The following is a 144179-nucleotide window of genomic DNA, read 5'->3' as shown; positions in this document are numbered from 1 at the left end:
AACAGGGTCAGCTGCAAGGTCAGACCAGGTTGCTCAGGGCTTTATCCAGACAGGTTTTGGAAGCCTCCAAGGATGGAGACCGCATAACCTCTCTGGGCAACAACTCCATTGTGAAAAATGGGTGTATACATACTAGTTTATGCTGGTGAGCCATACCGTTCTTCAGGAAGATACACAGGAAGAAATACATGCATATGGGGATTTCACACTGATGCTTCACAATATTCCTACCAGTACTTCTGACTTACCTTTTTAACCAAGATATATGCATGTAAGTGTACACATTTGTGGAAAGCTGGAGAGAATGCAGAGGACTGCTGATGAAGCAAGCAGCCTTGGCTAACACCCAAACGGGATTAATACCATAGTCTAGAGCTTATATGTTCAGGTGGCTATTCTGTGATTTGTAATACAAGAAACAAACTCGTGCCTCCAACTAACTTCTAATGGAAGGAAGTCCTGCCTATAAAGCCCTCACAGCAATATATACTAATCTGTATATGTAATGGACATTTCAAGGAGAGCAGAACACTGAACAGTTCTTACCCCCTGGAGCCGGGAAGTGATGTGAATCTCAGCCCTTCAAAACACCAGAGACAGAACCAAATGAATCATTAAGGTAGTTTAAAAATAGAGATTTTAAAAATAGTAAATGTTCTTTTTTGTTGGTGTACCGGTTTTAAATCTAAATAGTTCACATTTTCTGGCTACAAGGGCCTGAAATCTACTGAAAAATACAACTATTTAAAAGGCAAACAAATAACAGCTGCATCCATTATATAATCACATAACTCTATGAGCTCGGCTTTACATTGATGAACACTTTGAAGTACCACACACCATGTGCTGAAGTCCTTGGCTTTAATCATCTGTTATCCATAACACCGGTCTGGGCCCTCTGCACTGTGACGGAGCCTGGGTGTGGGTAAGAGTCAGGCCCATTCTGTTTTAGTCCAACTGGATCAACACTTTCTACGGTAGGATGTCAATTAAAAAAAAGCTAAGGCATGAGTTCCTGTTTTGTACCAACAGAAATCACAGCTGGAGAGAAAAGAAAGCTGATGTAGCTTTAAGCCACCACTCTGAACTCCTGATCCTGCTCTATAGATCAACCCTCTTTGCTAAATAGTGCAGAGAGCCTCGCATGAGAAGACACATGGGTCTGATGTAGACCGCCTTCCCTGCGCTACCCTGCTCGCCTTGGTCATCCCCTGACTTCAGTGCTACGTGCAACAACTGTGTTTTTAACATGCCGTCCCCTACTCTGTCCTTGAAAGGCCCTTTGCACTGTGCCTTGCTGGGGTTACTGGAAGCCAGTCGTACAGCTGTTTTCCTTGGTGCTTCCCTGCACTCCGGGAGCCGTCCCAGTTAGAGAGTGCTTAGGACTCTTCTAAAATGCTTCTCACTTTTTTCAGGGCTTAAAGGTTTTAGGGTACAATGAAAATCTTGTTGTGTGAAAATCTTGGTAGACCAAGTCCTAATGTCCTTACTCAGATATGATTTAAATTTTATTCAGTCAAAACTCCCACTCACTAAGTCTTTTGAGATTTGACCCTATCATATTAGCACATTGCAATCAGCTATAAAAGCAGTAACAGAACTAAATCCCAAGGAGCAACAGCAAAGTAGCATACATTATTTCCATCCAAATAAAAAGATCTTCTGGGATTTTCTTTTCTGGCCAAATCTTAAAGCTAAACACATTACTCATCTGTGCACGGGTCTGTTTGCTTTCCAAGCCAAAACTCACCAGAAAAACAGGAAATAATAAGATTGTGATATATAAAACTAGATTGCTCTGCTCTATTAATTTGTGAAAGCCACAGAATGTGTTTTCCATTAGCTTTGAAGTACAGGGTGAAATGTTTAGCACATCTATTTATCCATCCATCCACCCATCCATCCATCCATGTTATTTTTTCTGAGCAGAGCAAAAGTTCAGCACAACATTTTAAGCCTTATTCTTCCATTCTTCTGGTATTTCCTAGATGCTTCTGTTTAGAATAAGCAACTCACATCAAATTTAGATGGTATTTTGCTCTTATTGGCCTGTGAAAGGGAAATAAGACAGTGCCAAGAGCCTAGTATGTGAAAGTGCGATTCTGCTGGTACCAATCTGTATGGCTGAGACTGTGCAGCTGTACCATACCATCCCAAGAGCAAGCAAAAGCTCACAAAAGTCATTGGAAAAATCCCATTGATTTACAGGCACACTGCATTATTCCCTGAAGAGCAGCATTCACCCTTCAATTACCTGCTCCTCAGCTTGCCTTCTCTCGCTAAAGCTCCATGCAGTAACCAGCTCCTATGCCTCTACTGTTTGATCCTGTTTTCAGAATTGAATGAACTGATTTGTTGACTGATGCATTTTGAGTCTTAAATAGGTTTTAAGGTTATGTACATGAAATAGAAGGGTTTTTAATATTTTGGTGGTTAAAGTTTCTATAGATGGATGCATTTAAACTTTGGAAATGGTGGCAGCTTTGGCATCCTGAGATGAAAATGGAACTCCAAAAATTTAACATAGCTTTTTTTTTTTTTTGTAGACTCCATGTATGTATATGTGACTGTAACATACATATGTGGAAAATAATGACCATCGCAGACTCTCAATACACCCAGACTCTTCAATTTTTAACAATTAATTTATCAAGAAGTACACATTTTTTTTTCATTTACAGATCTATATTCACTGTGCTTGTAATGATTCTGTGGGAGAAATTAGCTATCCCCTTTACTTGTAAATATATTAATCCTAAATAAAGAACCCAGGAAACTCTAGTTCAAGTCTCCTTCTTAATTTATTAAACCTTTGGACAATATTAAGCCCTATTAATATGTAAAAATGTTACTGGTCATACTGGTATAATAGCATCTGAATAGATGAGAATATATTTAAGCTAACTTCGCTATGACTCAAACACATACACAGTCATTTTGGAATAAAAGTGATTGCATCAGTAGAATACCTTTATTCAGATGCATACTTTGTCTTATACTGAGTTTGACCAGGTAGGTAAGCCTTCAGTGGCAATACAAGGCCTTTTTTGTCTCTGTAGTCTGATCCTGTAATCTTTGGACAGCACAATTTTCATTAATTAAATTTTAAGAATCTTCTGTGCAATTAAGACTGGGTCAGACAAATGGCGAATACTGATCTAGTCATCAAGTGGCTTATAAGCTTCTTGAAATTTTTCCAGTCAGTCCTTGTCTTCTCCCTGCATTCCCTCCCAAGTTCAGATTTTATAAAGGAAAAGTAAAATTATAACATCAATGTATATATAGATGTTAGGGTAAAACACAAGTCTTTGTATCCTTTGTCAGCTTACCGAATTGTTACCACTATACTTGAGGAAACCACAAAAATATGAGTTCACTGTTTGTAGCTTAGTGTTTCCAATAAACAAAGAGGAGATGGGAATTACAGCTAACATGCAAATGAGGTGACTGTTGCTGGCAGTCCTTATAAAGCCAGACGAAGGACCGTGGGGATGCTGAAGGTGTCCTCAAATAAATTTTGTGAACGTTCAGTAGAGAATACAAAGATGAGGACATTGAAATAATATATTAGCAACTTTTTATTTACAAAAAGCAATTTTTTTAAAAAAGCAAAAGCTATAATGAATTTGAGAACTTCTGCTGAGGGTGACAGTGACCATACAGCTATGACTGCAATTTGATGAAGCCAGGAAATGTCTTGACAGGGGAGAGCAAATGGACTGTACACTAGGATTAACCTCATCCTTGTGCAGAAGAGTGACAAAGGTGAACCTTAATCTAGGCTTGGCCCAATGGTATGTGGGACATGAGCAACATTGTAATATATTAAGCAAGTAGGTATTTAAATCATAGTGGCAAATTTCTCACTGGCCATGACTGTCCATAAATATAGGTTACATATACCCTAGGTACCTAATTGCTATTATTAATATTCCTAATTCTTAAATAACAGTTTAAAAAGCAGAACAAAAGATGCTTGCAGCTCATAGATGTTGCTAAACACCATACACTTCAAAGACTTCTGTAGTTTCACAGCTCATCACAGAAGCAAAGTTGGAAGACAGGACAATGTTAAATAGACATATTACATTAGCATGGAGATAACAGCAGAAGAAAGAAGATGACACATAAATAGGGGAAAAGGAGATGAGGCTGTGAACAGGATTTCAGACGGGAGAGAAAAGATTACAAGATTGGGTGCAACCACAGGAGGGGGTGCTGGGTAGCCATGGCTGCATCCTCTGACCTTTGGATAACGTCTGCATAACATTAGGAGGTCCTTATGGGATGGGGGGGGAGGGTCCATGGTCCTTTATTCCCCCCTGAAAAGGCTAATCATGGGATATACACAAAGGTATCCTTGTGTGTCTCAGGTAAGCTCAGGGATTTTTAAACAAGCATGCTCAGCAGCAAAGTCAAAATACATTCAAAATTGTGATTAGTTTCTATGGCAGGAACATAATCTGTGAATGGTAACTAAGATGGGTTCAAATGCACCTTTGTACTTTGAGCTGGATTTTTCCAATCTGTAGCCTACATATTGGTGATTACATCTGCTCCTACGGCTGAAAGACCAGATGCTGTAAATGACTTTGGTACCCAAGCTGAACCATAAACACCTGCATACAAAATTGCTACCCTTCAAACCAGAGCTCAGATACAACCTAACCTGGGAGGCATCCAAAATCCTTGGCTTCTCAAAGGTCCTCAAAGTTCAGCCTCTGGACCAACAGGAACAGTCCAGGGGCTACTGATTTTACTTAAATCATAGCATGGCTGGTGTGGTACCATCACTCCTTTCTCATAGGGCTGCTGCAGTGTTGCAGTTCTTCTGCCTCTCCTTTGCCTGAGAGCAGTCATAACTACTATTCCACATCTCTCACCTCTTCGGAGACTGGCTTAACACTAAGCCATGAGTTACTCCACCTTCCAGTTGAAGCTGTGCCCCCACGAAGAAACGAATTAACAGTTTCTGAGGCCAGAGGGAATACCCAGACAGAGCCCTGTGTTGTGGCTGCAGCCCTCACTCCGGAGGGTGGGATACTTCTGGTCCCTTGGCAGTAAATGAGCAATGCAAGAGCCATCATAAGGCCAGTATGGGAAGGGAACCCGCCCTGGAGGTTGCCCCTGTGATACTGGAGAAGGACCAGTCCCACCAGCTGCTGTTTCACCAGCCTGTGTCTAAGACTTCCACTGGCAGCAGCAGGACAGCTGGGGGAAGCTGGGAGAAGCAGGGCAAGGAAGACACTGGGGTGAGGGCAAGCAGGTACAGCAGCAACTGGAAGCAACCCAACGTGGAAAGGCATAGCTGAGGGGCAAGTGAGACCACCTTCGTGCCCATACCCCACTCCTTGCAGCCTCCCCTGGTGCAGGTAGCAGTGTGGCCAGACAATCTGGCCAGGGGGAAGGACATCAGAGGGCTTGCTGTTCATGGGAGGCAGCATCAGTGAGCGATACTCATGATGGCACCAAATAAAAGAGAAAAGTCTATTCTGGAAAGAGATGCTGGCAGGGTGACTGCCCTGCCACTTGGACAGTGCTGACCCCTTCCGTGACATTTTTGTTGCCCCCTGTGCATCACCCGCACTACTACGAACCAAGCGCTCGGATGGTGAGCACACTCTGCAAGCAGATTCACACTCTGCAGGCATGTGCCTTCACTGGGGACGTGTCACGCTGGCTGTGTAATTTATCATTTGCCGGACTGAATAACCTCACCAGCAGCCTTGCGTTGCCAGTGAGCTGTGATGTGCTGGGGGAGTGGGAGGGTTCAGCGAAATCCTCCTTCCCCATTCTTCACAAGCAGGCAGCCTGTTTCCTTTGCCCATGAAAAGTAAACATTCAACTACCAGGGGAAAACCTAACGGCTGGGCCAAACTATAAACTTCTGCAGCAAAAGGCACAAACAGTTAAGTCCAGTGAGTGATTCTTTATTGTAAGCTTTTCTCTCCAGGTTCATGCATGGGAGGTCTGGATTCACATGGTGAGTGAAGCTGAGCAAAGGGACATAGAAAAAGGGGGATTAAATCCAAGGGAGGGTGGAGCGACAGAAACCATGGGAGTGGAAGAACAAGTGGGCAGCAAAAAGGGAGGAATGGAGGGGAGATAGGAAGGGTACAGGCAGTTGAAGGATGGGAATGGGTTAGTGGGAGATTATACAGATGACATAAATCATCTTGTGCTGATCTTTTCTTCCACTCTACTGACTGCTGGAGCTATCACTTGGCATGTTTCCATGATGTCTTACTGAGAATAGAAGTAACTCTCATGCTTCTAGTGTGCAGAAGTCGACCTATTAAAAGTTAAAACTAGAAACCAGTAGCTTTTGGAAGGGGTGCAGCTCCTGACAGATCTGGAAATATTGCTGGACTGGAAACTTCATTAAAACCTTTAAGTCCTGCCACCTGGCAGGTTTCCTACTTTTTTAAGGGGTGATTGTAGTCCAGTAATACACTTTGCTACACTGTGGGAAATGATTCCTTTTCTACGTGGCATCCCTAAAAGAATTCCTTTCACTGAGTTGCATTTTCCTCTCTCATAATCAGTTTGAGGTGTGTGAATATAAGTATATGATATTTGCAACCAGAATTGTGGAGACTTTTTTTAGACTCACTAAGCACCCTATCTACCAGACATCTAGGCATTTCTCTAAGGAACAGGAGGACAAATTTTAAGGGTTTGTCTTGCCTTGTGCAGGATTTGGCTAGCCCAGTTGTACAGAGGATATATCTTTCTTTAAGATTTTTCTGGATCTCGGCAGGGATCTCTTGCTCTTCATCTTCCACCACAAATATCCCCCTTGAGGTTCATTCATCTGTCCCCATAGTGCTGCCAAGAAGAAGCAATTGAAGTAGCAACTAACAGTATTGTTGGACACTGCGATTTAAATTTCCAAAGTGACTATAGTAATTTTTTTCAGCTGGGCCTCTGTGTCCTCGCTGGCAGCCATCTTGTTTGAGGGGATGACTCCCCTCTTCCTGTCCTTCCGCACAGTCTGCTGCCATCAGATGCCTTCTCGAGGGTATTGTGAAAAGTTTTGAGGCATCCGCTGTTTTATTTTGGAAGGTTTGGACAGAAGTCCTGGAGGCAAGTGGATATCCAGAGACTTCTGGCCCTGACAGAGTTTGTCCAGCTGGGCTACATGCCCACCCCAGGGTCCCATCGGCTGTGCTCCCCAGGGCAGCCAGCAAGTCAGACAGAAGGTGGCTTTCTTTTGCTTTTTCTGCCAAGTGCAGTAGTAGCCTGACTTTTACTATCTGAGTTTATAATTTCCTATAAATTATCAGTTGGGGAGGGGTCTCTTTGCCACAGTTTTGCTAATGAATCACCAGTGTCGGGCATTATGGAAGCAAAGTTACTTGCTGGCAAATAGCAGCCCATCAACAACATTCTGACTATATCCACAACACTATCATACATTAGAGAAAGCTGTGTACATACAGCATAGGGAGATGACCTACCAGCTAGAGTCTGCAAGGGAAATACAAGATCTTTAAATAAAAACAAGGAACATTAGTTCACTGTTTTCTGAGCACGCCCAGAACGTGCATGGCAAAGCTCCTGTACAAACAAAAAGAAGATAAGCCCACCCAGGCACTGCTGGTAAGATGCATCAGAAACAGCCTTGATAGTCTTTGGGCGCTGGATTTACCCCGGTGACTTCAGAATGAACTGCTTTGGAAACCAAAAAGATGTGTAATCATGAAAGCACAATTCATGGTTAGTGATTCATGGCTTATTTCCAAATGACTGCAGAAAAATTATCGTGTTAGAAAGGTTAAGATCATTTATGTTTTCTTCATTAGGTTGGTTTGTCTGAGGTTGCTTTTTATCTGTATCTCATTAAAAAGAGTAAATAACCTATGGTTGTTACTGGACAATGTTGCATGGGTAGATCTTCCCGTAACTCCACCATCAACATGTGGAACTGCTACAATGCAGACCATGTCACATGCCCTGGAACTGTTCTCTAAACAAAAATAAGCTCACTTTGTTTTTGTTTTTGAAACATGATTGCAAAGCTTATATCCCTTCTTTGTTGAAATGCTGCTCAGCATTGCAATACGACTAGAAACCTTGTTAATTTATCAACCCTCCTTTATTTCCAAAGCAACACAAGGAACAGTGCAGTCTATGCCTGCTGTCAGGACTTCTCAGACTCAGAATGCGCCAGCATAAATGGTATCATATGTTCTTCTTAACTGCAAACTGTGTGCTTTATGACAACAAGACAGAAAAGGAAAATTTATCAGTAGAAGGTTGCCAGACGCTGTCCAGAGAACAGACGTGGTCTCTAGCTCTGTGCTAGGCTAAGTACTTGTTCCTTACCAAGCCAATAAAGTCCTGGCATTGCAGCAAACACTGCATGTGTGTTTGAAGGTTTGAGAGGGAGACAATGAATAATTTGAATTGGCATAGAGTTAGCTTTGAAAGCCACAACACAGTTTCTTTGCAGATGTCCAAATTAAAGCACATCTCATAAAAAAAAAATCTTGGGCATTCAAATTATCTATTAAAAATGGTTTTTATAATTTGTGGAGATGGTGCATTTCAGAAGGCCATTTCCCCTGTTTTTCCTCCATCATGATGATGAAGAAATAAACTACAAATTCTTGACTTTCAAGGTAACAGCTAAGTTACAACCAGTGAAGAAATCTCTATGGTCTGATTGCTAAGAGTAGTTCAAATGAAAGGAGATGAGGTCTGTTCCTGTGCTGGCCAGGCTGATGTCTCCCACCAAACACCAAAAACCTTTCGAGAGGAGGAAGTAAATCTGCTCCTCCTCCTTCCCAGAGTAAAAGGCACAAGAGAGAGCATGGGAGACACTAGCAGCAAAAACGAGAAAAGCAGTATTGGTCTGGAAAAAGATGACTGAGTAAAAGAAAACCTCCAGAGAAAGGAATGATTTAAAGTCTATATATAAAGTCTTTGATAGTGTGACTCCCCAGTGCCCTTCTTTAGGAAAAATAGCACTAAAGGGAAGTGGCAAGGTAAAAGGGAGTGCCAGAAAGCACAAGCCTTCAGGCAGCTCTGGGGGACACTGCAGTAAAACCCCAGTGGGACCCTACGGGAAGCAATGTGTGGCTGCTGCTTCGGACTCCTGGAGGAGAAATGGGGCACCGGGATAATGCTGCAGCAGCGCTTCACCACTTCAGCTATGGGAAACCCCAAAGAGGGGGAATGAGGCCCAGGGCCTCCACCCTCTCCGACACAGCCTAGGGAGGCCCGTTGCTGACCTTCCTGGTGGAATTAAGGGGTGAATAGGAAACAAAGAGTCCCTGGAGGCTGCTGGATATTGATATTTCCATCAGTATGATAAAGAAGCCTGGATACACGATACCTACTCTGATGGGAATAATAGAGGAAGAAGAGAAAAGAGAACTTTTCCTTTCTTTTCTTTTCAGTTTTTCATTTTCTGGTTTTCTTTCATCTGTGGAATCTCTAGCATGGCTTCCAAAAAGCTTTAGAAGAAAAAAAGAGAGCCACACGCAAAGAATACCTGACTTCTGGCAAATGTAAAGCAACTGAAATGAGGGATTCAAGCTGAGAAAACGTGAGAAATATCAACACAAAAATTAATAGTTGAAGCTTAATGACAGCTGTATTATTAAAAGCAGTAACCTGTTTTCAAGTAAATCTGTGAATATGTGCATGAATGAGATCTGGGAGAAGTGTATGCATTGGCTACGCAGCCAGTGGCAGAAAGAAAAGAAACAGGGGAAGTTTAAAATGAGAAACTAAGTGTTGTCAGTACTGAAGTAGTTAAGGGTTGAGGGAACTGTGGCCTAAGCATGTGTATTTCAGAGCGGGAGAATGAATTATAAAATATTCTAGTTGGCTTTGAAAGCCAGAAGTCAAATCTATAATGTATGTTTTTAACTGATGTGTTAAAGCTAATTTTTTTGGATCATGTAAAGGCTGTTGATTTAAGTTAACCTACAAAGTTTATCTTTTGTTATAGAGAAGAGATGGAACCAATGAATAAAATACACAGACTGAAGACTGATAAACAGATCACCACAAACTCCTGTGAGGGAGAGGTTGCTTAGCTTTGTTTTAACTGTTTTTGTTCTGGTTTTACTTTCATATATGTGCAAAGGAAAAGATATATTATTTTTATCAGATTTATTGCCATAGCCGATGTTAAAAAACAGAGAAAAGTATGAACAAACTGAGTTAATAAGGAGAAATGGATCCAACTTAACCATGTCTCTATCTCCAAACATGTTAAACTGTTTCTCTCCATGAGGATAATGTACCTCTTTTATTAATAGGAATTGTGACTAACAGATTACTAATACATGAATGCAATGTCTGTGCATATAACAAAGTACATATAGGTAGATGTGACTATGTCTGTAAAATATTGAGCACTGTAAGAAGAAAAGGTCAATCAGTTAAGTATAGAAATGATTATTATGATAAAATGTACTTTAAAAGATTGCATAGCATCAAGTGTAGTTTTGCAGTATTGAGATTAGAAAAAACTCACTTTGTGCAGGATTCTGTCAAGGATATTTTTAAAAGCTTATATATAAGTCAATGGGAAGAAAATATATGATCGAAAACAGAGGTTTTTCAATTGTTGATATATACTGATAGTTAAAACACTCTAGATGTGTACAACATGCAAACATGCCAATTTAATGAAAAGGGGGCTTTTGTTATAAAAAATCTGACCAGGTAATGCTAGAAATGTACAACAGTCTTAAAAGAAAAAGATGTTGCCACTGGAATCAATGATCTCAAGTCCACTGGCTCGCTCAGGATATGATAGCCCAGAATATTTTCTGTTTTAACCTCACCTAAATTAGGGCTATCTATCAATGAAGATGGATCAGAGCAGAGAAAACTTTCTGGATAGTTTTACTAGCCAGATATTGTTAGCCAGAACTGCAAATCAGCCTGTGCAGAATATCTGTAAAGACCTGCATCTACAGCCATTAGATAATTGCTTATATTTTGACTTAATCACATGTGACTTGATTAGAAACAGGGCTCAGTTGTATATGTGGGACCCAGCTGTGCTTGTGTAGTTTTCACACATGCACACTTCACTGCAAAACTTTTTAGTGTATAAGGTGACCAACAATATGTGTATTTGTAATGTAATTTGCCATGAAAGGACATGATTACGAGCTATGACCTGACACTCATAGCAATGACTGTCAAACTCCATCATGGAAAAGAAATTGTTTGATAACTTTAAACTTGTGTCTTTAGGTACATGCTAAACTACTAAAGTACATGCTCAAACCCTCTACCTTTACTGGATTGGTTGGCTGGGCAGCTTTCCAGCGATTACAGAAATTACAGTACCTTGGAATAAGAAGAAGATTACTCATATTGCACTCATGGTGGGAATCGCTCCTATGGTGGCCTCCCACAGCTATAGGCATTTCAATTGGGGCTTTGCCTTTTACAGTTGACATTTTAATTGTTATAGTGATTTTGTTAACTGCACAAATTGTTTTGGCTATAAAATCGAATGCTTAGCAAATGAATGATGGCAATACACCAAAGCAATGAATTACAGATCATCCGCAGACCTGTAAAGGTCATCATGAGGACCAGGGAGGGAAGAGCAGATGACTCCCAGAAGAGCCTTTGCTCAGTCCTGATTAGGAGCCTCCAGCCACGTGAGTGTTTGCAATATCCTTGCTGGATTTGTGAGTGATAGCTTGCAGTTTGCAGGCTATCAAAAGGGGGATATTTGGTTGCCCATAATAAAACCGTGTATGTAACATTAGAAATAATGTCTGCTGTAGGGCTGCTGACAGTGAACCATATTTCACAGGCTGGCCCTGTGGTGGAATCACAGAGCACTTCTCTGAGTATCCGTGCTTTTCTGGGTAAAAAGCTTGTGATGCAGCAGGACAGATTTTGTAACAATTTGCCTTCAACTGAAGAAAGAGATTCTGGGGCCAAATTCCTGTGTACCAGAATGGAAAGGGCACGCTGGCAGGAGATGGCGTTACAAAGCATATAGTCAGAGAAAGGGAAACAAAACTGCAGTGTCCTAGGCATCAGGTCTGCCCAGTTACCGTCAGCGAAAGGACAAGATTGGCTCGGAGTGATGTGCATCCCAGAAAGGCAGCACAACAGCCCTACTGTAGCTTCCTTCTATGAACAGAGAGAACTAACACAGTAACAGTCAGTACCAGAAGGCAATAGTGCTGTGTTAGCGGCTTAAGGACAATATTGAATCCTTCAGAGCATACAAAAATGCCACTGCAAAGCAGGCTGGCATAGAAAAGACTGCAAGAGAAGAGTAATGGAGCCTGACTTGTGTGTTTTCTCAGGGAACTTGTGCAGAAAACGATCTAGAGAGTCCTCATCATCACAAAGCTACGCAATACCTAATGTCACACTTTGTGGCAGCCCCATGAGCTGTCGCAGATGGAGACAATCATCTATTGATGCAGGAGCACTGTTGTGTGACTCTTCACTCACCGAATTTATTACAGAGAACTCTTCACAGCAGAGCTTGCAAGAGCCTGCTCTCCCCATAGTAGCCTCAGCAATCTTAGCATCACGTAACAGGGGAACTAGCAGTCCATTCCCCAATAAAACTGAGGGGTCACCTCAGTCTCCTATGTCAGGGCCTGATCCTATACTCCAGTGCAAATAGTCTTCCCAGGAAATCGTAACAATTTAAATGGAAAAAATGCTCCTGAATAAACTATTGTTGGTGTATTTGAAATCTCCTACCTGCTTTTTTTCTTTCTTTCTTATCATTTTTTTTCTTTCTTACCTTACAATAGTATCAGTGGAGCTATAATATTTACCATCGGATACACTGCAAAGTGTCTGTACAGACAAGACCAAATTGAATATATGGTGATTTAGGCAAAACAGCAGCATTTTCAGCACTATGTAATATGCTTACCTTCTTCTGTGTTTGCTTACAGCCTGTAACTACAGATTCACGTTATACTTCTTGCATTTTTTAATTTGATGTCTAATTTTCCCATACCATTGGGCAGATCATTTTGAAATGGCCATAAAACATACATTTTTAAACAAACAGGACACCAGATTGGATTTCAGTCTTTGTGTACATGTATAAGCTGAAAGAGCCAGAGGTGCAACAGGTTGCTGCAAACTCCATTCTGCGCCCTGGAGCAATCTTACAGCAGAAGGCTAAGCCATCTACTTGATGTTTCAATGTAAAGCCTTTCCTGATTGGAATGAAGTGATAGCATCCCTCTGTGATAGACAGAGAGGTTTGTTATAGGAAATTTTAGTGAAAGGCTCTTTTGTTCTGCCTTTACTCTGCCTTTGCTATATTTAAAATCACTGCACTGAATGCATTTGCGAGCCCTTCGCAATTTACTTCATCCGCGGCCTGAGCGCTCTAACTAGAGATGAAACTAAGGTTCTGATTTCTGAGTCTTATCAAAGTATGAAGTGTTGGGTTTGTCCTTTTTACAGAGAACAGGATGAGTCAGGACAGTCAGGTCTGAGATTGGATTTAGCCCTAAGGTCTGGATTCTATGACTTTCCAAAAAATGCAGTGTTTTCACCTTGGATTTTAATTCTTTAATGCTTCAGTTTCAAATATATTTGAATATTTTTATTTTAATGTCCAGATAATAGCATTTCTCTGTATGTCTCCCATTTATCATTCCTTATATTCTAGTATTTAATATGACATCTTTCTTTCTAATCCCAATATCTTGTTCTTTATGAAACTCATGTTTAATTTTTAACTATATATTTTTAGACTTAATTCAACTGTTATGTAAGCAGATATGTCTCCCAGGAAGTTGAAGACACTTGTGTCTATTTACACAGAACTGAATTTGGCCCACTGTTTTCTTTGTGAATAAGGAACAAAGACAAACAAAGAGCTTGGGTAAGTAAACCATGTCATTAGTCATGCAGAAGTCGGCAGAACCCTTTTTTTACTTACATTACATAAATACGTTGAAGCCTTCATGTCCAAGAATTGCTTAGGAACTCCAATTTTTTATTTTTTTCGATAAGACTCCTGAGTGCTCAGATTCTTTGCTGGAAAAATGCTATTGAATCAGAACCTGAGACCCTTAGATTACCACACTGATTACTATCTCCAGTTTTCTATAGCTCTCACTAATCAGAACTGTCTATTCAAACTCTAGGTATGGATGGAAGCATAAAAAGGTGGAAATAGTTGGATTTTGAAGGGTTGGGAGACAAATGCACACACTATGCTCAGAAAATACTCTGTGTATTATCAGTGAACACCTCCAGGTCAATTTTTCTTCCCTCGTTTTTACAAATAATTATGTTTTTAATTGAAGCTATCCGCTCTCTCCCTGATTCGTTTAGATATTTTTTGTAATTTCCTAAAACCTGTTATCACCCTCCCTTTAATAGCTCCTCCTGACTCTTTTCCTCCACTTTTCTCTCTATCACAGAGGTAATCAGAATTGCCTGAAGCCCCAAGTACACCTTGGCAAGTCCCACCAAGTTAAGGAATGATGGATTAAAATACAAATGTCTTCTAATGTGATCCGTCCCTAAAAATCCAGCCTATACAATTTCAGCATTTGAGTAATACTTTTTATATTAGTTAAAGTAACATGAAAGAACTTTAAAACATACTGCAAGAAAGATTTCTACCCAATTTTTAAGATGCAGGGATTTTTCCTAATTAATTCTGCAAAAAAGATCCTTGAGTATTTTTGGCTAGGAAAAGCGTACTAATTTTAAATCCCCAAAGCATCACAGCTAATAAACACTGGAAAAGTACATATTCTCTTTCAGGATCAGCCTCATGTAACAAAAGTCATTTTTCTTTTTAACCATCCTGCTTTAGGTTGTGACTGGACAATGATGCACACCAGGAAATGCTGTGATTATTACTGAAGAAGCAGTTTACACAGGCTTTGTAAGCATTTTTGCAGCTGTTAAGAATATTTAAGCTTATATGCCATGCTCATTTATCCACTTTAAATTTAATGATTTGTAAGGCAATTATTTTTATATTGTGCAATTGTTTTTATATTTTATGAACAAATATGTTAACATATATGTTTATATATGTTAACAAGAAAAATGTCCAACAAAAGGGAAAATTATGTAAACAATGAGAATGAAAACATCAGATTTGTAAGAACTCAAGTGCTGCAGTATACAATAGTCTGCAACTCCTTTCAAACTAGATGTTAGAGTTGAACCTAGCAGATGGTATGACATGACAAATCAGTGTGATCTATTGGGTCAGCAAGCCAGGATTCTGAAAAATCCTATTATCATTTTTGATTCTCATTGAAAACCTTACATAGAGTGGAAATTGTATTCTTGTATTTTCCTAATTTCCTGAGCATTTTCCAAAGCAATAAAAACCACAAAGCATTTATTATGCCTTACTGCATTGTCAGAGTCCTACTAGTGGGGTAATAGCAGGTAAAGAAAATGTGACAGAGCCTAAAGTCACTAGCGGCTTGAGAGACTGTGGCTGCTGGTGACATGAAAGTACACTGATGTTAAAGAGAAGAGAATGGGCTGATCCGTGAACTGTTAGACCAGCTTGGCATGCTGTAGCCTAGACTACTTGCTAAATATTTCTGAGCAGGCCATCATTTTTTTCCCCAGTGTTAACAGCGAAAAAGAAAAAAACATGTTTGCAGCCTTTGAGGTCTTAAGAGTGCCTTTCCAACCTGCTGGGTACCTTGAGGTACTTGACAATCAGACCGATGGGTACAGCAGATTATTACTTACTTTACCTTATTTTTGTCTTCACAGTGCTGTCTTTACAGGTTGCTTATTAGTCTTCTAGCAAATAGGATAGATGCTAATCAACGTTACTGAAGAGATTAGCAGTTACTAAAGACTTCTGCAATAATTCACTTCAGTTAACATAAATAAGATAGAAGGAAGTAGGAGGAAACAAGCAAATGAACTAATGTCATGCACCCTGACCCCGGAAAAAAACAGCACTTAAGCACGGAATGTTGTCCAGATTTAGCTAACATGACAGGCAAAACTTATTTTCCTTTCAGGGATACAGAAGTTCAACTTACTTAAATTCTTCAAGCATCCGGTTGAATAAAATACTGTGACTAGAAATGTAAGCACAGAACTTGGAGAGGTCTGATGACCTTGAAAGCGAGAGGGTATTTCTGATGCTAGTGTCCACACAGAGGAGAAGTCACGGGGGTACCTTTGAGGCAGATGAGTACTTTCAGCACTTATTTCAGACCTTCCTGAAGTTTTTCTTTGTCAGCTTCACTCAGAAATAGGCAGTTTCTCCTCTATATCCAGAAAATGGCTAAAAATCAGTCAGTAATACAAAAATGTATAATAATATATTAGCTTATTTGTAATATATTAGCTTATTTTAGATAAATGGAAGCAAATTGGACCTATACATGTTCGTGGTAAGTTTTGTGAGTCTTGTTAAGTAAAGAAAATTAAACTGGAAGAAGCAGCTAGGCCCTGGGATGAATCAGACTGGAAAAGCAGCAGCTTGGTGCGTAGACAGCATGAGAAGTCAAGTTTGGCAGGGACAGGTTATGCGACCGTCTGTGAGCACCCTCCTTGAGGCCCACAACTGGGCCCGGAGGTTGCGAAGTCTCTGCTGGCACCAAATATCTTTGAAAGCCATTGCCAATGTGTGTGTCCTGCCCCAGATTCACCTGTTGACCCAGAGGATAATAACCCATTACTGATCGCATTAACTCAATCAGCAGAAAGCAAATGTAGCCTTGTTCATGCACCATAGAGCTGATGGTGTATCACAGGACCAAATACCTGTTGTTTCTGTCTATTTTTGATTTTCCATGCGGGAGATTGGATAAAAAGCCTCTTCACTATAAGAGTGTAATTAAACCTACAAAATTAAGCATCCATGCATCCTTCTCCTGGCCCCTTGGTGTCTATTGCCCTGTGACAGGCTTATTCAAATGACACTTGAATTGCTGTTGTAAGTAAGGGTCACAGCTGAGTCGAGCATCCTAGTCTCCTTCGCTGCTGAAGCTGGAAGGGACTGAGACCATGGTGTGCAGGAAGAAAATGAAGAGATTTATGTTTAAGGTTGCAAATGCCATCCGGTTAACTGGATTATATCTCTGCCTCTACTGGGTGCTGCTACTCTGTAAAACCAGGCTTCTCAGATGGGGTGTGTTCCTCATTTTTAGGTGACGTTGGTTTGATATGGAGAGGTCAAATTTGCAGAAGTGTCTAGTATCTATAACTGTGCTGAAGTCAGTGATAGCTGTATTTTAAGCATAAAAGCAGTAATATAGCACTAAATATCCTCAAAAATTAGGTTGCTGGTGTTTCAAATCAGCTCCTAAGACTGATGAAAACTTTTGGTCCTATTTTTTCTGTGCTTCAGTGCCTCATCTGTAAAATAAGAGAGGCTTATGAATATATATTTATGCTTGTGAAGTATTCAAATTCTGCTTTTATAAACACCCCAGAAAAACCTGAGGAAATTAACAACTTGGGCCTCCAAACAGTGTCTGGAATGCCTTCTTGTGGTTAAAATAGTGGTTTATTGAAATGTACCAGCACCATGAAAATGAAATTTGTGTTAAACTTCCTCCTGAGTACAGAACAGGAGAATTACAGTTCTTTTTAGAGCAAGTCTGTTGCGAATATGAGTTATATGCAAAGTTGGCCAGAAGCTGAGCTCTCTGTCTAGATGAACTTTAGTTGGACATAAATACAAATGCAGGGTCTACGTATTGTTTAATGGAGATGCCAGCAGAAGCAGGACAGAAGCTAACAGCTGAAGAATTTATGCTACTGCTGCTTAGAAATGTAAGCAAAGAAACTGCTTCTTGTTTGACTCCTACTGAGTTCAGCAAAATATAACTTCATGACTGTCCATTCTTTGTAAATAAAAGGGATTGTATTAAGAAAATGCTTGATCCCAACACTAGTCTCCCCTTTTAAAAGGAACACCCACAAGACCTCAAATGCTGCCTGCTCTCTCAGATGAAAACAGGCCACCCTCTGAACAATGAATATAAACCAAAATATTAAGTGCTCATCAAGTCTCACTATTCATTGTGTACTCTGACTGAAATAGGGGTCCTGGGTACAGAAAAGAAAAAAAGAGTTCATATAGTAAATGTCATAATACAGACACACAAAGTATCAGAGTAAATGTTGCACCAGCAATCTTTATTCTGTCATTCCTTAACTTCTGAATGCTGGATTTTGCAACTCTACTAATATTTTTTCAATCCTATATTCAGTGTATATGCCAAAATATCAGGAAGAAGATGACGGTGTAAACAGATTGACACCCTATCAATTCTCCTGAGACACCTCAATCCTACATGTAGTACGAGATTTTACGTAAACCTCTGTGAACACAAATTGATGATACTTCAAATAGAAAAATGAAAATATCATATTCAAAACTATTCCTTTGTACTTCTAACCATATTAAAATTAGAATCATGGCTGAGATCTGCAAAACAGGGTGGAGAAGGTAATCAAAAATCTTATATTAAAATTAATTAAATTCAGAATTGATGAAAATATTTGTCCATGAATTCTATTTTGTTAAAGAAAAAATGTTTAATGGAAATGTATCTGTTTTCATGACCCTTTTCTGTGAACATTTTTTGAGGACATTCCTGGGCAGAGAGAGAAAGAAAGGAAAAGAGAGAGAGAGAGAGAGAGAGAAAGACTGGCAGTCCAACCCTAACTGAAAACCTGAGGGTTCCTTTAATCCCCAAAGAGCTCCTTTGTGAATATGTTTGGAAGGTTTTATTTTCAGTGCTGTTCAAAACAAAACAACATATTAAAACCTCAAGAATTGTTCAAAAATGGACTTGTCCTCTGGTCAGCTCAAATAAAAACCCTCGCCTTGCTTTGAAAGTCTCTACTAAGCCATTTGACAGTCTCGAAAATGACAGATCTATGCTGGGAGAACATTTCGGCACTCATCTCCGAGGTTTGCCCTTCCCACTGGCCTCAGACTCCAGTCCCTCTGGTCTCAAGCTCATTCAGACACTGGAATTGCCTGGTGGGATTGTGGCAAGTAGTAAAACCCTGGTGTGCCGTTGATCTCAGTACACACAGACCATATAACATGGTGGTGGTGATCTGCCAGCAGCCAGAAGCAAAGACCGTTTACCATAAGCTCCATTTTCTGCGGAAGGTCCAACGCAGTGTAAGATGCATTTCCTAGTTCAACGTCAGTTAGTTCATACACATGAACCAGTATTCTTACCATGTTTCTGATATATGCATCATTGCCTTGTTTCAGGACTATTTTGACTTTCAGGAAACTTTTTGAGCTAGCTATGGCTACTTATATGTTCAACTAAAGTCAGCTGAAGTACAAGTACCAGGTACTTAACCCTATTGACATTATTCAGCAATTAAGTCAATACCGCTTTTCTGCAAGCAGCTCAGTTTTCATTTTCCTTTCCCATAGTCTTTGCAAAATGTCAAACGATAGTAGGCCCTAATTCTCCATGACCTGTGCCTTCTGTCATCATTTCCATCAGTACCAAATGTATTGAAAATGCTACTTCATCACTTTTGCACATGCTTCAATTACTTTCTATATGTAAATGACAACACAGGGCAATGCAGAACTCAGTCTAGAGAATCTAGAATATTGATTAGAGCCGAAGGAGAAATCAATTACACCTCTATAGTTCTGTGAAGAGAGTGGAGTAAGGATTTTTTCCATGTAAATCTGTCCTGAAAAGAGTATAAACACAGGAAGAAAAAGATCTTCAAACAAGACTAAGCAGCAATATCATGTTTCAAACAGTTTTTATACACATACAGGGCAGGGGCCTAGCAACTCACTAAAATTTTGCTTTAAAATAAGGTAGAAGGAATTCATGATGACAAAAATAAGGAGTATATAATATCAACTCAGATTCTCCTTCGAGTTTGGACCATTATTTAAAATGATCAGAGGCAAAATAAAGACAAGTATTTTCTTCAGTTCACACGAGAACTTGCTAACATTGCAGTCTTACAAAATGCCTATCTGCCACCATGAGGCTAAGAACTGTACTCTGAGTCTGTAAGCCAGCAATCACATTAGGCTTGTATTGTATTACACTCACAAATGTGATTGCCACTTTGAAATAATACCAAATGCTGGAGCACAACACATGTGTGACTATTAGGACATGATGGAATAATCTACGTTCAAAGGAGGCAGTTACAGGAAGTGGCAACTTCTGAATGATCAAATATGCATATCCATGGCAATCTACAAGCAATTTTTGTAATGTACAGTGCAATTTTGAGTATTAGCCCACAGCAAGAAAGCTTTAAGGGCCAAATAATTACCTGAACAGTCCAATCTTTGATCAAAAACAGAGTTCTTCATGCAGCTGGGCTTGCACAGGAGCAGTCTGGGAAAGCCACAGAAGTTTCTCAGTGTGTAATGATATGGGCAGGTTGAGGATCCATAATCATCCATTAAAAACCCAGTAAAAATACATACAAATTGAAAAAATGCAAGTCTTACATCAGTGGAAAGCCAGACACTGGGCAGAATGGTTCCTTCATGGGGAGAGATTTGAGGACCATGTGAGTGCAAGCAGGGTTCAGCCATCACTGACTAACTGGAATTGTTAGTGAATCTTTAAGAGCATATCTTTGACTCTTCAGCCCTTACACATGCTCCCAAGCTAACTTTCCCAAGTCAGACTTGCCTATGAATCATATTTCTCACTATGTGCTAGTGGAAATAGGAGCCTTCTCCTCCCTTTTCTCCTGAAATCCCACTGACCTACGCTACACACAGCCAGATGATTCAGACTGTGTCCTGAGAAGTGGACTTGTGCACTAAAGGTTAAGCTAGTTTAATGCAGAGGCTCATTTATACAAGTAGATAGTAAAATTCATCTACAAATACATAGTAAAATGCTTTGGGCTTCCACATATGCTCATAATCAGTGGTGGTAAGGGAAATTCAGGCGTTAGGATATCACGGACTGTCATCCAACAGAAATACAACTTTTTAATAATCACTACCATAGGTAAGATTGTTGATATATCTTTGCTCTAAAATATCTTTTTATGAGCTATGAAAAATAATTAAAAGTAAATGAAAACAATGGACTACAGACATGCTTTCAGTTATGCAGTCCGTCAAGCTTTGCAATGCATGTGACATTCAATCTTACCATCTATTGTGGAGATTTGAAAAGCTCTCTTGAAATGAATGCATCCTTTAAGTCATCTTAATTTCGTGACCTCCTTACCATAGGTTTTCCTGGGAAATAATTCTTTTTTTCTAGTGTATTTTCAGGCTTCCTGTGTGGGAGACTACCAAAATGTATTAATAATGCAATTGAGATGAGGATGCTGGACCTTCAGCATTTGAAAACCTCATTCCCAGTGGAGAATTTCATATGATATTTACACAGTTATATAGTAACAAGATAAAAATGAAGAAATTTGACCCCCAAGATTTGTCCTGTTCTGAAACTGGGACTGAAAATTGTTCCAATCTGAGGCTTGCTCAGATATCAGTTTGATTCCTGATGAGCATGCTTAAGGCTGCTGTAACACATGTTGGTTTGAAACACCCATTCCAAGGATGCACCAGGAATGCAGGAGACCCAGCAAGGCCCTCTGCTTGAACCGTCTTTTCTAAGTATGGGTTTGACTGTGCAGGAAAAATGTTATCCTTAGGGAAGCACTTAGGAAAGTGGTTACCCTTAGGGAAGCACTGTGGTAGCAAAATGATTCTTCTTACACAATTTAGGTTAAGTACAAAGCACTCTAAGGCAAGGAATTAATAAAAGTATTTTAAAATAAGTAACATTAGAAGAAGCTTAATCAAAGAAAGGTTCAATCGACGGACAAAATTAAAGCTAGCTTGATCTTTCTCACTCCATATCAAAGCTTGACTATTTCTATAGTTTTCTAATCATTCCATGAAACATGAATTTGAAAAAAAAATTATCGGATGTTAACAACAAGTTTTTCATCCTGATTTTTGATTTTCTGATAGGATTATTCATGACCTCCAATAAACTGACTTCAGAGGTTGAGGACTGGAAGATTCTTTTTTGCAGGTTATGTCTTGTTAAAGGCTATTCCTTAGCCAGCCTCCATATCCACCATGGGAGTAGCTTTTCTCTCTGGATGTTCATACATTTGTGAATATAAGTTATTATTTCCAATGCTCGTTTGTGCAGCCTACTGAGTTTGTAAGTGCTAATTGCATGAAGATAACCTTAATAAGTTTTCTGTTATGACAGGTTGCCTTGGAAGGCTCGTTTGGCTGGAGGAACTATTGAAATGTTATCACTTTCCATTATAATAAGCAATAGCACTACTTAGGACTAAGCCTGGCAGAAATTTCTATTTTTGAAATAGCATTATATTTCGCTAATTTGTGTTTAATTGACATTTATAAAACTGCTTGACAAATGCTAATTAATCTGCAGTTAAATACAGCATTATTATCCCCATACCACTAGTGGGAAAGAAAAGTTACAAGATGTCACATCTGGCCTGTCTCTAAGGAATGAATCATCACCAGAACTGAGGCACAGCACACAGCTCTGTCTTCTGAGCACAGCTGATTCTTCTGAAGAAACTCTCTGGTGACCTGTAGTATCACATAGCTACCTGCCTCTTGCCAGCAGTTCACTTTACATGTCCCCTCTAAGTTGCAGTTGCATGATGAGTGCCGGCTGACCTAAGGTACGCTCTTGCCAAAAAGCATATTCTCACCCTCCTCGGGCCATCTAGGCCTTCTGCTCCCTCAGCCAGAGCCAGTGCTTGTACGGGCTACACGGTCAGCTCGATTAGGGAGCTGAGTCAGGTGAAAATGAAGAACCTTGGGTTTGGGGGGATTTTTTTTGTGTATGTGTGCGTTTGCTCGGTTAGCTTCCAGATGTACCAGTTCCTTGATCCAGCTGACCAGATGTGTTGCATGCTCACACTGGAAGAAGGGAGGCAGCAGGCTTGGGTGCAGGGCTGCCTCTCTCAGGCACAGCTCAGTTTTAGATTGGTTTAAGCTGGCCATGAAATCATACCCTTATCTCTAGGAAACGGAGCCTCACAGAGCTATATGGTTTCATAAATGATGGTCTAACCATTATATAGCAAGTACAGCTTAACCCAAGAAAATACTTGCTAACTGCTTTCAGTGAGGTCAAGCAAGCTGCATATTTGCTTAGTGCATTACTAAACATTCATTTTTAAACAGCTGATTGGAAAATTCAGAGATATTTTATATCTGAAAAGCTCTTTCTGTATTTCTCTCCCAAAAGAAAAAGTTTCATTCATAACATCACTTTAGAGCAATATGCACTTTTCACTAATAGATTTCAGTGCATACTGTTTACTTGGTTGTGTAAAGGCCCATTATGCATAAATCAGTGCAGAGAAATGAGGATTTTTTCATTACACAACTAAGTTTTCCCAAAATGCCTTAATTTCTTGTTCATGAAATGGCACCATTGTTTACTTGAAACAGATACATTGATTAAGTGGCCTGGAGGGATTCTCATTTAAAGAGCGAGACTAGCCATCATTGTCAGTAAGTGTTGCATTGTTTTTGACAACAGCAATTATTTTTAAGAAGATATTTTGTTCAGAAGATAATTAGCCAAAAGAACAAAAAACTATTCCAAAAATTGACAACTTTTCCAAATGTTGGAAGCTCACATTTGTCCAGTTTTTGGGACAAATTTCAGATTACTCAGAAGTATTGCTTAATATCAACAAGAAATCAGCTATGAAGAATCTCTGTAATTTCCATGGTATTAACTGAAATGCATTTCACAAACAAAATAGGACAACTGACAGGACGCTATGCTGACATCCCAAACTCCTCAAATTCAATTATCCTGGGATCAGATTGGCAGGGTGTTAGTGAGAAGAAAGATCACTCTCAGTCCCTTTCACCGTAACACCCCCCATTGATCCTCTCAGTTGCTTTTCTCCAACAACAGTCTCCACAACCCTTCCACCTTCTAGCCCCTTTTCTTCAGCCTCCAGTCCTCCCACTGAAGTCTCCAACACTCCCATGGTCATCTCCTACCTTTCCTTTTTTCCCATGTACTTCCCTGAAATCCATCAGACCCCAACCCACTGAAATTCCCACCAAACCTGCCTGGATTTCCCCATCCTTAGTCCTTTTCCCTACAAACCAGGAATGCATCATGCCACTGATGCAAAATTAAGTTTTGCCATTCCAGGGGTAAAGACAAAATAATTTATCGTCAATTAAATTTAATTTTGTGTGTATTACTGAAAGGGCATGTGTAAGCGAATTTAAGAGAGAAAAATAAAGATAAAACTAAAACATTTTCCAATTACATTACAATATCCAACATACAACACTCAAGACTCTTGAACTAGTCCATGTTCGTGTGCTTTCAGTATCTAAATACAAACAAATGCTTCAGTCCACTGTGGAGCAGAACTGACCTGTTCCACCATAACACATGGCAACGTGTTGTCATGTGGTAGCTCAAAATCTCTACTGTATGCAGAATTTTCTGTTTGCAAGATTGGAATAGCAAGCGGTTTGTCAGGCAGCTAGTTGTGGTTCCAGATTTTCCAGCTAATTCAGTGCTTGTCTGGACAACTCTAAACTATACCAGCTGCTAATAGTCCCCCTTGGGATCATCTTCTAATTGTAGATTACCAAACTCAGCAGGGCATCCTTTTTTTCTCCTGGGGTAATCCTTGTATTGGGATGGAGGGGAGGAGACAAAACCCAAATATGTAAGCCTCAGCTGAGAATTGCCTGCACGGTACAGACAACTAATAAGCTGGTGAATGCTGAACCATTTCTGTCACTTTTGTGCCCTTTGAGGCAGAGACTTTAACTTTCACCATACTAAGAAACAGCTTGGTAGCTCATCACTGTGGATAGTATACGCCAGAATGTCTTCATTGCAATTTATTTGGGTGATTGGTATCTGGATTTATGCAGATGTGAAGTCTTATCAGATTCATGTGTCTGTGTCATCACTTGTGCCAAACTCACTTATCTGGTCCTTCTTACTTGAGAAAGCCTTTAGCCCAAGTCTTTCCCACACCAGAAATCTGATTACCAGGTTCTTAGTGTTCACACAGATGCAAAGAGTTTCAAGTTGTGGTCTGTAAGCCTAGAACATTATTTCACATGAGAAAGCTTTAATAGTAGAGATGATCCTTCAAAAATTGAACTCCTACTACTGATATCTTTGTATTTCTCACCAAAAATAATATGAAGCTTCAACTATCATGTGGGACATTCACTTTTGTTACAAACCTTTGGAGAGTGCAGAAGTGCTATATGAAAGATGACAAAATACAGAGTAAGATTTCAAATCCCAAGATCAGCTTTGTGAATGGCTCTCCAAAATCACAAAGCCTTCCAGAAAATCTTTTTATTGCTGAGACCTAGTTTAAGTGTATGTCCATAAAGTGTTAGTCTTAAGGTGCTGCCTGTTGAGTGAAGATTTTTCGTACCTGTTGCTTGTGATCGGATTTTCTTACCCTGTCACTAGAGGGCAACGCGGCTACTCACTTCATTACACTACTTTGATCCACTCCCATGCAACTCTCCGCTGAAGTCCACAGGTGAAGATTTCACATCACATTTTGTATTTTCTCCCTACGAAACCCATGCTCAAGTGTCAGCTTTTATAGCTGTGTATGTGTCAGACAGTTTTAAATGGAACATCCTGAATGTTACTGGAAGGAGAACAATTAACATTGTTTACAGCAATAGGACTTCCGTTTATCCTGCTTCATTATATGGGTCATTGTCCATTGCAGCACTGAGAATGATAGAGAAAACAGTTTCAGTCTTAATATCTTAATATCTTAAATTTAGTCCCTGATTCTGAATGACCGATGTCAACGGGAGATCTAACACTGACTTAATTTTATGCCAGATTTGGTCTTAGGTACTGACTTTAACCCTCAGCTGCATATATCAGAATGTTATTTACCAACTTCCTGAAAAGTAGTTCAGGAATAACAGGTATCTCCGAGTTTTGTATTGTCATGTTACAAAGAAAACTGAAAGAAGTTTGTTAGGTTCTGTTTCATGTGACTCAAATGCCAAACAGGTTGACTTGTCCTAACTTGCAAATACCTGGCATGGAAACAATCTATCATTTTGAAGTGTTTTTGTCATTCCTAAATACAGTCATGGTCTCACTTCATCTTGACTATGATGGATGCACTAAAGGGTGGTGTAATTTCAGAAAGACATAAGGCTGCATGATTGCCTATTTTCAAGGGTGATTTATTTCACTGAGAGTAAGTTTTCAGAGCCTCTTGTCATTTTATCATGCTGCCAACACTACCCTCCTCTGGCTTAGTCATAGTTCTCTGATTTCTTATGATTATCATGGGACGGTTTCCAAGTATGTGTATGTTGCATTACCAGCTGAATATATTTTCTTCCCTGCTTACTCAAATGGTGTCTCCAAATCATCTTTCAAGGAACCTATAGAAAAAATACATATATTCAAGTCTCACAAATTCAGATGTGTATCTCACATAATTGACTACTACCTCCTGTTTCTCTGCACGACTTCTCTCCATGCACAAATGCAAGTAACTGTAGCCAACTAATAATGTTTTTTATAAAGAAGGTATTAAACATCCATATTTAGATATTACAGGAATTTTCCTTGGTGATAGGTAAGAATGGGCTGCATCAGTTTATGAGAGAGAGGATATGGCAGGGGCAGAGTAGCAGAGAGAGCGGCTGTGGGGCTGTCCTCTCCCCAAGAGTGCCATGATAGAAGGAACATTATTCAGCAGCATCCTAATATTCTGGATGTCTGTTCAACTGAGTAGCCTTATACATTGGATATACATCCATATATATATCCTTATCATATCTAATATGTCACATATGATACAGAAGTTCCTCCCATGAGCTAAAAATACTGGAAAGGTCTGAATGCAGATATCTTACCTCCATTTTTAGATGTATATGTTTTGATACATGGGATACTATAGTTATTTGTGTTAAAACAAAACTTGAATTTTTTCTTAAAGCTTTGGGGGAAAAATTGTGATAACTTTTTGCTTTATGTATGCTCATACATTCCTTTGCTTCAATACCCTTTCTCTGTCTTTGAGAAACTTCAGAAGATGATACAGGAAATCCTGCTGCAGTTAATCATGAAAAATGCCACTTTACTTTCTCAGAAGACTTCCGCAGAACCTACAAGATGTTCTGTTCAAACACCCAATCATATCTTCATATTTTAAAAGAAACGCTGGTGCTATTCTACTTTTTGTTGCTCAAGGCCAGCTTCACTGACTTTCTTCTCTTAGTCCTCTTCAATCTTAAACTTACAAAAGTCAGTAAAAGGTGATGAAAAAGGTCTTAGTGATGAATCCCAAGAATAGGATATCCCCAAGGCAATTGTGGTTACTGAAAAACAAGAGCATTTAATTGCGTACACACAATCCAGCCCTTCCAATAGATGAATTCAAGTCTGCTGAAAACTCGTCTGAAAATGCTTGGTGGAGATTTTGTAAGACTTGGGCAGCTAAATCCTCACCGGAGTCTCTGCACCCGGAGCACGTTTTTGCCCCCAAGTGCCAGGTGCTGACCCCTGATGGCCCCAGGAACACGTGGAGGCCAGGTAAGAGTAGTGCTGTGATGGGTGAGAGGCAGCAGGAGCTGGGTAGCAGTCACGCAGCCTATTAGGGGAAAAGGAGAAAGAGGAGGGGGGGAAAAAAGGAGGAGGGGGGGGAAAAAAGGAGGAGGGGGGGGAAAAAAGGAGGAGGGGGGGGAAAAAAGGAGGAGGGGGGGGAAAAAAGGAGGAGGGGGGGGAAAAAAGGAGGAGGGGGGGGAAAAAAGGAGGAGGGGGGGGAAAAAAGGAGGAGGGGGGGGAAAAAAGGAGGAGGGGGGGGAAAAAAGGAGGAGGGGGGGGAAAAAAGGAGGAGGGGGGGGAAAAAAGGAGGGGGGGGGGAAAAAAGGAGGGGGGGGGAAAAAAGGAGGAGGGGGGGAAAAAAGGAGGAGGGGGGAAAAAAGGAGGAGGGGGGGGAAAAAAGGAGGAGGGGGGGGAAAAAAGGAGGAGGGGGGGGAAAAAGGAGGAGGGGGGGGAAAAAAGGAGGAGGGGGGGGAAAAAGGAGGAGGGGGGAAAAAGGAGGAGGGGGGGGAAAAAAGGAGGAGGGGGGAAAAAAGGAGGAGGGGGGGAAAAAAGGAGGAGGGGGGAAAAAAGGAGGAGGGGGGGGAAAAAGGAGGAGGGGGGGGAAAAAGGAGGAGGGGGGGGAAAAAGGAGGAGGGGGGAAAAAAGGAGGAGGGGGGAAAAAAGGAGGAGGGGGGGAAAAAGGAGGAGGGGGGGAAAAAGGAGGAGGGGGGGAAAAAAGGAGGAGGGGGGGAAAAAAGGAGGGGGGGGAAAAAGGAGGGGGGGGAAAAAAGGAGGGGGGGAAAAAAGGAGGAGGGGGGGAAAAAGGAGGAGGGGGGGAAAAAGGAGGAGGGGGGGAAAAAGGAGGGGGGGGAAAAAGGAGGAGGGGGGAAAAAGGAGGAGGGGGGAAAAAGGAGGAGGGGGGGAAAAAGGAGGAGGGGGGGAAAAAAGGAGGAGGGGGGAAAAAAGGAGGAGGGGGGAAAAAAGGAGGAGGGGGGGAAAAAGGAGGAGGGGGGAAAAAAGGAGGAGGGGGGAAAAAGGAGGAGGGGGGAAAAAAGGAGGAGGGGGGGAAAAAGGAGGAGGGGGGGAAAAAAGGAGGAGGGGGGAAAAAAGGAGGAGGGGGGAAAAAAGGAGGAGGGGGGAAAAAGGAGGAGGGGGGGAAAAAAGGAGGAGGGGGAAAAAAGGAGGAGGGGGGGAAAAAAGGAGGGGGGGGGAAAAGGAGGGGGGGGAAAAAAGGAGGGGGGGAAAAAGGAGGGGGGGGAAAAAGGAGGAGGGGGGAAAAAGGAGGAGGGGGGGAAAAGGAGGGGGGGGAAAGGAGGAGGGGGGGAAAGGAGGAGGGGGGGAAAGAGGAGGAGGGAGAGAGAGAGAAAGGAGAGAGGAAAAAAAGAGAGAGAGGAAAAAAGGAGAGAGAGGAAAAAAGGAGAGAGAGGAAAAAAGGAGAGAGAGGAAAAAGAAAAAAGACTGTGTTGTTTTTTGAGCAACTTTCCCTGTGAATCGAAACAACCACCAAGAGTCAAAACGGGAACTTTTGCTGCTCGTTTTTTTTTTCCCCAGATCCCCCTTCCTCCTCCACCCACGCCATCACTTCACGCGGAGCAAAACGAGGCAAAACCAGCACGAATTCGGCAAACGCGGCAGCGCCGTCGCGGCCACACCGTGCCCCTCTCCCCGCCCCCGGCAGCGGGGCCCGGCGGGGGCGTCTGAGCGGCGGGGCCGCCGCACGCCGGGGCCCTCCATGCCCGCGCCGCGCACAGGGACACGCGGGTCGGGCCGGGGGGTGGGTGCCGGTGCCACCGCCGCCACCGCCGCCGCGCTGCCAGGGCTCGCGCAGGTGAGAGCCGTTGGCGGCGGGCGGGGAGGCCCCTCTGCCTGCGCTGGGCGGGCCGGGCCGGGGGCGCTGAGTGGAGGAGGCCGGCGTCAGTCAGCGGCGGGGCGAGGCCGGCCAGCGGGACGGCGGCCCCCGCCCGGCGCCGCGGCTCCAGTCGTGGAGAGCGGCGGCACCATGCGGGCGGCTCTCGGGGTAGGAGCGGCCGTTGGGGGGGCGGCACCTGTTCGCGCCGCCGGCGGGGGGCTGAGGCGGGGGAGGGGGTGGCGGCGGTGGCGGCGGCGGCGGCTGACCCGCTGCCCCTCGTTCGCAGGACGTGGTGGGCGCCCTCTGCCTGGTCTGCCTGGCGGCCGCGCTGGACTTCAGGTACCACCACGCCGAGGAGCTGGAGGCGTTCCTGCAGGAGGTGCACGCCGCCTTCCCCGCCCTCACGCACTTGCACAGCATCGGGCGCTCCGTGGAAGGTAGGGGGCCGGGGCGGGCGCCGGCTCCGCGCTTTGACCCGGGACGAGCTGGGGTGAGCGCTGCCCGCTGGGCCCGAGGAGAGCCGCCGTGCACCTGAGCGAGGGGCTCCGCTGTCATGTAGCGTGTTACATCGGCAGCTGGGACGCGGGTTCTCCCCGCGCCTCTCTCGGGATTTGGGAAAGCTCCCGAGCGGCAGTTGCAGAAACAGGGCTGTCTTCAAAGAGCTTAAAAATATTGGGTGATGCTGTTTGCTGGGTGTCGGTGCTAGGTGGGGTTGTAATGTCTGTTTTCTGACTTGTGAGTGTGTTGAAAATATGCTTTTTTTTTTTCCTTCTTTTTTTGGCTCTATTATTCCAGCAAATCCGGACTGAGTAGAAAAAGGTTTCCAAGTTTCCTAACAAAATCAGGTCTTGCATTTTTAAATGAAGAAAGGGACTTCAGTCTCAAACTCTTGAGGAAAATATACCTCGATCAATAATCTCTCTTTTTCTGGCACTATGCTGTTATTTTTAATTAGTCTTCCTATGTTTGGTACAGCCTTAAAATAATTTAAAGAAAAGGACACGGCTCATTTTTTAAAAGAGATTAGCAAGTTTAATATTTATTAGCACTTGCATACTTTAATAGACATCTGTCTAGTCTTTAAGAAAAGAAAGTAGATTTCAGTTCAGAAGAGTATGAAGTACTTTATGTAGTACTATATGAAGTATAAAATATGAATGATATGAAGTATAAAACTAGACTGAGAAGTTCACTTCATTTGTTAGAAATGTCATCTGTTCCTCTAATCCCATTTCATCTAAATTCACAAGACTGAAGACAGTCATGTCGTCTGTAATGAAATCTGCTTCCTTCTAAGTGGAGGGTAGCATGAAGAACACTAGCAGTCTCATCATTACTTCCTTCTTGTATTATTCTGTGTTTGGGTTTTTTTTAAATTTAATACAGTTGTACTTGTCTGGGACATTTTTTAGTTAGGTATCGGACAGCTGTCATCTTGCTGTGTGTATGTGCTCTTGTCTCTGTACGTGTCTGCACTCACTTTAAAGAAAGTCTCATTATGTGAAGATTCAAACTAGACAAGGAATCTTAAAGTTTTTTAAGTTCTTCTTGGTTTTATCAAAGGCAGAATCATATTTGATCATGTTATTCATCCACACAAGAGAAGGCTACTCCCTTTAGGTATGATTCCCTTAAGTACAAACTATTAATTATCCACATTTTCATATTTCTGCCTTGAGGAGACTTAGCTGACTTTTTTTCTTTTTTAATGATAGGGCTAGATTTTCTCTTCTCTGACACACAAACTTTGCTGGCTTATATTTGTGAACCTAAGGTGAAAATTTTCATCTAACCTGAGAAGCTGGAATTTTGTCTTGTACCTGTCTAGGCATCTAGGCTCCATTAACTTGAAAACAAAATTCATTAAATGCATCATGCTGAAATGCATTCATGAAAATGCATCTTCTCTTACTTGTGAGTGAGCAGTGCCTTGAAACTTTATTCAGATTTTGGTGTACTGCCTTCTGCTGTGCTTAACTGTGTGAGGAAAGGTACTTATTTATGATAAGAAACAGAAATGAGTTTAAATATTTAAAAACTGAAATCAGTATAATTTAGGAAGCTGTCTCTTGAGCCAGTGACATTACTGGTATGGTAATCACTGATAATAAAAATTGGTGAATTTGAGTGGTGCTTTCCACAGATTAGTTATGGAGGACTTACTCCTATAAAGCCAGTACATGTAATGTGAAATGTAGGTTGTCATTGTTGTTGGCTTGTGTATACCCGGCGCTCTGCAAGGATTTAGGACCCACTCTTATCAGCCTAAATGTGGAGGGCAGTAGGGATCTGTGTATCACCACTTCACAGGGGTGTGTGAGGGGGTGTGTGTAGCACGGATATCTAAAAGCTGCCACTGCAGGTCAGAAGCTTCATGTGCTCCAGGCAGATCTTGCAAGGTCCGGAGGCCATCTAGTTCAAGCTCTTGTTTGAAGCAGGGCTAACTTCAAAGTTAGATTTTTGTTGCTCAGGGCCTTCTCCACTCAAGTTTTGAATATCTGCAAGGATGGAGATTCCGCGGCATTGCTATTTACCTGATCCAGTGCTCAACTGTACCTTCATTGGGGAAATTTTTTAATTTATATCCAATCAGAATTTTCCTTGCTGCAAGCTGTGACCTGTCTCTTCATTGTGCACCTCTAAGAAGAGTCCACATTCATCCTCTCTATAATCTATAATAATGGAAGGTTGCATTTGAATCATCCTCTGGGCTAAATAAACCCACCTCCCTCAGCCTCTCCTCAAATGTGATAAGCTTCAGCCTCCTCCTCATCTCAGTGGCCCTCTGCTGGACTTTCTCCAGTGTATTGATGTCTGTCTTGTAACGAGAAGCCCCAGACTGGACACAGTTCTACAGATGTAGCTTCACTAGTGATGAGCAGAGGGGGATAATCACTTCTCTCAACCTGCTGGCTTATGTTCTTGCTGATGCAGCTCAGCATCCAGGTTGCCGTCTCTGCTGCAAGAGTATGCTGCTGACTTGCATTCAGCTTGTTGTCATCTGAACCCTCAGCAGAGCTGCAGACTAGCCAGTCAGTCCTCACCCTGTAGAAGGATGGAGTTATTTTTTGGGCTGATAATCCCAATATGGGGTTATTCTGTCCCAGCTACAGGACTTTCCATTTGCCTATGTCAAACTTCCTGAGGTTTCTGTTGGGCAATTCCTTCAGCTTGTCAAGGTTCCTCTGAATGGCAGCCCTGTCCCCGATGCTGATGTTGAACAGTATCCGCACCACTCTTGTCCCTTGAGGAATGTTGCTAATAATCTGCTGTCAGTTGGATTTTGAGACCTTGACTGCTAATTGCTCAGTCCAGCAGTCTAGCCAGTTTCTCACCTTGCTGTAGTCTGCCAATCCAGTTCATGTTACCAATTCGTTGACAAAGATACTGAAAGATGCTGTAGGAGATAGTGCTGAAAGCCTTGCTAAGGTCAAGGTTGAAGTCATCTGCTACTCTCCGTTCAGCTGCTGAGGCAGTCATTTCTGCATAAAAGGTAATCCGTCAAGTGTGATTGGCCATTCATAAGTCTGAGATGAGATTTACAAAGTGTGTTTGTCTGGCATATGTGTACTGTAGCAGCAATGTACGCAATGGAACCAGTACCAAGAGTCTCACTGGAAAGCAAACTAAAAGATGCCGGATCTGTTATATCATGATTTACATCACTATATGGAAATTCACAATTCCTCTATCAGATTACTGGCAAGTGTGAGTTCTAGACTGACAACTGCCCATTCAGGCTGCCGAGCTGTGTGTGTGTATATACACACACACACACACACACACACACACACACACACACACACACACACACACACACACACATATATATATATATATATATATGTGTATATTTGTAAGCTGTTATTTGGGCACCTCACTTGCCAAGCTATCATCACGAAACAAGGGGAGAGGAGGTTCTGTAAAAGGTGTAGCCTGCTGAATGACAAAGCTAAGTGTTACCTGTGTGGTCTAATTTAGTAAGTAAGTGCAAACCCCTCAAGAGTGAGTGATGCGTATATGTTTGTGAAAGACCATACTACCTGATGTGGTCTATAAACAGGTGGGTAGTCCAGCAATTTTCCTAATGCTAAGAGAATAGCAGTGCTTCAGTTGCTTCTGACAGGGAATACAAACAGGATGACAGGACTTCTTGATCAGTGGCATCAAAGGTAATAAATCCACAGTAACTGGCAGGGATATTTGGCTCACACAGGCAGATCATCAGACAGCGTTCTAGGATGTCTCACTGCATGACCAGTGCTGGACTTCTCTCCACAAGTATCCCCTGAAACTTGGTGTTGGCAGAACTGATTCTGTCCACAGGTTAGTTGACAACCTTGGGAAAAAAGCAAGGCTAGCAGCAGATGATTCTCATAAATGTTTTCTGTGTGAAAAATCCATATATTATGTGGTTAAATTCTTAAAAAAAAAAAAAAAAAAAAAAAAAAAAGGTTCCTCCCTTCCCAGAGAGACCCAGACGTACAGGTATGAAAGTCATAGCCAAAAGAAACCTTCCTTGGCTCAGAAGGTTCTTTAAGGCCAAAATGATGAGACATATGTGGTAGCCCAGAAAATACCTTGGTGCTTTTATATTGTTTCATATGTGTTGTTGCATAAGCTAGTAAAAGAACTTTGACTGGAGCTGTTCTCTAATCTGCGCAGTACCCAATGCTGTAGGTGTATTACAACATACAAAGTGAAGAAGAAAACACAAATGGTGTTTTGCTGTGCTCAGCCTATCACCAGTTCTCTTTTCTTATGGCACAAATTCTTATGGCGAGAATTCAGGCGTATCTTGTTGCTGTGCAAAAGCATAGCCTGGCAGGTAAGGACCTAATCTTTGACTAGGGCTTCCGAGTGTTACTCTGGTATAAATGCCAAAGTGTTTGTTAGTAATATCTACGCTGTCAGTATATGTAGTAACAGAAATGTTCACTTGGTTTGAATGCAGAAATTGTGTTTTATAATGTATTTATGAAAATCTGTAGCTGAATCTGACTTTGTTCTTGGCCCAGAAGAACATCCTCTGTCTATATACTGGTAATAATTGCCTCACTAAACAGAGGGCTTGTGGAGAGATTAAATGCCAGTTCTAAGTGTCCTATATCCTGCTGTGCATTATAAGTATGTAACTACGCTGAGGAAGGCTAAACCATTCTTGCAACAGAATACCCTCTTCAGAACAGTTGCCCTGAAATATTACTAGCATTGTAGTATCAGCAGCTGTTAGTGAAACTAACAGCTAGAACTCCAGTGTGATGCAGCTGAGGCTTGATGGTCCTCCCATGCACAAGTAATCGGAAGAGGGCCAGACAGGAGCAGGGTACACTGTGTAATGAAACGGAGATACAGAGAGTTATGTCAATGCAGAAAGTGGTTTTAGAGAACCTTGCCTGCCTAATGCCACCGCTGTGGAAAAACACAAACCAGCTCCTTAGTTAGTGAATGTTGCTGTGTATGCTATCGGAAAGAGAATATTTCAGTAAGTGTGTGATCTGAGGTTTTCATTGTCAAGGATGCCATGCTGTTAAATTTAAAATAAATAAATAAAATAGGTAGACCTCATGACTTTATTAGGAGGGCAAAAGCAAGCAATGCTGAAACAGCTGGGTGACTTCTGTAGTAGATCCACACTGTTTAAAAACACCATAAAAAGTTTTTTTTTGTTTTTTTTTTGTTTTTAAAAAAAACCCTCCATACAAACCACATAAAGATACACTGTGGATTCAGGATAAAGTGATAACATGCTAATGATAGCTTGTTTTAGATCTGTCTTTTCCAGAGGCCAGTCTACATTTTTAGAATTCCAGTCCAATTGGAACAATTGTAGACATCGTAAGCCAGTTCCCACTCTCTGAGCAAAGGAAGTTACATATGGTTAAAGTTCCTCTGTTTTTACCTGATGGAGAGCTTCAAAGATGACTTAACAGGTTAACATTTCTTCGGTAGATTTGATCAGTGGGGAAGCAAAAGACAGAACAGAACAAAACAAACTGATTAAATTTTGTTGCGGCTTCATTGGAAATTTTCAGAAATAGTTTCCTGCAACAGAGCTGTCCTGAAAACTTTCTCAGGTGAGAACTATGTGGTTTAATAGTCCTATTTTGCTATTTTCTGTTCAGTTGCTCTTTTGGTTGCCTGTTAACTGGCACATCCCATCTGCTAATCTTAAGCACTTTGACTTTTACTCGTCCTCCAAATCTTACTTAGCAGTATTCTGCTACCCCTGCTCTATAAAGGGGGGGGATTGAAACATGCAGTTATCATTTTATTATTTTTATTCTTAAATTCATGTGGGATCTCCACATGTGTGTGTGCATAGATGATACTATGTGCTACAGGGAAGGTTTACGCTGTAGGGCTCCCAGAAGACTGGGTTTCTCAGTGGCCCAGACTGGAGGTGCCTGTTGGAGCACGCTGTGTCTCCTTCCCTGCCCATGTTCATGGATTTCCTCCTCGGAAAGCTGAAGGGAATGGCGTGTGCCCGGGTCTCCATCAGATAAGCAGCTGTGACTCTGCCAAAGGGTGCACCAGGGATCAGGACTCTGCAGTGTGCTGGGAAGGGAGTGCACCTGCCTCACAGTATAGTTAATAGAGAACCCAGGTGATTAACCTGGCCCTAACATCATTCTGCACAAATGTCAGTGGGAGTTGTGCCCCAGATATGCCAGGAATTACAGATCTCCTGACTGTTCTGATACAGCATGATCGTTAAATGGGCTACTTTTAGGCATTTAGGGGAAGCTGTGGAATGGAAGAGTGCTGATTTTGGGTTCTTTTCACTCTGGTGAAAGTCTTTATCTAACCATAATAGACCCGGGTACAGTATTTGTCTAGTCTGTATGTTAATAGTCTGTGTATGTGGCTGACTAACCACGTCCACCTAGGAAAAATAGAAACTTGTTTTCAGCCATTTCTTGTGATAGAGTAAAGGAGGAGCCTGGCTTACTACCATGGACAGTAAAATGCAATGTAAAGTTCATTGAACTTACACCAGAAACACTTTAGATTCTGGATGCTTTTACTGTGTCTTTACTGCTGAAGAAAATTTTGAAATTTTACTGCTGAAGAAAATCAAATTGAAATCTGTATCCATAAAATGTTTGTACAATACTGAAATAATTCTTGTCAAGTTAGTCTCTGGGGTCCTGGCACTGTGCAAAAATAGAATGAGAAGGTTATATCTAGTCCAGTAAAGTCTGAGATAAGTTTCTCACTGTCACCCATTACTAAATGTTTCTGCAAACTAAATGTGAGTACAAGTGAATCTAAAGAGAAGAAAAAGATAAAGGCAATAAAGAGGACTTTATTTTCAAGACAAAAAGAGAAATCCTCTGGAGGGAAATCTGAGGGGGAATGTGATGTCTGTAAAGAGAATATTGTAATTCCTTTTTTCCCCCTTAGAGTTGTAGTGTAAAGGTATGCTTGTGCACAAGAGAGAATTACTTTCAGTTTGTTTCATCTGACTGCTGCAGGCTTTCGTCCTCTGTCTGCAATCTTTGGTAATGTCTCCACTTCGTGTATCTCTTCTTTGTCCCCCAGCCCACATGTTTCTTTAGTACTGTGAAATACAAGCTCACCAGGCAAGCATGGCATGTGTAGATAGTACAAGCACTGAGGTTTTCAGCGTTTGTTTTTAGAAATCAGCATGAATGAGACATTTCCCACTCTAAGGGGCCCATTTAAAGCACATTAAGTCAATTGGCTCGGGCCCAGAGTTTCATTAAAAACTGGGGTGTTCTAAAATTCTGATGCTAGTTAAACTTCTACTTGTGCTTGCCTGCATCTTTCCCAATTTTTTTTACTCTTTCCCTGCCACTTTCTTTTTTTGTATCTTCCTTCATAACCATCTTTATTCTGGTCTTTGTCAGTACTTGTGGCATATAAACTCGGGTTAACAAGATTTTAGCTAGACTTATGTTCATTTTACTATTGAAAGGGTGTTTAGGTTCATGGCTGGGCTTGACATTAACAGCCTTGTAAACTCTATTTGCAGTGTATTCTGTGAGTCAGTATGGTGGGAAGGGAAAAAGAACAGAGGAGGAGGGCACTGGCTTGTTCAGGGCTTCATGATTTTAAAAACAAGAAAGTATATTAGCCCATAGTTTTAAAATTCTTCAGCTCCCAACTGAGCTTTGCTCTAAACCATGTCCTTAAGTAGAACTTACCTTTACTGCGTCAGTTTTAACTTTTAAATACATTTCTCTTAACCGAAGCTACACAAGTCCTTAATTGTTGAAATATACTTTCAGATTTCTCCTGACTGTATCATGTAGCAATTTAGTTACCAGAATTAGCTTAACTATGAATATTGTGTATATCTATTTATAGGAAAAAAGCACAGTACTTCTACCTTTTGTATTAATATTTGACTATTATAATGTGACAAAGGTAGTTTGTATGCAGTCAGTCTTTCTTAGTCAAGTACTAAGATTTTGTCTGATAACATGACTTCACATTGCTTTCCTGTTTGCCCGCCCTTTCTCCTATGCAAATAACTTATAAAGATTATGTAGCTTGGTCAGCTTGAGATGTTTGCCTGACAGAAGGATGAGCCATTTATGAAGTTACTTTTAGAGATGCAGTCTCTTGCAGTGAAAGTAAAATAACTTGCTTAAATCTTCCCTTCCTCCTGCTTGTTGTGAATTGGTCAGTCATCTTTGTTTTTCCTTTTATGCTACCTCCTGCACCTAAAAAATAATAGTGTGTGGGTGTGTGCATGTTCATGTGGTTTTCCTTTATGCGTGTGCGCACACAAAACTTAAGGACAGTTCTTGCAGAAAATCTTCTAGAAGGGTTTTTCTCTGAAATTTGCCACATCTGAGATTTACTTCCCAGCCCAAACAAACAAAAAACTTTTCAATAAACTTCATGGTTACACTGACATATTAACTTAAAAATTGCAAATTCCATGCTGTCAGCTGAAAAATAAAATGCAGCTTTCTTTTTCCTTAAATTGGTTGTGCCTTGTCATGCAAACCCTTTACATTTGAATAAGCCCATACATTTTGAATAAGACAGCTATTGGAAAAGAAACTTCTGCAGCTTCTGCAACTAGGATCTGGTGGTTACAGGTTTTTATATAGATATGAGAAAGCAAGAGCTTTTTAAAGTTGCTTCAAGAGTGTATCACTCTCCTTAGGTGGTATTGGTTGGGGATGTTTTAGCAGAAGATATTTGGATGTTACCCAAAGGTTGTTATTTGTGCAAAAGTGTCTTTGAAATGAATGCAAAATACCCGCTAAATGTAATTTCATTGTTGCTTCTCTTTTAAGAGATTAAGATTGGAGAGTGGTGAGCAAAGAAACTCGCATATGAGAAGTTCTGTGTTGCAACATGCCCACTGGCAATGAAAGAACATCCTGTAGACTAGATAACGGTTTTATGCAGAATGCCATTGTAGGAAAGTACTTTAAGTTAAACTGGCACTGAAAAAAGGCCAGCCTCTTTTATGCTTTCTTTAATGATCTGCTCTATAGGGTGGGAGAATCCCACATGCTCTGAGTAGCCTTGCAGCCCCTGAGCTCACAACCTAAACTGCAGCTACCATGTTGTGATGGTGGAGATGTATGGGAGGGCAGGAGCATGTTGTAGTATATCCAGAAAAATCATTCTACATGGTTTCCATGTAAAAAATGGTAACTATAGCTATACAGTAATCAGGAAGGCAGGTGATGCCCACAGACTATATTTTGGGTATAGCAGGTGGAATATAGCTTACTTCAAGGTCTCTTTTACCCAGAAAGTGTATCTGACTTGGAAGCTGACAGCATTTAGAGACTGAGCAAGGACTGGGGGGAAGTATCGCACATGCTTGTTATGTTCTTTTACTCTTTCCTAAATTGTGGCTGTTGACCAATGTCTGAGACAGGATATTTGGCCAAATGGTCCTTATTATGGTCTCTGAGAAGGAAGAAGGAACCCATCTTAGTGACATAGTCCAAACACTTCAACTTATATAAAAGCTGTTATCTCCTACTGGAATCTGTATGTTGTAACTTTGAACTGGAACGATCTGTTTAGAAATAGTCCACTATTCCTATGACACCATTTATCTAAAAATAATGTTGTGGGAGAAATCCCAGCTCTTCTGCCTCCTCTGTAGTCCTTGCTTTGTAGTTCTCAACAAGTATGCATGTGTTTATCAAGCTTGCCTTGCTCTCTTCAGAGCAGTAAAGATTTTTAAACTTACAGCCATCCTGTTCTTCCTCAGCAAGATTTCGCAGCTCTCCGTATTTGTTTAGAAGTAGACAGAAGTGGTAATTGGATGTCATAATTTACACCAGTGAACTTAAATCAAATTTGTTCATTTAACAATGGTGGGAAGCTTGTGTAACTTAGCATTAGCAAGTGCAACTGGTGGGTTCAGTCGATTTGTGTCTATATCCATATCCTTTACTTGGTGTTGGCAGAGTAAATATGTAGGAGATGTAAAAACAAATTTAAAAAAAAAAGAGGAACATAGAACTCAGGACGCTAAGTATGATGTATAATGGACAAAGAAGTTACTTGTTTTTCCCCTCACTTCTTGTAGGCTTCCACTTCTCGGAGCATTGTACATAAATTTCTATCTGTGTAAATAAATATGGTCTTGAAACATGGCTTGTGATCCTTTGTATTGTTACTGACAACTCAAATTTATGGTCTGCTGCTCTCAAGGAGAAAATTAAATTTGTACTCCCACTTCAAACTACTACTTATGTGTAACTCGGTGTTGATGTAAGCTGGTCCTAAATAAGCATTCCCTTCCTTGGATTGTGGATTTTCAGAGGCTATAGAGTAGCATAGGGAGAGAATGAGATTCTCCTGTAAAGAAAAAAAGAGAAAACATATTCATTAGTAAAGAGGCAGTCAAGGGTCTTCAATCATCAAATTAGTTCTCTTTATTAGCTTGTCCCAGCCTACATTTGTTGGTCTTAGAGGCCCTGTAGCATGACCCAATTTGCCTAGAAATGGGGAAATCTGGTGAATGTTGGTATTACCAGTCAGTGGTTAACAAGTTGTACTTGCAGTCCAGTATTATTTTTTTAAACAAATTTTAGTCAGAGATTTACTTCAGAAGAAATAAAACTGTTATTCTGTGCCTGTGTTTTAAACCAGAAGGTCAGTCTGTCTGCGTTTTCCTCTCTGTTGAGAGGAGAGCAGTGACAAGACAGCAACACGTCTTCCCACCCTACTCCAGGCGATGAGGCTTTTAAGTAGAAAAGTACCCTCTAGTAGCTTTCTGTTCCCTAGTCAAACCATTACAGGAGAAGAGCGATGCACCTTGCATCGCTGCTGGAGGGCCTGTCTGCCCAGGTCCTCTGGCCATAGATCCCTGGAGCTGCTGATGTTGTTGATTCTCAGAATTCCCCAATTAAAGTTTTATTGTGTGTAGTTAAGGTATGGCATATTGTGTTCAGCTGGTTCAGTGAATGCAAACAGACACCTATTCATAATGCATGTTATATATTAGTTGGTAGGCAAGATGTGACTTCTTACCCTAAAGCATTGGTTCCTTAGACACTCATTCTATGCCAAGTTTTGCTGGAGAAGAGAGACCTAATTTTTTGTGAGTGAAGTTGGCTTTGCATGTGATTGCTAGTTCTGCTTTCTGAACTTTTTATGAATTAGACAGTTATTGGAGATGGAAACAAATAATGCATGGAGCAGAACGTAGCTCTCGTCCCCTCGCAGCTGAGAGGCTACCCTCCCCATAAACTGCTCCGCTTCTGGCACTGTAATTCTTATTATCTATACAGTGGCTCCGATGTGACAGAAAGGTTAGAGGATGTTTCTAAGCAGATGATGCTGTAGTTTGGTATCTAGGGCCTGCTTAATTCTATTGTTATGGAAAAGGTCAGTGGTAGTAGGGGTTATTTAATGAAATGATTGTAGCTGCTGTATATCATGCTGAGCTCACAGTGGGTTTAGGACAGTTGAGTTGCACTTTCTCTTTGCTCCTAGCCAGTGTCTTCCAGGAGCCTGAAGCCTGCTGAATCCCAGGGAACTCACACACTCACTCACCTGGCAAATGTTAAGCAGGGAGAGCTTGAGCAGATCTCAAAAAGTAACATTTATCCTAAAGCTAAAATAAAAGCAAACTCTGCTCTCTAAAACTAGTCCTACTGTGTAAGTTCAAAAGTCCAATCTAGTCTTTTTCCAAGAACAGCCAGAAAAAAGTCTAGGAACAGGGCAAGCACAGAGTGATACTTCTGCAGTATGTGCTTCAAGTGGTCAGCGATGTGGATGTTTCTGACAAGGAGTATTTCTTAATAGTGGTGGACCTAAAGTAGGTTGAAGTACAAAGCTTGCTTTGATGCACACTTGCACTAGGCTGCTCTCAAAACCCATGAGCAGACAAAGGACACCAGAACGTATTTCTTGATGAGACAAAGGTCTAAGTTACTCTATTCGTTGTAGTTGGTCACGCTGCCTGGATTTCAATTCCTGTAGTACTTGTTACACAGGTTGCCTTTCCTAAAAGACTGTCACTAGTATTTCTAAGGAGACTTTTTTTTTTTCCCCATTTTTGAGAGACAATCTAGAAGCAGCTGGTCAAACTAAGACAGCTTATTAACTAAACCAGAAACAGATGATGATGATATGTATCTTCCCCCCCCCCCCCCCAAGTTAATTGCTCTTCCTTTTTTTACCTCCAGCCAGCTAAACAAAGCTATTCACTGTCTGAATCTGTAGGACTCTGCTTGCCAGTTTTGGGATGTGTATTGTTATGGGCTTCCCATTCTTACTGCAGATGTAATGTTTTGGGTCTGCCAAGGATGTTCATAGGACATGCATAGCAAGTCTCTTGGCAAGGTGCTTCAATGCACTGAAATCCTTAAAGTGTGCCAGCGTCTCCTGAGACGTATAGGAGCAACAACCTGTAGTCTTCTCCTGGTTTCCTACTCCCTCTCTTCCTTTCGAGTTGAGGGCTGCCTCTGCCTGTGGTGGCAAAAGGGTAGGCTAAATAAAACAGTTGGATTCGGATAAACTGCATTTATAAACAAACCATCGCCCCTTCTCACTGCTGGCTTGCAATAGATGATGATCCAGTTGTACTACTGTGAATGGGTAGTATTTCTTTCTTGTATGTGTACAATAGTTTTTTTTTTTTTTGAAATCTGGTAGGTGCATACCAGTTTCACACATTTCTCAAAAAAGAAAATAAAACGTGTATTTTTAGAATGACGTTTAAAAATCCAGTGCTAATTAATAGAAGCAAGAGTTGGTGAAGAAGAAAAACAGTCTGTTTGGTTTCTGGGAGTGACTATGAATTGAGTTAGTGTAAATGGCAGGGAAGGCCTGTTTGGACTAATTCTGTGGTGTTCTCTTCCTCTCAGTGACTGGTACTGAATAAGGCTAGTGTATGTTACTTTAAAAATGGTATTCCTTTCTGGTTTTTTTGTTTAGATTTTTTTAATTGTTGGGTTTTCTCTGTTTTGTGTTCAAATAAACTATAAAATCCTATTGTAGAGATTGTGCTCTGCATTGGCAGTTTTTCATGCTTTTGTGTATGAGTGTGCTCAGCTCGATGGTGAGAACTGGAAATGGTATTAGTGATGAGTCACATAAGTATAGGAGCAGGTTGTCATTCTCATAAAATACAAATCCCGTGGAAGTGTCTGAAGCAACTACAGACTTCCCAAGCAACCAAAGATTTGTAAATCTTTAGAAAGGATAAGCAAGCATGTGAACTGTTTTGACTCTCTTCCTTCCTCAAATGCTTTGGTTACAAATAAACCGTGCCTAGTTTTTAAGAGTCATTGGTCATTCCCATGGTTCTGCTCATTGGGTACTGACTCTAAATTGGATTGGCTGATATAATTTCTGAAGTAGGTAGGCACTTATTAAATAGTAGGAAATTGTTACTCTTTTTTTGGGGCGGGGGAGAGACAGACAGACATGGCCTTAAGAGTCCAGAAATGTGACGATAAGCAGTGGGACTAGTGTAGTAACTGTGTCAGTAATAGTGCATCTGTTGCTGAAACATCTAGGTCTTTTGTATCTCAAGAAGTAGCACAAATTGACAGAGACAGGGCTGTACTAGCATTCAGGAGGCTAACAAATGCAAATACAGAGCATAGGATAGTCCTAACACTTCAAAAATGCTGCCCAGGTACTGTACCATTTAGTCTCTTTTGCTGTTATCCTTAAACAAGCTTTTGTTTTCTTATCAGTGATTTTAACTTCTTCCAGTAGCTTATCAAGAACAGCATGGTTAGAGTAGTTTTTGCTAACATTTTGTGAAGTATGATCTCTTTTGCAGTCTCTCCATTAAGCAGGATACTTGGGAAGATAAAACAAATAGTAAGACCTTTACCACCGCCCCAAATAAGAAATGTTACCTATTTTTTTTGTTTTGGTTATTGTAGACCCGTAATCTAGTGTTGCATTGGGCTCTTCTGGTTTTGTTCTGCTTACTTATGTGCCATGCTGAGTATTGTCAGATATGTCTGGTTAACGTATGTGACTAATCTGTCTTTTCTAATCCTTCAGAATACCTTGGTGACTTTCTTATATTAAAAAAAAGTGTCCTAGCTCCTCTTGGGATACCAACTGTGTTATTCATTACTAATGCTGATTCAGTCTGAGTCTTTAGATAATCCTTTCTGTCTCAGTAGACCATGAGAATGTGATATACTGACAGCAAGGCATAAACTCACACAAAAGAATCTGATGTACTGCGGTTGCTCATACAGATATTTATCTGATCCCACTTTCAGATACTTCCGTTATTCTAGTAAACTATACCTCGAGAGTGTCTGTTTTCTGAGCAGACACAGCTGCCTTTTTTGCTGATAATTTATAAGGTTATGAAGGATACATTTACATTGCTTACTGTAGTCTGGAAAGTGCTTTACTCAACAGTCTGGTTAGATTAAACTCACATTTGGTCGTGTCTGCAAGGCTACTTCTGCAATGCTACTTTAATCAGTCATTCTGATTAAATCGTTCTGGGTACATAAATAACATGTTGGTAACTCTCAAATTCTGTTAGAATGGGAATCAAGCTGGGTGGTGCTGTTGGCGATCCTCTTGCAGGAGCCAAGTTCCAAAATAGCTTCAGATTTGCCAGCTCGAATTGGTGATGGTAAATCGGAGTACCACAGGGCAAGCATACTGCTGGTGCTCGCTTCAGAAAAAGGGAAGTGCTCCTTAAGTCTCATTAAGCAGAGCAGTGTTTTGTTGGAAGGCAGTGTGTTGCCCCGCTGTTATGGATAAACTAACCCCTAGTTGTCTTTCTGAAATTTGCACATACGATACTAAACTAGATAGGTATTTAATGTCTCGGTATTTCCATCGTCCTTTTCAGAAATACATCAAGAGTGTGTGCACACAGGAGGCAATTGTAATTCTCTGTTTTGGCTAAGAATTGTACACATTGGCAGTACTGAGCCCTGCAGTAAATTCAAGTACAGTTTACAAAGCTTAAAAGCCAAAGAGTAGTTTACATTAGCACAGAAGCCTATTTGCCATGAATGTGATATAAAAGTTAGAAGTGATAAAACAGGATTGATTTCTTGATCTTCTTGATTTTCTGGGTCGGGACATTCCCCACATGAGGGGCATTACTGCAGTTCCTAGGCATGAAGTCAGCGTGCAGCATATGGCTGGCACAGGAGAACTGTAGTGAGTGTATCGCTTCTCCTGAGCTGAAGTGGACCTCCACGCGAACTTAAATGAGCAGCCCTAGTCCGAGGAGTACTGACAGCAGATCTGGCACGTTGTGGAATAGTCTTGCTTCATTTCTTAGCCATAAAACCCATCAAAAATAAGATTTTTTTTTTATCCTAAATGAAACTGTAAAGCACAAAGTTAGAGTAAATTTCCTAACAAAAGAAACCAGGGAGGGTAATCCAGGCTGCAGGATCTATAGATGACTGGATTTCTTTCCTGTTAGATCTGGAGATCAGTTTCATTTCTTCAGCTTAATTTCTGGTTTTGGTAGATCTGTTTAAAATACTAATACTCTGCTATGAGCTGTGGCAATGCTAGTAAACTTAAAAATCTGGTCACTCTACTAGAAGCTGTATGATCTGGCTCTGTTGCAATACTAACTTTGACGTCCCATTACTTGCCCTGAGAGAGACAGTTGCAAACACAGGTCCGTCTTGATTGCTTGGAATATAATTTGCTGATTAACTGGAGTCAGTTCTGGTTTGACAGTGAGAAATGGCTTCTCAGTACACACTCAGTTGATTCAAAGCTTGGGAGGAGGTTTAGCTGTTCACTTCAGGTAGAGAAACAAAAGTTGTGTAGGCCTTACTGATTAAAGGAAATTTTATCTCTCTGCTGAATCTCTTTACATGCGGTAAATTACGGCTGTACGGAAAGAAACCTTACATCATCCTTTATAGATACGCTACTTAAATCATCCCTTATAGGTGCGCTATCCAGTAGTGCAGGCTAAGCAGATCTAAGAATTTATTTTAATTGTTAATAGTAGGTTTAATACTCCTCAGAAGCTGGAAATGCTAGAAAATAATTGATGTCTTGGTTCATGGGAGTGTTTATCATTTATATGGCCCTCACACAAACTATAAACAGTCTAAACACTAATGCTGGAAAGACCAATTTAGATCTGTACTTAATGCTAGTCTATACTTGGCTCTTTCTTTTGTTTCCCATGAGTGCAATTTTACACTGATAGCAGCAGGAATGAGTGCTGCTGATGGCAAGGCACAAGCAGTCTTTATTTTCAAATCAGAATACAAGATTACTTGCAGAAAGTCTTAAATGACAGAGGCATAGCTTATGGCATTTTTAGCAGTACCTGGACTCTTGTTGTTTTAGGATATATGGTACCGAATCAGTGCTAGTGCTGCTGTGGGGGAGTGGTTAAAGAAAATGACACTGCTCTACCTCAGATTGTAGGATGCTCCAAATAGCTTGCATGCAATGGATGGTCATCATCACTAGTAACTGGGTTTGGGACAGCCCTTTTGATCTGCTTCCATTCAAATGTAGCCAGAGGCTAGTGTCCGATTATTGCTGAGATAAGATGCTTTATGTTTTAGCAACTGCAGTATTGTTGGGCTGTTCTGACTGGTTGGGGATTTTAAATACTACATAATAATTATATACAGGAATGTAATACCATATATAAACATATTAATACTGATCCTGCACTAAGCTATCAGCTAGCACTCAGCTTTTAGATCACTGATTTATGCTTTTATGGGAAATGACGAAGGATTTGAGGAAACTGATGCTATTAATCAGCACTCGTCTCACTTGAGGACTTTTGACATGTAATTCACTTAACCTGTTGGCTTTAAGGTATTCTGAAGACAAGCCTGTGCACTTGGTACTCACTCTGACAACAGGCAGTCCCTGGCTGAATGAATTTATAGCCTATTCTCATAGAAAGCTGCTTCTCTGTAGGAAACCATGTGTTTTACAGCCGTATCCAGCTCCATGCAGAAGAGAGAGCTGAGACGCCATCAGATTTCCAATATATGTCCTTTGCTACTAGCACTACAGCAGTCTGTATGGCAAATGAGGAGTAAAGCACCAAGGAGAGACGTCTGAAATTCTCATGCAGTAGAGGGAAGGACAGCTGTACAGAAGGGCTAGAGGACACGGAGACAAAGACTCATAGGAGCGCTGTTGAAGGACTTGCTGGATAGCTTTTACAGGTTGTCTCTCGATACAACCAGAGAGAGGATGATGCTTTACAGAGATGGAAATTAAGTTGAGACTGTGGTCTGTGCTGGATTCCGAATAAAAGTAGTATGTTTTTTCTTGAATAAGGTTTGTTGTTGGTGTGTCCCCTCCTCCCCGCCCCCCCCCCCCCCCCGACACTTCTGAACATACATTACTGCAGCAAGACCTGCCCTCTGTTTTGGAGGGGAGAAGGGCTAGGGTGGGGGAGAGGGGTTGGTGTTGTTTTTTCTTGCCTTTTGAAGAAGGATGTGCTTTAAAAGCAAATATCTGTGGTTTCTCCACTCTGTAACCTGTCTAGACTTATATAAGTCAGACTTTTTTTTTTTAATGGAACAGTGTTTTTTCATAGAACAAAGCTGAATACTAGCTTCTTCACCAACGCACTTACTGTCAACTTACCTTAAAAAGTGTATCTTGCTTGCTCACATTGTCCTTTATAGTAAGAGTCGGTGGCTACATCTCTTAACTTTGTGCATAAAAGCACTATGGCCAAAAGGATTGAACGTGAATGTCTTCCAGAGTGACTGTGTACAACTGGGGGAGCCTGGGACTATTCCTTGTTGAATCTGTCTGCTTGCAGCACTGTCATTTTGCTTCTTGAGCCTGAGCCACTCCAATTCCACCTGTTGTGTGGCAGCTTAGTCTGGCAACTGCCGACTATGGTTTTACCTATCTGGTAGTTGTTTCAGTGCATCTCGTAGTGTTTCTTCTGTTCTCCTCAACTTTTTTCTCCTCTTACAAACTGCAGTTGCTGCAGCATTTTTGTTTTCTAGCTGTGTGACTGGCTCTCTGCAGCTGTGCCATGAGGGTCATGGCTTCCAGCTCTGGGAGATGACTATGATCCAGAGTTTATTTGCTGCGGATCCGATGATCCACAGAGGTGTAAGAAATAATGTTTTTATATTACTGCATATAGCAGCACCTACCTTTATTTTTTCTTGTAAATAATGATGACATCTGCACTCCTCTGAGACAGCTCCTGCGTCCTAACCAAGACCTGTGTGAGAGATGGGAGCAGGCAACGTGCCCACAAGGTCTGGGCATTAGCGATCTATAGGCTGTGGCTGCTGTTATCAGGGAATCGGTCCAGTTTCATTGCTGTCATCTACTGAAACCAGAGCTGTCCACCTCATTATACAGCCTAGTGGAAAGCATAGTTTCACACATGAGACCTGAAATGCCACATTACTGAAAGTAATACCTGCCCTCTGCCCCCTTTTTAAATTAGGACTTCCATAATGTTCTCTCTCCCTCCTTTTTTACTTAAATTCAGCTTCCTGTGCAGCTTTAGTAGTCCTAACTAATGCTCTTCATAGTTATTAATTCTTTCCCTGTTGATCTTTGGAAAATGTCTCTAATACAGCTATGCCTGGTATTTTCTGTTGTCTGATCAGTAATTCATGAATGTGTTTAGCTTTTCTTCTTTGTCTTTATTATATAAGATGATGCTCTTACTTTGTGATAATATTCTGCATGTTCTTTAGAAAACCCTTATCCTGATTCAATGTTTTTGGGAGAAGAGTGTCTTTTATCTTAAATAGTTTTTAGTTGCTTGATGACTTTTTGAAAAAGATCTCGCTTGATAAGCTTGGATTTGAAAAAAATGTTAATAAAAATGCCCCAAACTATTTTCTAGGACTGGTTAAATGCTTTTGAAATTGCAGAGTTCACTGTGACTTTTGGTCAGAAGGCAAACATTTATTCTTATAACTAATTTAGTAAGTTCTCCTAGAAAAGAAAACACAGTCTGCTCTGATATGCTGTATGTAGGACTGACTGACAGCAATGACATGTGAGAATTTATATGGTCTTCTTGATGACTGAATCTTTTTATGTTTTTTTTTCTTTAAGATTTGTTTCATTTTACACTTTGTTTTAAAAAAATGTCTTTTCCCCTTCCCCTCTTAAAGGTAGAGACCTGTGGGTTCTTGTTCTGGGAAGGTTTCCAACCCATCATAAGATTGGCATTCCAGAGTTCAAGTATGTTGCTAATATGCATGGGGATGAGGTATGTTTCAACTTTTGCAATGTCATTTATACCAAATATACTTACAACAGATATAGAGAGAACTTCTCTCAAGCATGTACTGCTTATTATTGAGGTGTATCATACCTCAAAGATGACCTGATATGTCTGTATTTCTTTAAGAATTTCAAGAATAAGGTTAACTTGTTTTTGTGGAAAGACTTTAGGAGACCTTACATCACAGAAAAATTCTGCACCTAAGACATCTCTTAAGTAGGGAGAGCTTTGTCTTTTCCATGTGAATAAAAACAGAGGCTTTAACTTTACTGGGAATGAGTTAGATGCAATAGTTTGCTTGTACATTATTATTGACTAGGCATGAAGTGTGACTGATGGAACTCTTCAAATTCATCTTAGAAGTGAATAATAATTCCTGTGACTTATGCACCAAATGGTTTATTTTGGGAAGACAAATTCACTTAGGAACCTTAACCTAGGAATACCTAGATTCACCTGAGATAACACAGTGAGTACAAAATGAAAAGCCATTTCAGACTTAATCTGCTGATGAAAGAATGCCCATTATTAATGAAAAAGGAGACAGTTCATGGCAAGATAACGGTGATCGTTGCCTTCCTGGGATAGTACGTGAATCTGGTATAGAAAGACTCAGGGCTTCCCTCTTCACTCTGTTCTTTTCTTGCTTTCTCTCTATTTCTCTTATTCTTCAGCTTTGCCTGCTTTTGTTAGACAGGCTCAGGATAACTTTGAACTGCACAGTTTCCAATGTGAAAGGTAAATCTTGACACTAGTTCATTACAGAAATGGCAGGATTACATATATGCTACACTGCAAATTTGCAAAACCAGGAAGAATCTATGGATTAGGAAGCGTATCCTGCCTAACAAAGCACAAGCTATTGCTGTTACCAATACTGTGTGTGAGCACTTGCACGCCTACAGGCACTTGTGACATTATGTGCCAAGAATTTTGCCAAGTGAAACTAGTTTCACCTTGTTTGACAGTGGCTATGCTCAAAATACTGCTGGGAGTCTGACTTCTTTGGAATTTAACTCTGTGTGGGAGGGAGATGATTCATGGTGTTAAGTGGACACACGTGTTACTGGGATGCCCAAGATAGGGTCTGAAACTCATTTAAAAAAACAAAACAAAACAAAACACGTGTGTGTGTCAGCAAGGTAGTCCAGGGTGCCTTAGGTGCTGAGGCTCCGTCTTATAATCCCTGCAGACTCCTGAAGAGAATTATAAAGCCTGTATGCCCTAGCTACAGGATGACCAGCTTCGGTGGGGAAGAGGTGGGGGACAGGACATGATCTCATCCAGAACAGCCTGGCTTTTAGGCTACAAATCTAAGTACTGTTGGACTGCAGAAAGCTGGATTTCTGCTGCCACGCTTTCTATTATAGCTTCCACAACGAAGCACCATTGCTCCCCAACTTCATGTGCCCAAAGACCTTTGACTGTGGAGATGGATGCTATTTACATATCCATAGGGTCAGGTATTGCTGGAGAGCAGGCAGGCTGGATCACTGGATCTAAAGGATCTAGGATCTAAACTTCTATGTTGTCTATATGACAAATGAGGCAAAATTTCAGTATCTGGCCCTGTGTCACAAGTTTGGCTGAGAGACGGGTTGATCCTTGAGCTGCCTAGCTACAGTGAATTGCCCTGCTATATATTTCTCTAACAAATGACATTCTAGCTTGTGCATCAGACCAAGCATGCACCTAGGAGAAATCCTGGAAATAGAGCTATTCCTCCTTTTCAGGCCCTCATGATGACCTTAGCCTTAGTTTTTTTGTTCATAGATGTAACACACAGTAGTCATTAGTTTTTTTTCCTATCTGACCATAAATGTATTTCAGATGGCAGGAAATTAATTCCTCGTAGAGTGAAGCATTGGAGAACTTGAATGTTTATTCCCATAATCTAAGATTCTGCTGGATTAGTCACTGGGGAAAAATTCCACTTCCCCTATAATCTATTAAATAGATAAGTGTTGCACTGAATGTATGGCAAGCTTCAGCTTGCTGTTCCACAGTCTTTCATAACTTAAAATGGTAGGATTATAGCTTCATTGATATAATTATGTCTTCTGTACCTCCCTGATGCCTTCTATAAATGGTGCACAGGGAGAAACATGTTCTCTAGTGCTGTTTGGTGACACGGCCCTTCTAACCTGTCAGTGTCATGTGGTGTTTTGTTTTGTTTTTTTAATGACTTAGCCAGCAGCCAAAACCAGAGATGAGCTGGGGGGGACCTCAGTTGCAGGTATGCAGGCTGTTCACACATGCAGCTGGAAGAAAACCTAGGATGTTTGGAGAACTAACTAATGGGGAACTAAAAATAAAATAATGGGAGTACACAACGTTAGGAAAAGAGAGTTTTGGGTTTTTTTTCAGGATCAGAAAGATTATTTTTTGAATAGGTTAAAGATTTTAGTAGAGTAAGACATGACCTGCCAAAATGTAATGATTTTGTGATAGCCATTGCCAAATAGTGAACTTTTGTCCCAGGTCTCCAGAGACGCAACAAAACACTTCCCCCCTTCTCTCAGCTCCATGGGACGTCAAAATGGCAGTGACAGGCTGCGCGATGTGCGTGGCCTGTGAAATGCTGATAAAGTTTGCGCCAGGGAAGCTGGGGGAGAGGCAGCCTGCTGATTACAGCGGTGGCCAGGGGTGTTTGAGAAACAGAATCTGTGCTTTGATCTGGGCAGCTCAAAGCAAATCAGACGTCAGTTGTTTGGCGTGGGGAGTGGTGATGTGGTTTTCCAGCTTTTTCTAGTCCCAGTTCATCCTGAATTAGGCAGCGGCTCGCTTGTGTCCCAGGCTTGTGTCCTCCCTGAAAGAGCTCCTCTTTCCCGATAGATACGCTCACACATCTGTTCTTAGAAGAACGCATTGCATTTCACACTGACCAAAAAACAAATCCCCAAATGCTCAGAAGTCATAAATGGAGCAGAATTGTCAGCTTCTGACCGGCTGTGCCAGGGGCTTGAGGCCTATCTACACAACTAAAACGGAGGATTTTGTTCTAAAACTGTGTCTGAAGCACGTATATCACAGCAGAAAAGCTCTGTAAGGGGAAGCATGTGTAAATAACATGTAAACTACCCTTGTATCGCTCCCTTTATTAAACATATGGGTTCCTTAACTTTCTGCAGCTGTAGTGTAACTGGGCCATCACAAGAAAAAACCCTTTTCCAGGATGGTAATACCATCCCTTTTCGCCTAAATCATCCCCTTCCCACTCACTTTTTTTGAGTGCAGCAGTATTTTGCCTCTCATTACGTTCAGCCCATACTGATAGGCCTGCACTGGCCTTACCTGAAAGGATGTATTTATTGCTGGCTTATCTTTCAATTTAAGTTAAAGTAGCTAGGCTCTATCTTCCATGTCATCATAGGCGTAGTCATATCTAAAAAAGGGTTCCTAGAGATACAGTAATTTATTAGGATTTGGGTGACTGGAGATAGGAGTAGGTTTGTCATCAGTGTAACTGGGTTTTTTTTTTTTTAAAAAAAAAAAAGCTAATGAGTCTTGTGTAAGATTTCTCACTCTCATTTCCAAAGGTGAATGGCAGTTGCACTTGTACCATTCCTAGGCAATAGGATGAATTTTTTACCACCAGACTTGCTTCCACGTATTCTGATACCTGTCACAAGGAGTCTCAGGAGATACCCTGATGTCCTTTGCCCATAGCTAGAGCATGGGAGACGTGTGGCAGGGAAACAAAAACGCGCTCTAGAAAAGAGAACAGAAAAAATGTTTCTTGTATAGTGAACTATTTTCCACTTGGTTCCAATATCAGTTCATGTGATGTAAAGAAAGTCAGAGACACTAGCAGGGTGCTGCCAGGCCCATTTACCTTCCTTACCCTTATTCCTGCTGTTCTGAGTCTAAATCTAGTCTAGTCTTCCCCTTGGCCAGGTGAAGACTGCGTGGCATGGAAATAGTCCAAGTGGTAGCATCCTATACCAGTTACTAGTTCAAAAGCGGGCTGTATGTCGCCATTGCCTTTGACAAAGGAATGGCTATGTGCCAAACTGTATTTGCAGAAATGCTGGTTTTAAGACTGGTGCATATTAGTAAAGAAGGATAAACACGATGGGATATATTGCAGCCATGCATAATAATTAGTGCTGTACAAGTGTTAAAGAATGTCTCATAAGAGTGGCATTTAAATGATCAACCAAGATGGATTATCAGTTTCTCCTCTGCTGTAACTTGGCTTTACTAGGTGGGGTTGTGCCTCGGTATGCTGCACTAGGTCTGTAGATCAGTCAGAGCTGGAGCAAGGAGGCTGGTGAGACCGTGCTGGTCTGAAACAGGTCCTACCTGATGGTTCTGGTCTTTCTTTCAACATAGCTCGACTGAAATCCAGGCCATGTTTAAGGAAAGAATTTTAATCATAAAAATGGGCAGAGTATATCCACCCACTAGGTCCCTATCACATGGTAATAAAAATGCTTTAAAAATAGGGGTGCTTCAGTGAGGTATTACAGTGCAGGTGCAATTTGTGCCAGCCTTAATCTTTTAACTAGCTGAAGCTTGGGCTCCCTGAGCAAGCCCTTCCGTAGCTGAGCAGCACGCTGACCCAGCTGCACCAGTAGCAGCCCAGTCAGCAAGTTTAAGGGGTAGGTCCACGGAAACGGCAGTCACACCCCTTTCTACAGTGTAGATCCATGCCCTGACGTATGGCTCTTCATTCAAGACTTTGCCTGAGGATCCCCGAAAGCCCTTCCTCCTGACTCTGCCTTTCTGGAGCACACAGTGAAGCTTTGACATCTGAAAGGGCACAGAGAAGCTGGAAACCTAACTGTGCCCCCAGAGGTGGCAGAAAGGGTTTTCCTTTGCTTTTGTGTCACTCCTCATCTGTGCTACCATAAAATAATACACCTGGGCATGAGGCCATCACCCTTGGGCGACTGCAGTTAAAACGAAATACTTCATCATGTCTGCTTAAAGCCCCGGAGCACATGAAGGCTGTCCTCTGCTCTCTTCATCTGCCCACTATTAGACTTTTTCTAATTAGGACTGTTAGGAGGCAAGGTGCCTTGTCCTTGGCACACACTGGACCCAGGCTGCTGACAGTCTGTATCTCGAGGATTTATCTGAAGCTCTAAAGTAAAAACAAATGGCTGATCGCTTTGCTTTGCAGGCACAGCCGACCTCTTTAGTATCAGGGTAAAGCTTGTCTGAGCAGGAGAAAACTTGAGTTACGTTTTCTTGTAGCCAGAACCTAAAGCTCTCCCCTTTCCTCTCCTCAAACACCTCCAACTGCACTCTTCAAAGAAATGCGGAGTAACCTGGACAAAACCAACACCCCTCTGTAGCCTAACCAAAACAGACTTATAGTAAACACTTGGGGTTTTTTTTAACCCCTTGGGATTGGATGAGAGACCAGCCCTCTGTGACAGATGTATGCTGGGTTATTTAAGGTACTAAAGTACGCAGATACAACAGCCAACAGCTATACAAGGAGTTCTGTGAAATAGGATTCATTTTTTTTTATATTGTGATATAAGCAAGTCTGGGTTAATTCTTCAGTGCGGTGGAACACTGATCTGCTTCTGTTGTCTATAAACATTGTCCTTTTCCGCCATCTTTTCTTGCTGTTTTTCTTTCTGATTTTTTTCCCTTCCTGTTCCTGCTTCTGTACTGTACTCCCCCCACTTTTGCGAGAGGATCTCTGAAGACAAGGGCAGTGGGAGCAAAGACTGTTTCCCATACCTCCAGAGAGCAGTCTGGTCTTGTCTGTAGTTGAGCTGTCTCTGTGGTAGGGCTGTTCTTGTTGCCTCTGAGTCTGTTAGCTTTATCTCTCGTGCCCAGGGCCATGATTTGGCTGACTTCTCTGCCTCCCTTCCTTCCTTCCTTCCCACCTGCTCTGTGTGTTTCCCAAGATGTCTGTCACCCACAGTGGGAGCTGAGCTGCCTGCACAAGACAGGTTCTGTGGCATCTCTCCTTCATAAATTTTACAAACTTACCTAAACTGCAGAGCAGTCTGCTCGCATCTGCTCAGGTGCCATTTTGAAAGTTACTGACAGTGGAAGGCATTAGGTACCTTTTCCTCTCTCAAAGCCCATTTGCAGTAGAGTCTAGACAAAGAACCACTTAGTTATTGGGACAGTAAATGCGTGTTTATAGCACAGCTTCCCATAGCATGTTATTTGATGGTAGCTTGCAGGAGACCATTAGGAACTGACAGGCAAAGGTTAGGGACCTCGGGTACAAATCTGCTGGGGGCAGGGGGGAGGCATCCTCCTTCTTCCCCGCACAAACAGCCTGGCAGAATTGCTCAAGTTCCAATTCAGAGACTGTGAACCTTCTTTACATATAGCACTTCAGATGATGTGATCTGCAGCTTAATGGAGTCACGTTTGGCACTACTTCCCCCCCCCCCCCAAACTATTAACAGCAATTGCTGCCAACAGGCAGGACATGGTTTGCTCCCAACCTGAACAGCGAGTGCATCCAGCCCTCCTGCCCCCATATTGTATCAACCCAGCTGCTGCAGGCAGAGTTCCTGCTGACAGTGCGTTCCCCTTTCCCGTTTGTCTCAGCAGCCAGAGCAGGATTTGCCACTTACAGTGCACTGATAAGAAAATTTAACGAGAAACCATTAGTGTAGCAAACAGCTATGGAGAAATGCTCCTTTTCTCCTGCCCAGTTTCACTCAACTTTTACCCTACCTGTTACCTGTTTGCAAACTGGAAGATGTTTATTTGTGACACCAGTTTCATCCACTAAAGCTGCTCCATGTCGTCAATTTAGAAGGAACAAAAAAAAAAGTATTTGCAGTATTTCTATCTTAGTGGTGCAAGACTCATTCTAAAAGATGCTGAGACTCTGTAACTCTGAATTAGAGCCTGCAGTGATTTACCAGGCTTTGTTCTTGGGGAAAAAGTAGAGATAATTTATCTCCAGAGCACATCTAGTTGCAAGTCTTGATTTGTTCGCATCCCAGCAAGGCACAGCAGTCCCACGGCATCCTTGAAATGGGTCACAGTGCTCCTGGAAAGATGGTCCAGTGAAGACGCTGTACTAGTGGATGCTGGGGGGGATTGTTCTTTACTTATTGTAAATGGGAGTTGCCAGTCCATTGGCTAAAATTTGACAGAGTAGACCAAGGGGAGATGTTGGTAATGACCTGCCAACTTGCATAACTTAACAAACTTCCATGCAGAAAGATTGCCATTTTCTCCACAACTGCTTTTCCTGGATCCAAAGGCCACATCCAAATTGTCTTCCTCTCTGTTTGTCTTGTTTTTTTTTCTCTATTTTGTATGTACCTGTTTGATTTCCCCAGTGCCCACGTTCATGGCATTAAAATAAAGCAAGGTGAGAGAGCATATAACAGAAGTGCGTATGGGTTACTTCTCCCCAAACTGGGAGTCAGTCTCTCTTGACCGTGCATTAAGGGAGAGACCATAGAAAAGGGGATCATCAAGAAAAAATCCTGCTGTGTAGCACCCTGGAAAACACGGAGGGGCTCCTCTTCCTCTCTGCTGCTCCATCACTGCCAAGCGGCGGTGCACAGCACAGGCACTCTAGGTGCAGGGCCCAGAGTCCCTCAGGCATCAGCACAGAGCTGACAGTAGTGAAACTAATGCAGTGTTGCATATCCAAGCCCACATAATCTTTAACATGCTGCTTGTACAGCAGCCTACGCAGTTCTAGTTCCCGGTAAGGCTTGCATTCAGTCTTTATCCATGAAGTATTTAAACGGTGTAGCTGACGCAGTCAGTTCCCATTACAGAAAAAGGTCAGGTTAGTCTGGGTTTAAAACTCTTGTGAAAACCCTCCAGTGACAACTTTCATCTATTAAGTTACTTTAAGTATTCTTAGAGGGAAAGCATGAAACAAAACAGCATTGGCTAGAATGCTCATATGCCTTGTATATCTATGTAATCCAGTTAAAAAAAAAAAAAAAAGTCCAAGGTTGTGGGTCTTTTCTTCATAGCAGGCTTAAAATAAAATCCATCCTTCTTTATACAGACTGTTGGGAGAGAAGTTCTGCTCCATTTGATAGACTTCCTGGTGACAAACTATGGACGTGACCCAGTTGTTACCCGGTTACTTAATAGCACCCGGATTCATATCATGCCAACAATGAATCCTGATGGATTTGAAGCTACAGAAGAGCCCGATTGTTATTACTCACACGGAAGGTAAGGGCGGCTTAGGAGGGTGGGAGTGGGTAAAGGAAATGGGTGGAGAGTGGTAAGTGGGGATAGCCAAATGTCTTGAGTCATGCTTGGTGGAGAGAGTAGCTCGGAGGATGTTAGGGCTAAGTTTGTCCTGTGCTCTTTTGAAGATGCACTGTTACAGCATAGAGATTTTGGAAGACTGAGTCAGACTGGTGTTTATATGTACTGAAGCTAGAGGCAAATTGGTCAGAATGGTATAATGACCTAACCTTTTAGGCAGGAGATGCACACTGTGAATAGAAGCACAACAACCTATTTAGACATTTAGGGTGCTAGAAAAGAGAAGAGAAAGTCCAGCTACAGGTATCTATTTCAGTAGGAGAACTATGTAACCCCCGTTAATGAGAAAAAAGTGTCTCTGAGCTTGTTGAATGGACTTCTCTTTTTAAAGTTCATCATGTTGTATGCAGACCTAGTAAGAGGATTTAATGATCTGGTAAGAGGTTTAATGACCTAGTAAGAGGTTGTGTAAGATTTGCAGAAACAGAGCTAGCTGTAATAGGTACTGTGCTAATAGCAGTGCTAGAAAAAAAATGATGCAGAGGAAAATGCTACTTTTGCATTCTTGAATGTAACTACTGGAGAGACCAAAAAGGGGAGAAAAGTTTAAGAAAGCAGAAGAGGAGAGAGTGAGAGAACAGGAAGAAATGCCCAAGGGACAGAGCTGGAATGTGCAGGAAAGGCAAAGCTGCCTTAAACTCATAAGCTAGAAGCTCTCCTGCACCTCTGGCCATGGCAACTTCGGGACCAAGTGAGAAGGTAGGTTAGGTACAGGCAGTATTCAGTTCTCTAGGTCCTCCTTTTGGTTGGGAAAGAGATGGCACATGGCTAGGGCTTTTATGGAGGATGCAATTTTTTTAATCCCCCTCACTGGCCCATAGATTGAATTTAACTAACTGAGTTTAAAAATTAACACAGCTAAAGCTAAGTACCTTCTATGCTCTGAGAAACTAAGTATTGTCTGTACTGACCTCTCTGAGTGAAAAAGGAAGAAAGGAATAAAGTATTTGCATAAACGGCTAGACCTTCAAATACAGGTAGAAGGAAATACATCTTGTGTTTGAGTAAAATCTTTTGCTCTGTTGCCCAGGGTGACAGCAATAGAAGGGACACAGCTATGCACTGGTCACATTCCTACATGAATGGAAAAACACACTTAGAAGGACAACATCCTCCTGACCTGGATTAGGTTTTTCTAATTCATGTGTGTGTAGGCATGTGCGCGTGCAAAATAAAGTCCATTTTCTTAATGCTTGAAAAGATAAATTTGTGATGGTGTTCGTGCCTGTTCCCTAAGGACACTGGCATGCCACAGATCATAAGAACTTACAGGAGGCTGACAACGTGCAAGCGTCTACAGGCAAAACTGTTATGGGAATGTCTTTCTTCTCTCTAAGGTACAATAAGAATGGAGAAGATCTGAACCGAAATTTTCCTGATGCCTTTGAAAATAACAACGTCACCATTCAGCCAGAGACTCGAGCAGTGATGAACTGGATAAAAAATGAAACCTTTGTCCTTTCAGCAAACTTGCATGGGGGTGCCCTGGTTGCCAGTTACACATTTGATAATGGTAACGCAGGTAAGCTAGTACCAAACTTTTCTCCACATCTGATTTTTTTTCTAGGGGCTTTAACTGTATTAAAGCAAAATTCACAAGTTTCCTGCAAGGTTTGTCCATCCCAGCTCAAAGGCTGCAAAGACTTTGATAAAACCCCATGAAAAAGCCCGATGTGGCTATTTGAGAGATTTTCATCTTGTATGTAAGCAGCACTGTATGTTTTACCAGTAGTGGGAGTTATATGATGGCTATCTTTATTCTGCAGTTACTGGCTCTTCAGAAGGCTATAGCAAATCTCCAGATGATGATGTTTTTATTCACCTGGCAAAAACCTATTCTTACAACCATGCCAGCATGTACAAAGGGACTGGGTGTGACAACAGACAGACCTTTCCAGAAGGCATCACCAATGGGTATTCGTGGTACCAGCTGGAAGGTAAGAATGTCCGTGATACTTTTTCAGGTGCTTCAGATATAATGTTCTCACTCGCTCTTGCCATCCTGATGATGAAACTGCTGTGGTTTTGCCCACAGTAAAGGGTTGGTTCAAGTAGCTAGTGAGCTGATTAAGCCACCACGTTGCTGTAGAGTCTCTGAGCAGGACATAAGCATTTGTAGACTCTCCTGGTCAGCAGGCACAAGTGAATGAGGCAGCTTCTGCTGTCTGACTTCTATCCTGCCCTTTCGCAAGGCCAGAGCAGTTCTCTCATAACTATATAGAGCACAAGCATGCACACCCATCACAGACCATTCGTTAATACTATATTGATATGTTTGCATAGCTACACTGAGCCTGGAGACCAAAACCTTTTCTTGGAGCAAGTCAGGAATGACTCTACTGTTAACAGTGCATACAGGTCACCTGCTTTAACTGAGATCAAAACCTATTTATTTCCTCTCCTTTCAGGAAGAAAGCCAAAGTCCTGTTCATACATTATCCTTTTTTTTTTTTTTTTTTTTTTTTAATTTTTGATTACAGAAGTGTTTTAATCTCCATTTATTTGTAGCCAAATAGAATCATGGGCCTGTATACTGTGGCACTACATGTTGCTTTCACAGTCTGAATTCAAAACCTTAAAAGGCTCTTAGGGCAGCTGCGAGAATGGCAAACTCTATGCCAAACCATAAATTTATCTGCCCCCATTTATTTGGGAGTGTTGTATTGTTGTGTTTATGTAGCATTACTTTATGTGAATCTATAGAGCAGTTAAGCCATTTTTCCACAGTAGACAGTAAATGTAAGTGACTCTGGTACTAAGGAATAGTTTGTCTGATGTTTCTTTTTGATGTACCTTCTTACAGATGTGATGCAAGTACCCGTTTTAAACTCTCCTACTGTTCTTCTAGCTTGAAACTGGTGCTTCTTTCCAGCTGAACACTATTTGTTTTATTTCAAATTTAAGGTGGAATGCAAGATTACAACTATGTCTGGGGACAATGTTTTGAAATTACATTGGAGCTGTCATGCTGTAAATATCCCCCTGCAGACCAGCTGGAGGAGTTCTGGAGAGACAACAAAGTTGCTTTGATTGAATATATAAAACAAGTGCATCTAGGTGGGTATGCGAACAGGGAAGGGAGCTGGAGCTGCAGACAGGCTGGTGGGCAAAGTGGGGACTCTTCAAGAAGCCAAGTTCAGTGTCAGACCTCACAGGCGAGAAGCTCTGACTCAGCCACTTCAGATATCAACGTTTTTTCCATTCCTCAGTTGCTTTCCAAATATATCTGAGCTAGGTGCCAGTTGGCAGCGGTTGTATTGCCAAACTTGTGAGTCAGTCACTTGCTTTTCCCTTCCCCTCCCAATCAAAAGATCAGATTCAGAACTGAATGTTTTTGGGGAGTCATTTTGGTTTTGTTTGTTTTTTAAAGCAATAAACACAAGAGACACCTGACTTTTCTGATGAAGTCACAGTTCAAGCTTTTCTTCTACATCCTTTAGGGTAGGAAGCTGTCTGTCTGTCTTTTAAGTGAACAGTCAGATTTTTTCACATTTGTAGCATGAACTTGGGAGCTGTGGCTTACAAGTAAGGACTTGAATTGCAAGTGCTATGAGGCACTAGAGAGGAGAGCTTGTACGTGTGAGTGTCAGGTGTGGGGCAACTGGCACAGCTGCGATGGCACAAGGGACTTAAAATGTGTTGGAGCAGGAGCAAGGGACGGTCCCCTGGGTCCATCTTACCATACACCCCTCTCGGTGAGTCGACTTTCCTCTCCAGCCTTGGAGCAGTCCTTTATTTCAGAGGTCTCAAAGACTCGTGTGTTTGGACGTGTGCATACGCATGTGCAGAATGTTTTCTGGGTCTTTGCTAGTTTTTAGTTGGTTTGCTTTAAGGCCTTTCTAGGTATGCTTTTGACTGTACACTTGGAGGAAAGAACTTCTACTTAGTGAAGCTGTGGTATTTTATAATGAACAGAGTTGAAGGGTTTGCATAAATCTGTTGCTTATCTTCCTTTTTGTTGCCCTGAATGCCTGACTGCTGTTTTATCTTTGCTTAATGCCAGTCATGCCTTTAAGGCTGTGTGTGAGAAATTTGGGGAAACTACTCCAAAAGCAGACACTGTTGTTGTTCTGCCATTTGGAATTACTAGATAAGAGGCTGAGTTATTTAAAAGAAAAAAAAAAAAAAAAAAAGCCATGGAGGATTTTGAGGTATTAAGCTGTCTAGTAGAGACTCATGCAATAATGTAAGTATATGTGATGATTTCAGCAAATGAGATGTAAAAACAGAGATTAGAATGCTATTTTCTAAATTAACATGGTGGTAAACTATTAAGAATAAAAAAAAAGGATTTTCTATTTTAATTCCTTTCAGTAAGATATGTGACTTACGTGACTACTTAGATGTGCAAGAAATGAAGTAAACAGGCTTTGTGTGCATCCAGCAACATTTAGTCTGGCTCTTCCAGACTAGGAGGCTGACCATAATTACACACTGCGATCTTGCTCTCCTCTCCCTTTTGCACAGGCGTCAAAGGTCAAGTTACTGATAAGGACGGGACTCCTATTCCAAATGCAATCGTGGAAGCTGAAGGAAGGTCTCATATCTGCCCTTACAGAACAAATCAATATGGAGAGTACTTTCTTCTCCTTTTGCCTGGGATATACGTGATCAAAGTAAGTGTGCTGATTTGCTAAGTTACAGTTTCTAATTGCATTGAGCTCTTAAACACAGTGGGACTGAATCCCTACAGATGAATGAGCTGAACTTGCTCAAGTCAAATACAGGACCTGAAAGGCTTTTTAGCAGATTAAAAAAACAAACAAAACCCAACCAACCCCACCCCACCCCCCCCCCACCCCCCCCCCCCCGCTTAAAACCTTAACCAGTCGTAAGGACATTTTTTGATACAGTGAGATCTCTGGTCCCCCAGATGCCCAGAAATAAGCACTTGTCTGAGCTAGATGGTGGAGCCAGCTGTGCGTCTGGACCATGGTGACACTAGCTTGAGGTGTTTGAGGCAAACCACAGAGCCCCTCGATGGTGACGAGGTGGAGGCTGGGATCCTTGCCACCCCAGGCAGCAGACTGACAAGGCCATCAGTGACGGCTGTTCCCTTGGGTGGAAATGGCCTCTTTGTGCACGCTGCCAATAGCCTGTGCCGGGGAAACCGATCCAGCTATTTGTGTGGCCTCTGCCTGGTGCCAGCCAAGGGTTTATGCTTACCCTTAATTGCAGGATTCCCTCTCCTGTACAGCACACAGTGCTCTGTGGTCCCTTGTGCCAAAAATTGCTGCTGCACTGAAAGAAGACTCCTCTGTTGCCTCTCAGGGAAGGGACTCTTCTGCTGTAAAATGCCAATCATCTGGTAAATTCCTCTTTGGACTTGAGCATCAAGTGACCACCACCTTCACGTGCTCACCCCCCTCCCGCCCTGCTGGAGCTAGCAAAAGGACCTTGTAAGCCAGCACTGCCTTTAGTTTTGTCCGTGGAGGCAAGCAATTCCACTTAATGTTGACACATTAAAAAAGGCAAGAAAAAGTCATGACCGAGAAATTATTTTACTCAGTAGACATCCCTGCGTGGTACCCAGTACTTGTTTTTGCTGCTAGCTGCTTGCTTGTTATGACTGCACATTCTCGTTTCTGTTCACACAAAGCAGACCTCATGCATCGCTTTGCTGCTGCCTAACAAGGTTAGTTACCCAACAGGTTGCATCTTTCAGGTTTTCTGGTTCTTCTTGCTAAGCAATTTAATCGGTTCGTTCATTTTAAATCAATGACCCAAATAAAGCAAAGTTAGCTAAAACCCTTGTCTACTGTGAAAAAGCACCAAAAGATACATTCTGTTATCATTTCCATCTCAGTTTACTTTGGTTTAGTCTAGTTGCTGTATGTGAGAAACTTTACTGTTTTCTCATTCTGTAGCTTCTTATGTTAAGAACACTTTTTTAATAGGTCAAACATGTTTAAAGAAGCACATTAGACAATAGTTGTTACACAGCTGAAATTAACATTTAAAACCAAGTAAGTGAGAAATCTTTCATGTTTGTTCCTAGGCTACTGTACCAGGATTTAAATCGATGCTGAAGACAGTGGAAGTATCCAGTAATAGTGATAACTTCAGTGCTTTGAAATGTGACTTCTGTTTCTCAGAAGTCTCTATCAAAACAAGAGCGTCTTCATGTCCTAAAATTCCCCTCTACCAAGAGCTTGAACGCGCTTCAGCGGCAGGAAAACCAACTTTAAATATCTTTGTTTTAATGACTGTTATGCTTGTAATTCTTAAATAAAGGCAAGAATGACATGGCAAGGCAAAAATCCATGTCTTCCTGCACAAATGTGGCTTTTAAAACAAAGAAAGACTTGTATATGCAAAAGAATGTATGTTTTATAAATGAAATTCTCAGATTTAAAGTCATGCTTATTGTATTTTATAAAATACTGGCTAGACAATCAGATGTTTTAATTATAATAGATTCATTTTTCTACATAAGTATTTTAATCTAAAGCATTATTGTACAGCCTATGGAGTTAGACATTGTAGAATTTCAGTGTGGAAAATACAGATTAATTTTGAAAAATTTGAATTCAAAAAAAGTACAGGATTGTACTGCAAATGTTTCATACAAACTCAGTTTCCTCATTGTGTCTACACCACTGTAAACAATTAGCTTAATCCTGATTTCTCATAATAAAGCCCCTGCTGTAAATGGCGAAGGACATTTATGAGTAAGTATGCTCATTCTTATCTATGCAGCTGAGACTGACAGGGCTGAAATAAGGTACAAAGATCAGTAACAGTTGTAAAACAAGATGGAAATAAAGCATGTTCCAAAGGGCGCTGCTGCTGGAAGGTTAATGACAGTCCAAGCTACCAGGCAAAGCAGCAGATGTCTCTCCGAAAGCTTTGTTCCTCAGACACAACTATTCAAAATACTTGGGAAACAGTCATGTACAGCTTCAAATTTGATCTAGGCCATTATTTACTTAATCTAGCATGGAGAAGAACTGTAATTGGAATTTCTCAATCTGATTAATCATTTAAGCAACTTCTTTGGATTCTTTGCTTTTCTGTGTATTTCACAGCCCTGTTAGTGTATTGTTTGTTTGGACTATATGTAACAAATGATGAAAGAAGACAGGCATGCTTCAGCAAGGAACATACCCCAGCCTTTTACAAGGGCTGGATTCAGAAACAACTGCATGAACAGTGTTCCAGGAGTTGTAACGTGCTGCATGTAGAATTAGCAGAAGGTGCCTTTTGGCTCATCCATTGACAAGTCATTTTTTAGGACACTTTTTGAAAATGGTCAATAGCCTCAAAAAAAAAAAAAAACAAAAAAAAACAAAAGCAGTAACAGCTGGTTAGTATGGTCCTGTGTGTTCATTTTAAAACTTTATCTGGTGGTAATTTTCTTAAACAATTTAAAAGGTGATCTTGGGCAACATCTGTAGACAGCAAATCAAAAAAAATCCAGAAAAGCCCTTAGCAGTTGTTGGATGCAAACAGAGCCCTTTTGACAGTACCTTTACTGAAAAGGCACCCGTCTCACATGAAAAGGTAGAAACTGGGCTATGGATACTGGGCGTTAGCCACACTTCTGCTGGTTTGCTAGATCCTGTGCAGCACATGAAATTGTAGATAAAATAAAGTTCAGAAAGTGAAACAGAAGTGTAGGTTCAGAATGAGGCCTGCGTGTGCAACAAGACACTGTTTTTTGACTGATGTCTTCATCATAGCATTTTATCTATTTGAACTCTATTTTTTGTTCTCTTTTGTGAAGTGCCATGGATAGTCCACAAGTCAGAGGAATAAACTTGGTTCTGAGTCTGTCACTTAAAGCAAAAAGGTTCTACAGCTGCCTTCAGTTTAAAATCCCCCAAAAGCATGAAATCTCTGAGAAGACAGTGGAGTCGTAGCTGAGTGAAGTTAGGAAGAGCTTGGATGTTAGGTCACAGAATTAAAAATCTGCATGAAAGTAAAGCAGCAGAAATTCCAAAAATGAAATCATTGCCTTAAAGAAATAAAAACAAGGAGTATATATAAAAGAATCTTTATTTAAAGCTTTTAAACACAACGTTTAGTTTCCTCAGAAAAGGAAAAACGTAACACTAAAAGACATAAATGCAATACACATGAAAGTTCTTCTCTTAAAGGGAACTATATTCTGTGCAACTTGAATGGATATTTACTTTAATGGTTGCTGAATGTACACCACCTGTAAGGGCTGTGCAGAAGGTATGCAAAATGATAAGCCATTAAAAAAGTGTGTGTGTATCTGAGTGGTGGCAAAATTGCATAGTTATTTAAATTCATTATTAAACAATGTTTAATAATCATTCAACTATGTGTACTCAGAAAAGAATCCAAGACTCTGCTTTTGGAGAAACTATTTGATATTTCAGGATTTATGTAATCATCATGCTGATGTCCATTAATTCAGTGTGAAAATAAGAACTCTCCTTTAAAGCCATGCTCTTTAATTTAAAGCAACATTTACAAAAAAGGGCAATAACACATTTTAACCAACAAATTTTACATGTATAATATATACTTCAAAGATACATTTGCTTGAAGTTTGTATAAAAAAAGCATGCATCAGCTAAAAGCAGCAATTTTTCATTTTCAGTAAGTTCTTACCCTTGTTAAGATACTTAGTTTTTATTTTGTTTTTTTTATTTACACTTTGCACAACCTTTAAACTACGAAGTGACTCAAAAAAAAAAAAAAAAAAAAAAAAAAAAAAAGAGAAAAAGAAAAAGAAAAGCAAGCCTCAGATGTTACGCATGACTGGGAACCTTCCCTGCCTGACAGTAGTTAACCCCCTCCTGGGACCAGAGAGATGCCTGCCAGCAGTGAAAGCTGTTCTCAGTGACACATGGGCCTGTTGGAGCTTCAAAGTGCAACGTGTATTTAAGAGTACAACCATGCTACGCAATGTGTGACACCCCCCCCCCACACACACACACAGTCTGCATCTACCTGCCTGTATTGTGAATAATCAAGTGAGAGCAGCAAATAAACTTAAGCCAGATATGAATCGTGCCTCTCAGAGTCATTTTTGCACATTGCACAGGAAAGTACCACAAAAGCAAATATCCTTTTTAGGCTGAGTGAAGTGTTACGCAACAAAACATCTATCTTCATGGGATAACTGCTGCCCAACCATATATGTAGGCAAATAAACACTGAGTAAATTACTTAGCATTTTAAACCAGTTAAAGTTAAAAATTCAACTTCTTTCTTTTAGCAACTTTAGATTAAGGGAGGGAAGAAAACAGTTTTTCATCTGTATACAGCTGCTATTTATTCATTTCAGTTTATTCAGTTTCACTGTGCTTCTAGTAATTTTCTAGTCCTTCCTGCAGTAACAGGGTTTCCTGAAACAAACAATTATTCTTGTTGATGCTTTCTGTAAGAATGAGAATTGGTTTTCCTTCGTATTAGACTTAAAGAGGAAAAATCTGAGTCTTTTGTGTTTGGCCTCATAACCAAACACACAGAAGTTTAAGAGACAGTGACATTTAAACAAGTTTACAAAAAATGGAACTGAGTGAGAAAATGGAACAAAAGAATGGTCAGAAATAAATGCAACACCTTTCATCAACAACTATGTAAACTTTTATTCTTTCTATATCAACCTGCTAACTAAAGTGGCGGCTATAACCATTTGTGGAATAACATGGCACATACTTGCTCCAGTGTGCTAGTTAATGATACTAATACGCAGTATTCCACAGGTGCTGTTCAACAAAAATGTAATCCTTGCAGTGAATATTAAATAGAATCAGTGACCCAGCTACTTAACATATCAGCTGTGTGACATTTTTAAAGGATAAAAGCAGCAGACTATAAACTGGAAAATCTGAAGTGAAGATTCGCTATTAAAGATTCTCAAATATTTCAGTATTCAACATTTCTAGCCTTTCTGAGAAACGTTAGACGTACTAGAACAAAGTAATTTTGGCTTCTGTCTTGAGTACTCTGCACTTTTAGCCTACTCCTTCATGCACTTCAGGCAGACAAAATTCATATACAAATACTACCAAAAATTAGTTACTCTCTTTTATAAAGTACAATAAAACCACTTGTTCATTAAATATGACTTTTTCACAATGTAATTTCTTTTAGTATTGAAATTCAACTCCTGAACCAGGAAAGCTAAGACAATTACCAAAAATAATTGTATACTTTCAAATTTTGTTAACGTCTGACCATTCCTTTAACCTTCTTGCTCACATAGTCAAGGGCAAAAGAAATTATCACCCAATATAAGTCAAACTTGAATCCTCTCCTCTTATCACCACATCTTCCAGATAAGGACTCCTAATGTTATTAGGGCAGTGAAGTAGTAATTTAGCTTCTTGGTTGTACTCAGAGATGCAAAAGCATTCCAAAGGAAAACAGCACCAAAATATTTTCACTACATTAATGTTGTATCAGCATCCATCTCTATTGTCATTTAGTACATCTTGTATGGTTATAACTCACTAGTTGTATTAACAGAAGGGAAAAAAGAAAACAAAGCCATAAATCTTCTTATGTGCCTCTTCGTTTGCAATATACCTGCCTTTTTATTTTTAATGCTACTATTAAATATTCTTCTTGTAACTGTGATTTACAGTGTACACACATTTTTGTCTATACACGTACCAATAGACTAATTCAATAAATTAAAGCTCAAAACACTAACTGTATGCACAGGAGTATGTACAAACTGCAATAAATTAAAGATTAAAACGTCTATGGTATTAAATAACAATCCGAGAGCTCTCTAAGTACAAGTGTGAACTTCTGTGCCAATTTTGACTACTACTCAAGGACAAATAATTGTTTATCTGTCCAAAAAACAGTGTGATAAATATAAGGCTCGCTGCCATTACTGCTTTTGGCATTTCTTCTGTCTACATTTACAGAGGTCCAAGCACAGGTCAAAGTGACTTAACAGAGACAGATTCAGAAAGGCCAGTCTGTTACAAGTAAGTGCCTGAACACCTGCGCCGAGTCAGTCCCGGCCCTCAGCACTTCCCGCAGACTGCTGCACGCGCACATGCCCCTGCCGGCGCACCTAGAGGAGCTGTCGCTCACCTGCCAGCTTCTTCACAGGAATGACAGGAACGGGGCTAGATGTCGCTACTCATCGCTTCCTCATTTGTAAAGCAAGTTTTGAAAAAAGCCATCTGACACTTACTAGAAAGTGTTAAAAATTGTTAAGGCAAAAAAATACAATTCAGAACAAAGAGTCAGTCTGCCACACTAGTTTATCCAAGGATGCAGAACCCTAAATTCCCCATTTCCTTAGTATTGTACAGAGTAGAGGGTATTTCCATGGCTGTTCCCCACAGAAGAAGAAATGCTAGGGAAGTAAACTTTTAGATCACAAAAGGGAAAAATCCGTTGTGCTGTATGCTCTCCTTTTACCTTATGCCAAGGCAAAAGGCTTTAGGGGGAGATGAAATGTTATTAGAAGGAAATTCCAAAGCTAAGTAACTGTGAATAACAAGGGTCACTATGCTGACCATACATGCTTTTTTGCGAGAGTTCCCCCCCCCCCCCCAATTACAAAGATAACTTAAGGGGCTGTCAGAGGACAACAGGGATGTTAAAATTTGTTCCAATAAAAACTAAGAATAGCTGCTCTCCCATGACTGTAGTTACATAGCAGTTACAGTGACCATAGAGAAGGTATGAAACTGAAAAAGCTTAAGGCAGCGTAATGGATAAAGCTTCCTTAGCACACTCCCCATTTTATCAATGCTCTTCCTGAGCATACAACTTCTCAGTTCTCTCTCAGCTAGAGACTCCAGGCAAGATACGACCACTGTTTGGTTCTGATCTGCAGGTGCAGTGGACGGGCCTTTGAAGCTTCACTATACTTTATCAAGTAACATAAGAAAAAAATAACAGGAAGCAGCTGTGAATTAAGGCAGGTAACCATCTGTTAGAAGTGTCACTGCCTGAAAATGTAAAGACCTGTCCTGCTGCAACAGAACAGTTTCACAGAAGTGCTGTAACCTATTTAAGCTTTAGTAAATACTTCATCACAATTTCAACTCGGTGAGGCTATCTGCAACATTTTTGACCAACACATACAAAGCATGCATACCAGTGATAGCACAAAGGATTTTTCCTGTATCAGACTAAAGGATTATCAAAACCCAGCATGAAAGGTTATTGTCGACCAAAGCTTTTAAGTTATAACTTCAAGAATGGAGGAAAAACAAAACAAAACAAAACAACACAACACACACACATGACCCAGGTAACTCAGTCTTTACCTATCACAGAATTTCTTTGCAGGCAAATAATAATCAAGTGTTTAACAAGTTTGTATTGTACAACTTTTAGTTCCTTTTATTTGTCATTTGCCTAGGTACTTCCTTGTATTCAGGGTGTTTTTGCTCCTGATTTATAGATACTTTATACTAGAAAAACTGTATCAGTTCTGACACTAGAGCAGTTATAACAGTAAGTCTTTGTACTAGTACACAGGTATTGATGGTTCTATACTAGTATTTTAAGTTAAGGAAGCTATTTAACCTAGGCTTGCAGGATGGTAAAAACCATACAACTTCTGCATTTGGGTTATATCTCCATACATGGAACTCTCTTGACTCAAAAGCTACTAATCTGCCATTCTCCCTGTTGGACAGACTAGTAGTGACTACCTCTAAAATTAAAAAGCTGCTAAAATGTGCAATTCTTTTCCTAAATTTAGTTTTCCAAAGGAAAAAAGAAATACAACTCATGGGTGCAGAAACTATCCATCTAAAAAGCAATTCAAATTAATCTAACCATATCCTGAAGATATTTTAGCATACAAATACATCCTCACATTACCTTCTATGAATTCACCACAGAACTTAGTAAACTTCTTAATAAAGGAACAGATAAGTTTCACAAAGCTTTTGGCCAGTATAGTAAGGAGAAAAGAGTTAAAAGCTGTAAGTGTCAGATCAAATTGTGACAAATTTTCATATTACGGTCTTTGAATATTTAAATTAGTCAAACACCTGGCAACAGATTTTCAAAATTCTTGTGATACAAAGAAGTAAGAAAGACTACTTAACCTAACAACAACAACAAAAAATCTACCTGAAATAGAACTACACAATTTGTTTTTGCAACTAGAGGTGGATTTTTTTAATATTTATTCAAGTGAATGTAGTGCTCAAGCTGTATGACATACTGCTGAAGTCAAAAACCACTGCAGAAAAAATACAAATCTCCCCCAATATTGCCTAATTTGCACAACTTATTATATAGACAATCCTTCATTTTCCTTGCCTGTTTCATGTCTTATGCACACTGCTAAAATAATCAACAGCACAGCACAGACCACCCACCGAATCTCACAAAATCTTTTCAGAGCCTATTTCTTGGGATGTTTAAGAGGTAACTGTAAGACTGAATTTAAGTCCATGACTTCTCAGAACACATTCATACAGCAGTGAAGTTTACAATGCAAGTTATAAAAGACACTGTTTCCTATTCTATTTCCAAATCCTTAAATGATTTTCTACCACATCTTCCCTCATTTACTGGTAAGTATCTAAAAGACTTTCCCCATAATTTGACTACTGGGAGGAATTTAAGTCTTGGGAATGAGGGAGACAAGATTCTATTCATTTATTTTACTGACTTATTCGGAGTTCTAATTTTTGCCCAGTTGTCTTCAGCAGGCAACAGATACTGGAATCTAGAAGGTCTTCTATCTTCTTAAGAGGAGGAATCACCATCAACAGACTCTTCAAAAATATATCTCCCCTCATAACCACTAAATTCATTTTCAATGTGTGCTTAAACCAGTAATTCAAACGTTATTAACCTGTTTGCAACATAAAACACTTGGAAAGGCAGACTGTTAGAAAATGGGTTATTTCTATTGAGAAGGATTTAAAATCTTCAAATTGACTGAGTATTAGGCTAAACTCTATCAATTCCAGTGCAATATTGATTTCAGCACCACCTTCCACATCAAATGTAAAGACACCCAAAATATTAATATTCCAATAAGTATACAAAAATAGTTTCTTACTCTCTTATTTGCTGTACCAGTCTATGAAGCTCCATTTGCTGCTTTCCACTCAACATCCTTCTAACTAAAGTAAGTTAGCACAATCATCTGTATGGGCTGTCTGCACACTGGACAGGGTTTGTTCCTCTTCTTAAGTTTTCTTGCGCATGTAAAACATGACATAAGATGTCCTGTTTTGCCATGTACTATGCAGCCATTTTTAGGTCTGCTTTGACATATGACACAGGGCTCTATGCTGGTGATGGGCAGACTGGATTCCATACTTTCCTCTTTGTCCTGCACTTCTCTTTTCTCAGGTTCCTTAAAATCCTCCTGACTGCTACAAAACATGCTGCTAGATGTAGACGGCTGAGAATACTCTTCGCTTTCCTGGGACTCACAGATTTGTACTGCTTTATCATCACTTTCCTCCAAAGCTGGTTCTTTATCTTCAGTCATTTTCACTTTCTTGCAGTCGGGAACATCAAAACCTTCTTCAGACTCCAGGTGCAAAGAACTTTCTAATTCACTTTTTTCCGGTTTATCACTCTTTTCATCCGGAAGCCAGTCCTCACGAAGGGCCCAGCATCTGTGGCAATGTCGTGGAAGCGGGGGATTCATTTCACTGCATTCAGCACACTTCCAATAATCCTTTAGTGAATTAAAGATTGAAACAGTTAAGCTACCTGGAACTCTTACAATTGAAATATTCAGAGAATACAAAGAATTTATTACTGCCAAAATAACAAGTCATCTTGAGCTATCAACTTGTTTATAGCTTAAAAATTCCATTCACTTTTTGATCCCAGTTTGAGAGTCTGGAATAGAATAGTCTAATTTTTAAAAGACTCCAATTTTCTTCCTTCTTGCAGTAGACATGTGAAATAAAAACAGAGATAGAGAGGGGTTTTTTTTATTATTATTATTATTTCTTAGCCAAAACTGAAGAAACTAGACCACAGAAGTCTTCAGAGAACCTCATGAAGAGCTTTTTGATGAAATGGCTACCGTTTCCATTATTTTCAGTGATGAGCTCATGAAATGGAAACTGTTTTTCAAATGACTAGCAGCACTCCGATTGGAGGAACAGCCTCTGAGCTGTTGCTGGTTGGTGCACATTTATTTCCATCGGAAATAGCCAGAAGGATGCTGGTCTGCCAAATGGCTGGGTGAGGGCACTCTGAGACAGCAGTACTACACAGAGCAGAAAACATCAGCCATTTTAAAGACAGCTGTGTCACTGTCTCCGAGCCTACTCCATAGGCTGCACTGAAAACAGACCCTATCCCATTAAAAATGCCTTTTTTTTTTTTTTAAATAAGGAAAGAGACCCTCCTTAGAATTAATGCATTCTGTAGAGGGAAAAAAAGAACAAAATCCCTTATTTGAAAGTCTTGAAGCATTTTTTAGTTTGAGTCCTGAATAACATCATCAGCATCAAAAGCTTAAGACACCAATATTAAATCCTAAAAATAATGGACAGATATATTTTTCCATACATAAGAAGCACTATGTTTTCAAATGGTGTCTGGCCCTGTATTTTACACACATAGTGACATAGTGGAGTCCTGCAGAGCATCAAGGGACTGGAACACTTCAAATAGTTTTGCACAACAGCTTTATTCAAGCTTCGACAGTGAAAAGCAACTACTAATTAAAATACACACTGATTTTTAATTCTAGACAGATCTTTAAAAATATTCAACATTACATTTAAGAAGAACTCTAGCTACCCTTGAAGACACAAAATAACTTATTTTAAACTGGGGTGAGGGTATATTTTATTTACAGCTGTCTACATATTTTGTTCCAAATACCATATGCCTGCATTTCTTCCCACAATCAAGAACTGTCTCACAGAATTAAAAAAGCCTCAAAATCTACTAATTTTACAGTACTGTTCTGAAAACACAACTTCTGAAAGGTTTGCCTTCACATCTCTATACTACCGATTCCTTCATTCAAGACGTACAATAAAACGAGATACTCTGATTTATAATAAAAGCTTTTTAAATATACACAATATTTTAAAGAATATTTCCTTTGCATTTTGCACAAAAAGTCAGCCTTAAGCTCTAAATAATTTTCTTCCACTAAGCCAGCACTAAGCCAGTGAAACTGTAAGTTAGTTTTTCTAAAATGGATTAGGAAACTTATTAAAAAAATTTTTTTTCTTTTAAATATTAATGTTCCTTAATACTCATATGCTGGTAATCAAACTATTAGCTTGGAATCTTCAAGCATGCAAGAAAAAGATAATTTACATTTCACTCATAAGCCCTGACCTGCTCTGTCCATTCACCCAATTTATGATGCTTTGCAAATCAAGGATTTACTCACAGCTAGAGAAATCTCTGGATCTTCGTCAAATGAATCAGCATCACTTTCTTCATCTTGATAAATAGTCAACTGATATACCTGATTAAAAAAAAAAAAGAAAAAAGGCATTGAAAGCTCTGAAGCACTTTTTGACATTCATTTTAAAAATCTGTTTTCTGATAACCACTTTTGATCAAATGTAGTAAGTTTGATATTAATAAAAGCTAGAAAGTAACTCCTGATAAAATCTGATAGCTAGGTTTAGAAAAATTTCTGTTCATACTTGGGACACACAGTTTGACAAACATAGACTAGACAGACAAAAGGGACAACTTTCTCATATAGTTCATGTCAACCATGAGTGAGAAATGCAGCAGTAAGAAACCCAGCAGTAAGAAACGCTCTCTTTTAACACTATTGTTAAGGAAACAAAACCAAACCCTCAATTCTCTCCCCCTCCAAATCAGTCTTATCCCAGGGTGCAGCTCTGTGGCACTCTAAGCCACTGTAAATCAGTACAGCCAGTTCCATTCTTCTACTCCCAAGTATCATGATCACATACGTCCCTGACTGATTCTGCCTTTGGTGCTTACCTCATCTTGCCACAAGCTAATACAGCTCACTGAAACAGCAGAAAACTAATTCAGAAAAAATAATTTCCCACTTCATTCCTGACATTACAGACATCTAAATCTCTTGAAAAGACAGGAACTACAATTTTAACAAGCTGTTGTCTCCTAATGGAAATTTCTAAAATTGTATTTCAGCATATCTCTATAAAACATTTAGATTCATGGAGACAAATAATTTAGAAGTATCCCTCTGCAAAGAGTTACTAGGAAAGTTCTCATTCAGCGTCCAGAGTTAAGCTCAAATATGTTCCAAATGAATATTTCTGTAATTAAAAATGTAAGATTACACTCAAGCACACATAATGCTCCTGACTCCAGCTGCTAGGGAGTGATGTTGAAGACGGACAGACAGACTTCTCTGGGCTGCCAGGGTCTGTCTCAAAACCTGCACAATTCCTCAGTACAGTTCTGGATACTGGACTGACGAGTGTATAATTGTGGCCCAACTGCACAGGCACATAACTTGATATAAAAAATGACTGGATGCAGTTTGTCATATAGCATATGCAGTCCTGAAGTAAGTCTAAAGAATTACTGCTTCTATTTGTCAGAATCCCTACATGAAGTATTCATGTAATTTTCCTTCCCCCGCTCACCTACCAATCAAAAAAGGCAAATATATACCTCATCATCTTCATCTGTGAGCTCTTGTCCTTCTTCATTATGGCTATAATCTTCTGAATAAATTGACTCAACCTCAAACTCTACACTGAACTGGTCTGAAACAGAACTGTGGTCAAACCAATCAGAGTTTTCACTTAGTGAACTGGCATCAAGATCCTGAATAAAGAGAAAGAAAATATACATTCAGCCTTGCCTTAACATTCAGCCTTGACATTCCCGTTAAGGTGGCTCCTAATAAGATAAAACTGAACTATAGTTTAATTAGCTATGGAAGAAATGAAAAGAGCTGCTGTTAGATGGAACATTTTTATGATACAGACTGATTATATACCTGGGTAAAAATAATTAAAGCTTTTAGATCTGAAAGCTTTTTGTCAGCTTTGTGATAGAAGCAGCAGTCAACCTATATTCAGCTTAAAGACTGCTTCTGCTGTTTCGCAAAAGTTCTCCTAAAAAGCATAAGAACACATGCAAGAAGATGCTGTCTTTTAGCTCTGTGTCATTAAATTCTCTGTCCTCATCTACTTGTCTTTTTAACTTTCATGTCCTTCTTTAATTTGAGACAGTGGTTAAACAATTATCAAACAGCAAAAAGTGAAGTTACAATATTAGTTCCGTCAATTCAAAACACTATTATTTGACTAGGAATACAATTAATTTAGCTTTTTATTACTTAGCCTAACCGTAAATAATCTGTCTCAGTGTTTGCTGAAAACAATAAAAAAAAAGTCAGTAAGAACTAGGCAAATAAACACAGCATACCATCAGGGCACTACTATGTACAGTTATCAGAGTTGCACTGTAACTACCATTTGCCCAGAACTAGATACTGTTCTAAGTTACAGAACATCTATGACTACTCTTCTTCTTCTGTCAGTCTAAGAAAGTACTTCTTTTAAAATAATACAAAATAGATTCTGCACTTTTTTAATACTGCGATAAGGAAGACCTACTTGCCTGACTTTCTTTACAAATATTCGGAGTTTATATTTCACATTGAGCTTTGTCAAAAAAAATCCAAGACAGAGCTTACTCTACACACATACACCAACTTCTCCTTCAGTCTTTTCTCTTTCCCCAGCTTCAATTCTCAGACACCACTAAAGGCACTGCTGATTTCAGTTACTAATACAAGATTCTAAGAAGCACATCCACGGTTGTGGTATCTGCAAAATCTGTACCACAAAAAGCATTTTTTGACTTACAGGAATGGAAGGAGAATCTGCTGAATCACTGCTATTGCTTCTTTCACGGCACAGCCCACTGACTACACACCATGAGAGACTTTCATCAAACGTCAACGAAATGCTGTCTGACTTGTGACGTTTTCTTCTGTCACTATGCGGATCATCTGAAGAATTTTCTTCTGGGCACATTAAAGAATTTTTATTAATCCAAAAACATCTATGCAGTGTGCAGTTTTGCTTGTTCTTTATAGCAGCTTAAAATATAATTTGCTTATTTAGAAGTTCAAGAAAAATAGTTCTCCAGTATTATTTTATGGAAAAAAGTAAACGCACCAAAAGCTAATTTCAAGGCGGCACAGTAACACTGAGAAACATGAGAAATGTGGAACGCATTCAAGCAAACAGTAGTTCAGGGGCTGGTTCTCCCTGCTTGTCCCATCAGTACAGCTTGCAAATGGCAGCTTCCATAGTTAGCAAATACAGTAATTGCCAAGTTAGAAATCATTTTTACCCCATTTCACACAAAGCACTTAAGTTAAACCCCTCCTAACTTTAAGAAATTCAGTTAGGATCCTAATTGTCCTAGCTCCCCCTGCAGTCAGTATACAGAAAGGCACTTTCAGAGGGCTTATTAGCCCCTTCCAGAATTTGGAGGCAGACAAGAGCAACTAGCTCGCAGGTCAAACACACACAAAGGATCTCATGCTAGGCAAGATAATTTCAGGTATAAGTTCCAGACACTTCAACAAATCTATCAGTTAATAGTTGCACTACATGTAATACTATTTACTCAAAAGGATTTTTGTAACGAATCCTTGTATGAATGAGTTCGACCACACTCTAGCAAGAAAATCTTCAGGACTAACATACTATGTAAAAATTGAACTACAAAAAGCATTGCTTTGAGCTGTGCGTATTAAATAATTTTAATTTGAAGGCAGAAAAGCAATGCTTTCTAAGTATGTCACATTTTAAAACAACACTGTATAGCAGCATAAGGAGGAGTAGGGGGACAGCATTGTAGTGGTAAATACGTCAAAATTCAGCTCCACTGGTATTTACAGAGCCCGATAAGAAATAAGCTTATTTAAAAAGCACTGCAAAAATCAGTATGTGGTAAGCGCAGTGGAGTGAAAATTTCCAAAGAGGACTGACAAATTGGTTCAACAGACTTTGGTAAGAGCCTGCTGCCCCCTACAGGTGCCTTCTGCACACACCCTCTATTGCCCAACTTCTCCCTTGCCTTCTAAGAACACATCCTGACAATCCACGAGTCTCCAAGTCTTGAATCTTTCATTGTAAAAGAAAAGAGAACAAAACACTTGTACATACTTTGAGACTTCTCTTACTTTCCCTTGGTGCTTCTTGGCTCAGCCCCTCTCTTTTCTTTTTCCGCCCTGAGAGCCCCACCAAATTTGGTGCCCCCAGGCCCAACGGTTGCTCCTGTCCATCGTTGTCCTCATTAAGATGTCATGGCTCCATGCTGTACTGATAATGTATCACCACAAGGTTTCTATACACTATATAAGCGGCTCCAAAGGAGCCGCTACCATCCCAATTTAACAAGAATAGTGGTTTAAAAGGAAGATTTCCTATAAATTAGAAAAAAAGTGTATATAAAAACACTACATTAAAAGAACTTTTAAGGTTGTAACAAACTAATAAATGGATGCAAAGACAGAGTTAATAATCAAACCTACAATAAGTAAGCACAACACAGGACCTTATGTGCTCTGGGTCATGCCTAAATATTACAGGTTATGATGTTTAACTGTGAGTTTCCATCCTTTCATCAGTTTTAGTTACAACATTAAAATGTTCTTTTAATCTAGTGCAAACCGCTTAGCAACGCAGTACAGTTTTTTGGGCTGGCTAATATAACAACGACCCATGATGAATAAAAAAAAAAACTACACAAAAATTGAGGAACTGAGAAGTGTTCCCAAGCAACTTAGGAAAGATCTAATCGTTGCCCAGGTGATTACAAGTATCAAGTTATGAGCTAATAAAGCAAGCAACGAAACAAACCGATGTGAGAAATTGCAAAGTAATATGTAAGTTGGAATGTAGAGAACACTTGCACTGAGAAATTTAAAGTTATACAGGTTTATGCAGACCAGCTTATTTGTTAATTATCAGAATAAACACTCCACGTTTTGAAAATACATTTGTCAATAATTACTAATTAACCACAGCAAAGAGAAGGTGGAGAGAAGTAAGAAGCGAACAGACTTTTTTTTTAAGTGCCTAAGGAATGTCGGGAACCCAAATATATCCAAAATCATCCAGTGAAATAACACCTTTCACTTCTGTGTAACCAACTAAAATCCAGTGCAAACCTCTTTTAGAGGGCAACAAAAATTTTAAGTCTTGTGGTCTACAGAGGGAACTGAAATGAATTTGACTATATCAGTCTATTAATAAACAAAAGTGTTCTCACCATGAGGTGACACAATTGATAAACTTATTCACATCAGCAGGACTTGAACAGATCTGTGAAACAGCTTCTTCTATCATCTTACTAATAGTTCTAGAGATCTGAACTGTAAGACAATATTGGAGCAACGCAAAGAATCCTGTATTTCTATCAGACTGAACATCTTCTTTTAAGATAAGCAGAGAAACAGCAATAGTATTTGTCACCATCTTTCAAAAAGTCAGCAAGACAACAGATTTTTTCTTAAGTGAGCATGCTATTGAAAGCTCTGCATCGTAAATCTGCACATACCAGATTCACTGTGTGTTCTCCTCCTAGAAGATGTAGTTGGTCGGGAAGTCAAGTTTGGTGAAGTCTGCTTCTCTTCTAACTCTTGCATGGATTCCTGATTCAGAGAAATACTGAATAAGCATAAGTATGAATATAAAAAGATTACAATTTCTCTAACAGTGTCTAAACCACTGATACTAGAGTGTGAAACTTAACTGATTTTACATCTGAGAATATATCAAATTGAAAGATCACCTTTAAAACATTTTCTGTTTCAAGCTGAAACCTGGCATCATCCTCAGGTGTGTCAACAAGCGTTGAGTCTGGAAAAAAAATCCAAAACCATATTATGATATAGCAGAAAAAGGTAATCTCAGGTTGAAAAAAAAAAAGCCACTACTGTAAAAGCAAGGGAGAGAAGTTAACTGCACACTATTTACAAAGTAAGTTCTAATCAGAACTTACAATCCATAAATTTTTTTGAACAACTCAAAAAACAACTTAACTCCTTTGCTTTTCAGGTATGTCCAGTACTTTCTTTACCTGTGATATTATGAAAATGGAAAAGGAAGGAGGAAGAAGAAATCCCAATCCCAAAGTAAGTCAGAATTATATTATAAATGCCTACAGATGAAGGATATGCATTGGCTAGGGTTCTGCAGACACAAAATAATGCATGTAGGAAATACTTTTACACTTCCTCCTCTCCAAAGTGTATTTTACTAGCTATCATCTTACAGGAACATTGATTTAAAAATACATTAAATAATGGAAGAAAAATTAGCTTTTGTTGACCTACTGCCAGCGTGGACCCAGAAGTAATCAATTACCTTCCCCTCCCCAAAACAGTCAGAGCTAGTTTAAGTACTGCAAACATAATAGTAGGTGCCCATAAAGACAGTGTCTTCCCCATTGAGCATTTGAGCACTTACCTTTAAAAAGAATCAGAAACAAATGGTGTCCTTAATACGGATTTAGAATGAAACTCACAAAACTGCCTCTGTTTTTTTACTTTTGGTTCGCTCACTTCTTATATTACCCCAAAATTACAGCTGTATCGGGCATTTTTATACTCCAGAAAAGAATGTGTGTAACAATTCTCCATTTATGGAGTATCTATCCATAGAGTTACCAACTTTTTCTAAGCATACAGACTTCTTAAAAATGACTCAATTTAGCTAATGTAGCTAAGCTTATGACCTGTTCTAAATGTATTCCACATTAAGTTTTGAACATGAAAACAGAATTAAAAAAAAAAAAAAAACACACATTGGAAAAAAAAAAATCAAAGAGGTTTACCCTGACTTCACTGTTGGCACAAGCTCAAACAGCTCATTTTTGGCTCTAAACCCTTCAAGATCATAAAAAAATTTGATTTGTAAGAAATACAAGCAGTCAAACAATTAAATTTTTGAATTCAGTCCCATTTGTGTTCAGCTCTCACTATGCTTGCTCTGGTTTATGTCCCACAAAATTACCCAAATGCAGTTCAGATTCAATTTTATTTCCAGAAAAAACAGTGCCTGGTTTGACTTGCTTTTACTTGCAGTCACTCTGGACAGTGCCATGTAAACTCAAATAGCTCATCATGGATGTTATCTGACCACTACGCACAAGATGCATTACTGTAGGCATCTGTATCTTCCCTGCTTCTATACCCCCGCAAAAAAGGCCCTCCAAAACTAGCTTACCTTGTTGATTGATTGCTACTAGATTTCTGGAAATCATTGAATATACTCTCCTTAGATGGGGATAAAAAAAGAGATGTTGCAAGTTAGTTACTGCAGAGTTCATACATACTCTGTGCATTTACCTATAAAGACGTCCATTTTAGAATTAATCATTTTTAGTGTGATAATGAGAAATGCCCCCAAAAAGCATACTAATTTCTGTGAGGAATGTGGAAAACAGTTGTTCTGTCTTGCTCAAGTTATTTCAGCTTTGTTATTTCACTTGTAAAAACAATGCCCAAACCAAAAAGCACTCTTTCTTCCTTTCTGAAGAACAGGAAGAGAGTTTATTCACCTCAATATATTTCAAAATGCTTTGTTTTTTAAATTCACTTCAAAAGCCAGGAAACAGAAGACCACAACTCTTGTTAAAACAATTTGACAAGAAGTTCCTAACAAATCAGCAGTGATTTTGAGCTCTAGCACTGATTCAAAATTATTCTTGCTAGAACTTGTACAAACCATTTGCACAGGTCTTGTAAGACAAGCAAACTTGCATTAAACCGTGATTTGTTAAGGCTCAGAAGACCAGGCATATAAGCACTGCAGCAAGGCAACCTATTCAAAAGGCAGGCTAAAATACTGTAGAGCTTTGTTCTGGAGTGAGGCACAATTATTGCATAGGAGAACATACTGGAATCAAATATGACTGTTCTCTGCTGTTAACTTTTAAAACCTAGATTGCCTCCTTCATACACAGGCTGTCAAGTCAGGAGTCCAATCTTACATGTTTCTGCAATCCCTTTGTAGCTGTTACATTACAAACGAAATGGGAAAATTCTTTTCTCAAAACTCAAGTGTCTGAGGCTACTGTACCCCTTTCAAGCTTGCAGATCATCTGAAATTCGTTGGTTATGAACATAAACATCAGCTCAGTAAGTTTCCAATTAAAAAAAAAAATAGGAGAAAAAGATCAGACCAGGTGATTAACTATAAAAGAGAACTAAACGTCTTTCAAGGCACAGAGAACTAAAAAACGCCATACATATTCATTATGTTCTACATCAGTTCATGAAGAGACTCTCAGAAAAACATGCCATTTTACCTGTGTTCTTTTACTGAAAAGCTTGGTACGCCAAATAAATCCCCAAGGAGATCATTTGCACAGTGCACAATATGCTGCTGTTTTTCATCATATAATTGTTTAGACATAATATATTGGCCAAGATAGAATATTACCTGTAAAATAAATGAAATATGCAGACATTAAATACATACACTTTGTTGTTACAAGTGTAAGAGAAAAGGCATTAAATTCATTGACACGTTTGCTCTTCTCATACCGAGTGCCTGAAACTCCCTTTGAGTTGCAATTTTCATCTATGGTTCACCAAGTACTCTGCTGTTCTACAGATAGCCAGAAACTGCAGTCTACAGTTTGAGAAACTTGCTCAAGGCAATCTAACAAGTCAGCAGGAGAACTGAAAACAATGTCCTGTCTCAGTACTTTCTACCCAAGCAGTGAACTACTCCCTCCCATTCACCCAGAACAAAAGAAGAATCCATCTCCATTTACTGTAATCTATCTTTGATGATTAAAAGTTCTCACCTCCTTCATAGTAAAAGTGTCCTTTTCTGCGCCAGCTAACTTCAACAACTTCAGCAATAATGGTTTTGGTTTAACCTGTGGTGGGAAGAAGAAAGAAAAACAGTCTGCAGCAGTTATTCAGTAAGTACAGTATTATTTATACAGATGAGTTTCTTCCTTCTGTATTTATCTGATATACAAACACACAACTCCATGAAAATCTATCTGCATTCAAGTTTTTGACTTTGCAAAGCTGGAAATTAAAAAGAAAATACCACAAACGCAATCTTACTAAGTTTCTCATACACCGTACATCCTAGCCTGAACCCTGATCTTTCAGTGGTGCACACAGATTTCTTGACTGGAGCTACAAGATTCTTTTGCTGATTCCACTGGAACAGGGCTGGGCCCTGAAGAATTCAGCTTCACACCTTTAGTCACTACAGTGACTCCAGAGAGGAGGCAGGAAGGCACGTGGACCTGTGAGGTCCAGAGTGCAACGAACAAAGCAGAGCTCTGGTCCATCTCTTCCCTATTTTCTTTCCATGACAGTTCAGGAGGCTGTGGTTTACATTTGGCAGCCGGGCTGCTTGCTTTCTTTAGGCTTTTCTTAGTGGGGATAAGCAGCCCTTGCCCTTTCCATCAGCTTTCAGTCCCTCCTACCTTTACAATACCCTGCCCCCCCCCACCCGGCACTATGCCAGTAGAGTTATTTCTGTGGCCATTCTATGAACAATTTCCAAGATAGAGGAGGGTCAGAATTACTTTCCCTCTCTTTTTTCTCCTGGCCAGTGCAGTGTCGTGATGCCATTCACCGCACTGCTAAACAAACAGCTGTGCTAGTACAGTGCAGGAGACAAGGACAAGCTGCAGGGGCTGGCACAACTGCCAAGAAAATGCCTGTGGAGCCATTGTCCAAGAGGTCCCAGCACAGTATATGCTACTCCAGACACTTTACCAACATCAAGAACATTCTAAGAACAGGCTAATATTTAGTTATTTAAACACATTCTCTAAAATAAGAAAAAGAACATATTACAAAAACATTTTGCAAGAAAACCTTAATAAAATACCATGAGGCAAAGAATAAATGCCTAAGAGGAGAGGGGGGCTTCCCTATATTCCATTTCAAACATCTGCGAAAACCAACATGAAGTCTTAATGCATTAACAAGCAATTAGATGCAAGAACCACATACAAGGAAAAAGACTAAACAAGTATGTGAACAGTGATACATATCTATTCACCCTTTCCAAATGCTAGAACTATTTAGAGAATGGAAGATATATTGCAGTTTCATAAAGGAAACAAACACTAGCTTAATAAAGCAATAAAGACTGCTTAACATAGTAAGGCAAGTCATAGTTTCAGGTCCCTGATTCCGCACTGGGTGCATGGGCTGAGATTCTTTTACCCCCAAGCCCTCTCTCCCCAACTCCTGCAAGCAGGAACTTCTTCCACACAGACCTGACTGTATATCATAGCTCCACATTAAGATGACTTTAAAAATATATTAAAAAAAAAAGATCGAGCCACAGTCCACTATTCTGCACTGTCACTTCATCATGGAAAGCCTAGATGCATAAAGCCTTAAATAGAAATGAAGACTCTTATTACAATTTGCTTACAAATTCCAAGACAGCAGAAAGTCAAAATGCCAAATTCAAAAACCTACAGTTATAACGGCAACATCAGTTCACACTATTTTTACAAGCAATGTATGTTTTGCACAAAGATCTTCCATAACTCTTCAGTTATGACACCTGTTACATTTTCTACCACGAAGCACTTAGCAGGATCAAATCTAACTATAAGGCCCTTTTAATTCGAAGAAAGTAACTTGAACATGGAAGTTGTCCAGGAAACAGAGTTCAGACCTAAACCACCAACCTCAACTGTAACCCACGAATGAGAAAGATTTACTTCGCAATTACAGGACCAAAGAGAGCGCATCTTCACCCAGCTTCCTGCCTTTTCTCTAACCATCGCTCCCTGAGCAAAACAGCCCCTCTTAATTAGGGGATAAAAGCTTTGCAAAAAGCAGGAAAACCTCGCGCGTCTAACAGAGCTACTGACCAGTGCCTCTTGCTCCGAAGCGGTGACAGAAGAGGGGCCCGTAAGGGAGGACATCTTGGTATTGCACATTTGCCTGCAGTTAAGGAGAAAACGGCCCCAAACATGTAACGCAGCAACACACCCCGGGCTTCCCCTCGCGCCGAGGGGCGGGCGCGGCGCGGCGCCCCGCAGCGGGCAAGGCCCGGCCCGGCGCCGCGCTCCGCCGCCCCCGCGGCAGCGCCCACTCACCTGGGTGGCCTCGTCCTACCCACACGCCGGGCTCCGGCCGCGGGTAGCTGGGCCGAGCCGGGCCGCCCCTTATATAGCGCTGCCAAGGGAAGGCAAGTCGGGGCTTAGCTCCTCCGCCGGCCGCGGCGCGACATGCCTGAGCATGACCCGGAGCGGCGGCGCTGCCGAGTCACCGCGGGGGGGGCGAGCGAGCAGGGCGCCGCCGCTGACTCACCGTGCCCGCTGGAAGGGGGGGGTGGAGAAGCAGGCCGGTGTCCGCGCCCCCTCCCCCCCGGCCCGCTTTCCCCCGCGGGCGGAAGCCGCAGGGCGCCGCGCCCCGAGCTGCCGCCGCCGCCGCCGCGCTTCAGCCTCCCCTCCCCCCGCGCCGGGGCCGCCGCGCGCCACGAGCGAGCCCCGGGCGGCCCCTCCGCCCCTGCCCCCGAGCGAGCCGGGCCCTGCACGCACCACCAGCCGCGCCCGCTCCGCTGCCCGGCCGGCGGCAGCTGGAGGGCCGGGGGCTCTACCGCGCCGCAGCGCGGCTCGCGCCCAGCGCCGCCATTTTCCCCGCCGCGCCGCGCCGCGCCGCCCGCAGGCGCCGCTAGCTCCCCCTCGCGGGCGCGGGGCTCTGCCCGGCGCCGCCAACGGCGCCGCCGCCGCGCGAGGCCCAGGAGAAGCCCGCTCGCACAGGGAGGCGGCGGCGGGCCGTGCCCGGGAGTTGGGGCACGGGCCGCGGTCTGCCTGCCTGTCCCCGGGGGGGGGGGGGAGTACAGACACAGTGTTTTGCGTAACGACCACCCCCCCAAACCCTAGGATTTTAGTAAACAAATAAAACGTGTTGCTGCTTAGGGACGTGAAGCATTGAGGAGACAAGAGCTGTAAGACCAGAGCTGCTTGGCGATAGCACGCGTGAATGAGTCTGATCTTCCGTTACAGTGCCTCACTTCTACTAAAAAATAAATATATCAAAAAGCCTTGGTTGCAGGCAGAAGTGCAACATCTCTCTGAATTCCCCTTGGACACATCAGCGCTTTCGGGGCGCAGCCCTGCTCCTGCAGTGCGCGGCGCAAGGCCGCACAGTGCCCACCGATGGAGGCCTCTTGCCCCGACTTCATGAACTCCAACTTTGAAACATCACACTGAGAGCATTTCTTTCAGAATAAATAACCTTAAGAGCTCTGATAGCAACCCTGTTTTTCTGTAATCCAGCTCCAGCATGTGTTAAGGACAGAAAGCTTGGCTATGTCAACTTTTTCTTGGCTATGTCAACTTTTTCGAAGGTTAATGAAGACAATGGCTCTTTCTTATAATCCACATAAATTGACAGAATGTGTTGCCTGTGTGAACAGACAATAATATCTTTGGATAGGATTTGATTTGCAAGCCTCATTTATGCTCTTTTTTTAACCTGTTTTTTCACTGATACTTAGGAGAGGAAGTAGAAAATTTTACCTCATCCAAAGAGAATCGGATAATCTGCGAACTATGTTCCTTTCATCTCCCATCCTGTAATTTTGAGTATCCTTTAAGCGCAGTGTATTTAGACGTATGTTATTTTCACTGTTAGTTAATTAATTTCTGGCATCTACACTTCCAGTAGAACTAGTTAGTTCTCAGTGTAACTCTGCTTTCTGATTCTTGGGTTTAGTCTTTGGCCATAGCGATGTTTTAAAATTATATTTGAGCAATGAAAACAGTGGTTAAAGAACAAGTGCTACAGACAATGTTTAAAGATAGGCTGTAGTAGAGTGAGCACTATGTTCTATGACTCAATAATACTAATTTTCCATGACAACTAACTTGTCCAAACAAGCAATGGATAACTGCCTGGACTTGTCCATCGGCCAAATAAAGATTTTTCAACAACAACATGACCTTCTGAAAATTCCAGAAATAGTTTAAATCTAGACATTTGTGTGATGACAGATTTTCAGGACAGCTTGTTATCCCTCTAAAGCATAAAGCTCAAGGTCCAGTGAGTGACATCTGAGAAGCTGTCAGAACTCTGAAAACGCATTTACTTTCTGTTATCACCAGTGTTTCAAGGCACAGAAATCTGTTTTCCTGAGTGGAATCTCCTGCCATTCACGAAGTAAGATACAGCTTCCAATTTCCACCTGGCACCCAAATTTACTGAGATCCTTAGCTAGCTAGCTCGATCGCTAGGAGAAAATAATTTTACAGAAAAATGCAATAATGTAGAACTGGGTGACTACACTAAGATTTAATGCTGAACAGCAATATTATCAATGTTCAGTCTTGTCCTGATGTGGCATGTAAACTGTTCAATTTCTGTACAAAATGCATTTTACCTTAGTGAGGCAAAATAAAAATTCAGAGTATCTCTGTAGCTCTTCCAAAAATATGTCACATTATTGAGCCTTGTCTTAAGCAAAGTATCATTTTGTTCAGGCTGTGTAGAAATTAATTCAGGTGATTTTTAAATTAGCAGTAAGTTTTCTACATTAACACAGTCTAAGATGGTAGCTATGGCTTTCTTTTTCCTCTTCTCAGACAACAGCATCTTGTAACCAATTTGTAGTTAAATTGTGTTTCTTTCACAATTTTTCCTTACCAATTCATTAACTGCTAGGAGAAAAACAGTTTCTGTTCAGAATTTTTATTAGTCTTGGAGGACAATCTTATCTCTTTTCTCAGACACACTAATCCCAAGTCAAGGGGAGCTGAGAGTAAGTAAAATATGCTGTCTGTGCTTGGTTAAAGAGATAGGAGGGCATTTCCTGACATGTGACACTGCACCACTTTTTTCCTATTTGTCATTAATACAACATATGCTGTATATACATCAACATGCACAGTTGTTTTCTTATGCTTGATAATGCTGGACAAGTATAGTTAAAATGTTTTATTTGGAAAAAATGGTACTCATGCTGACCACCTGACCACACTGAAGAGAGATCAGATTCTAAAAACGTGCAAACTGACTGAAGTCAGTATTTATTTAGAGTATGCATATGTCGTAATATATATTCCAAAATGATCACATTTTAGCTCTGCATATTTATTTTTACCTCTATGTTGACTCTTCATAAAATACATAAGGAAAGGGGTCATCAGTCCTTTCTCGGGGGTAAAATTCAGTGTTCTCAAATAATCTTCCAGTGAAAATTTCTCTCTGTCTGAAACAGTGATTTGTCTTAATTAAGGGCAGATGCAACTCTGTGAACTTCCCTGAAGCATGTACACTTTGGCAAAATTTCTGAGAAGAAAGCAAGTATTATATGCTATTCTTGCTACAAATAGAATATAGAGAGAGTACCTTTCTAGAATGCTAATTCTGTACATAAATTTCTGTACTGTAGATAAAGTAATAGATCCTTAAAGGGTGAATAATAAGTTTGTATAGTTTGGAGAAATGAATTCCCCACTATTATAAGGTCCTAAAAAGAAAGGAAACATCATTACACTAAAGCCCCACCTGCAGCGGGTTTTCAATCTCTGCGTAATTTGTTTCTAACAATACAGAAAATATCTGACTCAGACGTAGCCCAGCTGCCTTAACTGGAGATACCCACTGCATATCATGGTTAACTAACATAATATGAAACTCTTTTTAATATAAATTAAGATTCTAACTATGGACATTTCGTTGTTCAGAGTTTGTAAGCTAAATTCTTTTCTGAAATAGGTCTGGTCTAGGCACATATCCCAGAGGAAAGGTGGGTTGCTGTGCTGCCAGGATGCCCAGCCCAAGTGAATGGATGGGCCATTAAAGACTTCAATACCAGATTTCTGTTACTCGCCAATTTTTTTTCCTTTCCCATTCCAACATGTCCTACCTATCCTTTTGTGGCTTACTGGCTAGTCAACACAGAGCACATACGTGAAATGGCTGGTCCAAAGATCCCACATGCAGATAAGTGGCATGGATGGCCAGGGTTTGTCAGTTCTGATCTACAAGCTGTTTGCTGCTTCAGGGCTGTCAGATGGTGGGTTAACCTCATATGCTGCCTATCAGCTGTTCCCAGGCCAAAAAAAAAGAAGTACTCTGGGTCCATACATTGTGCTGATGCACTGTTTCCAAAGCCTTAGACTACATCTCTATTAGTGTGACACAAAGCTGTGATCAGTCATGTGCTGCAGATTGTTGGGCACAGCAAGATATAACGGCAGCGGGAAAAGGATGCTGAAATATAATGGGCATGTACGGCCTAACAGGGCTTTCTGCCAGGCCTCTCTGCTTCAGCAAAGGGCTTCAGCCTGCCATGACCCTACATGCCAGTCTCTGGATCAGTGCACTTTGGATAAATACAAGAGAAAGAGTTTTGTTGTTTTGTTGACATTCCTGTTTCATTTAAGTGTGTAAGAAAAAAAGCGCATTTGATAAGTAAGCCTCATGCCAGTAATACCATGCCCAGCTCTGAGAAGTAATACTTTTCAAGCTAAAACCTATTCCAACAGAGAGATAGGTCGATGTGTAGTACCACCACCAGAAACTTCTTACCACAGGTGAAGCCCAAATTCTACTAAATAAGACAGCGATGCAGCCTTCCTGGTGACAATTTCGAACAGACAATAATGACAAGTGGAAATCAAGAGCAAGGCCCATAGCAAGAGTAGGAACCATAGAACTGGATGGAAAGGCAGGTTTGATCTTTGATGCTATTGCAACTATTTAACAGTGAACACAAAGCTTTACAGTGCTGGTGTTTCTCTGGTGCATGGGAATTGTGTCTGGCTTCCCTTGGGCTGCGCTGGCTTTCCTAACAATCATAGCCATGCTTTGGATTGGGGCCTTCTAGGAAATATTGCGTGGCAGGCATTCAGCAGTTTCACCAGCGTGCACACTCTGGTCTCAACTACCTTCAGTATTTTATGGGTGGTTTGGATATTAGATTAGCAGTTTCTTACATTTCCACAATTCTTTATCAAGCAGCTACCAAATTCAACTTTGTTTATTTTGAAAGATGTAAAATTATGTCAGGTGGAATGGCAAAGATGGTCTAAAACAAAATGTTTTTTTAATAGCTGGTCATGAGCTCTTACCTTCCTCATACAGACACTCAGTTCCAGTAAGCTCTGCTCTTGCAAGCGTTAAGCACAAACTGTTTCGAAAACACCTAAAGCTAGAATAATCCAACATCAGAAGACAGAAGTTCTTTTGCTTATGTTTACTCTTTATGGCATCTGCGAGACACTGGGAGTCTGTCAGCCCAAATTTGATTCATACTCAGTAGCAGCTCAATCAGCCCCAAGCAAAATTAACCAAAACAATAGTGTATGCCTTCTAAAGGGAGGTCAACTGGCAAAAATATAAGACTACTATCTTGAACTTCTGCTTGGAAGTGCTCAATATCCAACATGGAATTAAGATATGTTTTCTCTCCTTTAGTTTCCTGTTTAGTCCTTGCTTTTGAAAGCAGCTCACAGAGTGATACTAAAGAACTGAAAGAGAAACCTCTCAGGAAAAAGTTCTTCTGACTCACAGTAGTTTTGCTTGGGAACATTACTGAGTGAGAAAACATGTTTTCCCCCTACTCTTGTTAAACAAGGGTGAAGTATGTGGCTAGAATGTGACAGTTGCCCACTTTACTAATCTGTAGCTGTGAAAATTAAATAATCCAGTGATCTCGCCTTCTGTAGGAGTACTTGATTGTATGTAATTAGATCAGAGAAAGCCTCAGTTTAAGGATGGTCATGTGCCTTGTTTAAGCAAACTAGGATGACACTATTTCAGTCGCAAACTGTTTTTTTAATTCAGTGTTCAATTGTCATTCAAATGCAGTATTCAATCTAGCACAAAACACATTTCTGTTGAAGGGAGTGGCCCAGGCAGGTGTGGGTGTGGTATAGACAGGCTAATTGGATTCATGGGAAAGACTGAGGTGTCTTTCAGAAGCTCCTAAGGAAACACTGAAATGTATTCAAGGACAACACAGGTCTAAGAGAGGTGTAACCAAACATAGCATGTAATCCAAATCCTGCCTGTTTGGGATGCCATATATGGACAGACTACAGTTGCTGATGAGGTCAGGCCTCAGAGTACTATTAAAGTCAGGCTGCAGTTTGGATTAGAGGAGGGGAAGATAGAAAAATTGATTTTAACTGTCTGGCTATTATTTAAACTGTTCATTCGTTACTAACAACAAAACCCAGGAGGGTGTTAGTTTACACAAGCTGCTTCTTAGCTGAGACCCGTTCTATGGATCTGACCATACTGATCTGATCATATGGATCTGAGCTAGAATTGTCCCAGCCTTGCTAATTCATTTGTCCACATCTCTCCTGCATGCTCCCATGCTTGCTTTCTTGCTGCCACAAGGAATACAAGGAATACTAATGCTTGTTTTGGACCATTAAGTCACTATAATGTCCTCCCTTGAAGACCTTATTGTGGTCTGCTTCACAATTTAATATTTTGCTGATACAGCTTTGTTGACTGGAGTATAATTTTCCTTCACCCAGGAAGAGCTGTCCAATCCTGAAAAAAGCTTTAGCATAGGCTGTATGTTCTTACAGTCTTTTCACTAATATGATTGATTTTGCTTGTGAAGTACAAAGTCACTTTTTTGGGGGGTTTCTGGGTTATTAACTGGGTTTCTACTTTTGAGAGCATAACTTTGCCAATATACCTTTAGCATATAGCTTGCAGTGTACACAGTTAAACAACAATGCTAGTAGCTACACAAATAGTCTGGAGTGATTACTCAAGTCATTATCTAGTGTCTGGGCTAGCCTGGACTTGAAATCTTGAAGGTTAGTTTGAGTAGTTTCAGTCAAAGAGTCTCTTGCAATCACAAACAAGATTGTATTATGAAGCTTGGATGTGTATTGCAGTTTGGAAGTAGATTTGCTGAGAAGATGAGTTTATCTCCTGCAAATTAGGCATGGATGCAGCTACCTTGCTAAGTCATGCTTTTAAAGAGCAGTGCTGCTTTCCTGTCTAACTAACCTGCATTTTTCTTTATCTATATGCCCTCTCTTGGTTCAGATGGGCCCTGATCAAATATTACCTCATCATTTAATTGCTGGCATGTATATAGTTCCTGAGAAGCAAGCAGAGAAGTTTTTATAGTGTCCATTCCTCTGTCAGTAAATTCATACCTGTTTAAACACAGACATGAAAAAAACAACATGTAAGTAAACATTCATGCCACAGAAAGACAAAGGTTCCCTCTGTGGATGGAGGAAACAGTAACAACAGCTCTATGTAAGAAAACTGCTGTCCCAGTTTTACTAGGAGGAGAGCCGTATCTGTGCACAATCTATTACCTTCCAGTGACTGCAGTGGTACGGACCTTCTGACTGATGCACAAAACAGGGTTTGTCAGTCCAGTGAAACCAGTACAGTCTGAATCCATGGAAATGCTGGAGCATCCTGCATTACAATCGGCCTGAACCCCAACTGAGAACCAAACCAAGAAAAAGACCGAATCTAGAGACTCTTAATAGTGAGTCTGTATGTACTGCATTACTTTATAAACAAGCCAACACTGCATAACTCTGTGTCCAGATAGCGGCCATTCAATCTTACCACCCTGTGCACACCAAAATGATGGCCAAACTTGGACTGAGCGAAAGACACTCTTATGAGAAAAACACAGAAGAAAAAGGCAGGTTTTCTAGATCAAGAGCCAGTAGATATACGTACAAGAATGACAAGCTGGGGGAGTACAAAATAAATTCACTGATGGATCCCAGAGAGCTATAGCCAAATTTGTACTAAATTTTCCTCTCTCCTAGCTGGCAAAGTAGCTTGCCAGACGGTGTTTTACACCTCAAGCATATTGAACATTGCACAAAGAGATAGGGTATACTGGAGAGGCAGACAGTCTTCTCAGAGTGTGTGGTTTGCGTAGTATAATAAATATGCAGTAATTTTTTTTAGTGTTTCTAGTCATATATTACAGTGTTCTGATAAAAAAAAAAAAGATCTGAAGGGAAGGGGATTTTTACACTGCGTATATGAGTTCTTCTTTAACTATCCTAACATCCACATGGCATAGTTATGATATAGCTGCAGTGGTCCACAGATTATATTTTTATTTTGAGTGATTCTTTTCCAGGTTTCTTCCTTTATCAATAGTTCAAATTGGAAGGTTTAGACTTCTCAGATCTATCAGATCTTGCATCCTCTATTTTTATTCATGGCTGACTATGTGTTTATTTCCTTCAGTCCCATGTATATAGCTCTCTGTACTTGGATCTCCACAGAGAACATAACCCTCATCTTTATAGTCATCTTGCTGTCCATTGGCAATAATCTGCCAGGATTGTCAAAGTTAATATCGATATGACATAAACATATTAACGACCGTTAAGGATGTAACGGCTTTGATGATATCCACTGTTTATTCACTGATGTTCTTACTGGCCCTGTTTAATCTCTTCCTTCCACTGATCCTCAAGGTTTGTCCCTTGCTTTCACAGAGGTTACCTAAAACACAGCAGGAGCTATTTTGCCTCAGCTTCCAGACTCCATCTATGTAAGAATTTCCCATTCTGCAGCTTACTCTAGTAAGTTCAGTTACTTCTAGTAAGTTTAGCCCAGTACAGTACAGTTCACAGCTCCTTTTTCCTACCCAAATGTCTGGTAAAAAAAGGGTTTCATGAGCTGGGGAAGGAGGAACTAAATCTCATCTTCCAGAATTAATGGAGGGCTACCATCATGACTGCTATCTAAGGAGACCAAAATAGGAAATATCCCTTTGCCATAACAGAACATGCAAATGTTCCTAAAGATCTTGAGAGCTGTAGGTCTTTCCAGACCTCCCCAAATATTGGTGATCCTTCAGTGGCAAATCTGCCACAGAGAAAAATGTTTTTCTGTGGAAGATTTGCAAGGCCGTGTGCAAGATGCTAAGCCTAGGCACCTAGGCCCTTCAAAAGGCCCATATATCTTTGGGGAAATGATCTGGCAAAGAAGGTCGCTGGCTGTTCTTGGGACAAGAGCTGAGAGAGATGCAAGAGGCAGTTCCAGTGCACCAGCTGTGATGATTCATCTGCCTGTGCCAAGTGGGGTGGTGAGGCCCTGGAATGTGACAGCCACATGCTTCTCCTGAATGAAGGGGAGAGCGCTCATGTACATTTTCCACTCTCACAGCTGCAGTTAGAAACTAAGAAAGTGTGATTTTGGCATTCTGAAGTTTAGGTGCCAAATACTAGGTTAGGGTGACCAGCGCTGTCCTGAGCTTCTTTTTTACATTCATCTCTGAATTTCTGCTCTTTCCTCTCTACTATGCCTTTCTCCCAATACTTGCATATTCTCTTTCTCCTTCTCCCATGTCATTGCTGCTTTTCAGGTTTTGTTAGTATTTCCACAGTATATGTAAAGCATGCACTCTCTAGACATACAAAAATAGTTTCCTAGAAAGAGCTTGCAAACTCTTCTGCAAATATGGTTACATATCTTATTTTTTCTGTAATTACATGTGAAAATGTTTGTAGAATTGGCTCAATAATAAAAAAGATAGCAGGAGGGTTTGTTTTTTTTTAGTGTTTTAATATCCACATATTTCACACCCTGTTTTGAGCTGCTGTTTTCCTGTTCTGTTAAATTGTTTTGGTTCTTCACAACTTCCCTCTGAAAGTCACCTGATACTGGTTGACACCTGATACTGGCCTGAGGAAGACTCTGATGGGCCCAGCTCCACTACAGAACTTGAACAAGATGGTTAGGTCTTGTAGGTAACTTGTTTCTGTCCCCAGAATATTTTCCTTGACTATATTTAAACAGGAAGACGCAGGGGGATTCCCCCACCCTGCTGCCCTAAAAATTGAAACCTCTGAGGGCACTACAGTTCAGGGTAACACCCAGCGTCTATCAGGTAAGTTGGAGGGAGGGAGGAAATATGAATCTAGCTGCTATATACATTTTCAAAGGATATGCATGCCAGTAAGCTTGCTTTTTACCACCTCCCCTGGCTCCATTAATTGGTCTAACTACCAACGCCCTGTTGTAAACTACTTCTGTTCACAAACTTTGCCCACAGCCTTAGACCATCCTGGCTTTGTAAGGAGCTTTGTCAGTGACAGTTTGCTGGTGCTTGTGCCATCTGGTGGTGAAAGGTTATTTTTCATCCTAAACACGCGAAGAAAGGCTCCTAGAAATAAGTGAAGAAAACTTTTACAAATCATTCCATTAATGCCGCTGCAAAAGTAGGACACAAACTAAACCAGTCCCACTCTGACTGCAGGTTAAAAAGTCATGCAAAATATTTGCCTGTGTTGTGCATGGTTCCACCGAAGATTTAGTATCTCACTTGCCTCCAGACAAAGCAAGTACATGGATTTTTGGCATTATTTCATTCAGGAGGTATCGCAGAAGCCCAATACGTATCACACCTACATTTAGAAATATTCTTTCTAGTTGTAGTAGCTTTTATTCTGTGTATTTTGTTGGCAGTTTCTTCTGCCTTTCTTGTGTACCTGGATAGATATTCAGGCATTGTGCTTTGACTTCTGACCCATCTTAATTATCTTGAAACTGTGGTGCTCAGATATGAGACAAGGCCATAGAGAACACAGCATGGTAGGAGACTTTAAGAGAAATACACTATGACAGCGTTACTCTCCAAGGAAAATTCCCAAATCCACCTCTATGGCTCTGTAAGATATTGCTGCATCATGACTTATTTGGCTCATCAGACAGCCTACAGTTTCCTCACGTAAGTAGAACAAGCCTCACACAAACATATCCAGAAACATAGTGCAGTGAGACATTTGAGAGCACAGGTCTCCTGGCTTTCAGCACTGAGGGTTTGAAGAAGATTCATGAGAACATCTGCTCCCCTAATTTCTACTGAAGCAGGACTGGTAAAATACAAACCATCCCTTTTGGCAGATACTTGCCTAACCTGGTCTTTAATGCTTTCAGTTCAGGAGATGCCACAATATCTCATCTTTCTCACCAGACAGGATGTAGGTAAAGCTGCAGAGAATCATTGACTTGGGCCTATCTTACTCTTCCTGACCCCTGGTCAGGCAGATCATCTACTGTATCTGCTGTGCTCTAGGGAACCTATCAGTGATGGGACTCACTCAGCTGCACAGTCACACTAAAACTGTTCTGTTTAATGGTCAGATAGCAAGGTTTTAACAAGTATTTCTTCAGTGTGCATGCCATTTCAGAGATCTGTTCCTACCCAGCTGTTCCCATCCTCTTGCTGCCCCTTCTGTTGTACTGGCGCAGCTATTTACGCAGCCATAGCATAAACTGGATGAAGGGATCTGACACACCTGAAAAATAACGCAATTTTGCTGCAGGTTATTTTTCAGCAAGATTAGTTCCCCAAGCTTGTCCTGAGTAGCTATGCAGTGACTAGGCCAGGACACCCCTGGAATGGTGGCATACAGGTAGAAAGGGGAAAAGACAGGATGTGCCTCAGCTGGCTTAGCATACTGAAGGTGAAGTTTACAGAAAGCTTGGTGGATTTCACAGCTCATGACTGCAAAAAGAGATGTCACATTCCCATCTTCCTGTTATCCCCACTGCTAGCTGCAAACTCTGGTGGCCTTACCAGGTAAGGGCTCTTTCAGAAGCAGCTGGGTGCTGGTCTGACCCAGCCATCTTGCATGGTTACGTGATGCAGCTGAGCCCATCAAATTCTCACTGAAAAAAATGACCTGAGCCCATCTAATGTCCTAATGAAACATTGGTCTAGCCATGAGTTGTGCATTCCCAGCCAAGTATTCTGACCCTCCTTTGAGCTAGCTTTGGCTCACTTGACACAGAGTTAGCCAGCTCAGTAGTAGGACGTTTTCCTTTATTTGCTGCTAGTAAGTCAGCTTGATTTATCATAGTCAGATGAGCACAGGAGACATCACAACAAAAACAGCAGGAACATACAGCTGGGAGCAGAGAGTTGGAGATGGAAACAGGGCCCAGAAATAACCCCCTTTGAAGGAAGGCTGTTGTTCGGTGGTCTCTCCCTCATCACAGTGGTTACACCCTGCATGTCCTACAATTACCTCTGGTACCAGTCACCTGGGCTGAAAAACCCTGCACTACCTCCTGTGATAGCATCTCACTAAAAAATTATGTTCTGCTGATAACTAGGTCCACATTCCCAGAAGTCAGAATTAAAGAGTACGTTACCACTGATACTTACTTTAGTTAGCCCTATCCAACTTTCCTTATGTTGCAAGGGAGCTGAAGACTTTCTTTGCAAGGTGAGTTGGGTTGATTCTACCAATGAAGACACTTTCAATGGTAATTTGCAGAGCCGTTCTGTTTTATAGCTCATTTACTCTGTACTTCAAGCTGAACCTGTTCTCTTCTGTGAAAGCTTCTTTGGAAATGCACATCTTGACATCTGTAGAGGGCACACCTCAGCTGTGTTCCACTTGTACAGCTGCTTAAGGGAATTTTCTTTGTGATAACAAATACACACATTTTACTGCAGCAACTCTTTTTCTCCTTGTACAAGACCAAGAAGAAGGGAGACCCTCTTTCATCTCACAGCTAATCTTTGCATCACTTTCAAAGCTTTCTCCCACACAATTCCACAACTATGATCCTGATATTCCTTTGCCTATTAGCATCCATGATTTGCTATTGCTATTAGAAGTTTGTTCAAGCAAATAATGTTGCTCCAGTTCAAGACATCACTTCTCTCAGCTGCTGGCTCTAATTTCTGGCAGCCAAAAGTGACTGCCCCTGTACCACAGTAAGCAGGAGAGATCACCTGCCCACATCTCAGTAGGTTCAGTTCCCAGCCTGGCCTGTTAAACTGCTGCTCAAATGGTTGCATCCAAGGGAAAGCATGGCATGGACACACATTCCTCTTTGCTTACACAGACAGGAAAGGACAATAATCTCTGGAAGAGGAGAAGCCACAAGTAGCTTGGGGGCAGTACAGTTTCACATCACTGTCAGTCTGTGCACACAATGTGAGTCAGTGTCCTTTTGGTCCATGCGGCCATAAAATTATTTTATGCAAGTCCAAAAAGATTACTACAATAAAACTAAGAAAACTTTATAGTTTTATTTACATTTTAAACATATCAGTTCTCCATTTTTACTCAGTTTTCTCAGTTTCCTGTTTTCAATGCAAGCAATGCCTCTCTAGAGTCCGTTGTCTCCAGCATCTTCCTCTGCTGCAACACATTCCCAGCAAGCTACTTTTGCAAAAAAGTCTTTCCAGAAATTTGTTTAATTTCATGCATTCCTAGCCCCCAAATCCTAAATCTTGTCTGTCAATAAAGATGTCACATCCTAATTTCTTTAGATGTTTTATGCATATTGACTTATTGACTAAATTTTTAAAAGGAAATTCCTGACAGCAGGGGACTGCTTATCTCACATTTACACAATTATGAAAACACTGAGAATACTTAGTTATAAGATATTTAAATCCTGACTTGCACAGAGACAAGCAACAGTGATTAGAAAATTAGCCAGTCGTTAAAAAAAAACAAAAAAACCCATTTTTCCCATTTGTATGACACACTGTGAATTACTATCAGCTCTCAGATGAGTAAAGCTCTCTTCCAGGGAGCAGAAACAGCTATCTAGCACAGACTGCTGGTTCAGCAAAATGGAGCAGGTTGAAAAATGGGACTAACATACAAACTTTCCAAAGATCTTCCCTTTATACAGGGGACACGGGGAATAAAGATTTGCCAGATGCAGACAACCACCCACTAAGGGCAAGAGCCAGCCATTCCCCCCAGACTTCAAGACCACTTACAGGCACATACATATGTTGTGGAGTCCTTTAGAAACTCTTTGAGGACTTCCATTTGAGAGGTTTGTACCTGTAAATGAAAACAGGGCTTTCTCACCATTTCGTTTGTGTTTGTGAAACTTTCCCCTTCAAAAACTGCTTTTTGAGGCTGAACATACAGAAGGCAGGAAGATAATACATCTGAATTGGTCCATCAGCTTGCTGACACTGAAAGAGGTACCCTCTGTTTCCTATTCCTGTTTCAAGCCAGGTGGTGTCACTCTTCTCCCTTGTGCCAGCTCCAAAATTCGCCTGCCTGCACAGTAAAGCAATCAACTTGCTAACTGAAGCAGAAAGCGCTCTACTGTTGGGCCCAGCAGAGGGTCAGATGGCTGTCTGAGCTCCCACAAAACAAGGGGCAGGAGCATGTGCCAAAAGTGTGCGTGGGGGGCAGTCGGAGCAGCACACTCCCCTTTCAGCAGTATTGTGCTGTTCAGCTGAGTCTGCCATCTCCATGTAACAGCATGCTATGCATGTCTTTCACCTAAATCAATGTCAGTTTCCCAAAGTGTCTGTGTTTCATACTACCTGTATTTAAATTCTATCTTCATCATTCAAGATGATGTTTGAATAACATGCAAGTACAGGTGGTTCTGCAATATTACATCTAGTTCTATAAAAACAACTTACTATGGGTACCAAATGCCTCCAGCTCATTGTCATCCTCCAAGTGTCTATTCACTATGCTGTGGCTTAGACATCATAGAGTTGCAGGCTGAACCACCACCCTGCCTTTGATGTAGAGTTAGAATTAAGGTGTACACCTCCACCCCAGATAAAGGCAAATGCAAAGCTATCCATAAACTGAAATACCCTCTTTGAGGAGGTTTGCTTGCACTTTGTTTGGGAAAGTCTACTGCCTCTCTCCCCCCCCGCCCCCCCCTTTTTTTTTAATTTATCTGCAGACCAAAGTCTTATGCAAACTGCACCTGAAGAAAAGCCTAAGAAGTGGGTCTCTGGGGAATGGGGAATGATATTCTAAAAAAGCTACTGGTACACTGTTAATTGTGGTTAGAACAGTTTTCTCGCACTTAGGAAAATGAGATCATGTGTTTTCAGAAATAAATCAGAATTGCCGAAAGGACATATGACCACCATTGTCGATTTCTCCTAACTGGATTAACATATAGGAAACCAAATTTTGACTAACCACAAGAAATGCATTTAACAAGTAAACCAGTCTCGATTCCAGAAGACCTTAGTATCGTCTTTGCACTCCCTGAAGAGCAGCTTGTTGCTAAATTATTTCTGATAGACTGTTTAATTCATTACAAATTTTGTGCTTTTTATTTTGCAACAGTTGCTGTTCTGTAATATGAGGGGCTGTTTCCATTCAGTTAAGGACAGAAACCTGAATGGAATCAACATGTGCACATGTAGCTAAGTTACAAGATCTTAATGAAAGTTTTTAATATGCAACTCCAGTGTATTGCAAGACAAAAACCAAGTCAGTCACTGTAGTTAGATACACAACAAAAAAATCAAATTGTGGAAATACTCTCTTTCCCCAGAGGTTAAGGAGGATAAAAACTAGGGACAAAGTAAGGAAGCAGAATAAGGGCTCTCTGTTTCTTTGTTAAACAGTGTATCTAATTTATTTGGAGACCAAAAAAATTTAGAACTTGTCAGCCCAAACTAAGGTATCTTACTCTAAAGTTATCTAAACTATGCAGCTTTATTTCTGGAAATACTGAGCACATGCCATTCTCCATTAACTATAATAGAAAGGGAAGAAGTTCACCACTGACAAATCTGGCTCTGTTCTTCAGATGCCTGACTGTGGAGTTAAACATCTAAACTTAGATTCTCTATTTAAAATTGTGCCTAGATGTGTATGTGCTGTACATTACTGTTTTCCCCAATCTGCTGTCACTTTTTACTTTTTTTTTTTTTTTAAACATACACAGACACCTCTGTTCTGGGAGTCCCAGTATCATGATGATTTCATGGGCTTTGCCTAATGAGGACACATCTCTCTACTTTCTTATGAAGCAGAGGCTGAGAAGCAAACTTGTTTAAAATACAACCATTTTTTGTGCCAAGGTCATTAAAAAATTACATTCTTACACTGGGCTTCAACCAGAAACCTCCTCCCTGCACTTCCTGGATGTGACAGAGCCACTACAGTTCTAAAAATAATCCTGGTCATTTATGACACGTTGCTAGTGCATCTTGCATGTGCTAGTTACCCAGACGGCTGTGGTAGGGCTTTTAGGGAGCTTGTTAAATACAATCATATGGCTTCAAATGAAAGACTTATATTCACGTTCAATGAAGTCACTAACAAATGAGAAAGTATCTTTGCAATGTGAATTCTCAAGCAACTACTCACTTCTAAATAGAGTTTATTTTCATTGCACTATGTTTAATCTATCCATGTCCATTCCTACCTTTCCATTATAAAAGCAACATATTGTGCCTATTAGGTACTGAGCCATCACAGCAGGGAAGGCACATGCAACTCCAGAGCCAGAAAATTACCTCTTAATTCAGGTTAACCTGACTCCTCCTATATTTTAAGCATTTACTTTTTTTTCTGGATAGGAGGGCAGTTAAGAGAACCTAGGTAGGAAAAAAAACAAACAGCATTCAGGTCAATATATTAATGTGAGCTGTGGACACAATTTGTCTCAATTCCAGAATTCCCTAAAATATGGCATAATTATACTTCATATAGAAGGGGCAGACTGAAACAGGAAAGGGAGCCTTCTTATGCACCTACTGAAGGGAAGTGCCAAAGATTAAGCTGTGAGAGCAACAGTGGTTGCTTTGCAACTAGAAACAAAGAAGGATTGCACTTCCCCTTGCGTTAGTTGTTGTTGAACCACAGATTGTAACTATGACCCTCTAGGCTTGGGTGGATGCCCTAGAGCAGGGCTCACTGGGCACTGCAGTTGTACAGGGTGATGGAATAGGCTTTCCTTTAAAATCACGCATTAGACCTTTCAGCCACTGAAGGAAGATGTAAGCGTTATCCAATTAAGCCAGACCAAAACATAGACAGCATCTTCAGTGAGACAAGGTCTGTATGGAAAGGTGGTATGTTTTTATTAGACCAACTGATACAGTTGAAAAACGCAGACCAGCTTTCAGGCACACAAACCCTCCTTCACTAATTCCAGCATCACTGAGTGAATGGGAGGCAGAACAATAGCTCCCTTCTCTCAGGAAGGTTAACCGTCTCTGTGGAATCGAGTCTGGCAGAGATTTTTATAATGTCTGAATCCAGCTATTTATTTTTCTTGCATGGCATTTATATTACCAATATTATTGAAAGCTAGTTGAAATTAGATTTGTCTACTACTACAGCACAGTAAGAATTAATACAGTTCAGCTCTTGCATTCTCTGCAATACCTGTTTGGAGATAAACCTCTCCTCTGTGCTAAGCCGGCTTTTTTTTTTAAAAAAAAAAAAATTATGTCTCTGTGTTTTACCATGGCATCCCTTCTTACCCAAGCTTACATCAGCTCCTGCTCATGATTTTTCACTTCATATTATTAATCTTCTGTAGCTGACACCCCGATCATCTTCACATCAACTGACTGAGCTTTCAAATGGAAGGCTGAAACTGCTATCAGGAAGATAGCAAGCAGCAGGAAGAAAACGCATTTTTGTGGAGCAAAGACCTGGTCCTTCTGCACATGGACCTGATTATAACAGTAAAAGAGAAACAAACAGAAAGAACTGCATCTTTGCAGAAGAACTTCATTCTTCTACCTGTAAAAGAAACCACAACCTCAGAACTTAGCCAGTTTTTTTCATTCACTCAGTATCCATCTTCTTTGTGTTCTCAGTAAACAGGGAAGTTGGGCTGGAAATGGTTAGTGAAAATTTTTAAAAGCAAACAAAACTCATAAATGTGCAGTCCCAAATCTGCCACTTTAAAAATCCAGGTAAGACACTGACTGTGTAACTGGGAGCAGAAGAGACATCTTGGGAGAAAATCCTGTCATGAAAGGCAAACTGAGGAATAGCAAGTAAGGCTGGTTCTCTAAATTCCAGTCAACGGTACGTCTAGGTCTCCCATTTGTTGCTAAAAACAAGGAGAGAAAAAGCTCTCTCACCTATCACTGACTGTGTAACTGGGAGCAGAAGAGACATCTTGGGAGAAAATCCTGTCATGAAAGGCAAACTGAGGAATAGCAAGTAAGGCTGGTTCTCTAAATTCCAGTCAACGGTACGTCTAGGTCTCCCATTTGTTGCTAAAAACAAGGAGAGAAAAAGCTCTCTCACCTATCAAAGCAAGCCTTCTTTTTCCCTTCCTAAGCATGCTAGTGAACTTCAGGAGCCCAGCACTGGATGTTTCTACATCACTGCTAAACATTAGCAGCATGCCAGCATTTAGTAGGACAGCACTGCTCAAGAGCTAGTCCCTTCTCAAGAGCCCAACTGTATAAATATATACGGCCAGCTAAGAAATACTTAAACCATTTCTTTTTGGTAGATTTTGCAGAAGATATGAGACAAACTAGATTTGGGGTAGAAACTGGCTGTACTCCAAAATGCTTTAAAAACACTCTTCTGAAGCTCCTATTGCATAAGGCACTATCAAGTTTAAGATTTTTATCCTAAAACTTTGACAGATACCTTACCAGTATTGACTGCCACTAACATTTTCAAATAAATTTAATAAAAACTATGGATAGCCCAAACAAGGCTTTAATGTTGCTTTAGCCCTGGGCTGCCACTGGGCATTCAGTTCATGGCATGAGACAAACAGGATATATTCCTGCTGAACTGAAACTCTGTCTTGAAGGTAGACTTCTGGGAAGACAAACCACCTTTTCATATATTTGAAAGCAGCAAACTACTATCCTTCAACCTCAAGCCTGAGAGAGTAACTGTTCACCCACCAACCGAAAAACTCCTCTGGTGCAGCATTCCCAGAGCCTGTAGTAACTTAGCAAATCATACAAAAACAGACACAAAATCTGTCAAAGAAGTGCTGAGTTGCTAACGCTAGAGCAAACAAAAAGCCTTGAATGACTGTGTATCTGTGTGCAGAAGTGAAGGCATACTTCCTATTTCTTCTGGGAAAATAAGAAAACCTGGTGAAACCACCTGTAAAGTATCTCCGGGGAGAGGGTTAGCAAAGGTAACTTCCTACTACCCCTTATATTTTAATCAGAATCATCTGCATTTGCTCTAATTTTTTCAGGGTCACCCTAGCATCTAACGCTAGCTTTTCCAGGGGAAATTAATGGTACATTAATGGTGCCATTTTAAAGACAACAATGCTAACATAAACAGCAAACCACCTGGTAACAGAAGGTCCAGCTTGTCACCACCATTCAGTCATATGTAGAAAATGAAGTGAAAACAAAAGCAGAAACTATATACCATGCTTTGTACAGTTTTGCTCCAGTTGTGATGGCACACACAGGATGACGACTACACAGTGTTTAACTGTCTCCAATTTTTCTTTCATAAAAGCCAAAACTTAACAAAACAGATAATTAGCAGGAAAACATATATTAAAGTAACACAGTAAACATCAGAACAAGCAAATTTCTACAGGATAAGTACAACTAATTTTTATAAAACTCTGCTTTTACCTCAGGATTTAAAAGTTCGGCAAAGTGCATTACTACAGTGCTTGCAGTAAACACAAACAGTCCAAACAAAGCCTGTCTCACACCTTCCTCCTCTTGATCTACTGAAGAAAGATTAAGTCCCACTAACTCTCCATATACGTGTCTGTAGAGGAAGCAACTGGCTGGTGCCAGAGTTACCCTGCTCCAGTGTACTGCTTGTAACTCCATTTTGCTCCCATCCTCCTCCCCACCATTCAAAAAGCATTGGGACTGCTCTCCTATGAGTGGTGAGTGGGAAAGGAAGCATGCACAGCCTCAGCATAAGGGAAAAAGCATACAGGATAGCATAGAAAACAGAAACAGCATAAGGAATAGCACAGCATAGAAAAAAGGAATAGCATAAGGACCAAGGAACCTCCCCACCAGGGCCCCCTGTATAGGGGAGAGATGGAAATGGAGAACGTGCAGAGACTGGAACGTTCAGGAAGGATTTAGGTGGGGGAAAGAAGGTAGTGAAGGAAAGCACACAGGCAGCTTATGATCATGCATGCACACACATACATGCATGCATGTATTTGCACACAGAAAGAGAAGTTGGAGCATGCAGCTGCCCTCATCTGTGTCATGAATTCAGCCTCAAAGCAAACTCCTTGAAATTACATTTATGTAAGCAAAAACTGAAGTGGCACCATTATGTACAGTACATGCCTAGACCGTTAAAGTGTAGACAATTCAACCAGAAGAAAAAGACAGGAACAACTGTTCTCCCATTCAATAAGCAGAGATTAGTGAAGTGATTAAAACTGAATTTCCACCCAACATACAGTATCCAAAGAAACAATCGGTACGAACAGATCTATTTATCCTATGATTATACAAGCCTTGCGCATTTAGTATTTTGAACCATACGACAAAGAAAAAGTTCAAGATATTTTATTTGTTAGACACAATAAGTATATCTCAAAGGAGAGCTATTGAACATATGGAAAAAAGTCATGTCACTTAAATGACCTTCAGGACTTGCACATTTCAGCAACATACTATTTATAATATATCATCTTACATCATTTTCTTAATTTTCTCTTGCAGATCTGCTCCTCTCCTTAAGGAGACTTGTGCATTATCAGACATTTCTGTTATGTTCATTCTGCCACTCTATATTTACATGAGTCCCACCTCACATCTTGTTGTCATACAGGCTTCTAATTCTGTCATTTTACTTCTAACTGTAAGAACATCTTCGTGGTGCGTCTACATTTTAGAACAACTTGTGCACAGCACAAATTAGTGCAAATATCTTTCTCAGTGCACATACTGCAGGATATGCATCCAGAGATTGTCCTGTTCCGAACATATCTTTCAGCAGTCCAGGCTGTATTTTTAAACTAATTATAGATTTATAAAAATGTATAAAAAAAATCCTTGAACCTGTACAATGTCTAAGACACAGTTGGTAAAGACGTAAAGTTATTCAGATATTTATAACTCTGAAAAGATATAGAGTATTACAGTGTAAACTTAGGTTGCACAGAGAAATAACTTGTTTTAAAACCAAGAATTCTGTAACAGAATAAATAATTTACAAGCTTGAAAAGATCTGCATTGTTTCTTACACATCAAAGATTTATTATTTCCGTTGTAAAAAAACTTAGAGGGACTAAATATCTTACCATTCCTGTTGGTGTTTGGAAAACCCAAACACCTGTTTTTATTCATATAATTCCCCTCTCTAAATCTGCTAGAGGTAGGTGAAGATAAAATAAACCCAAAGTGTAAGGATTAAGATACTGCAAATGAATTCTAACCTTGTCAATCCAGTGAACATATACTTTCACCTGATTTACTGAAAGCAGACTGAGTGAGAGAGTGAGAGTGAGAGAGCGTCTGTGTTTTAAACAGAACAGTACTCCCTCCTACCATGCTGTCAAAATTCAGTGCTTGATCCTGGCATAAATTAGTTTTCAAAGTATTCCCAAATTAAGGCAGAAGCAGCTGCCACCTCACACACTTTAGTCACTTTGAGAAGGTCCTGAGAGGACTATCTGTTGAATAAACATTGCCTACCCAGAACTGCCCAGACAGCCCTGCCTTCCCTCCAAAATGATGATAACCGTGAAATCTGCAGATCTCACGGAATATAACCCTTGGGAAAGGGTGTGGAAGCAAGGTGGGGTTGAATACAGGAGAGAGAAGATTGTAACACTGAGATCACCCTTCACATCCATTACAGATGGTGAGCTTCCTGAAGATTTCTCTGAGAACAGCTTTAGCATGGGTGCCTGCATATGCTGGCTGCAAAATATTGGCAATTACCACAAATTCAGAGATTTTATTAGGCTTATAAGTACTTACAAGATCTCATGAAAATCCTTGGTTTTGGCATAAAGAAAATTATAAAGCAATAACAGGTTTTCTAAAACACTAATGACTTCATTATGTCCTGACAGATCAAAAGAAAAATTTATGAACAGCTGTTTAGATCTGACTTCCTACTTTTCCACAGCTTGGCCTGTGGCTTCAAGTCTTCCAATGTATCCTCTAGTCTCACTCCACTAGTAATTTTATCTAATACCTTCAGCTGAAGTTTATAAATGTATTTAAGCCAAACATGTACATAAGAAAGCATACAAGAATCAGGAATGAGTTTGGTGGCCCTTTTTGGAACAACTAAACAAAGCATGTTTCCTCTTCATCATTCACCAGACAAAAAGGAGCAAGCACCTTTACATACCAGAATATCTGCATGAAAGTGCCTCCAACTTTCTTCATAACAGTAATACTGGCATGAGCACAAGGGCAAGATTCCCTCTCTCTATTATAAGAGTAGCCATAATGATCTCATTTAATATGCAAAAATCGTAACTACTTCTGCAAAATTTCCATAGCAATTTTAAGTGTGCCATTTTCTTTTTTAAGTTACCTTTTAATGAAAACAGTCGTATGGACTGAGATGGCAAAACCCCAACATCTTATGTAATTCAATTTGTTGTGTTGAGTTATAGAATAACAGTCCTGGCAGTTAAACTAAGAAGAGTTCTAACTGAACGAAGCAATTTTGTGCACTCTAAAAATCAATGCATTTAAACGTTTGTTCTCCCTCGCAATGTTATTAATCTCCAGAAAACCTTGCTTTATGGACGCTGAACCAATTTACTCTTACTGCCTTCCTGCTCACTAAGCTTGAAGTGAGTATAAGCTAAAATACCTAACAATGTGCACAGAATCCCAAGGCCTTGATTTACAGACAACGGATCCTTAAATAAGAGGCACCCTCCCAGGAGGGTGATGCAGAACTTGAAATGTCCAAACATGTTATACCTAGACATCTGTTAAGGATAACAGCAAATGTAATATTTTATAAATAGGAACATTTAGGAACTTCACTAATTACATCCAAAGCATGCAATATCGTGTCACATTCATGCAACTTTCTAATATCTCTGCAGCTCTGAGAATTAACCTCCATGTGAAACTTTTCACCCGGCATGCACTCCCCGTCATGCACTACAGACTGACACACCAACACTTCCTGAAGACAGCCAAAGCGTGGGTGAATATTCTTTATAGGTACGAAGGTCACGTTAGTAAGCTAACTGCACTTCTTTATATAACCCATAAACAAAATACACCAAGACAGGAACATGCTTTTCCAGTTTCAATATATAAGATAAAGCAGGTAGGTAACCAACTAATTTTCCCACAGTAAATCAGTCGGAATGAACACTAACATAATTCATCCAGAAACAAGAGACACAACTAATATTACAAAGGATACGTGACAGGTGACGTATTTCCAATGATCCAGTAAATGGACAAGTTTACCATAAAGGCTATTATACCAGACAGCAGTACCATTATCTGTGGATTAATGGACACAGTCAGTAATCCAACATACTTTTGGCCATCTGTAGATGCATTCCAAGTTATTTATTTTGGTTCCTTTACTTTCAAAGGCAAAATATCATCCAAGAAAAACAAATCAAGAACAAAAATGAAAACAAGTTTCAAATCACTGCAAACACAGGTGATACCTATGAGTAGCTCAGGGTATGATGCCCATAAATATACACTGATAGAACTACAACCTTCTCTCTCTTACCATCTATGTAGATTCAAGAGTGGCTTGAAAAATTTAGCTACTCATTCACATGCAGAAGTTGTATTCTTTACCTTTCAAGCAAAATCTTATTCATGGTCACATACACACAAAAAACCCCTCTGTATCAGAAAAATATCTAATTTTATTATTGTAAATACCTGCTATGCTGTTCATAAACTTCAGTGCTACTAGCAATGACCTTGCACCCATCACTGACTGGCATGATCAACAGTGGTTGAGAATATGCCACTGGCTCTTTTTTGGTGACATCAGGGACAGAAACATAAGTAGAGAAATCACAGCCCTCTTGGTTAAACTAGTAATTCTGGAGAATAACCAGTGTTGTCATCTTTCCACAGAAGAGAAGTTGAGAGTATCAGAAGCAGCAATGCTTATCTCTTTTCTGAATGGACAGCAAGAGCTGGAACCTGGGCATGTATATATTTTTAATTTAATATACTAGGACAAGCTTCTGAGTTTTGTCAAATTTTCCTGTTGTTCAGATGCCCTCTAAGCAAAAGAAAATAAGGACATATATCAATTGACAGAAACTCATCTAAGAGAAAGTGGGACAGAAACAACAAGGAGTTTTTCTCTCTTTCCACTACACCTCTCATCTCATTATAGTCAATGCTTGTACAAAGAATGTTTTGCAAAGAAACAAGATTTAATATCAGATATTAAATGTAAACTCATCAATAATTATGATTAAAAAAAAAGGTCTTACCACAGCAGAAAGTGTCCAGGGCCCAAATATGCCTCCTTCTCCAAAGACTGGCTCAAAGAAGGGTATGATGCAGAACAACATAGCAGAGGACATTGGCGCCTGATAGTACAGCAACTGCATAGAGTTTACCTGCAACTCATGCTGCTTAGCTCCTACCCACTAAAATCAAAAGAGAAAGTTGTTAAACATGGGGGGGGGGAAAATCAAACTCTTGAGCAAAATCGAACTGGTCACTAATATATCATGTGTGCAATCTAACATGACAAAAGGACTGTTGAGCATTCTCTTCCACCTTTGCCTAACCAGATGCCCATGTGTTTGTTAGGCTTTGGTGAGACAAGTAGCAGAGGGCACTCATGTAAGGAGGAAAGATAATGCACTTAAGACCCCCTTCCAGCTAAATGCCTAGCATCTAAACCTTCTTTTTTCCCATAGCCTGGGTATAAGGACAAAAAAAAAAAAAGTAGTAGAACTGGGGGGGGGAAAAAAAAAAAAAAGAGACAGCTCCCTTTTATTCTCGCAACAAATTCCAGATCCTACCTACCACAAAGCTGAATACTTTTGCCTAAGCAAAGCAAGCAACATTGCAGGGACTACACTTCACCCAATCTTCTTTATATGCTGTATTATGAAATAAACAGCATGCTTATTATGATTGCACATATCAATTTAAGAAATACTAAACCAGCACATATTTGAACATAGCATAATTTATGCTGCTTTTCAAAGTTAATAGATTTACTTTCCTGGACAAAACTTTGCAATTTATTCTTAGGAATACTTCCAGAGCTATATTAAAAAAACCCAACTATGAAACGTGGTGACATTTGTTTCTCTCTTCTTCTATTTCCTCCATACAGAAGCTAACAAAAACAGTAACCATTTGTCTTACTTTTCAGTTCATTCCAAAGTTACTAAATTTCATTTCAGTATTGATTATAACTGAGATTTCCAATGTAGCACACTTTAAGACTCAGCATTTGCTATGTATAGTTTTGAGATGAATGTTACCAGCAAAAAGGATGCATCTTAATATTACACTGAAGAATAAGCCTAACATTAATATTTCACAAACTATCAGTACGAATTTATGAGTAACAGGGCATCCAGTGTACACAACATAAATTTGCTAAGTTTTCTGAAAAATTACAGGTAAATTTCACTCAAGTGCTAACGTTTCTCCTGTACGTGTGCTATTCTATCATCTGAAGTTATTTTGCTGCCTTTCTCTTCCTTAGCCCCAAAAGAGGACAAGAGGCATCTTGTATACTACAGGTCAAAGAGCCTTGCTTCTTTTGGAGGCGCAGTGTATCTATTGCAAAGAAATTCAGGCTTAGTTTGATGGTGACTATCATATCAACATGAAAGGGGACTCTAATTTCGGAAGCTTTTAAAGTCACAGTAGATAATGAGTTGCATATGACAGTACAAAGCTGGGCTAAGGTAACCCCTGGATGCATCTATTTTTCTTTTAACTGTAACCAAACAGAAAGGTTATATCAGGTCTGTATTTGGCACCGGTGCAAATTCTATAGAAATACCTCAGACTATTCAGCTTTAAATAGAAGGCGGATGTAAATACCTCAAGGATAAGCCATGAAAAATACTGAAGGGCTGGAAAAACATGCTGTATAGGGGTAGGTCTAACCAAACAGAAAGGTTATACTGTGTCTGCAGCTGGCACTTGGTGCAACCTGTATGGAAATACCTGACTGCTGAGCCCGGAATCAGAGGAGGACGTCGATAAAATGGAAAAAGCTCAAGGACAAGCCATGAAAATAACTAAGGGACTGGAAAACATGCTTTATAGGGAAAGGCCCAGCTGCAAGGCGCTTAGTTTAGTGAGGGGAAAATTAATGCTCTCTAGGGCAAAGGGGTTTTTACCCATGAACCGCTCTTCACCCCCCGAAACAGGCTCAGGTCAGAAATGAGGCGCAAGCTTGCAGCATCCACCTGCCGGGCCGCGGTGGGTCCTCACCCAGCTTCTTCGCGACGGGGGCGCGAAACGCGTCGTTTCAAGGTACCGGGTGCGACCGGCGCCCAGAGCAGCGCCGCATGCGGGACGTGCCCCCCCCCCCGCGGAGCCGTTACCCACCACTTGGTAGAGCGACGTGACGAGGACGCCGAGGGCGGCGAAGACGACGCCGAGCAGGCTGAACTTCACGTCGTAGTACGAGTTGAGGAAGACGCCCAGCGTGATGGGGAGCTGCAAAGCCGAGGCGGCGTCAGGCCCGGCAGCGCCCCCCCGCCCCGGCCCGGCCCGGCCCGGCCCCCCCGGCCCCCTCCTCACCAGGGTGAGCTTGATGCGGAGCGGGAAGGTCTTGCCGTAGGCCAGGCTCTGGATGAGCACGATGACCGGCGTGGTCATGGCCTTGGCCAGCTGGTAGGTGCCGATGGTGTTGCTCTGCAGCGAGAGGTTGGTGAAGACCACGAAGCCGCAGAAGCTGAGCGCCAGCGGCAGCACCTGCCGCGGCCGCAGGCTCTTGGGGGCGAAGGCGCCGAGCGCCTGGCACAGGTAGAGGCCGAGCCAGGTGACGGCGAAGTGCACCAGCGTGAGGCTGAGGTTGGGGAAGCCCAGCCGCACGTACAGCCACTTGTTCAGGAACACGATGCAGATGGAGGCGGCCAGGTTCACCAGCAGCCCCGCCGCCAGCCGCCCCTGCGCCGCCGCCCAGCCCATGGCGCCCTCCGCCCCGCGGCGCCGGCTGCCCGCGCAGGGCAGCGGCCGCCCGCGCGCCCGGCCGCTCGGGGACGCCCCGCCCCCGCCGCGCGCATGCGCAGGCGCGGCCGCCGCGCCCCGCCCGGGGGCGGTGCCTCCCGCCTCCCGCCTCCCGCCTCCCGCCTCCCGCCTCCCGCCTCCGCGGGCGGGCCGGTGCTGCCTCGGTGCCCCCTCGGTGCCCCCGGCCCCGCCGCTCCCTGCGCGCACGGGAACGGCCGAAGGTCCGCGGGTACACGGCGCGGCTGCCGCAGCTGCGAGCCGGGCGTACGTACGGCCTCGCCCTCGGCCGCTCCGGAAGCCGAGCGCGTGTTGACGCACGTAAGCGCGGCGAGGAGCAGCCTTCTCAGGACATGCAGCCCCTCCACGTCGCAAGGGGCGAGGTACTCTCACGCCCTTCCCAAGTTCGGGATGACATCATCATTTCGGCAACTGCCCGCAGCGTATGTGCAAGAACAGGGGCACAAATGGTGCTTTCAAGGGCCCTTGAGCAACACGTAATCTCCGTGGCGTTGTTCTTCTTTTGATTCTCCCGCTTTCCCTGCACGTCCTCCCGCAGCCTCAGCCCGTGGTACCCTCGCACCCTCCTCTGCTGAGCAGCGTGGCCAGGCCACAGGCAGCGCTGGGGTATGTAACAGATTAAGGAGGTTCATACGAACACCACGTTCATACAACCACACCTTAGATTAAAATGAATAAATCTGCTGTTGGCAAAGCACTTTTATTAGAAAAAAACATTAGGAAAAGGCTATATAACAAATATCCTCTCTCAAGTTTCCGTCAGAATTCTTCAACTTCAGAAGTGAAATACAAAGGTGGTGTTTGTTCTGTTTTACAAACATCAGAAAGTTTAACTGATTCATGGTTGGTTTTATTCTTTTTACAGCCAGAACGTCTGGACTTCATGGTCAGAAGTTTCTGTCACTATCTAGCATGAAATTCTATGATTGAATTTCATATCCTAAAGGATCAAGATCCTGGTCCAGGAGCATCAGAGAAGATTCCCTCAGCTTCTGTAGGAGCTTTCGGAGTTCTTCTTTTGAAAATACCTGAGAACAAAAATACATAATAAAAGGTATAGTTACATTTGCAATGTATAGCACTGATTTAAAAAGTAAATGGTAGTTATTTAAGCTACTCCGTGTTTTAGATCTTTTTTTTCTTTTAAGACAGTGTCAGTAACCTGATATTTCAGAATGGCTTTCAGTAAAGGAGTGGAAGCTGGTGGTGCTACTCAAAACCTGCAAGTAGTTCTCAATAACTACTAGAAGAATCATTGGGAACCATCCGAGTTTAATTTTCTGGTTATTACTGTCAGGAATCTTATTAAGCCAATGCAGGTAAATGCATCACAGTCTTTTTCCTAGCCTTGGTGGATTTTTTTTTCAGATTTCTAATACCTGTTTTGTTTTTTTAATTAATTTTTACTACTTTAAGTGATTTCATTTTGGGTTGTTTTTCAGGGGTTTGAGCAGAGGGGAGGTTATGTAGACCAACCGCTCAGAAACACAACCTGCTTATAAACTTTTCTGACATGTAATAAAAAAAAAATCAATTACAAGTCAACTTATTGCAATTTAATAGGCCCCTCCAAAAATCAGTAGCTGCAATACTCAGAACTGCTTGTCACAAATTTGTCACCTTCAAGAGGACAGCAGTGTATCAGAGTTGACTCTGATTCTATAAGTCAGTGTACAAGAAAATCATTTACTCCCACAGTGAATGGGACAGATGAAGAAATTTAAGTTTAGGAACATAAAGTGTCTTCCTCTATATATACACTTCCCCCCCCCCCCAAGAGTCCAGCCACAGAACTTTTAATTTGAAGTTAAGCTGTCTAGAGCTCTCAGTAACTCACCGTATAAAGTTTGTGTCGCTCAGAAGCTACTGTGTCAGCCAGCCTTAGGCACTCCTGGTATTGTCCAGTACTATGCAACACTGTATGTAGTAAAAAGCACATCATTGGCAGACACAGCTTTCGCAGCAAAATCATCTGATGTGTTCGTTCAGGGTCATCCTCAGCATCCTTACCATAGTAAAATATATATTAGCATATGAACATTTCCATCAAGAAGCAACACAGTATTATCTCCATATAGCAGTAGTGTCAAAGGCAAAAACTGGACTAGCAAGCCTATAGATCTGACTCATATGGCAACTAAGGGGAAGAAATCTATAATGGGTCACAGCAAGACAGTGATTTATAGTTGAGTAGACAGCAGCACATTAAACTAGAAGACAACTACAAAGGTACAACTGTGTAAAATCCAGCTCTTTGTGGTCTATGCCACGAGATGAAAATTCATTTACCTCTCTAACATCAACCATCCATCCTCCATCAACAAACAGCAACACATTGTACATTTTCTCTTTCACGTCAGCTGTAAGAGCATCCAAGAGACCTTTCCAAATACCATAGTCCATCTGGCAAAGAAACAAAAAGTTATGTACTGCAGAACAGGATAATTTCCAAGATCTATTTTAACATAGTATTTTCACCCTAGCATATACCAGTTAGCACAACTCTAGCGCAAAAGAAAATCTTCAGCCAATGGCTAAAACCTAAAAGCCAACTGCTAACTGCCATATATATGCTTGCTTAATTCCCTGTAAAAAGAGTGTCAAACAGGTTGTTCAAAAGCAAAGCCAATTAGAGCATTAGCCATTTTAAATGACATTTTATATGACTTTGTCATGTTTATAAAACAAATACTTGTCTAAATTGAATACAGCATATTTATACTAACCTGATATATAAAAAGAACTCTTGGGGGCGGGGGGAGTGGGAGCAGTGGGGGAAGAGGGAGGAGCATTTAATTTCTTTTTAGAAAGGAAAAATAAGACTGCCTCCTAATCACAAATGTAAATGATTTATAATAAACAACAGTGTGAAATCTTACCTACCTCATACTTCTTTTCTTTATGTTCATGGGCCACTTTCTCAGTGAAACTTGCTTGAGGTAACAAAGAAGGCTTCTGTGGAGCTGAGTTCATGTGTTTAAACCAGTCGTTGAAGGTTTCATGGGCTTCCTAGATTGCATTGGAAAAAGTGTTTGCACATTTTAGACTCATTTATGTAATTATAAGAATCTCATTAAATGCACAAAAGCCCATGTACTTTCAAATATAGAAAGAACCTCATATTTGTAAAAATCTCAACTACAGGATATCCAGCAATCAGAAGTTAAATTAAACGGATAAGGCTTAAAATTTCACCATCAAGGCAAAGCCAGCATTATTTCTAAGTAATAACCTGGAATATCAGCATACTGCATTTGACACTCACCAGATATGCCCGAATACATAAGTGTTCTCTTATAGCATTGTCGTCTTCAGCTGGAAGTGGAGTATCCATTCCCTGTTCTTCCCACTGGTTATATATTTCTGCTATAGAGTCTTGGGGAATCTTCACAAACACATCTTTTGCAGCTTCGTGTTTCTTGGATGCTATGAGTACATGAATTGAGTATCAACGGCTTTGCAATTTCCATACTTTATTTATAAAAACTGACAAACTATCACAATTAAGCCACTATGAGGTATGATAGATCATACCCATACTTTTTAATAGACTAGATTCAAAATTAATTCATATCTAGTGCCAAGAGTCAATGAGAACAAAAACAGCATTTAAAAAGTTTACAATATAATATCTGTGAAGTTTAGTACCCAAGAACTTCCTCATGATTGCATTGCTTTGTTTGAGCGCTTCTGCCCTCTGTGCAGGATCAAATACAAGCCAGTCAATTACATCTATTTTCAAACGATCCACCTGTAAAAGCCAACATATTTATTAGATTCACTAACACTTCAAGCATAGAGCTGATGTTTCTAGAAATCTTTGCATAGTATTATGAAATACTAGTAAGAGACAGCTTTAATCACAACTTTAGTATCAAAAGATTAGGAAAAAATCTCTGCAGTCTAGATTCATCAAAAAATCCATTTTCAAGTATACCCAATATTTTCAGACCAATGGACCAGTATCAACTCTCAAGAATTTTTATGGATTACTGTGCATCTGCCTCAAACTTTACTATGAATACATTGTAAAAAAAACAACCCCCCCCCCCCCCAAAACAACAACAAAAACCCAAACATGGTTTAATAGAAAGCTTACTACAATTTCAGGAGTACCATCGGTCTGTAAACACAGTTTGCTAACTGTTGTACTACATAAACTGTCTATTTGGCTTAGAAAGGCTGAAAGAGTTTAACTTTTTACTGAACAGAGGAAAAAAACATTCAAGTTTGCAAACTACTGCTTGCTTTCTAAACAGTGCTTTGGAGAAAAAATGGTAACTGTTAACAATCCCTCATCACTGAAATACTGAATTGCATCCAACTGACATTCAATGGCGACAACCTGTCAATTAAGGAAACAACTGTAGCGGCTAGAATTTGTGCCTCAAGCATGTAATAAAGGTATATCTGAGATCCAAAAGGCTAATCCTCATAGTAATTAGAAGCTACAATAATATCCTACTCTCAGCTGCAACATATTTTTGTCATAGTCATCTCATGGGCTTTGTCTCTACTTGTTGCTTGCCTATCGACACACTGCAGCATGACACATGCTACAGCCCAGAAGGTCAAGGAGATGTAGAAGGTGCTTCCTTGGCAAATAGTTAAAAGGAAAAAAAATCACTTGTGATAAAGGAATCTGTACTCACAATTCTGCCAACTGGAGTATCTGCCCTCCAAGATGTACTCACCTCTGTTGTTCCAGTATCTAACATATGATCATGGTGACTGAATTCACCAGCATCCTTCTTGCGGATGTTTTCAACAACAGTTTTTGTAATGGTTGCAACATCCAGACCTAGGTTAAGAGAGAATTACGTAAGAATTTAAACTTGCCACAAAGTGAATTTCAGAGTTCAGTTGTTGATCATATTTCTTACCACTAGCAATTCTTACATGTCTGTTCATGCTCACATTGTCAGACTGAATTATAGGCTTTTGATATACATAATTTATTGCAAGCATTTAGAAGAGTGATATCTGAGATTTTAAAGAGAATATCAAACATGGGAAAGAGACAGTAATAAAAAATAGTCAAAAAGCTTCTCAGTCTGTGTCAGAGGACCGCTATGTAGGTATGTATACACACACACATTAATATAGATATATACACATGCATTTGCTAAGTCTACTAATTCCTATAATCTTCAAGTAAAAGGAAAGAATGTCGGATTTAACAGAGATGTACCAGAAGTTCAGAACAGTCCTTTCAAAGATTCTGAAACACTAACTTATACCTTTCAAATCTTAGCTAAGCTTTACAAGGAAATGGCTAAAAATAACTGAAGAAGAGCTAGACAGTGAACTCTGCAGTAACAATTTCTTTGCGAGTTTTGAGTTTGAGCAGCACAGAGGCCTTGTCAAGCAAGGGATAAAGTGAGCTACTTCATTAGAGTCCCTTTGAATTTGATGTATAGGCCTGGAGGGGAAACTACAAGTAATGCAAACAACCACAGTGCCTGAGAAAGAACACTGTAAACATGCCCCCTCAAAAATTAACACATTCATAATTTTACCAAATCCACAGAAAAAGTGTGTATTTTTGCCATTAGTTCCCCGAACTAAATAATATGGTTATGTAAAACTTCAGAGCACACATTTGAGACAGTTAGTTGGCATTTACGTCCTGTTGTGTTTTGATGTGATCCAGAGGCAAAAGTAATATTTAGTTTAATTTAAGAATTGCAGTTCCAGGTTATAGTTAGAAGACATAATACACCTACTCAAAAAAGTGATCAGCAAACTAATTTTATTTAATTGAATAGTGAAGACAGACAGGATGGAAACAATTCAGTATCATCCTCAGAGCTAGTTTTGCATTAAAGACTACTGAACGACAACATAACCCAGGATAAATAACTGACAATTAAAATATCAGCATATCTTACCTGCTTCTTTTGCTAATTCAAGACAGTGGTGGCGTTGATCGCTTTCAATAACATCTTCTAAAAATAAAGCGTACTGAGCAACAGCTAGCTCTGGAGGCAAGTGGCTAACATAAAATGCTATTAAATCTGTGTGCTTCTCTGATATCATTCGCTGCAGAATAAAAAGCAAGTATTAGGAACCCACACTACACCCCCCTATGTAATCACATAAGTTACGAATATTAAACAACATGTAACAAAAATTTCTGATTATTTTGTTCTCATAAAAAAAGATTGCACTGAATTCTCAGCTTCTAAACAGGGATTGATAAAACTGGCTCTTACTTAAGCATTGCTAACAGAAACCCCCCTATATGCAGGCAAACTTCCAGGCATCTCTTAAGAGGACAGCATTAACTGCATCATAACTCTGTCCATCTTCTAGTTTTTAAAGTGTCCTTTTCTTCCTCCTCCTTCCTCCTCTAAAGTACTTCAGAGAAAGCAAAATACACTTTTGAAAGCTCACCTGAATGTAGGTCTTTAGGACTTCAACAGAAACTTCCTCCTTATCACAAACAAACAAAAATTCAATTTTAAATGAGATGGCTTGCCAAAAAACAATCATACTTTGCAGATTATCACTACTACCAAGCACAAGGTTTTCTGCTCATCCATGTTTCAGTAACCTACAAATTCAAACAAGCTCAATCGGGAGAACTGTTTTTCTTGGAGGTCAATTAAAAAAAAAAGATTTCTTCTGATTAAAATAGGTAGTGTTCCAAGGGTTTTATTTTTCAGCAACTAGATGTAGTTCTTAGACTAACTGGAAAGTTAGTTTTTGCATCATATAGTTGCTAACAGATAAATTTATGATGGTTTGTTTTTGTTAATCCTTCCGGCTTACTGTATTTTTTTTTCACTTGAGAAATCAAGAGTCAGGAGAACAGATGACGACTGCAGTGTGCTACTTGCCCTGTTTTATCACACAAAATTTTTATGTTCCTATATACAGGCGTGATGGAGAGAGACTCTTGATGCCATCTGGCTCACCTGTTACTGCCAAGTATAGTCCAAGCAACTGAGACTGCTTTAGCTAAGAATCAAGCATTTGTTACGGTGAAGAGCTATTATTTTAGCTTGATATGGATATCTTGCATCTATGCAGACTTGTATTTATGCCAGGGCAAATGGTAAGAGTGATACCACTCCTGCTAAGTTCTAAAAATTAAAAACAACATTAAATGAAGTCTATTTAGAGCCCTTGTTCAGCCCACAAGATGGTATCCTTTGCTGTAGTTAACAGTCAGATGAGAATCTAAAGCCATTGTCAGACACTGCAATGTATGAGTCATAGTTCACAAAATAAGCAAGGTACCAGCCCATCTTAAGACTTTTAATTGACGTTTATGTTACAACTGCTGACTTCAGTCCTAGAAATTTATGTACTGCTTTCATATTCCCTAAAGAGGTTATTTAGAAATAGAATGGAACATGTTCAGCAACAGCCAACTTTGATTTTCATCCGCAATTTGGTTTCAGTCCTGATCTACTGTCATCAGCCATAGTCAGTCTAAGCTGAACAGTGCTAAAACCATGCAAGTGGATTTTTGTCAAATTCCCATAACCATCCCTAATACCAAGTGTTAAAACATTCAGTAAGAACAAGCGTGCATTCTTTTTGCCTCTGTGCTTTGATACTTCAAAAGCATTATTCGAGTAGAATGTTCTCAGCTTTTCTCTACAAGTGTGAAAACTAAAACCATTTATAAGTGAAATTTGAGATTTTCATCTAAGCATACACTAGTATGAATTGTACTCAAAACACCAAATAAGGAACATCATAAAAGCTTGCACAACTACGCCTCCCTTCTGAGGTCTACTGGTAAATTCACCTATTCTCAAGGTTACAGAGGCAGCAGTCAACAGCTACTCATCTTCCCACAGTGGAATTCATCTAGGAGATTCCACCTTTTTTGCCCACCCCCCACCACTGGCTGAACATATGCTAACAACTAACAACTTGTTCTACGCTACTCCACCTTAAAGACCTACTCTACCAAATTGGCTAAAAAAGAACAATCCCCAAGCCCTCCCAATTAGCTAAATAATAAGTGACTTTGAGAGAAGTTCAAACAAGGGAGCAAAGCAATGATTCTAGACATGGAGAAAGAGTGTAATACCTTTGAGCTGTGTTCTCATCAGTTAATGCAAACACACACTTGTTTTTGGCAAAATAGGTTACATTCAGAAACTCACTTGATACATAACTGCTTCTAAATTTGAAGGTAGCAGAAATGGAGATTAATTATTTGCGATTGCCTCAGAAAGGAGTTATTGCAGCTACATGACCCATCTGCTTGTTTATCACAGAGGCTAGGTAGCTAATTAGCTGTACTTTGGATATATTTGGAGAAAATCTGAAAGCTTCAGCTAGCACCAAAAGGAGCCAGTTACCTCAAATAGAAGCATTTATGAGCTCACAGCAATAGGTACAACTCCAAGAGCTGTGTCTAAGATCAGGTTATATACAAAGCATCTTGGCAGCTTTTTTCCTATATAAGCCTAAGCTTGAATTCTGAGTCCTTCTCAATAAAGACCTTATGACTGGAATACACCATCCTTGTAAAAATATTTTCAGTCAGTACAAACTGAACTGGAGGGGAGGATGAGGCTCTTTTCTAATTTTGTATGTTGCTTTTAGACTCCAAGATCAGCAAATACACTATTTAAACATGCAGCTCCTCATCAGCCTAGTAGTAGTTCAGTATCACTGTATGCAGTTTATTTTATTTATTTACATACATGCATTTCTAATCCAATGAGTGGATATTGCTATGATAGCAAATCAAATACAGGTGAACTTACTTTAGTCTGCAGGCCCAAAGTGCGCAAAAACAGAATAAGATGTGTCATGAAACGAAGGAGGTGTCCTGGGAGCACACTTCTGTCTTTTGAAAGCCATCTGTTGAATTCTTCCATCAAACCTGTAGTCAGCAAGTAAATATTTATGTTAGCCATATCCTGGGAAAGGTGGAAAAATGCCTAAAAAATATTTCAAAACTATGCGTCTATTCAACAAATACATTTTAGCCTTAAAAGTCCAATAAAGCAAAACGACATCAGTTTTGGAAAGATTTTGCTGTTTGGTTTAAACAGCTGCTGTGCGTATTTTGTCATTTCTCAGAAAAAGTTACAGCAATGTTCTCACATACATTCCAACACATTTACATGGTTTCACAACTGCTTTGAAAACTACTTTGTATGTTGAACTGCAGAGAGTCACGGTAATTCTTGAATAAAGAAGTAAGCAGCTTAGTTTTTAGTTGGAGTTTGCCTACTGTGCACTTGTAAAACCCATTCACTTTTAAGCTTCTGGAAAGGTCACTAGAAATAATGTAGTCAGTTGACATTTAAAGATCACTTAGGAAAGAGCTCACCATCTACATCTCCCAGTATAATGAATTTCTGAATCACATGGTAATGTTCTTGATTCTCCTCTATCACTCTCTGCAGAGAGAAAAAGAAAGTTCAAACTTTGAATAAAAATCTTGTGTAATCTAATGTATAAAGAAAGAAAATTTACAAATAAAACAAAAGTTCCTTAGGGAAAAAAGCTATTTTATTTCAAAGGGTATTCTGCACAGAGCACAGGAGAAAATGCACCTGCTATCTGACTGTCAAATTACAAGAAGAATATTGACAAACTGGAAGAAAGAACCAGCATACAGATTATGTGGAGTTAATACTACCATGTAAGAAATCTAAAACTAAGGGCTTTTTTTGCTTTAGAGAATAAATAATGTTATTACAGAAAATAGATTCTATAAAGTCACAGAAGAAGCAACATGTGTATAAATCCTTGAAGACAAGCCCTGTGAAATTTCTTGAAGGTGGAAGAGAAGTTTTTCTGTAGAGGAATTAATGCATGAAATATGATACAGATGCACCTTTAATTTCCTGCATGGTGAGGATAGCACTAGAAAGGCAGCTCGGTGTATCTGTGGCTAACTGCATTAGTCTGCAAGTTGTCTTTCAAATTAACAATATGAAGAATGCTATTTGTCTCTTCTGTCAAATAAAAATAAATCAAGCTTCAATTTAATCATTACAGAATTATCAGATAAGTCACATATATTCCATCTTACATGTAATAAATATCCTTAGTGTTAAAAGTAATGCAGAAACACAGTCTGCTTAACCAAATAGTCTCCTAAATGCTCAGAGAAATGAAATATGCTCACAAATCTCCTATAAAGAAAACCCCATGCAATCAATCTTCAAATATTTTATCTAAATGTTAAATAGAGAATTTATTTTTTCTGCTTTGTATGTCTGACAGCACTTCATAGTCAGCTATTTCTTTAGCACAGCCAGCTAGTTTGGCAGATCTGCGACAAGACAAGATCTGTATCTTTTTCTTCATTAAAAGGTAGCAGCATATGGAAAAGTCAGTTGTAATTAAGAAAGTACACATTACAGAAAACCTCCAACAAATCCGTCGCTGTGCATATTTGCATGAGCATTCCTTTAAACACTGGAGTAAAAAGTACAACCTAATGAATAGTTAAAAATCGTGAACACCAAGGAGAAACACTGTAATTAACATATACCTTTTTGTCTGTTGCCTGAAGTTCTTCAAAAACTTTTTCTGAAGTCCAACTTCAAAATAAGAGAAAGAAGAAGGAACAAAAAAAGGTTAGTTTGAATATTGTGAAAAGGTCATATGGATACTTCCTTGAAGGTAGGAACATAAACATTACTTAAGACTTACTTTGTTTCTAAATAATCTCTAGGGAGTTCTTCCATCTCCTCTACAGTTATTACTGAAGTACGGATTTCCTGCTCTACGAGAGTGTCTACCATGACTCTGAAATAAGCCCAAACAGTATCTTCCCACGTATCACAAACTGGAAGAAGCTACATATTAAAGAGAGCAAAAATTAATCAGAGATAGAGAAATACCAGAATCTGAACATAGCAATTTTAATTTAGATTAGATTTCCAGGCCTCAAAAGAGGCTAACACCTTGAACAGTAGCCTTTGCTTTTATAACGCCAGATGCAAAAAATCCATTCGCTGCATAATGCTCTAGTTCCTTGGTTATTTTAAAGTCAAAGGTAGTCAAAAGAAATATCCCTATGCTCCTTACACACATGGCACCATTCTGACACCATACCCAGTCTGACACCACTCACCAGCTTAGAAAACCCATCCAGATGAGAACTATTCACTTTTCTGCCAGGTCATTTTTCAGCAGGATCACTTTGCCTTATTGGTTAATGTCCTGGTTGCACAAGTCACAGAGCAGTGAAGAATGGTGAAGGGTAGCAGCACTGCTGCTTTGGTGGCAGTACCGCCTTGAAGTTTTTAAATGATTTTACTGTATTCAGAAACTAAAAGCATACCAACACAATAAAACATGTAGTTTGTTTGGACGTTTAATTCTCATTGTTCCTCTAAAATAGATAATGGGAAGTTTGAAAATCTCAGTTTGAAAGATAACTGATTAAGCTCCCAAGACAGCCAATATATAATGTAATTAGTTAACTCCCTTTGAAAAAAATCTAAACCTTTACATATACTTCTCTGAATCGTGCTAGACTCTTTTAGCAGTGAAACCCTGGGACAAGAAGTTCCAGAGAAAACAATACAGTTTATGAAAAGTTTCTCTTACAGTAATTTTGAAATGGATAAACTTCATTAAACGTCCCTCTGTTCTGTTGAAAGAAGATAAACTTTTTCTCTATTCCATATTTCTGTAAAATTTTACTATGCCTTCTTTTCTCCTATAAAAGGACTACCACATTTTAAACTTCAATGAATAAAACTGAAAATGTTCCCTATCCTCTGCCTTCCTATTTTCATAGTTACCTTTATTTCTACTATATCAATCCAAGACAGAAAAAAAACCAACCAAACAAAAAATACCCAAACAAGCTCCTCAAGTAGGAACCACTGATAAATATAACAGCACAAAAAATGTTTTCAATATTATTGTCTGTAATTTTCCTCATGCTTCTTAATAAAAATCCCTAGGTAGGAATGGGAGACCCCAAAACACATTTGGAGAATTAGAAGTAGAAAAAAAGAGATAATTACTTAAAGATATTTGACAGAAAAATAAAACCTACTGACACTGAAATTTGGTTACAGAATAATCTTTGGATACACCAACTGGTCTAACACTTGAGACTTAAAACTAGATAAAACACTGAAAAATGAGAATACTCTGCATAAGCAGGAAACTGACTATATGAGCTCTTAAATAATACTGAAATAGAGAAGAACTAAAACAACAAAATTTGAAATGGTTTTACTGACAGCTAGCGAGAATAACAAGAAAAATCTATCAACTATATTTAAGGCACGACAACCCTATAGAGATAGCGTCTACTAAAGAAGCATTGTTTGCTATATTCTTGCATATATCAAAAATACTGCAATTACTGATTATACTGTCACATACAAGAGAGAAAACGCACGACTACCAAATATCACTAACAGGAGGCTTGACATACCTGTTTGAGGTTTCCACTGAGTGCTGCATAGATTGCTCTCTCATATCTGTTGAACTGCTCCTAAATAAACATTTTAAAATAAAACTTTGAGTAAAAAAAACTAACAAAACCCCCCCCCAAACCCATTTTTTTTCTATTCATTTTAAATTTTGTTACGGATTAATGTCTAATAAAGTGTTCCATCTAACAGTTTCCAGGAACTGGAAAGTCACAGCAACAGTGGCATACATCGTCAGCCAATATAAGAATAGCAAATGGCTTCCCCTTCAACATCATCCCCTTATAGCTTATCTGAAAATTTTGTACTGACCTGGAAAGAAAGCAACATTTTCCCTTCCTCATTCAATTAAGTCAAGATGAAAGTCAAATACTTAGTTAGTGTCAGCAGTTTCAGTTTCAACCAAAAAATAAAAAGTAGTCAGCTTAAATTGAGACATTTCCTAAGCCTTAAAAATTGGTGCTGATTATGCAGATTTTTCACTTCAATACATAAACATACTTATTTCAAGAGTCCTCTTAAAAAACACTGATAGCAAGTCCTATATGCAGCAAACACGAAGGGTAGGTTTACTTAAAAGCATGTTACTGAGTTTAAAAAAAAGCTAAACTTGTACATGAATACCAAGCAATTCAACATTATTTTACCTCTTCAGCCATACGCCAGCAACTTATTTTCCAAATGCACCTGTATGGATTCCCTTGAACAGGTTCCAGCTCTTTTCCTACATGCAAAGGATATTTTAAAAAGCAGCTGTTATTACAAAAAAAAAAAAAAAAAAAAAAGAGAGAGAGAGAGAAATCACTAAGCAGTTAAAGCCTATTTCCTGGTATTAACCCAATTTTCAATCCCTTTGGAATGCTTCCTAAAGGATCTTGATACTTCTGACTGGACTATAAGGTGTATTTTCAAGGAAGTTTGAAAAATCCACATTTTAAATTATGGTATTTTAAAGCTTGGCTGCTATTTAGCCTTGAAAAAAAACCTGTGTTTTTGACCACAATGCATCTAAAACATTTACATTTAGAAAACCCAAAGTCAGCAAGTACAAGATTTTTAATGGGTTTATGAGCTTCTAATAAACGTCAGAACATTGCTTCAGTGCTGCTGTCCTCCATGCCTCTGTATGAGGGCACAGAGGGCCACAGAAAAAAGGCATGACAGCAGGTTAAGCAGGCATATGCAAAGCAAGGCTAGGACACTCATGAAGCATTCAGTTAAAATAAAAGGATGCAGCAAAGCAATATGCCCTCAGGCCCCAGCTGTGCATGGCACTTAGACAAGTTTTTAAATTCTTTGCCAAATCCTGCAAAGTCAGAAGCAATGTATTGTGTTACAAATAGGACTGTGGGCAAGAAACCTTGGAACCAAGGAAGAAAGGTAATTTAGCACTTTCCAAGTAGTTTGAAAGCATACCTTTTTCTTGCATTTAAATTTGCGCTGAACTTTAGTCCTACTACACCTTCCTCTAGTTTTCTGATACTAGATAGAGTCCAACTTTTGTGAGTCTAAGCAACAAAATGTTTACTAGGTGGTACAGGTCAAATGTGGAAAAAATGCATAATGAAACATTATATGGAGATGGAGGGGATCTGTCTGGAATTCCCAGACATTTATTTCCTACTCATTATGCTTGCTTCTCAGAAAGAAAGTGTAAAGTTGCATATTATGTGGATTCAGTGAATGCATACCCTCAGCTAAAACTTTTTCATATTAGTTTTTACATATGTTGATTGGACATGGTAAAAATATTTTAGATACATAAAAGGCCTTTAAGATGCAAAGAATTATTCCTCTTTGCCAGAGCCAGCTATCAAGAGAAAGCTCTCTGTCCTGTTTTTACATCTACTTCAAAGTGCACTTGCGACAGATACCTCCATTTATGTTAGGATCATGATACAATTTCCATCCTTCCAAAGTTGCAGCTCTCCAGGCCTGACCACATCGTTTGCACAAGCGCTGGGCCTGAAAAATAATGGATTTTCTCAGCAATAGATTTCAAGGTAGCAAAAGAACCATCTTTTCTTTTAAACACCATTGAAATAGTTAACATAGGCAGAGACACTACTGTGCAAAAAATAAGCACACAAAGAATCCAAAAATAACTAAAAGTACAGACAAACAAGTTCATCTAGTTTACGTGCTGTGTAGTACTTACTGTAAGGTAAATGAACTGAGATTCCTCCTTAGTTCAGAGTAAACACTAATTACCTTACCTTACTCTTTCAGTAAGGAGTAAACCACACATCTCCAGATATGCCATTATAACTGTTTGTACAACAAGGCGATAAAAATAAACATGTCTCTTATGCCTCCAACGTGATTAGCTCCTTTCAAATCACATACCTAAGGAGATATTAGAAGGGCAGAATGAGTAGCTTAATCTAACGCCTAAGGAAAGCATATATCAAACATCTTTTTCTAGTTAAAATTCCAAGCATGTTCCATTCTACTATATCAAGAAAAAAGTCTGTATGATGATTGATTGATTAGAGGTGTAATTAGGAAGTTCTTTGAAACATCCCATGCGTTTGTCTGGCAGTACTTTTAGTGTCTAGCCACTACAGTAAGAAGTCACATCATCAAAGTAGTAAAATAAAAATGCTAATTTTTTACTGCAACATCTGTTTTACACTTGAAGTTACTTAACTAAAGGCAGAATATTTTTACTGATATAGCTGGCCAGCACTGTCAGTATTGGTAAGAAATTGAAAACCACAAGTCAAATTTAAACAGAAATTTTAGTGCACAGCTTGGCTTTAATAGCAAGATCTAGATAAGCTAAACTAGTTAACAAAGAAGATACTATAACTTTCTGTGGCTTACCTCATCTGTCATTCCTGCTCTGATCAGGGTGAAGAGATACTTCAATAACCTCCCATCATCTTCTCGATCCAAATCATCAAGTGGCAGTTTCTGTCTTATAGGAGCATCTGGATCCTGCAAGGAAAAAAAGAAAAAAAAAAAAAAGGCCACCATTTACCCACAGGATATCTATCTGTCTTTTCCAGTGATTTCCTGCCCTGCTTTATAATTTGGAGCCATTTTTTCAGGTTGGCAAACAATCCATAAGCCCCACATTACATCTAGCATTACACTTCCCTGTCTTTCCTCTCTCATTTCTTTTATTCCTCTACTGTCACTGCTCCTATCAGAGGGAGCAATTCCAATCCCTCATTTACTTCACTACCTTGTCTTTGCCCAAAGCTTCTTATCTTCCAGCTCTTTTGACCTTTAAACATCCTTTCCCCTTCTGCCTCTCCAGCTACCAAACTGTCTCCTCCTTTCCCTTCTAACTCCCTGAGAAGCCTATTCACAACAGCTCTCCTACTGGACAGTCCTTTCTTTCCTTCGCTTCCCTCCTATTAGCTTTTACTACAGTAGCTCTCAGGGAATTCCAAGAGATTTGGTTTCATCATACTACTTACTGTACAAAGACAGCATGCCCTCACCTTCAAGAGCGTCCAATCAGTATTATAAGCTTTTCTGCTTAGGGACAGGGACAGATGTACATTGTCAGCTATAAAAAGTCTTAATGAAGCCATTTACTTCACTGAATAGACCACATGTTCTTGTGCTAATAAAAATCAGTGACTGCTGAAAGAAAAGAGAAGTCTACATATCCCAAAAGGAACTCCAGAGGTTTCCTGGTTCCTTAAGTTTAATCCACTGCTAATCCCTTCATAACATGTTCAAGCTTCCAATTAAAACCAGTTTCTTTCTTTCATCGTCATAATAAAAAGACAGTTCTAGAATCTCATTCATCTGGCAGATTTAATAATTATAGTTAATTTCGTAATTATTCTGAAACTTCCACCTTCAACATTCTCACTGTCTGACGTCATCTCACCAGCTAGTTCCTCGCGGCCTCACAATTTCTGTACTAATTTTCATCTTTTTCCAACTAAATATTTTGTAATTTTTAGATGTTATTACTAAATTTGGTTCAAGGCTGTGGAAATAATATATATGCTCTCCCTAATCCAATTTATATCTGATCTGAAACCAACTCTGATTTTTAAATAATACTTACCAACTCTGTTACCAGAGCCCGAGAACTTCCAATGTAAGTACTTAACTGTCTCTGCTTTAGAATATGTAGCGTGTTCTCCCTAAAAGCAGCAAAATATTTTTGAGTAAAGACATTTTTATTTAGAAAGGATCTTTTAATAAGACACAAATATTAAGAGATATTTTTGGCTGAATAGAATAAGGTTTCATAAGAGACATGCTTTGGTTTATACTGCAAACAATGGGCTGTGATACTGCTGTGTAAATGTAAAATTCCAGCAGAAGTAAAATATTGGAGTCAATTCACATAGCTTTGTTTTCTTTCAAAAGCATCCATTATTTCAATCATTCATATATTTAAACTATGAACTGATTCCTCATGAACAAAATTTCCGATTAACATTCACTGTACAGTCAGTCTAGGACAGTGAATTCAACTTAGGATGAACACGTGATTCCATAAACCTATATTCACTGGCCCTTAAAACCAGGTTTATTGTAGGCCTGTAGAATCAAAGGCGGGCTTTAGTCTTTTCTGCCTTGAAACCCATCACTGATAATAAAGATGACAATAATGGTTACTAGTGAAGGATCAATGACACAAAATAACGATAAGAACTTGAACAGGCAAGAATTAAAGCCAGTCAAAGAACTGACCACCTCAGAAACATATAAGATGAATGGTTTACCCAGTGTACGTAACAGGCTGACCAGCAGGTAACCACCTTTCATCTTTCTTTATGCCTTATTAAGAAAACCAAACCTGCACCCAAGTTAGAGATTAAATTAAAATTGCTTTGGTAGTTTTTTCCCTCCATCCTCTCCTCCCAAAAGCTATAACTGACTCTTGAGAAGAATCACTTCAGCAGATAGGGGGGTGGGGAAACGCTCAAATTTTACATCTAAGAATTTAAACAAACAGAAATGAATGGACTGTCCGACTTCTAAAAAGCCATTTTTTAGAGTGATTCTGTGAATAAGCCTGAGCATTTTACGCTTGAAGGAAGCACATATATAATCAAAGAAAGCCTGAACTCACCAATATACAGATTTTGCATAAAACTCAATATTATCAGAGAAGTCCCCAATTTCATCCTTGGCAATGCTCTCTAGCCAATCTACCACCAGCTGGAATAAAATTAAATTGCATTTTTAAAACAAACCTATAACAAGCAATACTTTAACTGCCTTCCTCCCATCTCTGAAGCTACGTGTTATCTATGTGACCAAAGATGTACACATCTTGAGACTATGCCACTCATTTTAAGTATCCAGTATGAATGTTGTTTAGGTGCTTAATATCTATTTCTCACAAGATGCTGCAGTTACTGCAGGGCTACTTAACAGTTCTTTAATCATTATCAGTAACGATGCTCCCAGTGACAATAACTTTCAGCCTTCTGTCCTCTCCAAGTTAGCCTGAAAAATGTATCTGTTTTTTAGAAACTGAAGAGCATTATTTCTGTGCACAAGCACAGTAACATGCTTAGGTGAATATAAAGAAATAAGTATTAGAAATAGCTTAATAAAGTGCATACAGCTCACATTTGCGAAGTGTTACAAACATTTAAGTGTCTACTTATCTACTTCCAACCTCTTTTTAAAAAAATTTCAGTCATACCTGGCTTTGTCGAACAAGTGAATCTTTCTGAAACAAGTTGTCTACAGTTGTCTTTTCGCTAGCATTTAAAACCTATTTAAGAAAAAGCTGATTATTACTTCACAGAAAAGAAAACTCGCTACAAAAACATGAACGAAACTGGACACATACTAACTTACGAATTTTCTATGAGCTCAGAATGCTGCCTTTCACTCTCCCCCTTGCCCCTTTTTTTAAACCGGTAACATTATACATCTGTTACATTTGGATGTTCTTTTACAGCATGTTAGACTAAAAACTGTGAGAATGACACTGAGAATAATTCAAATGAATGGCCACAGACAGATTCTACATAGCATATTCATTGATTCTACTGATTGTACTCATATTACTTCAAATCTCATTTATTCTTGTATACTTCAGAAAAAAAAAGAAAACAGGCATTTTCCAAGACCTTAATGCACCCTTAACATGAACGATGGAAAACAAAACAAAAAACCCCCTGATCCTTCCATCTGCTCTCCCACATTAAGTTAGCTCTCATGAGAGGTGCAACAAAAAGAACAGAAGATGCATTTTCAAAAAACAAACCAAACCAAACCAACCACCACCTGGCAACTTAGCAGCAGGAATCCTAGTTAAAGCTATTTTATGACTGAGAAGAAAGCAAACGCAATCACAAATTTTACAAAGGCAGAGTGACTTGCCTTATTGTTTTATCTTCCTAAACATACCCTGGCAGCAAATGTTGGAAGCACTATTGGCATAGACAAGAAGACTACTGCTAAACCAAGAATGCAAAATTTCAGATTTCTCTCAAGGTAAGTCACAATCAGAATTGCTAAGTGCTAGACAGCTTGAGATCACATGTACTTCTTCTAGGAAGAACAAATTATGTCTGTCCCATTAAAACATTATCACTATTGATACAACTCCTTTTTTTTTTTTTTTTAATTTACAGTTACTTCCAGAGGATCTTCCAGGTGTATGCAGAAAGCTTGAGGAGATATAAACAATACTTTAAAAATTTTTTCACACTAATATTTTCCATTTAGAACTAAATATTTAGGTAAACTAACTTTTCACAATATATACAGTTGTTTAATGTCCATCTCAATAGAAATCAAATCAGTTTTATTTTTGTTTATATTCTTTTACCTTTAAATTTTGAATGGTTGAAAGATTGGAATTGTAGAAGAAAATGCAAGCATTTAGCTTTAAGATAGATTGCTTAAGAAAAACTTTAGTTTTTCCCACCCCTGAAGCTTACTGTGATTTCACATGCAGTTTCGTCTTCCAGTGCAGATTGTATTCTGTCTCTAGAAATAAAATTGCAAACCTTAATTGTTAAAACAAAGCTAGTAAAATCCAGCAGAATGCATAGTATCCATTATTTCAATCTGACATGCAAGTGAAGTGCTTAAAGATACCTTTATAAAAATAAATTAATTTAAGAAAATGTGAAAAGTTACAAAAGTAATAAAAGTAGGATTGTTTGCAACTTTCATTTCCATAAACAGATAATAAATAGGCATAATTATCAGCACCTAGTTCTGTAAACATATAATAAACAGGTACTTAATTGCTCTGCTCAAGATTCATAATTTCATAAACAATAAATCCAAGAAAGAAAGCTCAGCGCAAAAATACAGCATGTGCTTTTCAAAGGAATTACCTATAAAGTGAGGACAACAGTCTCCATGTTACCATCTCCTGCTTGAGAAGCCACAGGACACTGGCAGTTTTTGAAAACTTTTGCTGTCCAGGAGTTGCTCGATAAACTATTTTCCCCAGTATATTCACCTGATGTAAATAAATTTACACATGGTTAGTGTTGTCCAGCATTTTTTTCTAAGCTATCACAGTAATCTTTTCATTGTTCTGAATGCTCCCTCAACACCCAAGTTGAATTTCTGTCTTTTCGCAATAGGCAGATGATACTCCAAACCAGAAATTCCCTCAAGAACTAAAAATATTGTAACACAGCCTAGAGGCCATAAAAAAAGACCGCACCTTTGTTTTGCAAGGCACTGTTCAAGCCCACGACAAAAACAGCTTATACTGATCAATTGGGAGGAAAAAAAAAAGAAAAAAGACGGGGAGAAGGCAACCAGTGAAAAAAGCGTGCGTTTCCATATACATCAATATCAAGTGTAAAGTGAGTCCTACTGCTATCTGTGACAGCATCAGTGCTGTAAGGCACATTATCAGTGCCTGAAAAATGCCCTCTCTTTCCTTTTTAGCTCTGGTGAATGAGGAAACCCAGCTGTAAGTTACCATTTCTTTTTGGTGAAGCTGTAAATTGTGTGATGTCACCTCTTCTTACTTTTATTATGAAGAAAACTTAAGCAATATGGTCATCTCAACCAGTAGCTAGTTCCAGAGCTCCTATTTCCAAAAACAGTCCTGGACTCTTACATGCTAGGGGCAGCCAATTTGTCAGGTGTCAATTCACTCACCAGTTTTCAAGTGGAAGGTGAGCAACAGATTTGGAGGAAAGAATTGGGTGGGGGGGGGTACTATCAAAGCCTTATGAGCAGAGGTGAAGATGCTCTTCTGCTTGCTTCTTCTATCTCCCAGAAAACATGAAAGACTTCACGTCCGTTAGGAGCCTCTGGACTGATCTCAGTGCACAGCTGAGAGGCAGTATGAAAGCTCAGGGCTATCCTCAACCCCTTCCCAGGGCCCCTTCAGCACCATCCAAGCCAGTCCTTGGGGCAGTATCCCTCACCCTACTTCTAGTAGGTCCTTGGTGACACACATTCAACCCTCCCTGCCCCCGTCAAGTATTCCAGATGACTTAAAACAACCAGTCTATATTCCATGATCTTGCAGATGGTATCCTTCTCAACATTCATAAACAAGGGGAATCACAGAAACCTCCTGTTCCATTTCAGCTTTGAAGTTCCACCATTTCACATAATAATTGAGTTCACATTTATTTTCTTTCTCCTTTCTCCTTCCCACTTGGGAACAGGACTATGGTACGCACTTCATTAAAGACCTCAGCATTCTCCAACTCAGCCCCCAAATCAGACAAATTTGTACAGAACACAGCTAGCAACCTTCTACCCAGAATTCATTTTCTTAACATGGACACAGGTGCAAAGTCTCTTAACAACAACAAAAAAATTATCTGCCCTCCTCTTTCTTTTGTGATCAACACTGTTATTGATAGAAGCATGTTAACTCCTTTTCAAACTGTCAGTTCCTGTCACTAACAATCAACAGCCCATCAAATCAAAAACTGTGTCTAAAAGCAGAGATGCCTGAAATCTACTGTTGAAGCCTCTATGGCCAGCTTATTCAGCATGTATTGGAAAGCAATGAAACCACCATAATACAATGACTGTATTTATCTATACCTGAGAGAAATGTAAGTACTTTTTATCCAGTTCACCTCTAGCAACAAAAATATCTATACTTCTGCTCATGTTTATCACCACTTAGCACTTACAGCACAATGGCAGCCTAACCACACTTTAGAATTTAGCAAGCTACACAATGGGCATTTCTGTGCCAAAGTAGCACATGAGGAAAGACAGATGCTCTTCAATGCTAGCATTCAATGACTCACAAGACTGCAACCAGCTGGAAGATTTAAAGTATCTATGTTTAGCACTGTGACTTCTCAACTTAAAGGAAAACAGCAATACAACTTAGAGAAGGGAATGCAAATTTAAAAAAAGGCAAACAATTTACCTGGTTGTTACAAATACTTTCATATTCATCCACAAGTTCAAAAATGGTAGTTGATGCATGCTTCAAGAAGGAATGCAGAAAATCTGAGTACATACTCATAGTAGCTAGAATATATTTAACCAGAAAGAAATTTAAGCCATGTTACCAAGACACAACTTGGTTAAAAAAAAACACAAAAGAACAACCAAACAAAAACCACAGCAACAAAAAACCCACTACACTACAAAAACCCCTTCTGATGACAAAATAGCTTGTCATCAATAAAAATAAATGCAGACAATGATGATATGAACTATTTATATCCCATTAAGCCATAAGCAGCTAAGAAAGTAAGTTATGCAGAAGCTACATGGTAAGCTTTGTGCAAATCAAATAATTATACAATTTTTGCTATAAATCTGTCCTCTGAGAAAGTTTTAAAGATAAACTCCTCTTTGTATCTCTATGAAGCTAATCCAGTGTCTTACATCACCAAAGCGTCTACTGACATCCACTGATTGCCTATTGACATCAGGTTCCACAGAACACACCAAATGGAAAAACTCCAGTAACTGGAAGAGATCCTTTCTGAACTTTTGCAAGTAGACTGTTCTTGTCATAGAAGTATGTCAGCAAAATAATACATAAAAATAAGAAAGTAATTATATACATTTATATATTCTACAAATAAAAGATGTGGTTAATTATTATGAAAACTTCAGATCATCTCACCAGCTTCCCCAGGATCATCTTCACGCAACAGTACAGCACTCATAGTTACATCTTCTGTCATATTGGATAGGTCTAGATTTGTAAACATTCCTGTCTGCTGAGGTGACAGTGCCATTGTCCAGTTACTTTCATCCAACTAAAAGCATAACAACAACATAAGGAAAATAAACAACAACCTCAGACTACTATAAGCCTTGCTCCATTTTTTTTTTTCATTCTACAAACAATTATTTTTGGTATAGAGTTTAAAAAACTCTGAAAATGAATAATGAACTGCCTTGAGATAAGACATAACTTTCTTTAACAAACACCTCTGCAAAAGTCAGTTTTAAAATTGACAGGAAAAGGAAATGCTCAATTAATTTATTCAGGAAGTAATTAACCTAGAAGTTAAGTTAGTAAGACCTTGAATTTTAAAACATTGTGTATCACTTCTTACTTCAGAACAAACGCATCACTCTATCCTTTCACATTCTATTATGTTAAACCTTTACTAGCTAATTTATGTTGTCCAAAGTGAAAGGAGGCCAAATAATGCTAACTAGGTTGTAAAGAATCTGTGAAAAGTTAAAGAAAATAGTTAAAATCTGAATCACAACCATTCGCTACAGGCTTTCAGTCTTCTTGGTGAATTGCCTTAAAACTATTTTATTAAACAAAGCAATACATCTTTAAAGTAAGAGGAAGTGTTCAGGAATATTAAATGGGGAAATACAGACATACCTATACTTTCTTTGGCTATTTCAGGGGAGGTATCTGCTAACATATCTGACATCAAAGCAGCAAACTGGCCAAGACAGGAGAGATTGCACAGACAGGTCAGCTTCCTATAGCTGTTGCCATGGCAGCAATTAATACCATATAGAAGGACCTAGAATTGTACCACTAGTGCATTCTTTTTCCTGACTGTTAAGACGGTCCTGCCCAAACCAGTAAGAACAGGGAACTCAGTAACATTGCTGTAGCAGTGGCTTAAACACAACCCCAAAACTGCAGACATACACCTATTATTTTTCCTTTTATGACACAGTTTCTACCCACAGTATTCCCCTTGCGTGATTTTTCTCTGCCTTTATTGCCCCCTAGCCAACTAGAACAGAATGCTGTAGCACTCTGAACTGCTCAGAACAGAAGGGTAAAAGTAACGAGAAACTCAATTCCAGTAAAATAGCATCAGGTCTCTGTGGGAAATACAAAAAGCTCTGATGAGTGTTCTTATCTACCAGCAGGTAAACTTCTATAGGCATAATTTTAAGTCCTTTTTCCATCACCCTCCTGTGAAAATGGTTGTCTAGTCCCCAGCTTCTCCCTGATAATCCAAACACGATTCTTCGTATCCAAATCAGAGCACTAAACGCTAAGCTAATACAAACACCACTCACAAAACACTAGTTACAAAATACCAAGAGGCTCTGAATCGGAAGAAAAGCCCCACTACTAAGAGCTGTATACGTGGTGTTCATGCATCTCTAGGTCCCAAAGCCTTACAATTTAAAGAAACTAATAGGCCGTAAAAAAAATATAGGAACAAGCAGAAGGGAGAATGAATTAGAATGCAGGCACAAAAACGACATCTTTACTCATTCTGAGTCAGTTTAAAAATAAATGGAGATACAACATTTTAGAAGGCCCTCCTGATGATTCCTCTAATCAATGTTTTTCCAAAGATGTTACACTAAGAATTCATGCCATCTGAAAAGCCAACAGAGGAGCTTGATCTTTGAAGTTCATATTTTGACCTGAAGCCTAGTACTGGAGAGTGCTAAAATGAGAGAAATTCTAAAAATTTAATTTGATGATATAAAACACTTCTGTGTTTGAGGAATCTGTAAATAAGCAAAGTCAAGATTTTTGCAGTCACAGTCTGATGTGACAGGACTAGCTTAACATATATGGTATATTTAAGAAGTCCTTAAAAGTCTATTTATACCTCACTGCATCATCTTGAAGAGAACAGGGAGAATGCTACAGTAATATAGCAAGCCTGAACCACCCACAGTTTCTCTTTGGTGCAAACAACACTGAAACATTGTAAACTTGTAAGTTCTTATAAATTTTACATGACCAAGAGAGAAAAACATGCTCTAACCATCTTACCATTGACAGATTGCCAAAAAGTCCAGGAGTCTGTAGAATTTGAGGGGATTTCCCTCCTGTTCCCAAGATGGCAGACATATCTGGCAGCTTTGTGGAGCTTCGAGTTAGTGCAGTAACTGAAAGAGAGAGACCTTGTTCTGAAAAGAAAATGTACTTAAGGCAACTGTGCTCTATCAAGGCGTTCCAAAAGAAATCTTTTAACTGAAATTGAAGCATTTATGAAATCTTGCTCATAGTCGCAGAAGAAACAGATGAACCAATCTGATGGGGAAGTAACCTGTTCCTGTCTGTCATTATTTTGTTCCATCCCAAGGCTTGTACCAAACCCACAAGTGCTAATTAGAAGGGGAAAAAAAAAGCCTTAACACCAGCAACAATTAGAAATAAGGACCTTCATTAGCAATAATGTAACTTCATAGTCTACAAATCTATTTATGCTAGGGGTATACAAACACCCTATTAACCAAGTCTGCAGCATACTCATGCCCTGATTTTCCAACTAGGGTATTTATATAAAGACAGGTTGCATCCACTGTCATTTCAGTTCTTCCTCAAGTGCAGCAGCATTCCAGGTATAAGTCTGAAGCACAGGGTACACCAAGCTGGATGTGAATGTATATATGGACAGAGTATCTCAAATACCTTCAGTTATTTAAGAGCTCCTTGGTACATTCACATCATGAGTATGCACAGCATTATATCTCCAGTCACTCTCGGAACCTGACCTCCAAACCCTTAAAGCAAATGACAAACCACAGATCTGCTCTACCAAGCACCGCATCTGTTCTAGATACTCCTGCACAATGACACAGTGGCTAGTGCTTCCAGGGATATTTGGCAGATGTTAAAAATGGAGATGCTGCTTGGAAAGATGACAGATTCACCATCCTACGACAAAAGGGAAACTCCAACATCAAAGACATTCACACAGCCCAAAGACCATAGAATCTGCTTCAAGAGTAGTTCCTTTGGATCTCTTATCAACACAAACAGCCTGAGGAGCCATGTAAAAGAACTGGTTGTATCAAGACAGTGACAGTCATATCAGGAGCCATGCTGACTGTGGCAAAGAGGGAATAACACAGAGCCTCAAAGTTCGAAGAATGGGCATGTCTTTGCTTCAGTCATAGCTAGTTAGGGAGGTACTAAGAGGACTGGAGATCTTTTCCCATGTTTAACGTCAAGTCAACACAAAGAACAACTTGCAGTTTCATTGTCAGAGCTGTCAATGCTGACACACAAGAAGCCTGTAGCGGTGAAGAAGGCTGATGCTAACAGCATTCATCTTTGCTGCCGGACAGCAGAACTGAAGTCACCAGATATTACAATAAATGAGGACACACAGGGGCTACACAGAACTTGCCAGGCAGGAACGATGAGACATCAGGAAGAATCAATTTCTCTGGAAGAGAAACTTATCTCTTTGCACCAGCACAAGTTCAAGAACAACTAACACACTCCCAGTACACGTCAACTAAAGCCAAACAGTGGCGCTGAGATGGTCAGATTTCAGGGCAATCCGCCCCTAGCCACCCACGTGTGGTTCCACAGCCTTTTCATGAAGTGCATCTTGTAATTTTTTCTCCTCCTAAGAGAGGTAGGTCTGAAGGACCTGATGCAACCAATAAATACACCTGGTAGAAGGCTGAGTCAACAGAATTAACCTGCCACAAAAAGAATGAAGATGGGAAAGTACCTGTAGTGACATTACAAAACAGTGAATCTTGAAGAATTAAAAGCTATTGTAAAAACAAAAGGTGGCTGCGAAGGCAAGGGAAATGGCACAAACTAATCCATTCACTAGCAAAGCAAGAATCACTCAGTTTCGACAGGGCATTTGTGAGAAACTGAAATGGTATTTCACGTACTCTTGTGCCAAACAAAAGAAAATGAAGCTCAAATGCATTCTAAAAATTGAAAGGCAAAAATTCAGTGGCATTAAGCAACAGCATGCATATGTAATATATGAACATGTATGCTGACTGTTACTAGGTGTTTTGTTCACCACAAAATAGTTGAGGTCGGAGGGGACTTCTGGAGATTGGCTAGTCCAACCCCCTTGCTCAAAACAGGGTCAATCAGAGCAGGTTGCTCAGGACCTTCTCCAGTTGGATTTGAGTATCTCCAAGGATGGAGACTCCACAACCTGCCTGGGCAACCTGTTCCAGTATTCAATTGTCCTTACAGTAAAGAAGTTTTTTCTTATGTTTAAACAGAATTACCTGTATCGTAGTTCGTGCCCACTGTCTTTCTACTGGGGGCGACTGAGAAGAGTCTGGATCTATCTTTTTTACTGCCTCCCTTCAGCGGATAAGATAAGGCTTCAGGCTGAACAATCCCAGCTCCCTCAGCCTCTCCTTGTATGCCAGATGCTGCAGTCCCTTAATCATTTTCATGGCCCTTCACTGCACCCACTCCAGTATATCCATGCCTTTTTTGTTATGAGTTATTATCAATTATGAAGTCCAAGCATATTATTCATTTAACTAAAAATTGAAGAAAAGAAAATCTTACATGGCTGGCGAAGCAACGAACCAGGAGTTCGGGAAATGAACTGGCCTCTGGGCGTCATGTTTCCAGTAGTGCCATCCAGGGATGTAAGAACTGATTAATAAAACAGGTTAAGAAACACTCCTGAACACACTTTCAGCTCTACCCAGAATGAGTACTTGGAAAGAAACAATCTTTGTTGTAGCAAAAACATTACAAGGAATACACACCTTGTCCTTCAAGCTTAGCAAGGCTAAAGCAGAAAGTCCCATTCAATAAACCCAGATTAGGTCATGAAATATTTCACCAGAAACTTAAGAGCTGGAGCGCTAGTGGGGACACACCAAAGCAAAGTTCAGAAACAAGAGCATGACAGGTCTAGGACACCTTGCTTCTCATAGGTCCTTGGTTCAAGGAGAATATCTCCCCTTGCAAGGAGCTGCTGTATCCTACATAACTCATAACCAGCAAATCTGAGACTGCATACATAAAAAACAACAACAAAAAAAGCTCTCTTGTTCTCTATTCCAGGATGCTGATGACTTCAACAAAAAGGTCTCTGTTGCTCTACTTTGCAGTTAGTTAACTGAGAGGAAGAGGCAATGTCCTATCCGTGGTTATTAAGAACTAGTGCAAAAGTTCCAGTGTCCTAAGTTATGTCAGTGTCCAAGAACATCCTGATCCTGAAGGACAACAATAATCATGGCCAATATCTTGTACTAGATTCCTTGCTGTCATAATCAGAAAAATATCATTACACTAGCTGTCAAACTGTACAATAATTTTTACTATTGTAAATAAGTTAAAAAAAAGTTCTGTAGAAATGTTTATCTATGCACGTGCACTTCTCTTGATATTACGGTGGACAGGAAGCTAAGACACATTGAATAAACAAAATACACAGATAAAACAAAATACAGGTTAAAGAGCATAAGAACATAAAATTAAGATATAATGCAGTGAAGAAAGCTCAAGGATAGAGTCAGCTCTAGCTTACATAGATCTCTAGGCTGAGCTCAACCTGAGTTCATAAACCTATGAAAACAGTAAAACAGCATGCTACATAAATATGCCAGCATAGGTTTAGTAGGGAGGTAATGCACATGCACCTGTATTCAGCCCACAACCCAAACAATCAATGCAAATACAGTCAAAAATCAACTGCACGTGTCAATCAGTGTACCTGTATATTGTGAACATGGCAAGCAAAAATTAAATATAAGAAGATAAAAAAATAAAAATACTATACAGAAAAAGGATACTAGAAACTCTTTTCTGGGAGCTTTGTTTTCGACCAAGTCTGGCCATCTCTGTATCACGGGGGGATGACATGTCTCCAAAACCATTTCTACAAAACAGCAATATAGACACAAAGTAAGCAAAGAGATCCAAGCAAAACATAAAATAAGATCATGATGCTACTTTCTTCTGGCTAATCCTTTCTTTCAAATACTAGTAACTTCATATGCTGATTCAAAAGCCCAGTTGACAAGGAAACAACATTCTCAAAAAGAGACCAATACCCTCCAAATGCCAATACCTACCCAGTAGCAACCTTTCCAAGAAGAAAAAAAGCCACAAAACACACAATTTATTGAGCACTTGTTTCTTATTCTGCTGGAGAAAGAGACTACTAAAGACACAAAACAATTAACCCTTTAGTCCTGAATATGTAGTGCAAAAGGCACAAAATTGCTGTAAATCTTTATCCAAATCATATGTAAACATAGCCTAATACTATTCCACTATTAACTCTGAGACATTAGGAAAAACAAGTTGCTTCAGATTCTTCCATCTTTCAAGATGATTAAGATATTTTTTGTGCAAGTCCGCAACCAAGAAACTGAAAACAAAGCTATATTAAGTCATTGCTACTTTTAGTATAGCTATCCAGTTTCTTATACAGAACATCTAGTGTTGCTCATCAGCTCAGGAAAGTTAGATTAGTTGGTCTGAAAATCCATACTTCGCTCCTCCTTCACCACAGCAGACACCTTCTTTAAATAAAAATAAAAAAGCAAGAAAGATCCACAACATGAAATTCAAAATTTAAACCAAAAGAATAAGATGATGCCGCTTCTTTCTTTAGATGCACAAAGTTATTACAGATTGAGAAAGCCCATACACATTATAGAATGGAAAGAATTTAGTTAATAATTACAATGCAGATGAAAAGCTGTGATGAGTGGTTTTTAAAGAGCAGAGCTGCAGTTGTCTATGCAGACCTGTCTGTAGAACACCTTGCGAAGGCCCCACTCAATAGTTTCTGTCTAAGTAACAATTTCAGTTTAAGCTATACACTTCAGAAAGAAAGAAAAAGCTGGATTTAAAACTCCCAATTGATATAAAAGCCTTCTATAGCTCTAAAAAGCTGTTCCACTAGTTAGCAATAACTACGCTCCCTCTAGCTGAAGCTAGATGGACACGCATTTCCAACATACCTATTCTGCCAAATTAAAACCTTCCCTGTATTGCAAGCCTTCCTTGTATACTTCTTACCACACTGTGAACAAATCCTATCTATCTTGCCTGGTATATAGCAGAGCGCTTCCCTCGATAGTTTAAGGGGGGTATGAGATACTGCTTAAGTGCAGGCTGCTTTTGTAGCCTTAAACAAGAAAAATCCCAAATTTGTCTTCAGCTTTCTTACTACCTAACTGAAGCTTCTGGGCGGGACGAGCCGCTCCCGCAGCTCCTTACTACCAGGGCCCCGAGCGGCCACGGTCACGGCCCCACTCGCACGCGATCCCGCAGAGAGGGCCCGCGGCGAGGCAACGCCGCCCCGGACGCCCGGCAGACACGGACGCGACAGAGAGGCCGCGTCTCCGCCGCCAGGGCCGGGGCGGGAGCCGCGCCACCACCCACCTCTCCATGACGGCCGCCGGCGCGAGCCGACCCCGCGCTCCCGCCGCCCCGGCCCGGAAGGTAAAAGCGGCACTTCCGCCCCAGCCAAGCGGCGCCGGCGGGTTGCGCATGCGCACGGGGCAGCGGCCGTGCTGGCGGCGGGAGGCGGCCGGCCGGGCCGGCGAGGCGCAGCTCGGTGGGGCCGGGCCCAGCGCCGCCCGCCGCAGGGACTGCCCCTAGCTGCAGGGAGGCCGCCTTGCCGCCAGCCCTGCGGCCGCGGGATCCTGGATTAAGCGAGGAGGGGGAAAAATAAATAAAAATATGAACAAATCAAACGTTTCAAATGCTGCTTAAGTTATCCCATTCCACAGGGCCAGGCTAATGAGATATTCATAAAATAACGTTTTTCTGCCAGGCTTTGCGTTATTTTAGAAGGCCTAAGTGGTGACTGCACTCCTTTGCCCACAGCTGCCTGTTTCCTGTTCCTCTCCCCATCTAACTCGGACTATTAACACCACCCCTAAGAGGCAATGAAGTATCTGCCTTTAGGCATCATCCAAATCGTCGGGCTGTGGATAAGTCAGCAAAGCTTTGAGGTCAGCTGTCCATAATTGCATCTCCTCCTCGACGTGGTTTCACAAACCTTTTAAAGACAATTTTTCAGACTACAGTAGTACAAACACCTGGATGCTGCTGGCAATAGTTCATTTAACTGTGCTCTAGACAGGGTAGTGTGGACAGGCAAATGCCCCCAAACCCTTGTGAGCGCTCAGCTGCATGTGGAGCTACAATTACAAGGGATTTTCAACAAATCAGTCAAGCATCTAAATTCCTCATAGAGTAAAATTCCTCATACAGAAATTAGCAAGTGATGTGTCCAAAAACAAGAGCTGCAAAAGGCAGCAGGCCTGTTAAGACAGCCCCTGCAGCCCCATAGCTTGTGCTGTTAAGCTTATAAAATGCAGGGGCCAGCCTTGGTTTCTCCCCAAAGCTGCTGGAGAGCCTAACCTCCGGAGGCCCCCAGGAAGGGGGAAGCTGACGGTCTGGACAAAGGTCAGCCGTCCAGGGACAGAGGCAGTCTGCAGCCCCTTGGAGAGTAAGGGGTCTCCTAGGAACTGGAGTTTTGGATGGGGGTAGAAAAAAAATGCAAGACTGACCGAAGTTGTTGAATCACGTAGACTATCATGTCAGGCAACAACCTTTGTTACAGTGGAAGACCTGCAGAATATTAAGGAACTATTATCCCAGTTCAATACTACTAGATGTTTGATACATTTTACTTCTCAAGAGCTCTTCACAGGACAGGGTAGCATTACTGTGTCCACACTGCACTGGGAGACCCAAACAGAGCGGAGCACAAATTCATACGCGGTCCAATTCTCTGCATCGCCACCAGCCCAAATGCTCAGGCTGGCCCTTCTCAAGACAGAAGGGACGAGAGGAGGGGATGAGCAAACCTGAGGCAACACATAAAGGAAGCAAAGCAACACAAAACCTGAGTGATGAGAACAAAGCAAAAGCAGCAAGACTCAGGCTGAAGGGTGCAGGGTTTTTTTTTTTTTGTTTTAAAACAGTAAAATAAAATAAAAGATTTGGAGGCCTTACGGAAACTTATCTTAGTTATATAACTTCTTTAATGCAAGCTGGGGGAACCACCTTAATTTTCAACTTGGCTCCAGAAAGAATAATACCTCCCCCAAATTGAGGGACTAACGTCATGCTTCATGTTTATGCAACAGGAGGAAAAGAAAGAAGACAGGGAGAAAATAAACCAAAACAAAGTCTTTCATGCAAGTATCTCACAGTCCCAAGGAGGAGAAGTGAATGTGAATTTACCAGTCTATTCTTACATATAATGTTCCTTTAGCCTGACATATACAGAAGACCCTGAATTTAAGTACTATTTTTAATATTATGTATTATATTATTCAATACTAAAATGTATAAATCCACCTCGAATTTCACATATTTACATCAAAACTGATCCTAACTGCAGCCATGTAGTCCGAATCTCAAGACGGGTGGTAATGCTCCACAGTTAAAGGGAGGACTAGAGAAGAAAACTCAGTAGCCAGCACTGCTAACCAAATCATACCAGGTTTATCACCAACACTCAAGTGTCCTCTCTGCCCTACTGCCATAAGGGTATTAGAATACTAGCTTTATAAAAAAAATTAATAGGGTTTACCAGATATACTAAAGTAGACTAACTTCAAACTCAAATTACCCTTTACAAAGTATGTTTCGATATAGTCAGTTCATCAAAATAAATTACCACAATGTATTGCCAAGCTGCAAACATGACATTTGCATATACAAAATTCAACAGCCTTAACTCATAACTATCAAAAGTTAATAGCATAAGAAAATTTGTGTAAAGTATGACAGCAACAAGTGTACATTACCTGAGCTTTCTTAAGTACAAAGAAAACCATGGAACCTACATTATGTCTTGTTTCATCTTATGAGAATGAAAGAAATCTCATGTTTTAGCCTATCTTCTACTAGTTCAAACATTCCTGGAAGTGTCAAAGCATAAACTCTTCCCCCCCCCCCCCCCCCAAGGTTGAAAGTGTGCATATGCTTGCTCGTATTAAAATGCCAATGTTGACTCTCAACGATGGCAGTCTGGCAGACTCACCCTAAATGAATTTTGACTCCTGTACCTACTCCTAAAAATGGAGCTCAGCTGAATAAAACTTTATTAAAAAGGCAAAAAAAAAATAGACAAGTGTCATTTTACTTGTGTCCGAAAATCATGACAGCAGTGCCAAGGGACTTTGCTTTATTTGGCACTTCACAGGCAGTGAGCCCCACTTAGTAGAGTTGGGATTTCAGATGTCAATTTTTATACTCAGAATGTGACTGAAGTTACTAAATCCTCCCTGCTAGATCTAGAAGGTAAAAATATCACATATTATGAAAAGATGAAGTACACTGGTGAAAGGAGGAACTAGAATTTGCACTATAATTGCAGTCTGAATCCAAGATCGGAGAAAACATCCCAAAAGTTTATGGTAGCCAAAAAGAATCCCCAAAACACTTTCATGAATTAGAATATCTTTCAAATGAGATAGCCCACTCCAGCCACAATCCTGAAGGAAAAAAAAAACTGGTGGCAGTGAACCTTCTTGAAAACATTGAAGCTGTAGAGCTTACTGTTACACACAACTAATACTTCTTGAGGCTGAAGTGATTGAGTACTGATTAAAGTGTTTTCTTTTATTGCGTACAGTGGAATTATGAAGGCATTCCTCTCTCCATTCACCCTCTGCTTCATGATT

General features: G+C 40.2%; 3 protein-coding genes across 5 annotated transcripts; 1 reads left to right on the top strand and 2 right to left on the bottom strand.

Annotated features, from left to right (window-relative positions):
- Positions 1 to 27384: 27384 nt before the first annotated feature.
- On the top strand, positions 27385 to 63965 carry CPM (carboxypeptidase M). 2 transcript variants are annotated; one of them, XM_064508893.1, is made up of 10 exons: positions 27385 to 27548; positions 29091 to 29367; positions 29675 to 29825; positions 48951 to 49048; positions 57030 to 57202; positions 58639 to 58823; positions 59068 to 59238; positions 60206 to 60358; positions 61769 to 61917; positions 63300 to 63965. In XM_064508893.1, exons 2-10 carry the CDS (start codon positions 29272 to 29274, stop codon positions 63531 to 63533), a joined length of 1410 nt encoding a protein of 469 aa, XP_064364963.1. In that variant the 5' UTR covers positions 27385 to 27548; positions 29091 to 29271; the 3' UTR covers positions 63534 to 63965. The 2 variants fall into 2 exon arrangements, with proteins under 2 accessions (XP_064364963.1, XP_025956204.1); XM_026100419.2 differs by lacking the exons at positions 27385 to 27548; positions 29091 to 29367 and adding an exon at positions 29469 to 29556.
- A 1316-nt stretch (positions 63966 to 65281) lies between these two features.
- On the bottom strand, positions 65282 to 111102 carry MDM2 (MDM2 proto-oncogene). Of its 2 annotated transcripts, none has more exons than XM_064508886.1 (12): positions 110608 to 111102; positions 110413 to 110523; positions 108318 to 108476; positions 82010 to 82084; positions 81506 to 81639; positions 80422 to 80471; positions 78986 to 79053; positions 78752 to 78845; positions 76042 to 76202; positions 74837 to 74992; positions 73602 to 73679; positions 65282 to 71912 (listed from the first exon to the last, which is right to left on the bottom strand). In XM_064508886.1, exons 1-12 carry the CDS (start codon positions 110995 to 110997, stop codon positions 71343 to 71345), a joined length of 2046 nt encoding a protein of 681 aa, XP_064364956.1. In that variant the 5' UTR covers positions 110998 to 111102; the 3' UTR covers positions 65282 to 71342. The 2 variants fall into 2 exon arrangements, with proteins under 2 accessions (XP_064364956.1, XP_064364959.1); XM_064508889.1 differs by having other exon boundaries at positions 76042 to 76199.
- A 636-nt stretch (positions 111103 to 111738) lies between these two features.
- On the bottom strand, positions 111739 to 141005 carry NUP107 (nucleoporin 107). The gene is made up of 28 exons (XM_026100356.2): positions 140917 to 141005; positions 139314 to 139399; positions 138076 to 138165; positions 135562 to 135677; positions 133465 to 133600; positions 132754 to 132857; positions 130727 to 130854; positions 130322 to 130370; positions 129073 to 129144; positions 128491 to 128579; positions 127474 to 127552; positions 126267 to 126380; positions 125315 to 125405; positions 124088 to 124164; positions 123443 to 123502; positions 121696 to 121841; positions 121535 to 121583; positions 120362 to 120431; positions 119790 to 119908; positions 117451 to 117489; positions 116946 to 117096; positions 115749 to 115855; positions 114703 to 114805; positions 114320 to 114480; positions 113938 to 114063; positions 113344 to 113457; positions 112892 to 113059; positions 111739 to 112082 (listed from the first exon to the last, which is right to left on the bottom strand). The coding sequence occupies exons 1-28, from the start codon at positions 140922 to 140924 to the stop codon at positions 111975 to 111977; spliced, it is 2760 nt and encodes a 919-aa protein (XP_025956141.2). The 5' UTR covers positions 140925 to 141005; the 3' UTR covers positions 111739 to 111974.
- Positions 141006 to 144179: the final 3174 nt, after the last annotated feature.

This window comes from Dromaius novaehollandiae, chromosome 1 (assembly GCF_036370855.1).
Source record: "Dromaius novaehollandiae isolate bDroNov1 chromosome 1, bDroNov1.hap1, whole genome shotgun sequence".
NCBI classification, from domain to species: Eukaryota; Metazoa; Chordata; class Aves; order Casuariiformes; family Dromaiidae; genus Dromaius; species Dromaius novaehollandiae.
This window is presented reverse-complemented; position numbering and strand designations above follow the sequence as displayed.

Coding starts and splice junctions, on each gene's coding strand:
- CPM (XM_064508893.1), top strand. CDS start 29,272: ATGCCCGCGCCGCGCACAGGGACACGCGGGTCGGGCCGGGGGGTGGGT. Junction 29,368..29,674: donor CGCTGCCAGGGCTCGCGCAG/GTGAGAGCCGTT, acceptor CCTCGTTCGCAG/GACGTGGTGGGCGCCCTCTG. Junction 49,049..57,029: donor CTAATATGCATGGGGATGAG/GTATGTTTCAAC, acceptor TTCTTTATACAG/ACTGTTGGGAGAGAAGTTCT.
- MDM2 (XM_064508886.1), bottom strand. CDS start 110,997: ATGGGCTGGGCGGCGGCGCAGGGGCGGCTGGCGGCGGGGCTGCTGGTG. Junction 110,524..110,607: donor TCCGCATCAAGCTCACCCTG/GTGAGGAGGGGG, acceptor TCGGCTTTGCAG/CTCCCCATCACGCTGGGCGT. Junction 80,472..81,505: donor TTTTCAGTAAAAGAACACAG/GTAAAATGGCAT, acceptor TCCCCATCTAAG/GAGAGTATATTCAATGATTT.
- NUP107 (XM_026100356.2), bottom strand. Junction 123,503..124,087: donor GCTGGCGTATGGCTGAAGAG/GTAAAATAATGT, acceptor ATGTTTATTTAG/GAGCAGTTCAACAGATATGA. Junction 117,097..117,450: donor TCCTAAAGACCTACATTCAG/GTGAGCTTTCAA, acceptor TTTATTCTGCAG/CGAATGATATCAGAGAAGCA.